Here is a 144179-nt window from a genome sequence, read left to right on the forward strand (position 1 = left end):
TGACAATTTGGGTAAATCTTTCCTTTATCTTGCGTGCGGGCGGACTGTTGAGTGGGCAGCTTAGTGGTGAAATAAAAAAAAATGTTCAGATGTGTCAGACAATAAAGGTTTCTGTTTGTTCTAGAAACCCTCATATCATTTTGTGTAACCAAGCAAGAAGATTCAAAACTTCCGCGAGTGAATTTTAGCAGACAGTGTTGAAAATATAAACATTTCAATGCAAATGTTTGGGGCATTTTAAATATATGTTTTACTTTCAACATGATCAACATTATAGGCTGTTCTGTTGTTAGTTATTTGGTTGAAAATGTTTTGAAGGAGTGACCCTCTGGAGGCAATTAAGTAGTCAAGTGAGTAGAATATAGCGCTTTCTGTGTAAGTGTGAACAGTATTTTTACAGGCCCTGGTTCAAAAATAAAACCACATTTACAAGATCTGCATAACACTCAATAAATGTAAAAAGAGGAAATAGAGTCAATCTTAACTTGGTAAAAGGCTTCAGTAAATCCTCTCACTCTTTACTGCACCAGTTGCATGTCTGCAAATTGCACACACCGGATTTAGATGGTTAACTACTGGAAAGTCATTGGCAGTTTGGTGCCACACTGTTGGCATGAACTCACAGGTGCCTGTCTCACCTTTGCCCCAATTTCTAAAATATCCCACCTAATATTGTCTCTACATCCTTCATGTTGACCGTTATGAAACTGTGTTGAATAGAGCCATCAGTTAGTACTTTTGGGAGATAAGCGTGTGGAGCGTTTTTTTTTCCTCCTGTGGTGGGTGGGGGGATGTCGGGTAATTGGAGCAGATATCCATTTCTATCCTCCTGGTAAAGCTGCTAATGTGGAAAATACTTGACCTTGATTTTCCATGGTCGGTTGGTGGAGACACTGTGAACGGGGACTGACGCTGCATGGCACGCAGCCATCTATCACCCCTTCAGGACAAATAGCAGCTGAGCCGGTCCAGCGGGCCTTGTGGCCAGGTCACAGCTAGGAGGACCAGAATGAGGTGAGCTCACGGGGCCCGGGCCAACAGCTAGAGAGGCACGTTAAATCGAGGGTGAGGGGCCAGGAAAATTGTAAGGGAGGGGAGAGAAAAATGGGGAGAAGGAGGAAGAAAGGTCTGAATGAGAAGCCAAGATATCTATCACACACATTAACCCCTCCCTCTACTTTTTCTTTTGTCAATTCTTCTAAGAGCCAAAGAAAACATGACGACTGCATACTCAGAACTTACAAGAATGCATGTCAAAGAGGGCATAATCTCCATCACACACTTATTTAGACATTACTGCCAGTATTGATTTATGTTGTGATTGATTTCATGAGATTTTGAATGTTTTAGGTTACATCTGGCTAATTACTGAAAGGGCCCCACATCTTTGGAAAATGTATGTTTTCTGAAAAGTTATGGCCAGTTCTTATTTGACCTAATTGGCTGCCAACATGATCCACCCTTTGAATTCCCTCCAGTGGCATTTATCATGCAGTAGCGTGACATCATTCTGTGTATTGTTCATAAGAGACATTTTTAAATCCATCTTCAAAAGACAGAAGGACTACACCACAAAATTCAAGGCTGAAGTGGTGGATTTAGAAAACATTTACACAACTTAGCAGTATATTTTCTAACTGACCAGAGTTGAAAACATTAGCCAGTGCATATTTCAACAGCCCACCAAGGCTGCCATCGATAAACCTATTTTAATGTGATAAACTAGAACCATAAATTCTAATAAATCCCCGGGAAACTTCTCTTTCTGTATTTCCATGAGAAACCAAGTCCCTTGGACCAACTAATTTCACTTTCAGTTAACTGAGGGAGAGAAATGGACAGTCGTGATCAGATTTCTTGGAGACAATGTGATGCAGCTTCCTGGATCACATTTCAAATAACAGAGATGGTTTACTTGTTGCATATCTAGCCCATAGATGGAAGCAGGAGGGCAGCATCTTCCCTTCGGTCTTTCCTTTTTTAAATTCATATCTCAGGAACCATCGTCCACTCAAATATTTAGGGAGCAGTGCTATTCAGAGCACCTGCTGCATGGGGGTTCATGTGCCAGTGGATAACTAAAGTTGCCTTGCCCTTGTCCACTATATATTTTATTACATCAGCAGAAAACACACAAATCCGTCCTTTTGAGCCCTGGCTGACTAACCCTTAACATCAGGAACAAGACAATTTAGCCATCAATAAGTCAGGCAGAAAACGGTCCTTTTGACCTTGTCTTTTACCTCACAGAACCATGCTGGCAATATCACAGACTCATTCAGTAAATCAACAAAACCCAAAATATAGGAAGATGAATTTAGTATTTTTTGTTTCTCCAGGATAACCTCTGACATGAGGCTTGACTTCATGTGATGCAGTTGGCACAAAGTTGGTCATTCTACTGTTAGGAGTCCATCTATATCCCAGACTGTGTTATAATATATAATGATTTCTGTACAAAAGCAAAAACCGCATGTCCTCTGGTGAAGCTTTTCAGGGGGGGCAAAAGGACAATTTGTAAAATGGAAGTACTTAATCTAATCTTTGTTACAGTTTTCCTGCTGATTTCTTTTAGCACTGACATCCCAGGCAGCTTAAAGCCTTTGTTAACTTAACAACTCACACCCATAAATGAAAGAGCCAATCATTCAGCCGTGAAGTAATGCAGGGTGGATGTATTGCCAGTGCTATGACATGCATCAGAAACATAGCCAATGGTGCTAAAGTCTGTCTGACTTTAACATGTTTCTGGATCGCTCCACTATTTGAAAGCGTAGATGGAGTCAATATATTTTCCCTTTGTCTACAGTAATGTAAAAACAATGCCGTGCAAGGCTTGCATGTACAGTATGGGTTTGAAGCACACGTATACAGTTCTCAGTTTTTTTCAAGCCAGCACTCGCAACACCCATATAAAAAAATAAGTATGAATATCATGAAAGGCAAAGTGGAAGTGCCTGACTGTCTTAAATAACGCCCATGTGACCTGCTTCTATTACCCAGCTGACAGCACCTCATTCATACATGCTGGGAAAGACCCTGTAGTCCTTGGACTAAGCACATTACATTTATCCTACTCTATCTTCAACTGTTTCCTCTTGTTGCTTGAAGGCCTGTTTAATGTACACTGCTCGATCTGCTACGATGGAGGTCTCCTGTAATATGTCTTCTAAGGAAAAGCTGTCATGTTCAATGAAAAAAACAAAAATATTAATAAAGCACATAATTCCAGCTTTTACAAAGTGGTTCTCTGCCAAATGAACCTCCCTTTTCCACGTTTTCCCCCAGGTCCTCACTGCTGCCCAGTCTGAACAATGTCAGTATTATGTTAGCTGCTGGGCAAAGAGGAAGGAGAGCTGCGGGCTTTGGTACAAAATGGCAAAAGGTAACTAACAAAGAGATTGACGTTCATTGTTGGTTCTCTATTGAAAGTCATCACAGAGACTGATTCACATAGATCACTTAAAATTCTGGAGGCGAGGCTCAGAATACTCTGTTGATACTTTCATATAATGAGAGCCCTACATTCTGGGTGTAATGATACTGTTTGGCTTTCTAATGGGTACACTTGAACTTTGACCCTTCACTCAACGGTGACAAGGCATTCACTTTCAAGTGAATTGATGCAAATGTGTCTCTCCTGGGATGTTCATGCTGACAGGTAAACGTGTCAAGTTTGTTCCCATTTATAGAATTCATTAGACGCCATCAAATGTGTGTTCAGTAGCTTCAAAACATTTGCCTGCCAGTTATATACCGAAAACCATTGAGGAAATGTAGCAATTAAAAGCACTAAAAGAATCTGGAGACAAATCCACCTTGAGTTTTCTTCATCAAACATGCACATACATGCAAGTTGTTTGCACCAGTGTGATTACAAGACTTGGCAATTGTTATTGTTACTATGACTCTGTGCTTTGTATGAAACTGTGCAGAGTAATGCAGTTATATTTCTGCTCTGCATTTGAAAGATGATAGGAGTGGCTTGGTTGTAATGCCAGAGTTTTCAAAGAACTCTTTGTGTAGAAGCATCGGTCATAGCCAGAGACATCCTCTTGGTATTTATTCTAGAGTTCCTCCAGATGCTGCAAATTGTATCAAATTGGGCCACGTTAAGGCCCACTTTCATAAAAAAAAAACAGCTCCAAAAATTTTACTTGTTCCCAAACACAAGTGTGTTGCCCTTCGGTGTTTTTTTTTGCCCCCCCCCCCCCCCTGTACATTGTGGGGGGGGGGGGAAATAAATATTTTTATGTTGAGTAGCTCAACTAATTAAGAAAAATATAGATTGCAATTTGAGTTAAAATTATATCTGCGTATAGAAATAAATTATTTCTATGTATCTGCTATTAAGTCAGCTGTAGTCTCCATTGCCAGACCTATCTCCGCAGCGCTGGAGCATGGTCTGCCTTACTGCCTACTACACCTTTTATCTATTCAGATAGGGGAAAAAACGCTCTGGCTTGTTTGTATTTCTATAAAGCATTCACAAACCATGCTGGGCGGCGAACAAAATTACGAATCCCACTATGGCCATTGGGCATGGGCATTTCACCTCGAGTGGTTAAGGTTAGGGTTAGGGGATTGGTCAGGGGATAGGACCTGTACATGTAAGCATGGACGCCTGGCCAATAGTAGTGTGTGAATGCTATTGAAGGGCGGGTCTTGGTTTAGCGGAAGGGAAGACACGCCGGATTCCCAGCATTCTATATCCGGTGAGCCGGTGAGCCAGACGAAGTCAAGAGTCGGTTCTCTTAATAAATCCATGGTTTGAGTCTGTGAAAACTAATTAGCGCTAGCAAGCGAGCAGAGAGGTCCAAACAGCTAGCTAGTAAACGTAATAAATAGTTTGCTAAAAGTATTAAACAGTACTACTTAACTTTAGCTAACAGTAATGGATAATTAAAATAGCTAAGCATAATTGGATAAATGGCTGAAATATATAGCTAGGTTTGCTTGTAAAATACAGAGACACTTATGAAATAGCTAGTTAACTTCGCTAAAGGTAACGGTAGCTAGACAATTAGCTAATGCTAGCTAGCTAAAGGTAATAGATAATAAACACTTGAAATAAACAGCTAGCTAAAGGTAATGGATTGAAATAGCTAACGTTAACGTAACAGGTAACGTTAATGAAGTAGTTAGCTAGCTAAAAGTAATGGATGAATGGTTAAAATACCTAGCTAACTAAAACTACAATACAGCAGTCCTGCAATACATTCCACCTGAAGGTTATAACGTTAATGTTCAGTTAAAGCTGTTTTAGAGGCTGCAGTTTGTGATGCTGTTGAACTCTATTACATAGCTACATTACACAGAGAGGCGTTCCCATTAACGTAGCTCCATACCCTCATTGCTAGAAATGGGATGGACAAAATAATAGAAACACCTGTCAGTGTTATGTATTATTTTTAGCCTGGTGCACCTAATTAACTTGCAACTTGGTGTAATGTTAGCTAGTTAAAGTAATAATAACTGAGATGTTCAGTTTCTGCCACTCCATATAATAGGAGCCTAGTGCAAATGCAAACTTGACTAAATTGACAACGTTGTGTGAAACTATTATTGCCAGTGTTAAATAACATCCAATTAAAAAAGAAATGATCACATTTGGACCATGACAGGTGGTGTCGATGAAGGGGTAGGCCTACTCCAGTTGTATGTGCAGGTACATATCTGCCAAAAAAGGTTGAAAGCTACTGCTCTACACACTTTCAACACTTATAATATGATACAGAAACAGATTAAGACAGTATTGAGGCTATAGTACAGCAACAGCTGCTCACTGACACAGGCCACTGATAGAAGCACATGGATTTTTCTATACTTGCTCTGGTCACCTTCTAGGATGTTGGGGTCAACTGCCAATGATCTTTTCAGTGGGGCCATCGACACCAGCAAGGCAACATGCCTGGGGTATGGAGTGAGACTGTTGGACAGTCATAAGACAAATGCAGCCTCCTCCTCTAATTAGATTTCTCATGGGTTGCAAGATGAGCTGTAATCAGCTCTGGCGCTCAGCCCAAGTCTTCACACAGTCATGATGTTTTCTTGGAGATCTGACAGAAAACGATGAAACCTCTGTCTGTTCTAAGTGTTCATTCAGTAACCTTTTTTTTTAAGTTTCAGTGTTAAAAAAAGTCTTTTCTGAAAGGTTTGTATATATCAGCTGTTGTGGAAAGGAGAATGAATGGGCAGACTACTAGTCTTCCTCTCTGCTGCTGTGTGTTTTGGATGGCAGTCCTGTGAGTGGTAATGGTGCTCGGGGACCACTCATGAGAGAGACAGACGTGTATCTTGGTGGGTTGAATGAGAGGAGGGAGCCAACTCTCTTTTGGTTGTTTAAGATCTTTTGGGAGAAGAGAAATGTGTTGTTTCCAGACCGTCAGAAAGAAAGTGATGATGCAGCATGGATGAGAGGGGGAGATGAATGGGATCTGTTACATAATCTGTTTTCCAAGATTTTAGATTGAGTTTGAACTGTGAGCCTCCTATACCTTTTACTGCTGGATCAAAAACATGGCTGTGGACCTGCAAATTGCCACGATGCACTTCACATGCTGTACCATTACTTGCAGCATTGTGCATTTAACTCAAAGTGCTTCACACTCTGTTGTGGCACTGTAAGAAGATAAACTAATCAGTCTACACTTATTGAATTCAAATCATTATAAAAAAGACTGCATTAACTCAAATAATCCGGCAATCAGTGCTGTACATTCTTAAAGAAAAACATCTGGTTTCCGAAGTTTTATAGTATAGTAGCCTGCCAATTCAAATTTAAATGGAAGGTAACGAATAACGCAGCTGCTTTCATGATAATTCCAATAGTCGTGTTCAAAGGAATCCCAGAAAAAGACACAGTAACATGATGTAACTTGGCAGAGAAAGTGCGCGTGGGCATATGGACCGAGCGGTGCCGAGAGTGAAGCAACAACACAGCCGACAAGGGGGAGTTTCTTACAAAGCGCATGCAATCCCTACAAAAATTCCCGGTGACTTCAGATCCAAGGAGGTGGTGATATTCATGGGAGCACGATTCAAACTCTCTCACTTGGAGTAGGAGTACAGCTTCAGCAGCCCTGGAGCCAATGCGCTTCTCTCTTTGCGCGTCTTTTTGTTGTTTAACTTAAACTAAAACAGATGGAATAATGTTTGCTTAAAAAAACAGTTTTTCAGAGCTGGAAGGTGAAAGGCTCATAGTTTCTAACTTTGGACTGTAGTTAGGTGCTGATTTGACAACCTGTAGACATTCTGCGCAAAGTCTTACCTGGGCATTATGAAGAGGTATCCAGGCTTTTTGCATTCTTGGGAGAGGATGCCGTCTTGCTGAACTCGTGTAGCTTAATCGAATATTTGCTTCTATTTTAGTGACTCTCCATAATACTGTAACGCGATCTGCCCTTTTACGCGGTACTTTCGAAACTTTACATGATCAAAATGGACCGTGCGGGATTTGCTGTTTTGATGGTTTTGACTGTTGCACTGGGTCGAATTGGTGACTGTCACAAGGACACAACAGGTGGGAGGAAAGAGGGTGCAGGGGCAGGCCGGACGGTCTGGAACCAGCAGCAGTCCGGGGTGAGGAGTCAGGGTCACTCGCCAAGGGGTCCAGAGGACGGTGCTTCCTCCAAACCATCCGATGAAACTTCTCCCGGGACCAGCCAGTCTAGGACTCTGCTCCGCCTGGCCAGGGGCACACCATCCCAAGGGGATGACAGGCACATATCCAAAACAGAACCAGATCATGCTGCAGGCGCCTCCCGGGAAGACCTCGTCTCTGCGCCGCTGGAAGGTGCGCTGCGCACCGCAAGACACCCGGGCAGCCAGCAGCACAGAATCAGAGTGAACCGCAGGCAGAGCAGCAAGCCCAGCTCTGCCAGCACAAGGAGACTTGTTGGGTAAGAATGACAGCCAAGTGCACTGCAGTCTACTATAAAAAATGTTTTAATTTGCTTTATCAAGCTGTTCAAGCCATTCAGTTAACTGTACTGTATGATCAGTAGCCTACTTTCCAAGGAATTTGTGTGACCTATTCCAGTCCATGTGGTTTACTGTAAAGTGGTGCTGGCCCACTTACGCAAAATCTCCCTTCCTGTAAGGCAAACCAAGTAATTATGTAATATAAATACCAGCAGAAAATGGCTACAAAGTGTTGCTCAATATCAATACAAAGCTGTGTGGATATAGTGCATTAAACTGTCAGTCAGTAGGTGAAAGAGCTGTATATATTATATGTATTTTGTCATCAGGGTCAGGGCAGGACATGACATAATAGCTGAGGTTAAACACTGTACTGATTACTGGGCTGATAGTGGAGGTATACTGTATAATGAACAGCAAATGTATATGAATGGGTGAACTGTCTTTGAACAGTTTTGAGACTAATGCAACACTGCATTATCACCATTTCCTCCCATTACTACACATTACAGTATATTTAAATCCTAGTAGGAGAGTGGCTGCAGACGACTTAAATGTGTGCGCCCCAGTTTTCATGCTCTTGCCTGTGGCCATGTATTTTAGTGGTTTTCCCGGTGCCTTGGCTGGTGAACATTTGCAAATTTGCTTAGTGATCAGAAACACCTGTTTCTCTGATGGCCCTCTCTCAATGCTGCAAATCCCTATTTTTTTTGTCTCTGTTAAACTCCAAACAGGACGATGGGTTGTTTCCATATTAAAGCCCTTTTCTTTTTGTTAAATGAACCCTCTTGCATCCAGTCCTGTTTGTTCCATAGGGACAAAGCATGATACACACTGGAGGCTGGAGGGGAGAGTGTTTACATAATAATCAGAGGGGGATTTGAATGGCTCACCTTGGGTCGCAGACACTAAAATATAAATGAAATGTCTTTTTTGTGTGTCATAAAAAAAGGGCTCTTGACTTTAGGAAATGGATTATTTATGTATTGTCAATTTATGGGAAACACTTTACAAGCAATAGGAGGATTCAGCCAATTGGTTCGCCATCTGTAGGCATACATATAATGTGCACCCACTGGCCTTAAGCCTAAACCATGATAACACCCAAGAGAAACAATGGACATGGATGTTGTCCAGTACTTGTATCTGCATTTTACTGCCCGCAGAATAAATGTGTTATATTGTGCACCATCAATATGCCCTGATCCATTACACCTTGAAAACACCATTTCTCATCGTATCTGTCAGACAGACAGTTGCACTCATGCATGGTTGAATTGAGGTGCTGTCTATTTAAAGCAGTGCATAAAGAAAATAGCTGCCCGTAGTATTAGCTCCAACATGCTTTATAGCCTTGCTTGACATTGCCAAATAAACATAGTCCAGTGTTAGTCCCAATGAATGAGGTCCTTTGAGTTTTAAAGAAGCATAAAGGTGGCGTTACATAACTCTGCGGGAACATTACGTTATAGTAGTCTGCACAGCGATTTTAACACTCTGATTCATTAGCTTCAGACGAATCATCCGCTGCTTGTCAGAGAAAGTGTTTTCATGACACATTTCCTCTTAGAATTCCCACTCAGCTTGCTCATGTAGTGTACCCAGAGGCCCTAGCAGCGTTGGGTTCACTTAACTCTCCTTTACATTCATGTTGACTCAGTATGACTCCCCTTCTGTTTTCAGTGCACCTGCCAGACGTTTGAATGATAAAGATAGCTCAGTGGTGAAATTATACTCCACCACCTCATGTTCGTGTTTTAAATAAAAATATAACTAGGTGTGAACATGGTGTTATTTATATTTTAACCTGGGGCATGATCCCAATTATGTTGTATAACGTTCTCCATTACATACATATATCCCTTGATGGAATTTGAATGTGATGACTGATGTCTTTGGCACGGGCCTGGCCTGATGTGTTTGATTCATGACAAAGCTAAGCCTGCCAGAGGGCCCAAACAACTGCATGTTATCCCTGTGACGCCTCAGTAAGACTCGCGGTATCTAATGAGTGCAATCCAACTGAGGTCAATGAGTCAATTCCTGTTATCTTCTCAAATCACCATGAGTCAGACATCCACTTACTTTAATATCTTGTGAAAAGATGATAGGGGACAGATCCATGCCAATGCATTGACTGCTGCCTTGAAGTTGCTCTTGCAGTCTGGTGCCTTTTCATCTATCTCACTGCAAAAAAATTGGCCTGCATTGCAAGTGCAGATAAAGAGTGCAAAGAATCCAGTAATAACTGTTTAAAACTTGTCATCTCTCATTTGCTCAGTGATTTATAGAAGATGCATGGTGCTTTTCATGTCCCGTGTGTCTCTCATAATCCCTTCAAGGCTCAGATAACTCTGTATTTGTTTTCACCATGGACTCTCACATAACAGAAAGAGGGACTTGTGGGTCCACATTCAGATAGAGTTTCGTGACTTGCCCTGACATTTTCATCAAATAAAATGCAATTATAGTGTAATCTCTTAAGTGTTCATATCAATAGGCCAGCCACATCAGAATGATCTGAAACTATGACAGCCTTCACAATCAGATCAGTTTTTCATGCAAAGGTTTGAGGCCTTCCACAATCACTGTTATTGCTCTATGGATTATGGCCCTCGATACTAATGAATTCTTGAAACCGTACTGTCATCGTCTTAGTTTATCCTGTTTTTTTGTATGTCTTCCTTCCAGGCCTAATGTCTGTGGAGGTCAGCAGTGCTGCTCAGGCTGGGCTTTGGCACCAGGAACCAATCGCTGTATAAAACGTAAGTAAAAAAAAAAAACTGTCCTATTTCCTATGCAAATTTTAAATGTATTTAATTTCTCAATACTCTTTTATTCAGCTACCAAAGACAAACATTTGCAAACTAAGGACATACATGATTCTGAAGTCTTGAAGTGGCACACAAGCACTCTGACAAGCATTATTATAGCTTTTTGAACTAATAAACTTCTCAGACAGAGAGACTTTACACTCCTATACACAGAGACTGAAAAATAACATATTAAATGGCTACTAATGCCTATCCTGTCAAGTGGAATTGCCCAATGAAAGTTTTTCCAGGGTGTTAATGCCCCCATGCCTTTTCTTTTCATGGAAGATCCTCGCATGGAAATTACCATCACTTAGCACTTGGCTCTCTATTTGACACAAGCCCTTAATTATGGGTGGAACCGCCTCTTCTTGTATTTGACCACAGCAGTACTGGATATCCTGACTGCCAAATAATTCAAAGTGAAATAGAAGACACCGGCTGTGAATGAATAATCACCGGTAACTTCTTTAAATGCAAAATTGTCTTTAACTTGTATGCAGACTTTGAAGAGAGACTGTGCTGGTATGTCAGTCTTATCATTGACCTATTCTTAATAAGGGGCACATTTCCATCCAGAAATGGCTACAGCCTACACCAGATTTACTCTCTGCATGTCATGTTTCAATTTCACGATTATGACCACCATTGTTTGCTGCCGACTGAAATAACAGGTTGGAATTGGAGCTTTTTTTAGTGAGAGTTATCTTTAAACTTTTACGAGTGAAGTCAAACCCACACGGCAGCTGGCATCTATCTATCTGTCTATCTAGCATCTAGCTAGCTATACTTCTTTCTGACTTGTTTACTGTTTTCTTTGTCTTCTCTGCTAATTATCTCCCTCTCTCACACACACACACACACACACACACACACACACACACACACACACACACACACACACACACACACACACACATACACACACAGAAATGTGCACACAGGTAACACATTTTAGCCAGTCGATTACACAACAAGCTTATTGGCCCCAGCAGCCTCATAATTAGATCTCCTTCCCTCCTGCCAGTGCAAAGCCTCCTTCCATTTTTTCTCAAGTCCCAGCTAAAGGCACACTTACCAAGGTGTAAATTACATCTAACGTGGAGCTGCAGTTACCCAAATTAAAAGGGTAAATACTTTTAATCTGCCAGAAAGTAACAGGTCCAGTCTAACGCGCTTATGTTAAACGAGGCAGTGCGTCTGAACAGGCCAAGGGTCTCTCCAACCATCTGGACCCTCTTACAGCTTGGCCCTCACCCAGGTCTGACTGGAGGCTATGCTATCATCAGCTGAGTGAAGCCCCACGGCCGGCAAGGTGCCAACACAAAGGCCCCAGACTGGAGCTGGGTCTGTAAGCCCCCACGTAGAAGACCTCCGTGGAGGAAAACAGGCTCAGGCTATCTTTATTCTGTCCTCCCCTGAGAGCCAGGCTGTTTTATTAGGAGATGGCAGCATGAGAAAACATGTTCACAGCGGGGGAAAGAAAAGGAGCAAACCTGTCAACTGGAAGCATAAGTAAAAAGCACATCGCGGCTGAGCTGCGTCTAGGCAATTCTCGCTGAAGGGATTGAAGTAATTTCTAATATTAAAAGTGTCAGCTGCAGGCTTCACCTGCAAGGCTGGATTGGGTGTCTACAGTCATGGCTTCCTAACAATACCTCCTTGTTCAATTGGGCTGAGCTCAGAGCAAATATATGACAGGAATTGGATCACTAGTTGTCCAGAGAGTGCGCCTACATGTCTTTAGAAATGTGTTTATAAAACGGTCTACGTCTGGGTCTCCGTGGGTCTGTTGGAGATTGTTGTCTGGCTCTCTAAAGCCTCCGTTGTGCCCGTGTCCTGGCAGGTTTGGAGCTGACTGTCTCTGTTTTCGTCTTCAGGATGGATGGTTAGCAGACTTGTTTGTGTATTAAAGTAAATTCCATGTGCTGAAAATAGCCAGTGTTGTGCGATAAAACGCTTTGATCCCGTAAGATGAACGGAACATTGCATTTCCGCTGCTGATGTTTATTTCTCTTCTAGTTAAGTTAATTAAGTAGATTCATAGGCTTTTTCACTGAGGTTTTACCCAACCAATATTGATTTTATTAATAGTGGCTGAGAACCAAAGCTTGGCTGTACTTCCATCTGTTTGCTTGCAAGCAGGATCGAAGCTCCCATTGAGATGAATGGAGCATCTTGTTTTTGGGTCAGCAGTTATTCCCTACCCGACTGAGATTAACATCTGTTCATCAGAACGTATTGTTGCTGAGATGAAGAGCAGAGGGAGGCCAAATTGTAGCCTCGCCTAGCCAAAGCCCACCAGTAGTCTTGTCTTGAGTTATATGAAGAGAGTGTCTGTCAGCTGCATTACTGCAACTGTTAACACTGTCTTGACACTAACACTGATGAAATGTTTGTGCTGACACTGCAGGTGGTCAGTTAAATGTCAGTCTAAAATGTCTCTGTCTGTTCTGTAGAAAATCTCCTACTGGTTTTCATGGAATCAAATACCACTTTAAAAGGCTTGATCAAGACATCAACATCATTCATAAAATTTGCCAGTAATAGTAAGCCGTGGGAATCTTGTACACCTGACAGTAATTACCAAAAAGAGAAAACAGCAAGTTGTTTCAGTAAAATGTAAAACCATCAGTTTGTTTTGGGAAATCACTACAGAAATCTGTTTACAAAATAGTAAGCTACTAAGCTGTGGAATTAGGATGGAAGCTGGAAAGTTTAAGAGTATATGCAATAACCATTAGGTGTCTGGTACATCAGTGTAGAATTACTGTTTTGAAGTTTTGGTTTACAACATTTCTTGGGGAAAAAAAACAATTAAAGTAAGACCTGTTAAAGTCGGAGAATAGATTTGAATTGTATCTGTTTTCCTTTGTATCTGCTTCCAGAGGCTTCCCCCTTATCTTTGCACATTTGAATGTGGCTTTCACTCATACCTAGCTGTAAATGGATTCTTAGATAGGCTACCAGGAGGCAAACCACCTCACAATGACAATGTTAACATGCTGATGTTAAGCAGATATAATGTTTACCAAGTTTACCATCTTAGCTTAGCGTGTTAGCATGCTAACATTTGGTAACAAAACATAAACAAAGTATTGGACAAATTGATATTCATCCTGAGGGTTACATGACGGTCTGTATCAAATTTCATGGAAATCCATCCAGTAGTTACGTCACTAAAAACCACATGCAGTTAGGATGGCTAAAAAGGAATGCTAGGTGTTGGTGTAGCTCATACTGGCAGGGTCACTATACATCAGAGTTATGTTGTGTTGCTCTGGCTTCTCCAGTTGACATGTCTGTTTTAGTAATTGGATTAATGGCGTGGTGTACCACACACAGAGTGAATGTATAGGTCAATATAATACTTTAGACCGGGGACTTCAGACTCCCTGCAGCACAGACAACAACTGGCTTTACATTTAACCTGAGCTCATAGTGCTCCCTAAAGTGCAGGTTTTTAGATTCTGCAGTGGAATTCATTTGACCACACTATACATCACAATATGTTGGCGAAAGCATGCGATACATATGGCAACTTGCTGCAAGTATAGCCAGCAGTGAGAGCATGACCCTGTAAAAAAAAAAGCACACAGATGGCCTTTGATTTAAACCCCTTGCTGTCTTAGAGAGTGCACATGAAAGGTGCATCATTCACGTGGAGGAATAAAGTTGTTTTCAGTCTCTTAAGCAGTTGGTGATTGACAGAGTGAAACGCGGTAGAAAGGAGTTTCTTTTTGATTGCCTTCCAGCTTTCTTTGGCCTGCTGTGCCGCTCAAGGCCCCATCCCAACCCTAATATAACTCCTCATGCAGAAAGTCTCTCTCTCTTGCTTACCTCTCCCATCACAAGTTAACTTTCCCTCCCTTTACAAAGAAATATAGCATTTCCGTAATTCCACCATGTCCCCAGTGTTGAGAGAGCATGTAAGTCATGTTAAGGGCTCGACTCAGCGGTTCACCATGACATTTTCACGCATATCAAAGCCATCACAATGTGGGTTTTATGTGAATGAATTAATGAAATATTAGTATATTCATAGCAAAAAAATAAAATTCACTCTTTTTTAGTTGAATCATTTATCACAGTTGCTCTTGAGATCTTGTGTGTAAAAAGCATTTATACTCTCCGTTTGCTACAACATGTGGGAAGCAGCTGGTAAAGTATCAAGGACATACACGTGTGAACGTTTTCTGACCTCCAAAACAATACCCAAAAATGTAGGTTCACCATCTTCACCTAATAGATACAATCCGTCTCAGTTTGCTTTTTGTTAACCTCCCTGACACACAGCAGAATATCCACATGTATTGGACCCGATCGAGTAAGTAATTTCTCCTCTGCATTCTGAAGAAAACTCAGCAGTTGCACATGCATAGCACTGTGATATTTGCTCTTATCTACACTAGTCACGTGTGTTTTTAATGGTAGAAAAGAGATTGGTTGTGCATAAGAAATGAAAGAATGAACTGTACTGTACTAGGTTTTGTGGCATGCACATGTCGTAGGATAGTACGTGACGTGCAGCTAGAGGTCATGAGCCATAGTCAAGCACATGATGCAGTGTGCCCCAGGACACCCATAGCGCTGCTAAATGAATTAGTTTTTCCAGCAGTTACTGTAGATATGATGAGTCAATATCCTGTGGAGAATGTGCAGGATTTAATTTACAACATCCCATAGGCAGCAGAGTTGAGAGTTTACTTCTTAGTTTAATTGATGCTGACGAATTTGACGATGAACAAGAGTAATATATCACAAATAAAATCATAGGTTGCTATCATTCTGCAGCATTGAGCCATTCAAATTACAAAAAAAATGAAAGAAAAGTTATTTTCCCAAAGGTTGAAAAAAGAGACCTGAGAACCAAGCCTCCTGCAGCAGTGTCCTCAGTTTTACAAGAACAGGAGGAGGTTTTTAAAATGCTGGTGTTTCTGGTGACTTCATTGAGCTGGGGTTGAAATTACTGCTGCGCAGACAGCCACAGAGCCCTCCTCAGCTTTACATGTCGTGTGTGGATTTGTGGGGGTTGCACAGTTCACAGTTCAGGGGTATAACACTCCCTTGGTAGCCCCGCAGAGAGTTATGGCCCATTAGACAGATCCTGTAATCAATACACACCCCATTGGCCCAAAACCCATCATTAACATAGACGCTGGACAGCTCGCTCTCAGTTTGTCTCCCCATACCAGGAGTACTGCTTTCTCCACTCCAGCTGGTGTGTCTGTTTGTAGGTTGCAATTGGGTTCTGTTTGGCCTCCTGCGCCACATGTTTTTCTAATTGCTACCATAGATGAAAGTGTGGTGAAAATTATGTACTACACAGCATCTGGACCTAGACGTCTTCCTGTAGATATCATTCTTTTTTTGTCTATTTGTACATCTTTGTTCATGAGCTGTTATATTACGGAAATAATGAACAGAGGATAGAACAAACTTGGCCACGTAAAGCTGAAAAGTATTCTTCAATAACGTTTGTTTGCTTGTCTTTTTAATGCTGTCATAATGCAAAAAAAAAGTACACATACTCGCTCAGATCTCTCAGCAGTAAACCCTAAAAAACAAGACTGGGCTTGATTGACACTTACAAAGCAACATTAACAACCAGCACCCCTCTCCTTCAGTCACACACACACTCGCTGAGGCCACAGTGTTGTTAGCGCAGCCCATATCCAACCATATATTTTGGCCCCCTCCTGCTTAAAGACCATATGGAAGTTGTTGAGATGTGATCCCTCAGGAGGACGGGGTTTGTGGCTTTTTGGTGAACACCACGTCTCCCGGAGTCAGCTTTACAAGTTGCGGGTGCACGCCCCCAGATCCAGATATCCTCCAAAGAGCGCCCCAGCATGTGGCTCATTAGAAGCTGAATGTGGGAGTTTGAGGGGTGCGGTGGAGGCACGATATAGCGTGGCTAAAAGTAATGTACACAGTGTCATGGGTCAGCTGTAGGTTAACAAAATCCCCCCCGACAGAGCTGAGGTGGGTTAGGAGAATAAAAGCTCCAACTACTGTATTGGACCAGAAAACCCGCACTGATTGAAAAATCTGCATCTATGACAGAGGCACCTTAATCTGGTGAAATATTACCCTTGTAAGATTTACCACAAAGAGAAAATAAAGGATCAGTCAAACAGTGTCAGGCTCCCTCCCTTCTGGTTCTGATTAGAACAATAGAGAAGTTTGATTCCAAACTTTTGAGTTACAGTAACATCAGTGTAGTTGTAGACAGCAACGTTATCGTCTGGCTAGCCTGAAATGATAGCTTTTGCACTGGCAACCATGTGGAAATCACATGTTGTAAAGAGATTAACACTCACTGGAAATGATTAGCATTGAGAGGCAATTGTATTAACTGCTCAATAGACCAATTCTTACTTCTTCAGTGGATAGCGAGTCCAGATAAGAGGCAGTTTTTCAGCTTTTCTCTCTCTCCGATGCCTCCCACAATCTTAAACATTTGACTTATTTCATGGAATCTGTCAGGTTCTGTGGTGACTCCAAAAAGAGGCTGCTGCTGTCATTGCAACGTTTACCAGACTACGTATTCAGTAACAAAAGTTTTACAGTTGTCTGTGTACAGTTTTGTGCAAAGTTGCAGGAATTTTTAGAACCTATTTTAAACAAATTTGAGTCTTTCGGCTTATCACAAATCATCCACATATAATCGGGGTTGCACGTTTCACAAAACCCATGGTTCGGTTCGTATCACGGTTTTCGGTTCTGTACGGTTCTTGTGATTTTTTTCTTTTAATCTTTAACACTCCAGAAATATACTTCAGCATATGATATTTAGCTTAATTATCCACAATGTAGGATACAGTATTAGTAGTAAAATAGTTATATCATGTAATCATGCACAAACTGAAGTTGACTTGACTTTAAGCACATTATTGGGACCATCTCTGAGGAAAGCTAGGTGAGATTTTGATACAGCAAGAGGGAAGACATTGATGATTTCAACAAGCTTTTCTTTTATTTGGCAAAAAAATGAGAATGTGTATTGCCATCTACAGGAACTTATGTGCCTTTTTAGCACACGAAGATGAAATATTACAGAATATCAATTGAAATAACTTGCATTTATCAAACTGCCAACTTCAGTATAGCTCTTACAAAAATGGTATCCTTTAAAAGAAGTCTTTTGAATAAGTCAGAATACGTTAAACATAAAAAAAGTTGTGATTTTGTTTTTTGTATAGTTCTTTAAAAATAAAAAGGAAACTTGTTTTGGGGAGAATAAAATTACTCTAGACTGACTTTTCCTAGTAACCTTACCAAAAAGGCAAATGTTGGTATAATATGAAAATGGCTGGTGGCCAAGACAAAAAATAATAATTTATGAATGAATGTGGCTTGTTGATCTTTACATTGTTAGTTAATTTCCTATCCTGGCCTGGGACACACATTCATACGATTTGATAAAATACTTATTGTACTTTAACTTATCATTGCACTAAAAATAACGAGCGTAGCTGTCCTCAATTTAGGTCCTCCTGTACATCTCCTCTCCGTTTTTTCCTGCATCCACCGTGTGTGTGTGTGTGTGTGTGTTTGTGTTTGTGTGTATGCGCCCGTCAGTCGCGGGGGGGAACTGAGCAGCCACTGTCCGAGGTCACATATGGGCACCTGACGGGCACGAGGCTACATTGCGCATGCGTCGAACCGTGTGAAGCACACACGCTCCGAACCGAGACAAGCGGACCGAACGGTTCGGATGTTTTTTCATGAACCGTGCCACCCCTACACACATTCTACATACATTGTTAACACTATTATTATGACCTTTTCTACTAGAATAGATTAAGAAATGGCCACACTGCGACAGCTAATTTTAGGTAAGTTACTGCAACCATTATTTCTAATGCCATTTTCTCTTTCATTGTTCTTTCCCAACTTCCTGTCTCTCAGTTACAGCGTTGAGAGGGCCTTTAGTCTAACTTTTAACATATTTTACTGAATTCTAATCTCCGAAGCAGCTCCCAGCCTCTAAATCTCATAATGGCGTATAATGCACTCAGCCTGTAGAGAGTCCTAACCAAGATTATTGCCATTATGCTTTCATTATCAATATTATTTTCCAAAATGTCAAGTTACTTCTGGTAGCACTGTTGACCTGCGTTAAGTGAGGAGGTTCCTCTACATGTTTGAGTTATGTCAGATATTAGTTTCAAATTGCCCCTTGCTGAATGAAAGGACTGTAAAGATTTGATGGGTTGTGTTACTGTGAGTCAGAGAGTGGGGAAGGTAAATCTCTCTTGGATTGTAATGGACTGGAAACAAGCTCTAAATTGGAAATGAGAGTCCAGTAAAGGGGGGGACAAGAATGGCAATTTCCCCGAGATATACACTCACATGCAAACCTAAGCTTATAACAGGTAACTGTAACCCACAAAAGAAAATGATGGACAATACTTACCTCAATAAAGACCCTGGGGTTACTTTAATATACGTACAGAATTACTGTGCGATCGCCTCAAGTCCAGCCAAGAACTTTGACAATAAAAATAACTTTATATTATTACAAAAAGTAACTTTTAACACCTAAGTGAATGCTATTTGTAGCAGGATAGAAAGAGAAAAGATACACAGACCTCAGACTCACTTAAATGTGAAGTTAATGATATTTTAGCTAAGACTAAAAAAGTGCTGTCTCCATATTAATAACGTGTTTTATTACTGATAGGTCTGGATCAGCATGTTTGTTTGGAAGGTTCAAAGCTGCCAACTACAGTCTAATAGTCTCCTTTTTTCAGATGACTGGATTTGGACTCAATCTCCCAAAACTTGGCCATTCTGTCTTAGTCATAATTAAGGCTGAAGTAGCAATGCCAGGAATGTTTGCCATTTCTCCTCTTTTATTTCCGATGGATTCCCATTTTATTATTACTCTCGCAAAGTAATAATTGCTGCACATATTTGTAAAATGGATGGAATGTGAGCCAATTAGTTTTAATGATGTGCAAGACAAATCTGCATGACAGCAATTACTGTGACAATGTGTTCAACAGCCCAGAGGCAGGGTCCAGAGACAACATAGACAGGCAGTGGCAGTGTATGCCACGGCCACGCAACAGGCTTCATGTGGGGCAAATGCCGGGCCCAGAGTCACTGACCTGTCCACGTTATTGTCAGCACAGGCGATATGTTTGTCTGGTGTCAATTATGTGCCTCACAGCTGAAACGGGTCACATGTCACGCTATTGAACACATATCACTTCGTAAGTCAGCCATGAACCTCCATTTATTGGGTTGTTTTTTTCTGCCCCGCACTGTTTCTCATTTCAATTCAGATAGTTTATTTGAAGAATGCAGTTTCACACATTACCGACTTCTCCCCCTGCAGCGTAATGTCACTGGAATCTGTGGCCCATTTGATCAACCACTTCATCCCCAAACTTGAGGTTAAACAGACTCTGGACAAGGCGGTGGCACCCAGCCAGCCCTTACTTTAGTTAGACGATGGATTTAACTCCTTGCCAAACAGAGCTCAGGCAATTCCCATTTTATCCCATGATGGAAAATTCGGATCACATAGCAAGTTATACAAATCCACAACCACATTTCTCTAAATGTGTATGCTTCATCAAAAGAAGGGACTTCATTTTCCTCAGAGTAGTTAAAACAAAATGCTTGAGTGAATTGGTTGGTCTAAATAAAATTTGCTTCACCATAAAGCAGAAGAGAGTGGTGATTGTCTGATATTTAATCCTCAATTTGTTAGTTTTTCTCACTATACCACAGGCTGACGATGCGTAATGCAGTGGCCTTTCAATTAGTATGCATCATGATCTGAGAAAACTAAAACACAGAGCTTGATCTGGCTTTTTTGTGGGATTGTGTCTGTGGAAATGAAAGTCTGACGCTACAGTTGTTACACAGCGCTGTCATGTTTCCTTCTGTCACTTGAGTTTTGAGCTCATGTCATCAGGAACAGCATTTTCAGGTTCCAGTGTGCTCTCACTCAAAAGAAACATAAAGTGGCCCCAGAGTCTGAGCAGAATGGCAATAACAGGAAGCGTACAGCAGGTAGAGCACTGTTCGCACCCAGTGGGGCCTTTTTCGACTGCCAGCACTCCTCACTGCCAAGAGCTGTGGCAGCGTTCCTGCCTGCGATATGTCAGTGTCCACAGCATCTGTGTCAATAGCATTCCATAGCACTGTTGACAGAGCGCCGCTGTTTGCTTTAGCCACCGACGACCAGTGGCCTGATTTACTGTTTGAGGACAATGTCATAAATCCTCAAAGTGCCATCCACAACATACATTTGTGTCACAAGATCGAGAGGTTGTTTACTTTAAATTGTGTGCCGCAAATCTTTCAGTAACTTTAGTGTGATGCGAGGATGTGGGGGTGGACTAGTAGAGTGACACAGATTATTTTTCCGTGACCATGAAATTACCTCAGCACTGTATTTGCAGACAATTGATAAATAATATGCACACATTCATCTTTTAAGTTCAGTAAGCCTGTTCAGATTAAGTTTGTTTTTCAAATAATAAATACTGGCCATTTCTTTGATGAAGTGTCAGCTATTTACAGTTGGCTTTCAGTTTTTCCCATTCGCTCATTTTTTTATGACCTCTTACTTTTATTACCCTTTTAAGCTTCCTGTGTTACAGTCGAAGCACACGCTGGATTCTAGATCAGTGACGCAAGATATTTTGAGGAAATCACTCCGTATAGAAACGCCGGCGGCACTAAACTGAGCCACGAACCTGGAGTATATGCTTTACCTCAGCGAGAAATTGGATAAGGATTTAATGTAAGTGAGCATATACGTTTAGACTAAACAGGGCAGTTAAAGACTTGTGAGAAATTGAACATGACAGCCCCTCCAGGCTCTCTGCTGAATGAAAAGGACAGAGAGAGTTAAGAGGTGAAACTAATGGCCCCTTGATTGAATCAATTTAAAGTGAGCCCCGGTGTTGAGATCAGGGAAAGCCATTTCTGCTACTGCTCCTTCTTACAAGGGGGGCACATGACATGACCTGCTGAAAACGTGATCTCCATCTGTGCTCTCTCTTTAGCTGACTGCCAGCCCCCCTGCCAGAACCGTGGCTCCTGCAGCCGGCCACAGACCTGCGTGTGTCGCTCAGGCTTCCAGGGGCCCCGCTGTGAGGAGGTGGCTCCAGAGCAGGTGTACATCCGTGATGGAGGTGCCCTGAGGCGCGTTCAACCAGGGGCCAACCCTTTCCAGAAAGACCAACCACAGAGAAGGCCCTCAGAAAGGCAGGCCATCGATACTACTAGGGTCCAGACCCCACGACCTGCGACCACCAGACAGCCTGTGTAAGTGATGCAGAACTTTGTGCTTCCCTATCTTTTCCTATTATAGCCAGGAAGAGCCTCATAGCTTTGCCAAATAAGGATGGGTTAAAAAAAAAGTTTTCCATCAACTCTAAATTATGGCATTTGTTCTCATGATTGTACATTATTTCATTTAATGAAGACATATTGAAGAGGGTAAAAAGCAAGGGGGTAAGCTTCTCCCCGGAACGTGTAGCTCCTATGGCGCCATTTTGATGCTACCAAGCCATAACCTCCGGTTAGCATTCCATTGACTGCCATTCATTTTGGTGCCACTTTGACAGTGAATAACTTTACATCTGAAGCGTTTAAAGTCCATTGTTTATTTCTAAAGAAACACAACAATGTATAAAAGGCTCCATTACCTTGTACCTCACGTTATGGCTCCGTAGCAGACGTTTTTGTAAAAATAGGCTAACAATTGTGTCATAACCAAGCGACTTACTGTCGCACAGTAGAGAAATGACCGTACAGTACAGGAGAAGCTCGCAGGCAGTTTTGACTTACATTAGCTGTTTAAGTTTAATTACTAATGTTAACTAGCATTTTAGTTAACAATAATTAGCCTGTGTTTATGTTATAGCCTTACATATCTACGTTCTCTGTCTCTGCAAGATTGGGAATGATTGAGATTTCTCTTGGCACAGCTACCAGAAGACTTAGAACTTTCAGACAGGTTGCTCACGTCACATCTACGTTGTCTCTCTCAGTTGGAGGCTGCGCAGTAACGCTCAGCGCTCACCGGAAAAGTGCTTCTAATATCCTTCACTGGTCTCCGTCCAGAGCAACGGGGTCTGTTGGTCCAGTTTATATATGTCTATGGTAAAAAGCTCTTAGAATTAGCTAGCTTGCCAGTTAACTAGTGTTAACTGTCAGCAAGAAAGTTTATTAGCTCAGTCACTAATTGGACAATAAGTTCACACAATGTATTCAAAAGACGTATTTGTACCATCAATATGTTTCATAGCTGTCTGCAAACCATTCCAATTTGGAGAGCAGTTATACTACAAAGGGTGTTAAATAAAAGTAGACGGAGCCACACAGCTACGATTCCTATAATCTAGACTCTCTGACTCTCCATTCCTCCGACACTTTGCTTAAACAACAGTACTGCCAAGATGGTTCGCTATTAGTCAATGGCACAAAATTGTGTGTAAAAGTTACTGATACTAGAACTTCTAACGTGAGCAGGGTTTATATCTTCTGATCTACAATGTCACCCCTGCCGACAGAACAACCAGACAGAGATTTTGTTCTGATGCCAAGGCACAGTGATCTACTACTGTACCTGCATTTCAGCAAAACATTTTTTTAACCTTTATTTATTCAGGAAAGGTTCACTGAGAGGAAGCCTCTCTTTTGCAGGAACGCCCTGATCACATTCACACACAAATATAATGAAGCTTTGATATTCACTCACGAATGTAGTATTTTGTGGCTTTTGACTGAGAGAGATTTGTTTTAGCTATCACTACTGTCACATAGGAAGGCTCACAGAAAACAAATTGATACACTGCGCTATTAGAAATTATTGAAATGCTCTTGAACAAACAGTAGTTCATTACGCTCCTGTGCAACGCTGCTTGTATTTCTCGTTGTAATAAATCAAACCAGATGAACGGGGTTCATATGGTAAATCTTTAATACACTCTAAGTTAAACAAATACTAAGGAAAGCAAGTAAGCATTTGCTGCCATTTGCTGCCATGCTTGAAAAGGTATTAAGGTAAATCTGTGAAATGTAGGAAAATACAACATGATTTACCAGACAGGAGTATTAACCCATGCGATTTGCTATAAAAATAGAGCTGGGAGATTATATTTTCTTTAGACTTTCACTTTGTTCTTCGATTTATTAGAACTGTGACTGTGTATCCAACTAATAATTGCTCAGATGAAGGCCTCTTTCAGTGCATTCAGCAAACTCTCCAAAGACTGCTAATCAGACAGGCCTAATAGTTTCTTGGCTTGAATGTCGGACTGTCTTAGTTCCAATCTTGTTGGAAAAAACTTTTTGGTTTGATTAATCGCTTTACCATGGCTAGAACTATATTCTTCATCAAGGACGTTGAAAGGGAGTAAATGTTTCCGGGAAGAATTTTGACGGATCATTATTGCTTACAGGTTCAGACTTATCTTGTCAAATTATGCTCAATTTCGAAATCAGCCCCAGTGCTTTTCCTCACAGTCGGTTGAAGTGCAATAATTTGTTTGGAATGGGCACTGAGGTCATCATTCACTTTTTAGCCAGTTTGTCATCAGGATAATTTCTCTCCACCAAACCACTTAAGCATTCTCAATTACATCTGACATTTATGGTGCTCCTCGTGCTAATTGTGAAGGTCTTGTGTCATTCTGTGCTTTTGCTGGTGTTATGGAATTACGCTGGCTGAGCCATCCACGTTTGTGGTAGCAAAATGAAACTAAATGTTTTGGCAGATGGTTCATGAAAGACTTTTTGTACATCCTCCTTCCCAAAACGATTATATGGAGTCGTAGTAAATCTTCTAATCAATACAAGACCTTTGAGGACTGCACAGTTGCTATGCATATGTTGTCTTTATTCTTGACTCACAGGACATTTTTGCATCCTGAGTAACAGATCTGGGACAAATTGAAAGAGACAAGGCTGCAGGTTCATCATTGTAAGAGTCAGACAGTGTGCCTGAGTCACAAATGCCCCTACTATGACTGTGTCCATCTTTCATGTTTCCGCTTAAGCTGACTAAGAGGTGCTGTTAAGTTCAAGATGAGCCATTTCCCTCTGGTGGAGTGCAACATTTCCAAGTATGCAGCACAGACTAATCTAATTAATAGTTCTTGTAACCAACAGATTTTTCTGAAATCTGAAGGACAGAATAAAAGCATCTGCCAAAATAATAAAATGTCTTCCTTTAAACGTTATTCAAAGAATTATTTGAAAACTTGACTCTCTTTCATTGTTACTTCCAGGAGGCTATTTGAGTGCTTGTGTAATTCACATTTAAAGCTCAGCCTTTGTGAACTGCTGAGAATGTTGTGCATTCTCTCGGCCCAGAATGATCTTTTAGGGGTGGAACAGCCGTTCCCCTGGAGAAGTGGTGGATGTAAGTCTTGGTTTCATATTTCAGGCAGAGATTCCACTGTTTCCAAAGCCAGGAAAGCATGAGCAATGTGAGGTCACAGATAGTTATAGAAGTTCAGATAGAGAGACAACACTAGTGCCAAAGCTCAATCAAGGAGTAAGAAGAGGAGCGGGGAGGACAGACAGATAGATCATGTTGGTCCCCACTGATATACTGAGGGAGCAAAGGCCACCCCGAACATGCAGCACCGAGCCAGTGTCCTTTCATTTCTCCCTACTAGAGAAGGTGTGATGTACTATATATGTCTTTCTTGGAGCAGACTTGGCTTGTTATGTCAGCAGCACCCTGTTACTGACCCAGCCTGTCAAGTGGCGCCAAGAACAAGAAATAGTGTGGAGAAGGAATGAGACTGACAAGGAGGGAGAGAACAAAAACAATGATGATAATAAGAGAAAACATCAATTAGAGGAAAAGTAATTTGTTCAGCTGAGCAAGGTAAAGTGACCAGGATATAGTCTAAAACAGTTGAATGTCTGCTGTTCAGTCCTGCAGCTTGGCCTACTGTCCAGTCAGCTGTGGTTCACAGCTATGAAACCACCACTGTGTGCACATGTCAGCTGGCGGCAGACAGGGAAAGTGTAGTGTCTGCGGTCGATTTTAGAGGTTTGTCAACATCTCAGTGAAGATGGTGCTTAACTCAATTTTTAGCAGGCCTGCACCTCAATCTTGTGCGGCAAGGCACAGGCTTTTTAGATAAGGCATTGAGCAACCAAAAAGGAATTTGTGGTCGGGTTAGTCTGTTAGAGGGGAAGTGATTTTACTAAACTATTCACTCAATAACCAAAGAAGTAGAATGTACACATTTTCCTATTGTCTCCGTGGCTACCAGCACAATACTTGCTATGTTATCATTTGATTTAAGTAGCTCTCTTCTTTTTGGCATGGCTGTGTCATTAGGTTTCTTTAAACAAGTGTGATTACAAAAATGATGCATTCTCATGCATCATATCATCATAGACTCCCCTGGTCTTGTAGTAGCCATATTGTTTAGGCACTTCCCAAATGTTGTACCAAAAGCATTCCGAATCCTTTAGGATTTAAAGTGCCTTACCCAAAATGTTCTAAAATTGGATAAGGCCATTAGCGTCAAACATTAAGATACTCTGAAAGTGTTCTGCCCAGGCTAGCAGCTTAACTTGGCATCTATTAGTTAATTTGCAGTTTTCTCAAAACAACAATTAGGTGTGCAGAGTTTCCCGCAGAAAATGTGTTAGTTAAGATGGTAGGGTGGGGTTTGCCGTCAGACCGTACTACATTTAACATTTATTTATTAAACACTAAATATTAAATTTAAATAATAAGAGTCCTGTCACGATAACACATTTTGCTGGACGATAAATTGTCCCAGAAATTGTTGCGATAAACGCTAATGTTGTCGTTCTGAGACCATTTTCATCTAATATAATGATAATGGCATAATAATACAGGTACACCTTTTCAAAGATCAATAAACCTTTATTTCTAAAGAATATTTAACACTGGAACTGGAAGACATTTTAAATATCCACAATAAATGAACAAAAAAACAAAAACAATAAATAAAATGGACTCTCAGTCTGTTAACAAAAATGCACTGGAATAAAAACCACACACAACCAAAACAATAAATAAAATGGATGTAAACAAAATTGCACTTCAAAAGATATTAAACATTAGGCTCAGACATAAAGAGTGATACATTCCTTAACAGGACCTGTGTAAACAAAAAGTGCAAAAGAGATGAAGCAGATGCCTCAACAGGCCATATGCAAAAAGCTTTTTAAAAATAATTTCTCCAGCATAAAGCTTTGTTCAAGTAAAGCGAAAGTGAATTGCAGTTTATATCCACAGCAGGGTGTGCACCATGGAAGAGAGAGAGACAGAGACAGAGACAGAGACAGAGACAGAGAGAGAGAGAGAGAGAGAGAGAGAGAGAGAGAAAGAAAGAAAGAAAGAGAGAGAGGGGCTGCCTTTAGTTGCTGTTACTGTTTCACAACAAATGCGACATACCCACTCGCTCAGGTTAAGTGGTTCACCACGGTCATTTGATTTGAATCCGAAGTGCTCCCACACTGCAGCTGTCGCGTTTGGCTTTGAAACCAATTCCATCTTTTTTTTTTTTTTATTCCTCCAACTAGCGTTTTCTCTGGCTATACTCCTCACGTGGCTCTTTTGCTGCACTCTGTGGTAGGCTACGCCAGGAGTCCCGCCTCCCCACACAGAGACCATGCTGCTGACAAATGACTGACACGAGGGTTCACTCCTCATTACGCTAAGGAACCGAGAAGGGTCACCGATGCACCGGAGTGGTCATCCAGTCTCTTTGGTAGAGAGAGAGAGAGAGACGCGGAAAACAAACAAGCATGCAAATGGCAATTATCGCGGCCGGAAAAATTATCGAGCTCATTTTTATTTATCATGCAATTAATTGATTTATCGCGACAGGCTTAAATAATAATATATAATTAATACATTATATCTATCTATATCTACAGTGGGGTGAACAAGTATTTGATACACTGCCGATTTTGCAGGTTTTCCTACTTACAAAGCATGTAGAAGTCTGTAATTTGTATCATAGGTACACTTCAACTGTGAGAGACGGAATCTAAAACAAAAATCCAGAAATTTAAATAATTAATTTGCATTTTATTGCATGACATAAGTATTTGATCACCTACCAACCATTAAGAATTCCGGCTCTCAAAGACCTGTTAGTTTTTCTTTTCCTCCTGTTTTCTTTTCCTCCTGTTCTCCACTCATTACCTGTATTAACTGCACCTGTTTGAACTCGTTACCTGTATAAAAGACACCTGTCCACACACTCAATCAAACAGACTCCAACCTCTCCACAATGGCCAAGACCAGAGAGCTGTGTAAGGACATCAGGGATAAAATTGTAGACCTGCACAAGGCTGGGATGGGCTACAAGACAATAGGCAAGCAGCTTGGTGAGAAGGCAACAACTGTTGGCGCAATTATTAGAAAATGGAAGAAGTTCAAAATGACGGTCAATCTCCCTCTGTCTGGGGCGCCATGCAAGATCTCACCTCGTGGGGCATCAATGATCATGAGGAAGGTGAGGGATCAGCCCAGAACTACACGGCAGGACCTGGTCAATGACCTGAAGAGAGCTGGGACCACAGTCTCAAAGAAAACCATTAGTTACACACTACGCCGTCATGGATTCAAATCCTGCAGCGCACGCAAGGTCCCCCTGCTCAAACCAGCGCATGTCCAGGCCCGTCTGAAGTTTGCCAATGACCATCTGGATGATCCAGAGGAGGAATGGGAGAAGGTCATGTGGTCTGATGAGACAAAAATAGAACTTCTTGGTCTAAACTCCACTCGCCGTGTTTGGAGGAAGAAGAAGGAGGAGTACAAACCCCAAGAACACCATCCCAAAAATGCAAATGAATTACTTAAAAATCATATAATGTGATTTTCTGGATTTTTGTTTTAGATTCCATCACTCACAGTTGAAAAATACCTATGATACAAATTACGGACTTCTACATTCTTTGTAAGTGGGAAAACCTGCAAAATCTGCAGTGTATCAAATACTTGTTCTCCCCACTGTATGTGGCTATTTGCCACATGGCGAGTAAATGTTTGTACCAATATAGTTCTGTTTTTCAGTCTTCATTTTGGCGAAGGTGCAGCTACTTTCTTCTGTTCCTCTACAGTCTGCATGTCGGAGCTTTGCGGGGGGCCGGCCGACACACACAAACACTGGCGCACACACCAGACGCCAGCCACCACGTCACTTCTGTTTACCTCAGGCTACTTAATTAGCTATTAAGTGGCAGTTTTTGGAAGCCAGCCTTCCAAAAGATATAAAAATTAAATGAAATGTTAACCCATCATTAACCATTGACCGACTAGCAGGAAACCTGTCCGGGAGGCTCTGACACATTTTCCGCCCTCCGTGTCCGCGGACAGCTGTAGGCTTGTACCGGTTAATGTTCTGTGCATTGTCGGACACATGCAGCCACTTTCCTGAAACCGCTTGTGACAAGTCCACAGCAGCCTGTGGCGTTTATGTCCGAGCCTGTCTCCACCACCCCCACCTGCGAGTTGTCAACTGTGTGCTTTGGAATTAAAGGGGGAAAACAGGACAGAGTAACATAGCGGATATCGCTCATATACATTTTTTTTGACGACGACGACAACGTAGTTAAGACGGCAGGCATTTGTTGCTTAGGCGGCCGCCTTAACTGCAAAGTGCTGTGGGAAACCCTGTTGTGTTCACAGAACCCAAAGCCATTTTCATGGTTACAAATCTGTCCACCACACTCGGATGGAATTTCTTTCTGTCGAAATCTAACGATGACTGCCATGTTGTCAGTCCTGTGTGGGCACAGCTGCCTCCTGAAGTATTATTTTAGATAATAAACGGTTTCCTGAAATGTCCTACTGAATGAATCCAGCACATTTATGACTGACAGTTGAATAAAAGTCTTGTCGGGATGGACAAAACATATGAGGAGCCTTCTGTTCAGTGGGATTCTGGGACATGGGAATACAACTCCTTACCTCTTCTTGTATTCCTTTCTCCAGTCCTCCCCCTGACCATTTCAACTGTGTCCCAAATGTCCCAGCTGCCTGTTCTGTGGGATTAAAACTGTCATATTTAAAATAGGCACATCCTCTATGCAGCTGGCAAACAAATATCTGTTTCCTCCCCTGACCAAACGTGTTTCACTGTAAACCAGCGTTTCCTGTGAGCGCTGTGCTCAGCAGTAGTGAAAGGCTTGTCCCTGTCAGCACGAGATCCTGTAGATCACAGCGAGTCTGTCAGCTCCCAGTATGAAGGTCAGGGCCAGTGGTGAACACTCCTGGCTAAGCTGGAACTGTGATAACGCACAGAGGACGTATTCAGCACCTCCTATGAGTCCTCCATATCAGCTCCATACCCCCACCGTTCTCTGACATCAGTCCTCTCCAGGAAACAGAGCTGGGCAGAGCAGGATGTGTGTGCAGTAGGCAGGTCATCTCTCTCTGGTCTGTTACATAATCACACTAAGGACAACTGGCAGCAGCCACCTGGATAACAGAGCTTTGCAGTGATACTGCATACAGTTAAAGTTATTTTTGTACTAGAACCTAAACATTCAGTACATTGGATAACTAGAGGATATCCTGAATTCTTCTACACCACCATGATGAATGTATTATGGGGAGAAGGAATTGTCTAGTCTTGGGTTAGAGTTTGCAATTGCTATTTAAGTTCTGTTAAAGCCAGCCAATCTAAACTGTCCCTCAGTGTGTTGTTACAATTTTGTGATGTCAAAATGTTGGGAAAAGAGAGCGCGGTATCGGATAGGGATGGGGGAAAAAAAACGAAAATCACATTTATTGTGTTTTTTTTGTTGCAACATTTTTTAATATCAATTCTTTTCCATAAAAGCAGTGTGTGTGTGTGTGTGTATGTGTGTATATATATATATATATATGTATATGTATGTATATATATATATATATATATATAATTTTTTTTTTTAACCAATGATTCACCTAAATATTTTCTGTTTATACGGTACCGCTACATCATATCCGTTTCGAGCAAAACCGACTGAAAGCAGAAAATGCAGAAAATACATGTTATGTTCTTCTTTACAAATGATATAAATGTTAGGATGATATGCATTCTTCTTAGAAAACTGTTAGTTTTTAGAAATGTGTCATAATATATTGTCTCTAGAAGTGTATTATTCAACTTTTTTTTCTTCAAAGAAAATCGCAATACTCAATACTATCGAATCGCAATACTTCTAGAATCGCAATAAATTAAAATCGAAATATAAATTGAATCGCAACCCATGTATCGTGAAAGAATTGAATCGGGACAAAAGCATATCGTCTCTGCTCTAGTATCGGATAGGTAGTCGAGTCGGTATCAGCAGATGCCTGAATTGTGGTATTGAATTGCACATGTACCTGACTGGGAAAGATAGCGTTACGCTCGTTACTGTAAATAGGCTACAATAAAACATAAAAGTAAATATGTATCAATACCCACTCACCTGTCTACAGGCATAAACATGTAGGAAGCGTTCTATTTCAATCTGATCTGTCTGGGCAGTCCACCCTCGTCCACCGCGCTGTTTACACAAACGCAGCTCTACTCTAAATAGCGAATTTTGATAAACAAGCTAAAACAAAAGCTGTCGGTTTGTCACAAATCTTGAAATTTTGACAGATTCTTGTAAACTTAACTGCTGGCTGAAGTAACCATCCTCTCAGCAGAGCATCGATGGATGTATTATAAGACCAATACAGGTATACACTACAAAATGTGAAAATTACAATATTATACATATGACTCAATTGTCAGGACATTAAGATAACTTTAAAGTCATTTTTCTCAGTTTCACACTCTGGTGAGTTAAGGTCTTTTGCCTTAGTAGGGCAGCACTGGTTCTTTATTTGAAATGTTTCAAATTTAATTTCAATGCATTAATTTCTTGGCCCATTAAAGTAATTGCTCTGTGCATTTTTGCAAAGTACAATGTGCTTCAGGGATGATTGCAAATTTGGTCACACCCAGTAACATATTGAGATGTTGGAAAAAAACAAAAACACCCAGTGACATGGAGCAGAACGACCCTTAAGAGGGTGATGCATACGGCTTTCTCTGCATTAACTGTTATGCTTATATCAGCCCCGCCGTTTGCCTGGTGACTAATAGGGCTGGCGGTTATGTGGCTTGTTGACTCAAGGCTTTGGACATAGCCACACAGCCGTTTCTCAGAGGAAACTGTGGTCATAGTGGGAGTTCTCCATGTTAATCATGGATCACTGGTTGCTTTCACTCCCACTCCAGACAAACCCACACACACACACACACACACACACACACACACACACACAACACACACACACACCAGTGCTGACGGCAGCCACGGTCAAAATCCTGTAGGTGACCTCAGCACCTGTGGAGAAATATTGTTTTCCTATCATCACCAATGTTCTTGGTAGTAAATGATCACTGAAGAATCTGAGATATCCAGTCATAGAGCTTGAATAAAAAGCGTTAAAAGGTGGAAATTCATTCGACAAGATTCTTATAACTTGAGAGAGTAGCACAAATCCTGCCGTAGCTTTCCATCTCATAATACTCTTCATGCTTTCGACTTTGATCAGATATGTGTGTTCTTAAGACTATAATATATATCTAAGCATTTAGCCTGGGAAGTCTGCTTTGCTGCTCAAAGAGGACATGTCAGAAATCATCCTCTTGTCTCCGTTTTTGGTTGCTGCCAAAACAGTGGAGGCCTGCAGATGGGGAATCAGGCTGAAGTAGGTTAGAGGGGTAAAGTGCAGAGTAATTCCCACAGGTTGTGTGTGCTGCTCTCTCCTCAATAAGGCTCTATCTCGCTTCTAAACCAGGCATATGACAGTGTGTCTCGAGCTTTGATTTGTGTCCCTGCGTGCGGTAGACTGGGAATGAACTTGAACGGGGTCAGGTTAACTGGCTTTCTGCTTGTGGATGATTGCAGGCGTGTTTGTGTTGCATGCTGGTGCTACTAACTTTACCTTTGCCCTGACCCCGTTCCCTGGTGTATTTTCACTTGTGATATGAGTGGGATAGGGCTTTCCGGAGCATGGCTGGACATTCTTTGCCATGGTTTTGTGGTGTTGGGGGGGGGGGGAGTTCTACTGTGGGTTAACAAAGTGCAGACTCAGCTGTGGAGGCCAACCTGTCCTCAGGTGAACTCTCCATGCGTCACAAAAAGGCTAGGAAATATTGAATTTTGCACAACTTATGGTGGTAGTAAATTAACCAAGATTGATGTAGCATATGTTTTGTAATATGTGTGTCTAAATGTACTGTATATTTTTTTAATGTGAACAAGCTTAACATACAACTACAGTATATGACCAAGCCAGGACTTGGTGTGTTTCTTTCTACAAACACAGAGCCAAATGAGTCCCATGAGTATTTGGCTTCCTGCTAGGCCAGAGGGAACAAAGGACCATAGAGAACTCAGCACTCAGCGTGGGACAGATATGTCTTTCTCTCTCTCCATCCCAACTCTCCAAAGCCCCATCTGAAACACACTCTCTGGGCCGCAGTGCCAGCGGGCTCGGTGTCCGCAGCCAAATCCTTCTCATCAGGCAGGCCTGTGCAGATGCAGCTGTCAGAGGGACAAATACTGTAAGGCAGTTATAGGAAGAGGGGCGCCTATTCCAGAATGTACTCCACCCTCCAGCTCCGGAGCTGAGGCAGATGGAGAGAGCATCAATCAGGTTCATCTCCCAGATATGGGGTATGGTGTTGAAAGCATGAATAAGCAGTATGCAAGCTGTGCATGGAACCACTTAATCCAGTCAAATGTCAGGATGTAGGGTTCCTGTGTGGGGCCGAGCGGTGGAGAAGAACTCTAAAAGGGGCAAACATACAAATCCCACACACATGAATTTCTTCTTTCATATCCAGACGTCAACACTCAACTTTGTGTTGGCCTTCTTAATGTCTGCATTTTTCCCTTGTGTTCTTTGTGAACCTCTGGTAAAGATTTTATTGCTTTTTAAACCAATGATACAGACTGGTTCAGACATTCCCTCAATCACGTCTCTTATTGGAAACCCGCCTCTTTGTCAGAGCAGCCTGATATATGACACTGACCAGTGTAGGCATAGCCTCAGTCAGCACTTTGTAATGGCTCTTCCTGCTGACCTGTCTTGTGGCGTTTTACTAAGTGAATGATCAGAGCAACTACAATAAACTGCAGAGTATTGAATAGCCTCTCAGCTCACTATGTCTCCAGGCATTTTGATTCTGCTCCCTGAACCACAGCAACCACACTGCTTTGCTTCCATCCAGAATCAGGCCTTTCTGGATTTCTTCGAGCTTGAAACCCCCACATTATAAATGCTGAGGTGAAAACAGACAGGTTGGCACTGCTGCTGGCCCCCTGAAGAAGAAAAGGAAACTGTTTATTTCACAGCTTTTGGCCTGTAATTGAGTAGACGGCAGCAGTCATATGTTTTGATCACGTAGTGTCTGAAAACCTCAATGAGGTCAAATTTACACAAAATCTATTTTCATGCAGGCTGTAAGATAAGTTATACCTATGAAATTAATTGGAACTTCATTCATCTTCATTTGTCTTTGTAGCACTTTGGCTGATCGCGGTGATGGTTGCTCTATTATAAGCCTCATCCCCTGGGGCGAAAATAAATAAATAAAAAAACGTAGAATCAATCCAACCCGACTGTAATTTATTTCACCCAGGCTCTGGCTGCTACTAGTGGGATTCCTGGAAGGCCTTCCAGACAGAAAGAACATGATTTAATCCAGCCTCAGTGGCTGGTGCGATAAGACCTCAGACGCACCCAGATTTTCACAAGGGGAAATATTCTGCCAGGACCCACAATTATCCAAGTCATAATGACTAGAGATGTTATCAAAGAGAGACTGGGCTTTAATTGCTCACTGATGTTTGGCCTTATGCAGCCGTATATGAGAAGAACATGTCCTTGTTTCGGGAGAAAGCAGCTTATCGTTAAAGCACTGCACATGTTTCTATGACTAGGTGTTTTCCTGTTATTCTTAGTTTATAGTATGAAACACATTGGACTACTGGTACTACTGGCAATGTTAAATTAAATTCCCATGGAGCATTCAGTTAAAATGTCATCATTTTGTATTTCTTGTGTATTCTGACTATTTGCTGAGCTCTATGAGATGACATTATTCATTCATTATTCATGTATTCAAGAATAAAAAAAACAATTCTGTAGTTTTTATTTAACTCATTAATTGCAACTTTTATTTAACATCTTATCACCTCTTATGTGTAATCATAGTTTTGTTTGACCACATCAGTGTACCCCGGGGCAAGGGCAAATAAATAAATATATATATATATATATATATATATATATATATATATATATATATATATATATATATATTATGTAAATATAATGTATAATTTTTTTGGGGGAATACACATATTTTCTTGGTATCAATCTTCTCATCTGCAAGAAAGAGAATAAGTGTATTTCCCAAAATGTCAAACTATTCCTTTAAAACAACACCAACATCAAGAGTTTCCCTGTGAGTTCTGATGTGAGGCTGATGTGCAAGCTTCACAATAATCTTGCAAAACAAGATTAGCCAGTAGTTTTAAAACATTTACTACCAGAGATTAAACATCCACAAAAAGCTGTAATTTCAGGGGGACTTTATTATGACAGAGGCTGGTGTTGAGTTATTTTTGAATTTCCAACCAACACAAACTTCACCACCATGACCTTGTTGCTATGAGAAACACACAACAACAGCATAATGAAAATGCACTTGGGGTTGGATGTTTTATTTATTGGTGCATGCTAAGTTTCAAAACCTCAGGATTTTATTGAAAGAACACACAGGGGCCTCAGTGGCGAATGATGAATGGATGAGGCCGCTCTGCATAAAGCCTGAGGAATGAGATGTGTGGCCACAGTGGGGTTTGACCACTGGTGGTTTGGTGCGCTGACTGGGTGGGTAAGAACAGATTAATTCTTTCTCAGCCTGCAGAGACTTTTTTCACCTCCTAAAATACACCAAGGTTGTTAAGACAGAGACCAATTAAACTCCCTCCTTTGCCTGTGGGCCATGAGAGCTAGCTTAAACGTGGGAGAACAATATAGACTTAAAATATCCAATTCATAATTAATTTCTTGTCAAATATCAGATATAAAAGCTGACTTTTTGCCAAATCAAATTCTGAAGCAAACAAATCATACTTGGAACAGGAATCCCAGTAATAATATCTTGCTGCTGCTAATCTGGAATGTTTTCTCTTTTACTAGCTACATCATAGTTAATGTCTTAGACGTCACAGAGATTCATAACTCTATTGGGCTTTGAATAGCAAAACATGAACAAGAGTCAAGTGTGTATGTCTTTGCTAATGCTCTTGAATAACACCTCCTGGGACTAGTTTCAACAGTCTGCACTTTCCTTCCTTGTCTGCAAGCCTTAGTCTGTTAAATGTGGAGCACCATCTGTTGTTGAACTTTTTGCTGAAAAACATCTCTTTCTCTTGACAGTCTCAAATGTTATCTAGAGCAGAAAGATACATTATTTCTGTCCATAGCAAGGTGTTTTTCAGTTTAATAGTGCCTCCTTTGAAAAATATAATATTTTTTGGAAAGTCTTTGGGCTGCACAGTTTATTCCTAATCTCTTAACTGTTGCTTTGCCACTTGGTAGGGAGCACTTAAAGGCTTTGGAATAGGGCCAATATGCTTTGTTGCATCCAAAAACTGTTTTGATTCCTCACACAGTGCTCTGTACAGCATAGCCTTTCTCTTTGATTCCAAAAGTGCATATTACAGAAACACTCGTAAATCTCCTCTTCCTTTGTTGCCAACAGTGTTTGCAGTGGTTGAGCAGTACAACGTTTTCATTGTTTCAGCTGCTGTTTGCACAGTTTTTTTTCGATTTCTGCTGTTCCCTCCAGTTAGACGGATGATCTTTATGTCCGAGCGCAAGCTTTGAAATGAACAGTGGTCTTTAATGCTTTCTCTGAATGAGATGAATGTGTGAAAACTGTGATTTACACTTTCATTACATTTACTTTCTCATTTACCAAGTAGCCTTCAAATTGCCCTAATTATGTGTATTTTCTGTAATAGGGATTTTTGGGAAAGAGGTAAATGGAACCATTAAACATTTTGTTTAAAAAAAAAAAAAGGAATAATGACTTAATTTTCCTCAGAGGGATAGAGCGACTCTTGATTGGTCGTAAACCTACCGATGGTTTCAGAGGTTTACCACTCGTCACTCTGAAGGTCATGTCTAGTCGAACGCAAAGAGAACTGAGACGGGGCAAAGTGACAAGGCTGGGAGCTTGGAGCTATCGGATTGTGCAGTGTGACCCAGACTCATGCCAGACACCTCTGCCTGCTGTCAGACTGTGTTGTTTATACAGTCTGTTCAAAGCCACATGGCTCCATCCAACAACCAGACGAGCTCTTCATATCACTCCTTTTTCTGCATTAGGTGCCATAAGCCAACAGTCCGAGCCATTAGGTGTGGGTTCTGCCTTTGGTATTCTCAAACAAATCAAAATGAAAAATGAGCTTTGCCAAGGTAGACTTGTGCTGAGCTTCAAGTGCTGAGAGGGCTGGTGAAAAAACATTTAATATCACAATCCTTTCCAACCTACTTGGCATCCTAAGCCCAGAACAACTAGGCTCTCTGTCTGCAATACATTAGTTGCAACTGACAAATATGCTTTATTTCATATGGAGATTTATAGAGAGAGAAGATAATGAAAGCAACTCAAAAACTGAACTGTTAGTAAATGAATCAGCTGTGGCCCATGGGTTACTGTGCATTGCTTCACATAAACACTGTTCTGGCCTCGTCACGCAGAGTGGGCTACGGAGATGGTTTAAGATGTAAACGATTCCTGAGGATCTGGGTCACTGTGTGTGTGTGTGTGTGTGTGTGTGTGTGTGTGTGTGTGTGTGTGTGTGTGTGTGTGTGTGTTTGTGTGTGTGTGTGTGTGTTGTGTGTGTGTGTGTGTGTGTGTGTGTGTGTGTGTGTGTGTATGTATGTGTGCGCGTCCGTGCGTGTGAGAGTGATTTAGGTGAACAGGATCATAAGATAAATCCAGAATTTCCTAAGAGGCTCCCGTTTCCCTGTGGACAACTCACAGAAACGACACAGTCACCATTGGAATGATGGGAAGTGGTGTTTTCCAAGCCCCTACTACAGGGCTTTCCTGGCACTTAAACAAAGCCACCTAACTGAATTTCTCCACGTAAACCTCCCCTCCCACCCAACACGCTCTCATCAAAACTTCAAAGTACACCTAGCATTTGGCTTGGCAGTGTAATTTATCATGTTGTACTGTATGTGCAGCATCAGCAGAAGTCCACCAGTTCTTGGTCCTGGTTTGACTGTGAGATGTTTGTGCTTCAAAACTGCCTCCTCGCCAACTCATCTGGGTCAAGAGGCGTGACTGAAACTGCTGTCCATGCTGCCTGTCGTGCCTTCATGAGAGCTAATATTCACATGTCGTAATACCTAGTTCAAAGATACATAGCAAGTGTGCCAAATAATACTTTTGCAACGCATTGGAAGCTGTACAGTTCTTTGGTGCACAGTGTAGACTCTTGGCCATCACTGTGATTTGTAATTTCCTCAAATGTGATGAGGTTTGGCTCTAATTGCTTTCCGTACATGTGAAATAAGTGATGATGAGTGGACAGCGCCAATAGCTTTATGTCTTAGTTGAAGGCCTCTGTTGATATCAGATGTAAACTGAGACTTTGATCAAGTGTTTGGACTGAGACTTATCAGTGTAGTTTCTCTTTGAATGTAATTTTTGAGCACATGTTCTGAACATGATATAATACATGTCATGTACTAGACCCAGTTAAGACTCACACTGTATGCAAGTAAATCTCCCAATGTAATCAAAGTGTCTAAATTATTTGGCCTCATGATTTCAACATATGTTTTTTTTTTTCTGTGGCCATTGCTAATGTATTTAATGAAAGGAATTGTTTGGAACATTTTTGGAAATACGCTTTCCGATAGTTAGATCTGAAGTTTGAATTAAAAACATATTTAATACATTTTATATATTTTTCCAATCATTTTTGATTTGCCTCAATTCTGTCTTTGTACCATATGCTAATTCAGCAGCTCTCTTATCAGCGCTATTAGTGATTTAATTAAAACTGTATGGCCATCATTTGATACCCAAGACATTTTTCCCATCTGTCTGTTCAGACCTTGTTCCATGTAATCTTGGCAGTAGTCTTCAAAATTGCTTTCAAGTCACCCAGAACAAAGCGGGGGAATGGTTCCTCCTGAGGCCTTGAAGTTCCTAATGATGACATCAAACGTGCAGAGTGAGTCGTGCTTGCCCTCGCCGCTCCCCTGATCTTCAGGCAGAGAGGGCAGCGGTGAGCTCATGATGGGAGGAAGTCACTTTGCCATTTAAAAGTGAGAGAGACAGACAAAGTAACATCTGGCCAAGCCTAGGAAGTGAGGCAGGATGCTTGCAGGCCAGGTGTCACTGTTAGCAATGGAAAAACCCAATCATAATTTGGAGTGGACGGTGTAGCAGGGTTAGCCTCCTCCTATAAGTCCTTACCACCTTGACACTAGCACCTCTTGTTTCCCTGTGTCACATCCTATTCCCGGGACCCGCCCTGGAGATTCAGGATCTGGGTCAGCAGCTGTCAGCTATACTGTAGGTGTGCTGCCTGTTGTCTTTCAAAAAGAAGAGTGAGAGACCATTATCAAATGTTTGTCTCCCTTTTACCCTTTTCATTTAGTGTCCTGTTTCCTTGGCAGCAGGAATGTGGTTTGTGAATAAAGAGACATGCATAGGCCTGTGCTACACCTAGCACAGCTGGGACAGGGTGTGTGTGTGTACACGTATGCATTTGGTGCAGCGGGCACACGTGTTTATTTACCTGATCTGCGGGTCGACAGAGCTGATTCAGTGTGTAAATACGTGGTGTGTGGCGAACAACCACATGTAATAAATGTTAATGCATGGTTTATATCCTCATTTGGGGTTTGATTACAGCCTCAATTACCTTACAGGGCCACAGGTGTGCTTTGTAGAACTGTTCCTCTGATCTACCCGACATGGTTCATCTTTGTCTTGCTCTGCTGTCTGGGCAGATCAGTGGGATCCAGATGTTTTTTTTGCATGGCTGATTTCCAGCACTCCCCAAGCTTTCTTACAACCCCAGAGCCAAGGTAGGCCTGTCTGCCTGTCTGTCTGTCTGAGAGGCACGCGCCTCCCCCAGGTCGCTCACATGAGCTCAGCTTCCAGGTCGTGCAACACAGGCTCAGTAATTGACCCAAATCAAATGCTCACTGTTAAAAAAAGAAACGTGCCCCTCGCAGCCCTGGACGAGCTTAGTTCTTCGACCCTAGTTTTAATACTTCCTTCAGCCCGGTGCAACACTCAGGATGTTGCTCCCTGGTTGGCTACAGTCAGACAGAACAGGGAGTTCATAATCTAGTCAAGCAGACACAATGGGAGATGGAAACTAATGTCTTTAATCACACACTTTTCTCAGACCAGCCACATACAGACACACACACACACACACACACACACACAAGCCTGTGAGTCTTATTCCCTTTGGTTGCCAGTGATCAGTGATGAAAAATCGTCTCTTGTAAAATGACAACAGAATCTTTTCATTAATTACTGAGGGTCACGGCTCTGTGACAGCAGACGTTAGTTGAGAAACCCTATGTGCTTAAAGAATGATATGGTATTATTAATTTGATTAAAGCAAAATTATTTCCAAATCATTGTGTCTCGTCTATAAAATCAATTAAGCAAAGCTATGACCTAAGACAGCATGTTTGTCTCGCAGGAATATTATTTTCTGTTGCACACACTGACCATGCTTAAATGAATTTCACGGTGATGTGCATACATTGCTGATGGGTGTATCTTTGTGAGTGTATATATGTATGGGACATTAACGTTTGGCTGAGGTCATATGTTTATGGTCTTGTGATGATGTGAATGGCAGGACCCAAGTGAGACGGGGACCCTCAGACTCCTCCCCTCAGCAGACTGGGACCTCCCGCACCGTGAAACGTTATCCATCATCCTCTGGGCCTATTACCTCCAACGCTCTACCCAGCAGCAACGGCTACGCTAACGGCCACGGCAGTGAGCACAGGAACTGGCATGGACACAGAAATGGGCATAGCAACGGGCACTCCTTTAACACTCACAGGCCTACTAGCGACAGCCAGCTGCACGGACAGTTCAACAATGCATTATTACCAGCAGGTAAGAACAAAAAACAGATCTATTACCCCCTGTGAAATGAATATCATAAAACTGAGATCTGTTCTCACTTTACATGCATGCTTAACATTTCCACTCTCCTTAGCCACGTCAAAACAAACACGGCCCATTCTGGCTCTTTTCACCGAGAATATGATACATTTGTACACATGTATGGTGTCATCGTCGAATGGAACATTAGTCACAAGAAAAATAATTGGCAGCTTCCCAGGAGGCACTTGCCTTCTCCCCCTGTCCACCCACCCCCTTCTGTGGTCTGCATCACACCAGACAGACAGACATTTGATATAAAAGCTGCATACAGTGTGTGTGTGTGTGTGTGTGTGTGTGTGTGTGTGTGTGTGTGTGTGTGTGTGTGTGTGTGTGTGTGTGTGTGTGGGTGTGTGTGTGTGTGTGTGTGTGTGTGCTCTGCTGGTCCACAATCTGCTGGAGAGGAGTGAGAGCAGTGTGTGTGTTCTTGTGTGTTGATGCTCTGATGTCTTTGGAAATCTGCCCTGTCACCTCTCTGACATGACAGGCACTGAACCCTGGCGCCTCTACCCACAACAAAAAAGAAATGTGATCTGGTCTTTCCTTATTTTTAATTCTCCCTTCACTACTTCATCTTCCTCTGATCCACCATCCAGCATACACAGCTGCTTCTCTTGTTTTTTAGCCCTGTACCACAGCAACGGCTGTTGAACAGCTTCCCACCATTACACAATGTTAACTTGCACTCAAGCTCTCTTTGTCTCCTTCACACATAACACACATCCAAAACACCTTCTCCCAAAGATAAAGGGCTTGGAGGCTAGCCCGATACCTAATAGTATTCTTTCCCCCATTTGCTGGCCTGTGGCACATCGCTCATTCAGCTGCAGCGTGCCGCTGCCCAGGCGTCAGCACACACCCTCGCACACTTATAAACCTCCCTTTGCCCAGATGGGGAGTGTGTCACAGTGAGGCTGAAGGAGGAAGGATGCAGCTCGTCTCCAGCCTGTCTCTGCTGCTGCTGCTCCTTCTCACCCAGGTGTGTGTGTGTTTTCCAGGGGCCAACCTCACCTCCAACTTGGACCGCATTAAGATTGTCTTCACACCCATGCTGTGCCGCAGGGTGTGCAGCGGCGGGCGCTGCTACAACAGCTGTGAGAAGGGAGACATCACCACGGTCTACAGCGAGACCTCGCACCAGCAGCAGCTGCAGCAGCAGCAGCCAAAGAACCACGGCTTCCGACTCTGTGAGTGTCAACTCTGGGGCCTCCGATTATCATTAACCCTTATCCTTCTTGTCTGTTTGTCACCCTTCATCTTCTCTTCTCTTCTCTGTCACTGCCTCTCCTACTTTCTCATTCCTTTTTTATGGGGTGAGCTTGACAAAATGGGTTCCCATTGGCATGCTGTCTGTTCACAATACCAACCCCAAAGAGTGGTGGACATTGAAGCTGAGAGCTACGCTAAAAACTCTCACTGTCAAAGAGAAAGTGAGACAGAGACAGGGAAAGCGATAGAGATGGGGTTAGACCAGAAAAAAAGCGGGCTGTAATAGGGGGCTAATCTCCCCGCCGCACACACACACGTGGAGCTGGTGGTCCCACGCTCCCAACACTTAGCCCCATCTCTTTGCGGTTTACACCTCGCGGTTGGCCCCGCCGTTAACCATTTTACGTGCTCCCTGGGAGAGCAGAAACGAATGAAAGAGGAGAGGGAGAGGCAGAAAGAGAGAAAGAGTAGCAGCATGAACAGGATTTTATAGGGATTACAATAAACCTTCCATTTATCCGGGGGGCTTTGCTCCAAATTCACACAGGAGTGTCCATGGGAAGGGAAGGGGCGGTCAATGCCACGGTTGGGGTCGAACCCCGGCATGTTTCTTAGTTTTCTCATCAGTTTTAAGGGTCTGGCTAAGGCTCACACTAATTACTACTTGTGGATTAGAGGCTGCACATACCACACACACATACAAATCCTCTCCAGTTACATACTTACATACATACAAACTCAAACAGGCACATAAACATGCAACCAACCTTCACTTAAATGCAGAAGGCTCTTTGGGGAGGACCTAGCTCACCAATGAATATATAAACAGGTTGATGTTGCAGATTTATGTGCCCATTAATGGGGTTTTGGAACATGGCAAAGATATTCCAAACACTTCAGCGTCTTGGCAGAGGCCTTTACATTCCTGGCACCTCCACGTCTTCCTGAGCATCGGGTTTGTTTTTATGTCCCATTTTCATTCTCAAGAAATCCTTCATTATACAAAAGCATGTGTTAAAGAGTGTGTTAAAAAGAGATTGCTTTCCATTTAGTCTTGCATCCTGTTATTGCTTGGGTGTGCGTGTTCGTCGAGGAATGTCAAGTGGACAGCAAACAGTTATCTCATGCTGTTGTTATGTTCCCTACACGGTGCAGTCAAATTTGGCTGGATAATTATAACGGGCTCCCCTGATACGCACCCTGTGTACAACATTTACCTTAAAGCCTGATATTATATTGAGTAGAAGTCTGTTTATTGAGTGAGAAGTGTGTGTGTGTGTGTGTGTGTGTGTGTGTGTGTGTGTGTGTGTGTGTGTCTATTTGCTTGTTAGAGGTTGTTAAATAGACAGACAGATAGGCAGACAGGGAGTGTGGTGCGCAGAGTCGACAGAAGGTTGTTGTCTAAGAATAGTTCCTGCCCCATGCCGGGGTGGGACTGGCCTGACACAGACCAGTGCAGACCTGCATCCCACATTGAGAGGATTTAATAGCCTCCTTGAGCTGATAATTTAACCACCATGTCTAGTCACAGGAGGCCTTCCTGTGTGTGTGGACACCTAGCTGGACCTCTCTCTATGTCTGTCTTTCCACATCTTTTTTCTCACATTGCTTATTCCTCCTCTCTCTCTCCATTGCTGTCTCTTTTCTGTTTTCAATCTATTCGATTCCCATTCTCCTCTACTAATCCCTTTCATTCCCTGTCTGTTACTATTTTACTCTTATTCCATGCCTCCCTCTCTTTCTCCTCCAGTCTCACTGTTGTTAATGCCATGTGACAGGGAGCTCATTCCCTACATGCCATAGAGACTGTCCAGCGTCTCCTTGTTCCCTGTTTGCACCCTGTTAGCATGTTACTGTCTGTCTCAATGAGACAGAGAGGATGCAGCTCACAGCATTTTTCCATCGCTAGCATCCTCTTTCATCTCATACTTTGTGGCCCATCCGCTTCTCCAGCTGTCTTGTTAAGCAGTCCTCATATTTGTGGTGTATGGTGCTTCCTCATCTGGAAAGGTGCAGTGCTTCACTTTTTTCATCCTTTGTGCCCCAGAATGGTGCTTTTCTTATTCGTCACGGTTGGATAGATTTTTTTTCTCCATTTGATGGTCTTTGATGTTTTGAGTTACGGGAGGTCAGGTTAGAGGGAATCTGTAGATGAGAGCAGGCCCAGATATGTAGGGTGCGGGGCTGGCAACCCATCCTGTATGCCAAAAGATAAGGCCAGCGAAAGAGCTGTGAAAGCAGTACTGTCAAACACCATCTGGACAGTGCTGGCCTAAATGAAAATGTAGATGTTTGAAATATGATGAAAAGCCAGTTGCCCTCCTTTTGAAATGTCCATGATTTCATAGTTTGGGAAATTCACATTATTTCCCCCTTGTCAGCCAACCAATTGATCATACAAATATCCATGCACTTGTTATTTTCTCAGAATTATTGCAGGATGAATCATCACTCGTCATCACCACACACAGGAGTATGTAATTACTGGTGTGAGACAAAACATGCCTGTGAAGGAAGTGCAGCATGAGGCCCTCAGGACAAAGTTGAAACTGGTGTCTGCCTGGTAGGGCCAAAGAAGAGAACAGTATGACCATTGCTAACTGTTTGCAAACAAAATCTGTCCACATGAAGCCTCAGCACATGCCCTTGTTATTAGGGCTTTCCCTTCTGTTTCTTATTACCGGATCCTTGTGCATGAGGATGCATAAATCTGTGCAATTAAATGTGGCCTGTTGTGTACCCTAACAAATCTTTCACTTCTAATAACCCCTTCATCTTTTTCTCTTTACCTCTGACGTACCCACCCCCTGTGTTTCTCTCTTCCTCCTCTCTGCAGTCTTCTGTCAGATACCCTGTCTTAATGGAGGCCGATGCATCGGCAGGGACGTGTGCTGGTGTCCATCAAACTCAACAGGGAAATTTTGCCACCTGCCAGCCCCACCTCCTGCCAGACCCACCCCTCACACCCACAAAGATGCCAGAGGACCAAAATCTCCCTCACAATCCATGTACACTCTACCACTGTCCAATCAGCAAGGTAACTGTGCACTGCACACTGTGGCCCAACTTGGCCTGGTCACACCAGAAAGTGGAACAGCAACATTCGTAGTGTCTACTTGTAGGGATAGTTGACGAACTACCGTAGCTGGCGAGCTAGCCATTAATGTGCTAGCGATAGTCAGTCTCAGTATCTTTTTCCTATGTACTGTGCTCTTTACACACCCCTGGCAGTTTGTTCTTGATTATACGTATTGAAGAGGCGAAAATAAGTTCAGAGAGACTGTCAGTTAGCTAACAAGCTTGTTTCATGTCGACTCCAGCTCGACTCCTGTTTCAAGTGTGTGCAAACAATTCCTCTTTTGTAGAGGAGTTTATACTCTTAACAGAGGAGGGGATGGTGCAACACAACTTATTTGTTCCATTGTGGATTCTCTAGCTCTTCCTTTCTCCAAAAGTCAGCACAGTCAAGACGGTTTGCTATTGGTCGGTTGAACTCATCACAAAAGATTTTACTCCACTGGTCGCAGCAACTCCAGTTGAATTAATTTAGCTAAATTTCACTTTTTCAAATGCTGGTGTGATGGGGGCCTTTATTCTTTGCCAATTGCTCCACTTCTCCTTATTGTCGCAGTATATCTTTTTGAAATGCGCACAAGTCGACTCTTTGTTTTTCAACACTGTTTACCCTGTAGTGCTCTGCTGCCTTTGCTGGCCAGCAGTGGAGGTCAGACTCGTATTTTGAGCAGAATGAGTAATGGATAAGTAAATGGAAGCCCTCATATTGTTTGCACAATGCTGGTTTTATCAAAGTGGTTATTAGAAAAGTTATAAGACTGAATGTAAAAGATTTACTCACTTTACGTTTCTCCTGATATCCTTGTTTTATTTCCTCCTCGCGTCTCGCTCAGCATCTCACTCTGTATTACAGTAACTAGAAGCAGAAGCGTTGTCTTCAATAATTTAAATTCCACTCAGAAATCTTCCATCCACCATTTTGAATTACAAAGTAAATAACTTAATTACATAATTAAATGTCATGAGTGCAATGTATTGTCATGTCACAACAAAGAAATTATCCTTCCTGTCCGTATGCTTTATATATACACTCAGTTTCATGTCCAGGACTCTTTTTAAGGTCTACTTCATCTCCTTGGACTCTCCCTGCATCTGTCTTTGCGACTATGATTTATGAGAGTGGGTCAGGATTCTGGGAAAAAACCCTGGCACTCCATGAAGATAGATGCTTCCCCTCTGTCAGAAGGACAAAAGAGCTCATTCTCCACATTGCAACATCTTCTCAGCTCCTCAAAAAAATCTGTTCTTGGTCTTTAAGATGATATGATTTAAACCAGAGAATTCAAAACCTCTTTGTGTTGTTGTTTTGTATTGTCTTAATAGTGTCCTCATTGCCAGGAATTCCCCACATAGATCTCATAACTTGGTGATGAAGCAATCTAAGTGTGTGTTGAACATGTTTGTGCAGGATGTTAGCTGATAGCTCGCAAACTGCAGTATGTATATACAGCTTTTATCCCTTGGCTGAGGATGCTTCCACTTACACTATCCAAAATTTGAAACTACAAACTATCCACTATAATGTGTAAACTGTGGGTCTCTCCTTCTCCAGTGTCTCTCCACCCATCCTTGGTGAATGTACACATTCAGCACCCTCCAGATGCCGAAGTCCATATCCACCAAGTAGCTCGGGTTCAGCCTGGGCAGAGACCGGCCACCACAGATGGGGCTCACTCTGTCCAGCAGCGCTCCAATGGACATGAACCCACCAATGAGCATAGCAGCAGGCACCCCCACACCAATGGGAATGGCCACGCCCAACCGCACAACCGTCACAACGGACATGTTGGAAGATGCTTTCAGGAAACAGTCGATGGACAGGTATTGTGTTAAGTCATTAAACCACACTATGTACACTGTCATCACGAGCTGATGTGAGCCACCTGTTGTATCCTAGCCCATCATAGGTGTTGCCACCAGTGTTGTTTTACCACAGGTACCATTCCGTTCTCATCCCATCACCTACTCTGATTGCTGCTGTCTCAAACTTCATGTCCAGAATTTATGAGATCTGACCACACTGGTCATCTCATGTTCCACCAGTTCCCCGTCGTAGGCATTTTATGAGTTAGGATGCATTCAGAGGAGAAAGGTTAAGCTTACAAATCAGCCCATGTGGTTCTCTTTGTAACTCAAATGACTTTCATGGTGTGTATGGTACCGTGCATAAAGTATGGCATGCACCGCAGATTTTCTGTACTTTGCATGGTCAGGATAATGTACGTATGTCACAACAGATATGAATCAAAGGGGGAAAAAAAGATGTTAGGAAAGGGAAGTGCTTAAGTGGCAGTGCGTGAGTTTGGCTAATCTGAGGCTTAATACAGCATATGTTTTCTTGGCTGTGATAAGCCGTTATGGATTACTCTCGCAACAACATGATCTGCAGTAGAGTTGTTTTTGCCAGCATTATTTCTTGAACAAGTTTGTTTGTGCTGATTTGCAGCTCCTATTTTCTCTACTCTGGTTTCATAGAGAGCTAAAGCATTAAAGCCTCCAGTCACAATGTTTTTTTTTTCAGAACCCCAATAGAACTGCCCCAGAGACGGAGCATACAAAAGCTTTAGGCGGTAGTTTCCCCTCTTCTACTGCCAGTATGCCAGTTTGGTGTTCTCCAGAAGAATGTCCTCTCTGTTGCCTCAATCTCTATTGGCCAAAAATCCAATAAGGTCTGATAGGAATTTTTCTTCACAATTAGCCAAGTGCCATAATAAGTTGTTCTTGAGACTCAGCGCTTATGTCCTCCTCCAACTAACTACTTTCAGATGTGTCTGGTTCACTCTGTCCTTGCAGATAGGTGTACACGTACACTCTGACACGAACACACTTACAAATTCCACCCTTGCCAACACACACACACACACACACACACACACACACACACACACACACACACACACACACACACACACACACACACACATACATTTGAACACAAACAAGCATGCATGCACAAACATGTAACACTCATTCTCAGAACTTCTGAGATTTAATGCAGATGTGTGTTGTGTGTTGTTGTAGTGTGGCAAGCCTCTGCCTGGCCTAACCAAACAGGATGATTGCTGTGGAAGCGTGGGCACCTCCTGGGGTCTAAACAAGTGCCACAAGTGTCCAACCAAACCAGGTAAGCCCTCCTGACTAAAGCCATTAGATCTGATTGTTCCGCTCTGTTCCATTACACACTTAAATTTAATCTATTTCTAATCTAGTCTAATTCTGTTGGTATTATTTTCAAGTTTTTCTGTATTCTTGTGCTATTATTCACATTGGTTCAAAACAACAAGATGCAGCTGGGCTCTACTTTCATAGTGCTGTATATTAGGCGTTTAGTCAGTGATGCAGCAGCAGTTGTTTATGCTTGGTGGACTTTTACAGCATTTATCACAGGCCTCCACGATACTGATGAGGATTAGCACATAGCAGCCTTCATTAGAATCCTAAACTCCTCTGAGGTGGCTGTGTGACATTGCCATGCACCCAGTTGTAAAAATGAAGCTGTTTTTCGCTTCCATAAAACCAAAACTAGGAAGCAAATGAAAACACATTTAGCATGAAGATGAGAGCCTGGCAGGAGTGCCACCCACCCTGCGGGCAGATCGAGCCAATGTGGCCTTGAGGAAATGAACAACCGCAATTCAGCTGCTTCCCAACCAGAGCTGCGGTAGGTTCGAGAAACAGCAGCAGGGTGGTTGCATGCCGGCAGGCAGGGTGGGTGGTGACACTCTTTACTGCAGATGGAGACTCGGCCTGACAGCTCTGCGTGTTATTTGGAGGGCGTGCTTATTTGGTGGCACATGGGGACATTTCCCGGCACTTATACATACATTCATATTACGGCCATGCCCGCAGATGTCAGTTCCCCGTACCCTGTATAATGTCTGATCAGACCCTAATCAGAAGCAGACATCCCTCTCCGTCTCCTCCATCTATCATAGACGATGATCCATTCTTTTCTCTCCCTCTCTCTATCTCCCTCGGCATGCCAGATTCCTAAGTCCCCGGCACGATCTCCTTTGGCTCCCAGATGTTTTCCTCTGCTCCCTCCTTTGAAGTCTGGGGGAGAAACGTAGTGAATACCCCATTTGCTCATTTTTGTGGTTGTTTTTTCGGGGCAGCACACTGTAAGCCTGGGGTCCCGGGACACACGCAGGCAAGGAAGGAAGAATAAAGAGAATGAAAGAGATGAAAAATGAAGTTAAAATGAAGTCATGTAGTATGTTTTAATAAGATAAATGCTTTGAATTCCTCTTGAGTGTTATTGTTCTCAGTTTAAACACTTGGCTAGATGTTTCAGCTGCATTTCTCTCTTACTGGCCAAGATGTATGCTTTCTTACGTGTTTGTCAGGATTGATATATAGCCTGAAGACAACAGCCCCTGAAAAACAACCTTTTATTTCTCAGTGAATTGGTCAGTTGTCGGCTTGCAGTGTGGGGAAAAGTCATACAGCTTTATAAGAGTCTCCTGTGTCTGTTGTTAAGTATGTGATAATGATCTCACAAAAGCCTAGTTTGTATTTTGGGGTGTAACGCTACCATTGGTCAGTTTATAGCAGGTTACAAAATGCACTGTTGACTGAGAGGAAGCATTGCTACTTCATTTTCTTTATTACATTTATGTATATGATACCAACATGACCACATTATGATGGCGACAGTTCTGTTTTAGTAAGTCTTTGCCACCTTTATTTACTTCAGATATCTCTATTAACCTCTTCTAGGCCCATCCTGCCTCCACATCAATGTCACTATGTTTGCATGAGCCTCACTCGGTATAGGTAAAGGTACAGTATCGACTGATAATCAGCACAATGCTATATGCAAATATAGTCTCATGATGTATTGCTGTGGTTGCAGTCTGGTTGTGTCTCTTTGTGAAGTCTGTGAATGTATATGCATTTCAACATACAGCTGACATTATATAGCTGGTTATTCAGTATGCCGATGTGCTGCAATAACTGTAGTGTGCTATGAGTTTTCTTAGAGATTTGCAGTGCGGTTTTCACGAAATCGGCAAAAAACTGCGCGAAATTTCCCATAGACTTTAATGGGAAATCTTCGGGAAATCGCTTAAAGGAGAATTCCTTTAACATAGCTGAAAACACCCCCTCTTTGGGGCCATACTGTATCGCCATACTTTAATGTAGGAAAATAATTCTAAGTTTAAACCGAAGACAAGACTATGGCCTTTATTGGGCTGAATGGGCATTCTGGTCAAGCACGGTTTCTACCAAATCACAGTTTATGTATCGTCCAGTTTTCAGACCGTTTCAGATTTTCTAACGTGTGTGTATGGGGACGGATTGTTGAGAGCCAGAGGGGAGGACAGAGGGGGGAGCTGCAGTACGATTCTCTGAAATTTTTCTAAACAAATTGCTCTCTCCCCTACAGTTTTCACTCTTCAGACATGTACCAGTAACTATGGAATCCACCGGATTTAAACTTTTGGCTCTGTTCATACCAACTGCAGATAGAACCAATGGAAAAAAATATCTGGAAGGACGCAGAAGGTTCCCTGTTTGTTACCTGCTCTGTGTCGCATATATTTCACACCACAAACATAAAAACCACATCAATGTGTTCGCCAGACTTTTATCTTTCTTGTGATGATAATATTTTTGCCGTTTGAACCCACGTTTTTGAATTAAAGAACGAACTTCAGAGTTTTTATCATTAAATGTACATTTTTGACCTGTCAAACATACAGTCTCCCCCCTTTAGCAACACATACTGCCACAGGAGGAGAAAAGGAGAGGACAAGAAGAGTAGAGGAAGAAAGGATGAGGAGAGGAGATGAAGAAAGGAGAAGAGGTGTTATTTTTCAGCTAACATGATGTCATGATGGACTAACTGACCAACTGACTGACTCCTATCTGACTTCAGGCCTCAACACCAACAGGTGTTTTCACAGAGACGAGGCTGTAGCGCACCTTAGATAGTCCTGCTTCTAGCTCAAAAACCCTAACTACTATCGCTTAATGTTTAATACTGTGACAGATATCATGACACCCTGCTGGTCATCCTGTGCAAGAATGGTGTGTGTTGTGTCAGAAATGTGAGGACTATTTTAGCTATCCAAAAAGGGCCTCTTTTTGTTCTCCTCCTGGCATTTCTTGTATGATGTAATACAGGAGGCAGTGCGGCAGTTGGACACGGCTTCACTTGGAAGCTCAATGTGCCTTACATAATGCCACTCTGAGTCTGTACATTCTATCCAAAACACACTAATGTAAAAATGTCAGAAGGGCTTTTTTTCAAAGTCTCAAAGAAGTTTGAATATTTTTAAAAGTATTAATGTGATTTGAAAGTTGAATACTACCCTGAATGTATGAAAGATGTGGAACATTTTAAAGTTTGAATAGTTTCTCCAAAATTCTGAATAACCAAACACAAACTCCTCCTCCTATCTTGGAGACTCTTTAGTTTGGGCCATGTCAAACAGCAGATTTACTGTTAGCCAGTGCCATTCGGATGTGCACCAAGTAGTAGGCACACTGTCAAAATTTCTTGCGGAATTTTCTAGTTATTTATTATTATACACCAAGGACTATATGTCACTGTTGTGGCAATAAGGGTATGTAATGTGTGTGTATGTGAAGCAGGGCTGACGTTATAGAGCCATGATTGCCGGTACGTCCCATCTCGGTGGGAGCTGAAGCCTTCAGGAGCCAGAGCATTTAAAAGTCACATACTGAGTATTCCTGGGTCATAATGAGATCCAGATCAACCAGAGGAGGCTGTAGTCAGCTCCATCCCTCTGTTTCTGATGATAAGGTGGCGTGAACAAAAAAACTAATTCAATCTAGGGTTGTCATTTCTGATGGAGAATCTGATGTCCTGTAGAGGGGGTCAAAACTGTCCTTGAGTACGAGAGCTGACCAGTGACTGAGTGAGTCAAGTGAGAATGGAAATTTGGTTTCCAGGTCCCATGAAGAGCACATAACAGAAACTGAGAGGAAGTTTATATTTGAAAAGCAAAGAGCCAAGGTGTAGTTGTTTGTGCAACTCTTGGCATATATTTCATTTCAGTAAAGTAATCTGAGGTTCCCAAAGCCAACTGAAGGACATTTGCTGCGGCCCGAGTCTGACCCATCCTGTAGCGTTGGCATGACTCTGTATAATTGTGCTGGCAGCCCCTCCCTCACTGTGAGTTTCACAGCTATTGGAATTCCACAAGCCGTTTGTCTTACCATCTGTCATTGCTGGGCAGCTTCCATCTCCGTGACTCTCCCTGTCTGCGAGGCTGGGAGGCTTCCCAGGGAGCCAGATCAGATGTCCCCAGGGCTTAAAGCAGGGGTCACCAACACGGTGCCCGCAGGCACCAGGTAGCCCCCAAGGACCACATGAGTAGCCCTCAGGCCTGTTCTAAAAATGAAAATTTAATATTGATATTATCTGTTTCCCACCTTGTTAAGTCATTGTTGATAATTATTGTGAGAAATCATTAACATGATCATTGTCTTCACATAGATAAGTATCATTAATCATTAATAATCATATATAACTAAAGGCAAACTGAGCGCATTTGTTATTTCAGAAGAGTGTATCAAACTGGTAGCCCTTCATATGACTCAATACCCATGAAGTAGCTCTCAGTTTCAAAAAGGTTGGTGACCCCTGGCTTAAAGTAACCAACACACCCACAGGAGCCTTGGCTTCTTCTAACTCTACCTCTCTGGGTCATCAAGGTCATCATGCCGTCACTGCCTGAGCACCACCCACCCCTCCACCCCTCCTTTCTGTGTCTCTCTGTGTATCTTTGTAATGGGGACACTATTCTTCATGAGGTTTAGATCAATAGTCAGATGAGGCAAAGAAGGAGGGGGCCCACAGGGCTCAACAGATCTTCCCACAGGAACTCATTTCCCCCAAATCTCCCATCTATCATCCAGACATTAAATCAGACATACATTGAGGGGCCAAAGCCTGTGCTTATTACTTTTTATTAGCACTGATCAAACATGAATACTTGTTAATAACCAACAAAAACCAGAGATGCAGAGACTTTGCCCTTTAGAAATAGGCAGCGAGGGAACAGATGCGCTGGAACAGCTCCACAGCAGCTTCTTATGGTGATTAGATGTAGACACATAGTCACATATCTTTGACAGCATTTGATTCATTGATGTTGACTTAGTGTTATCCCTTCACAACTAGAATGATGGAATCTATTAGCTGGGCAGCAGTGTGGCTAATCAGTGTGGAGCAGACCTAACCACTACAAGACATCCCAGTTGGAGGCAGATGGATATGAAATTTGTGTTGCGTTTCTTAATTGGATACAAGCAAAGTCAAGCACATTTTTATTGGGAATGCACCGTGGCATGCCTTCTTTTGGAACTAGCTTAGGTGGTTAATATTCCACAGTGACTTGGAGATCATAGAGGAATGTGGGTCTGTTTTAAATGTGTGTTTGATGCGGGTTCCATTGCTATCAGAAGCTTGGAGAAGGGCGTTAAGCAAAATTGTCAAACTACAAACAGAGATGTAAAATGCATACTTTAGTGAATAGGAACAATGAAAAATATGTTTTGAGTACAGATTTAATGTTGCAGAAAAATGAAAAAATCTCCTAATCAACCCTTTTTGTTGCTTCACATGTGCCGTGGGATGGTAATAGCAATATGATACAGATACACAGCTAAGACTGTTAATGATTGAGCAAATATCTTGTAGCTTTTGCAGAGGTTTTGTGTCTATGTCTGTATCAGCAGGAGGAAGTTGATATTGATTCCATGTGTCCTAAGTGATTAGCCTCTGCTTTACTGGCAGGGGCACATTATTTACAGGGCATGTGATATGGACCGTGCCAGAATGGCAAATGTGGCGCGTGCCAAGGAGACATTCTGTTTTGAAAACAAATGACTTCCCTTTAAGCTGCTTGCTCCAATCAAGCATTGGATCAGAGGCCAAGAAGAGATGGCTTTGCCATCTTAGAGACTCAAAAGACCTGAAACCCTCTGTGGTGATTAAAGAGCTCTGTTTGCTCCTGGTTTTCTTTCAGCAGAACCAGTTTGTCCCGTGGCGGCATGTCAAAAAGTAAATTGCTGTAAGGGTCCTGAGGAGGACTTAGCTTTGGTGTTGGTTGTTTTCCTATAGAGTGGTCCCCAATGGTGTGGAAAGGAAGTCTCCTGTTCCCGTCCTATGGATGGCATCAATCCTTCTTCCATTCTCCATCTCCTACCTATTCTCAAGTTTTCCAGTCAAATAAGGGGAGAAGCCCAACACTGAGGTTGCCTCCCAGGCAGGCAGGTCCCTGGGGAAGCTGGTGAAGGGCTCTGAGCCCTGTGATTGATGGACCAGACCTCTCAATTGTCTTAGAAGAACAGCCTCCGGCCCGGGTGGTCTACAGAGTGATTTTACCAAATTAGCAACTAAAGGTTTCTGTGCAGCTGAGAAACCCATCTGACTATAAACTCTCTTCATTCTCAGCCTCCTGCCTCCTTCTCTCTTTACTTTCTCTCATTTAGCATAAGCTGTCCTGTCATTTGAATACCCTCAGCAGGGCCCTGCATAGAGCAAAGTTAAGTTTCATGTTTGATAGAGGGATTTATTCAGATCCAATTTAGGACAGCACCATCTATCAAGAAGCTCCAAGGAATTTGAATTACACTTTCAGGTCAGGGAATTTAAGCAAATATTATTGAACAGTTGCCAGTGGAATGCACAACACCATTCAGTGGATACGGACAATAAATTAGTAAGGGGTGACAAAGTCTTTTGTTGAAAAGGACTACATGGATACACAACAAATGAAAGCCTCTGTCTGTACCCTCAGTGGATACAGACCAGTCTGGGTCTACAGTCTTTGTAACCAAGGGTGACACTAATGATGCACAGCTTAAGCTCACTCTTGCAAGCCACTGCCTGTGTAACTCCAACAAATGACTGTAGAAACAAGCATGAGAACAGACACATAATTAAATCCTCTCAGAATACTGTAATTCTTAGCCTTTTTAAACAATAATTAAAATTACATGGCCAAGTTGTAACAGATTTTTAGTCCTGGGGCTTATCATCCTTTCTTGAGGTAAATGCTCAGAAGTCATGGTTCTGATTTGCTGGTACAGTAGCCCAGGATTCAGACACAACTACAGTGATGTATCAAACCTTGTTCAACATTACAAAAATAATTGATTAATCCAACAGCCAAGACTCTTTGTATCTTAAAATAAATGCATCCTACAAAAAGCAGCCAGTATTTACTGTACATAGTAGGGCTCTTGTCAACCTCTGTATGCTGAGTTTCAGCAGCTGGTTTTTAAAACCTTACTGCAAACACATTGCCCCGAAGGAACAATAAAGATCTACTGAACTGAACTCTGATAACAAACATTTTTAGATCCAAGACGCAAATGAGGAAATGATCAGCCAAATGATATCCTTTATGATATCCCTGTGCAAATAAAGTTTTACAAACATTAATTGTAAATGTGTTTGGTATATGTGGAAACATGCCAACTTTACATCACTACTTAATATCTGTGTGGTACTTCTTACATAATTAGGTCTTAAAGCTGCTTAAGACTTTTACAACATCTCAAGCTGTTTTAAGACAAGCAGAGTTTTGAAATGAGCTGTCTCTCATATTCATGTTGAAGTTGTTACTGACTGCAGAGGTCCTCACCTCCCTGCTAATAAGCTTTATTGAGACACCCGAAACTCCCCCACTGGGCTTCCCTTGGCATGTGCGCCCTGCTGTCACTCAGGCCAGACTTTCCCTGATCCCATCGCTGCAGGAGGGCGTGCCCACCGCCCTACCACAACAGCTCATTACTCAGAAACTTTGAAAGGGGGATTAGGAGGGTGTGGAGGAAGATGAGAAGGTGAGCAGACAGAAACAGGGCCGCCGCTTTGACACAGTGCCCCCCTTTTCCCGTTGCCCCCTTCATGTTGACCCACTTCTGCTTTGTCAACCCTCAGGTACATTGACCCTGCCTGGTCCACTGGGTCACAGCAGGACCAAAACATAACTCAGCTTCCAGGACCGTGTTCCCAAAGCCTCCATGTGGTACACATTCCAGTCACTCCTGGGAAAATGACACAAACTCATGCTGTATTGATGGTAGATGTTTTCAGGATTTCTGTGTTGGTAGTCTATATCCACGACGTTCCACTTCCGGGATTGCTGCAGATGTCCGGTACCCTCTGCTTACTTTGTGTTGGAATTTTAAACTCCGGTGGATTTAAATTCCAGAGGACTAATGGTTAACTGCTCCTCAGATCTCTTCTCCAAACAGGGTGGTGAAAAAGGATGACATAAAATCAGAGGGTCTTCCCTGTTTGACACCTTCGGGGATGCCTGTAAACCCGGAGGTTCACTCTCCGTGCGCGGTTTTCGAGGTCGTCAGTCTTCTCCTGGAGGAGTTGATTTTCTGTGGCTAAAGCAGCACACCGCTTCTCAACATTTTGGAGGCTTCAGGTCATGTGTCGGTAAGGGCTGATTCCATAGCCACGATTCTGGTTCCGTGGTCCTCGATAGTGCCCACCAGAGCAGAATGTGACTTGCGAAGTTCTGAAAGAAACTCAGTCCTCAATTCGGAAATTTCCTTCCTAATGGTCGTAGTTAGCAACTTCTCGATCAAGGCGGGCGTGAGCTCAGTCCCCGTGGACGGACCCCGGGTTTCAGTGGCCGTAGCTAGCTTACCGTCGGGGTCGCTAGCGTTAGCTTCAGTTGTCTGCTCTGAGTCGGATTTAGGTCCCTTTCGTGAGATTTTGTACATGCAGAAGTCGTCGATTGTCATTGGAGACAATACGAATTGAATAGTAAACAGTAGGCTTCACTAAAAATATATTTTAAAAGTCAAGTTCACAGAGCGGCTCCCATATGCGTCTCACCACTCGCAGAGCATACCGGAAGTCTTGCTCATCAGATCTCTGCAGGGTAAATCCAGACAGCTAGCTAGACTTTCTGTCCAATCTGAGTTTTCTGTTGAACGACTAAAGCAACCTTTGAACGTACACATGTTCCACCCAAACAAGTCCCTTCCCGAGGCTATTTTGCAGTGGCGCCATTGTTCTGTCCGGCGCTCAAGACGATCGTGATTGGTTTAAAGAAATGCCAATAAACCAGAGCACGTTTTTCTCCCATCCCGGAATGCTGTGTGGACTCGCCAGACCCTCCCCCGCAGCGCTGTGGAGGAAAGTTTGGAAATGTGAGACTACTGTGTATTGAAAGTCTTTTTTTCTGGCCACTGGGTTTGGAACCCCAACACATACGGTGCCTAATTCTTTCCAGTTACCAAACTCGAAAATGAATGTCTGAGCTTCTAAAACAAATAGCAGAGTAACACAGGTTCATTGTATGTTTGCTGGTCTGGTGGCGTAGGTGGCTAATGTGATCTTGTCTAGTCCTGCTGCTTACCTGCAGTCAGGCATCCAAATAGCTGTTTACATCTGCCCCGAGCCCCCTTTCAGTCGTACATATTAACACGCTGGTTTTCTGGAGCTTTGGTCACAAACACAGAACTTTTCTCCCTTTCCCAGCACACTCTGCCAGGGGACAAGATGTGTTGTCTTTGCTGGCAGGGCTGTGACTGTAGTTTCTTGCATGCGTCACCTCTGTTTTCAACCCTTCGTCGCTGTGGCAGCAAGTTCAAAGCAGTGCTGTACTTTGGTAAAATATCATTTTTTTCTGGCCATGGTGTAAACCAAACCCGATTGTCATCACTGTCATTTGTTCCTGTTTTCTGTGAGTGGGAAATGTTGAATGCCATGATTTCTCTCCAAGTTTATTCTCATTGGATGATGATGCAGTTGAAAATGAATGTGAAATTGTATTTCACCATTATTTATTTATATATATATGTATATATATATATATATATATATATATATATTAAAACATCAAGTTTCATATTTTGGAGAAGTAAAATTCCTATTGAAGTTCATGAATTTGAAAAGCCAGTTTTAGCTGAGATATAAACCTTGTTGTACATGCCACCAAATAGCTTTTTGAAATCTTGGCAGAAACAACTTTTTTTCCAGTGCGTTTATGTGCTAAACAGAAACATGGCTATCATCATCAGGAAGCAATACTGTTAAAAAAAAAAAAAAAGGTTCTACGATCATTGCTTTAAGCTGTCTGATTTGTGACTGTAATCTGAATTGACTGTTACAGTGAGAAACAATTCCGTCATGCTAATAAGCATGTCGTTATTCTTAGAGCTTTCTTCACCCAAACACACATTTTTCCCTCCAAAATCAGAGGTTGGATCATCTCCTTTCAACACGGTATGAAGCAAAATTCTTCATCTTAGTTTATGTCATGGAAAGATCTGCTGCCAATAATCCCCCGTCTCTGTTTAGAAACGTATAGAACCTCATACACACCCGCTCTCTCTCTGTCAAACACACAGAAACACTCAAACACCAACAGAGACTTTCTCTTTACCATGTGATAGTCTCATTGACCTCTCTGTACATTTAATGGAGCATGGTGGGGCTTGACTGTGTTCCGAATGAGTAATGACATCATGTTTTCAGCCCTCTGTCACTATGGCCAAACTGGGTTATTTACTGCAGCATGTCTGTGAACCTCTATGTACACACCTGAAGCGCACACCATATGATTTTTATTGCCTTGGCAAAACAAGCAAAAAGAAGTTTTGAGCCAATCACCTTCCTGTGAGCCGCACATTAATAGTCCTTCCTAGTGTGTGCACGGTTAAAGTATTAGTCTCTTGTTTAAGTAGATTTTCACTGTAGTTGATGATAAAGGTCAGGGCTGTCACGTAGGCTTCCTCAACATATTTATGATGTAAGCACTTCCTTCATCTGTCCCTAGGGGTTGAGGAGAGTTATAGGTAATGTGATTATAAATGACGTTGAGTGTTATCCTTACATTCTGCTGGATGGCAGTGCTGTCTTGTAAATGCAGTGGATGGGGATCCATTTCCATACACACACTCTGGAGTCCCACGAGGCCCAGCTGTGGGTCCCCTCATTTTTCCTCTTGCCAAGATGCTCACATCTGTAAGTTATATGGTCCCCCCCTAAAGCCCAGCTCCTCTTCTCCCTCTGCGATGAATGCAATGCTTTGTGACAGAGAGGCTTGGCACTGTAAGATCAATTTTGCTCTTCTAAAGCTTTGCTTTCTCTTTCTGTTTGCAGCATATGCAGTAATTGCAAATGGACAAGTGGAATGTTCCAAAGGTTTTAAACGGATGAATCTCACACACTGTCAAGGTAAGCTATAAAATATGTTGAAGAATGTGTATGTAATTTTCTGAATGTTATCATGTGATTTACCCCACTGCATATTTTAATAGGTTGTTTAATAGGCTGCTTATTTATTACCCATAACAAAAACATAGGTTATATTAAATATAATGGCATGAATGTGATAAAAACTTACTGCCCATATGTTTCCATACTTACATGGACCCCTGGGGACCTCTATAAAAGTATTCCTTGCTGTATGTCTGGCCCCTATGGGAACCAGGTCAAGGTTACAATTAGCATTGGTCCAGGGTCAGAGTTCAGCAGCCAATAAGCACCTGGAGCTGCTGTTTTAATTGGTCTTTGGGGTTCTGAGTGGAGAATGGTACGACTGGCTGTGATTATGGTAAATTTTGTACTCTGAGTATTTGGAAGGGAGCTTTGGTTGCAGACCTGTTTACCTCCCTATTATTTATGCCAACAGAAGAAAAGCTGTATAAATGCCAGCTCACCCAGCCATCTGCACTGTATGTTAAAACAAATAGTTCCTGAGCATACACTGTGTTTTCCTTTATCGCAGCATCCTCAAGGTGTCTAGTTGTTAGCTGGCTGGTTGTTCATGAAGCCACAAAACCACCCACATTGTCAACTCTGTAGACAATCTACCACTAGAGAATTCAGACTATTTATGTTTGTTGCTGCTGTTAGTGTACAGCACCAGAATCAGTCGAAATGAACAAATAAATCTTGGCCGAATGACACGAATACGAGACTTTCAATAACAAAATGCTGCTTTTCTGACAGTCCACTTGAGCTGTGTCAATGACTTGATTAATGGTGTCATAATCCAAAGGCCAATGCTTACTGAAGTCTATGGAGAGCAACAACATAACGGTCCAATGGACAGCTTTGACTCCATCTATAACAGGCCTCACCCACTGGTTCAACAAGTTCAACATGTTTTCTGATCCTCACAGGACACTACTATTGGCCCATTGATTTTTTCATTTCAGGTAATGATTGAGATGGAAAACATATTTTAATAAAAAACAAAGACCTGTGGACAAGGACACACTTCTTTTCCAATAGTGTGTCAACTAGCCAACACGTGGAAATTTATCTTTTTTATTATTCATGCTTTTTTGTGATTGTTTGAAGATGTTTCCTCCCTTTCAGTTGCTCATTTCTTGAGTTCCAAAAAGCAAAGCTGACAGTTACCCACAATATTTACTGAAGTGCTTTAAAGTCTCTGTCCCATTCAGCTGCTGCTCCATTCTCAAAAAAATATTAATAATATCAGGTCTCGCAGCAACTGTTGAAGAGGCAAAAACCTGCTTTTTCTGGGATTTTGTCATTATTTTCAGGATGGTGTTCAGCTTGCCAAACTGGGGCTCCTTGTCCGAGAAGTTTGCAGCGTATTTTATTGGAACAGTTCAGAGCTTGTCTCATATTCGGAAATAGGCATGATTTACTGCTTGAAGTCCTCTGACCCTTCAATGACGCCCACGATATGATAAGATGCCCCATCAGACCACACGCTGCTCTCTGACTTCAGAGATGATTCCTTATCTTCAGAGCTGCTTCCCAGAGCTTAGGTCAGCTGAATTGGTCATTTGTAACTGTTCTTGTTAGATGAAAGACACACATACTGTAGATGTGTGTGCAGTCTCTGTTGTACGTGGTAAACCAGGTCATATTATCATACACCACTTCAAAGAAGTGATGATGGAAGTCTTACATAACTTTTTTTTTTAAATCAACTTTTTATTGTTTTTTTATATGCAGACATACAGAACAGAGAAACAGAAACTGAACAAGAACAAAATCCCTCACCCACCCTCTGCGGTCTCGAGGAAAATAAAACAAATAAACAAACAGAAATCACACATTGCCTAGTCACTCTCCTCTAATTCTTGTGGCGCTGAGGTCATTAGGTCTGATATTTGTGCTGCTTCGCTTTTCCATGGGTTGATAGTTGATGATTTAGCTTTGTTAATCCTTGCTGTAGAGAGCTCAAGCATAACTATGTCTAGAAAATACGCCAACCACTGTTTTATACAAAGCGAGTGGGGGGAGCCAGCGTTGAGCTATCATTTTCTTGGTTGTAGTTGAGCCGGCTAGCCAAATTTTCCTCTGTCTCCCAAGCAGGTGTAATTTAGAGTAGCAAAACAATCGGGTCAGTAGGAATTCGACATCCTATTACATCATATATTATTGATGTTGTTTTGTTCCAGAACTCATGCACCTGTTCACACTCCCAGACCATATGCAACTTCCAGTTTGTTCAGGTTGACAGAATGTGCAATAGGGAGTTGGAATGACTTTAGAGAAGTATCTCTTCTGGGGAGTCCAATATGTCCTATGACATATGTTGAAGTGGATATACTGGTGATTTGGGTTCTTGGAACAGTGGAAAATGTTGTCCCAATCTGTCTCCCAGTTAATTGCGTTCCCCTCAGAGCTCAGCTCTCGCTCCCATTTCTTTACTATTGGGAGTTCTCCTATGGATACTTGCATCAGTTTAGCATAAATCTTGGACACTAATCCTCTCACAGGAAAATCAACAAAAATTTGATGACTGGGTGCGCCTCAAGACTGTTTGCCCATGGCACTCCATAACATTTTAGGGCTGATCTTAAGCAAAGATAAAGGTAGAAAGATGTCCTGGGGACCTCAAAACTAGCTCTCAGGTCTTCAAAACTCAACATAACTTTTTCATTGAATAGCTGGTCTAAAGTATAACTAGCTCTGTCACTCCACTGTTTACAAGCAAAGGGTTTGCTACCAGATATTAAGTGTGCATTGTGCCATATTGGGGTATTCAAATGCCACTTATTGGTGTAGCGTAGTTGCTCCTCCATCTGTTTAAAATTAGTCAATGTGTTGGTGATAATATACTGCTGAATTAAGGTATCAAGTTTCTTCCAGAAATGTATTGGTGGGGGTAAGGGGATCATTGTACTTCACACAAGGAACTATGTTCATTTTAACAACAGCAATCCTGGACTGTAGTGATGCTGGCAGCGCAGACCAGTTGGCCAGATCCTTTTGAACACTACTTAATATAGTTTCATAGTTGTCCTGGACAACTCGCTGTAGCGATGCGTGTATGGTAATGCCCAAATATGTAATTTTGCTTTGGGTTGATATTGTAACACTAATGGCTGATGCCACATGCCTGTTGTTCAATAAAAGAAGATTAGATTTATTCCAGTTCATTTTACAGCCGGAGATTGAGCCAAATTCGTAGAAGATCTTAAGAATTTTTGGAATAGAGTCCTCAAGATCAGAGATGTACAACAAAATATCATCTGCAAATAATGATATTGAGCTACTATTGGATTTAATGTGGACATTACAGATTTTATTTTGCCTTATGGCTTGGGCTAAGCGGAGTGCCAAGACTTTGGAATAAAGCTTAATATAAGTCCCAATGAGGCTGATGGGTCTATAATTTGAACACATGTTTGTCCTTTTTGGGTATGACAGAAATGACTGCAGTGTTGGTTTGTTGGTGAAAAGTACCCTTCTCTATGGCTGAAGTTAAAGTTTGTAAAATGGTAGGTCCTAATATGTCAAAATACTGTAGAAGAAGTTCTGATGGAATTCCATCCAACCCTGGCGTTTTCCCTTTTTTAATGCTAATTTAAGTTCCTCTAACGTTATAGGTTGACCCAGTTCTTCTGCCTCCTCTGGGTCAAGAAGAGGCAGGTTTAGTTCTTCTAGGAACTTCTGGCACTGTGTCGGATCTGGGTTGCAGGAGGACTCATACAACTTTGAATAGAAGGATTGAAAAGTGACGCTGATATCCTTAGGATTTGTTGAGATACCTCGGTCTGTGCAGATGCTGTTGATAGTAGCTCTGGATTTGCTTTGTTTTAATTTCAGAGCAAGCAATTTGCTTGGTCTTGCATAACTCTTTTGACATTTTGGATCAACTTAATAAAATTGCTACCAACAATGTTTAAACACTGACATTTATCATATTGAATACTGCCTGGGGTAATCAGGTTGAGACCTCAATATATTAGGTTGTACAGCCTGCTTTGGCTGTATTTTGAGAATATGCATTCCCTCTATTCACAGTTTCTGAATGGATGCATTTCTGGCCCCATAAGTTATGTCTGGTTTTAGACTTCCAAAGTTGTCATATAGTACTCCCTTTAGCCATAACAACCAATTCATAGCAGAATACTCCCAATTGCTTCCCGTTTCCATAAATAATTCTTCCGGTGTTTATGTGAGTATTGGTTTTTCCATAAATTAAGAGTGACCAAGGTCAAGTAAGGTTGCAGCAGACTGGCTGATACTTGTATGCAGAGTTTGGAAACTTCTTAGATGTATTGCAATCATCAATATATGTATCATTAGACAATAAAAACCATGATAAAAGCTGCTGATGGACACACACAAGGAGTATTTGTCAATGAGAGCAACCAAGCATAGAGTCAAAATACATGTTGAGATTAGTGCTGGTCATAACAAGTTGTCATGGAAGTCAGTTTCAATCCCAATCAACCCACCAGCAGACTGTAACAATAGCACTAATCTGGGACTCAACCGAACCATGGATTAAAGACCCCATGTGATGAAGGCTGAGCCCAACACTGACCTGAACTCTGACCAGATAGCATGCTGCTTAAACTAAACTCCCACAGTACCTGTATAAGAACATTGTTGCTCCTAGCTCTGTAGAGTGTGTATATCAGCAAAGGCAGATGTGATATCTGTGGTGCTTCATTATCTTCACAGTATGTGCCATATCCCGCTCATCCAAACAGGTTGCTTTTGCTAATAGAGGCTTGTTTACATTGTCATAACATAGAGGCTGGAGACTTTGGCATTATAAGGCCAACTTCAGCTTTAGAAGTAGTTTCTCCTAAGAGAGATAGAAAGGTGCAAAGAGAAATGGAAAAACAAAGGCCAACAGAGATAGAAAAGAAGAAAGAACAAACAACAAAAAGAACATTGTGGCATTCGTTGGATTTGCTTCAATCCACCGAATTTATCAGCCTCAGTCCCTTGTAAACTAACTTTTTCCAGCAGGAAGCAAAACAACAAAACAAGAGCAGATTAATTAGAAATGGGAAAATCTGTGGTGGCAGGCTGTCGGGTTCCAGTCATCAAAGCAATGGGAATAGACCTAATGATGTACTCTTTGTTTAACACGGTAGAACAACAAACTTTGCCTGGTCCTAGCGTGATCGCATGACTAAGCGCCTGAAATATGTCCCCCTGTGCTCCTGGCTGGCACATTAACTGGCTTGCTTGCCTCCATTTGGCTTAGTGACTCAGGAACTGTTGGAGCAATAAGCAAACTCCACTAGCCACTGTCTCACTCCAGCACATGGTTAAGGCCAGACAGGGGGGAAAAACCTCTTTAAGACTTTCACTCATTGACGTAAGCGAAGGATGCTGTGACCTTATTGGACACTGTCAAGGAAAGATGCTGAGGAAGATGATAATCTAAAACATGTTTCTGTTTCCTCTTGTGTGACGGTCCAGGTTTCAAAGTTAAGGTTACCTCAGCCTTGAGAGTTTATAATATCTTTTAGTCAGAAGGATACATGATTGAGTATATTCTGCTTTACAGTGGTCAAATGTATTATATATGTTTCCTTCATGTCATCACTCCTCCTTGCTTTCACACAATTGTGAAACCTGAAAGTTTCCATATTTCATCACCTCCCAGCAGCTGTTTTTTTTTTTTTTTTACGGCATGATCTATTGCAATGTTTTGTCACCTTTCAAGTTTTAAATGATTTCTAAAGCCTTACATCATCTCTGCTGGTCTGCAAGCATGAGTACTCTGTATACTCAATGTGAAATGCAATACACCAAATCTGATATCGAACTTGTACCCATTTTGATTGAGGGGTTTATTGTGAGCTCCAAAAAAAGTTCTTGTCAGAGGAAAAAGATGTCTCATGATGTTTCCATAATGAGAATTGAGTCCATGACTTACGTACTGCATATTTCACAGACATCAATGAGTGCCTGTTGCCTGGGCTCTGCAAGAACGCTGAATGTCTCAACACCAAAGGAAGCTACAGGTGCACGTGTAAACCAGGCTTCATGTTAGACGCTGACAGGAGCCACTGTGTCTGTAAGTATTGTAACACATCATTTAGGCTGTGGCCGTTCTCTCATGTATTGCATTTGAATAAGATGGATGTATGGACTTCTCTCCCCAGCGGACAAGGCTGTGTCTGACCAGAGGGCATTCTGCTACCGATCTGTGTCAGCAAGCACATGCTCTCTGCCGCTTGCTCAACACATCACCAAGCAGATCTGCTGCTGCAGCCGAGTGGGCAAGGCCTGGGGCCCTTTGTGTGATCGCTGTCCTTTGCCGGGATCAGGTACAGCCGCCAAAAGTTACCCTGCTGCTGCTTCATGTGTCTCGAATTCTCCTTTACAACTCATACACTGTTCAAACCTAAGACTTATCTCCTTGTCCATCTGCTAGCTAAAGCTTCCATTTCTCGTTTTACTGTACTGTACTGAAAAACGATTCGCTGGGTTAAACACTTTTGCAGCTATGAAATGTCACATGTAATCTTATGCAAGGGCTAGCAATGGTAGTGAAAGCCCAGGCAATGAATATTTACCACTCCGTCACCATTCTGCTCTTTGCCAGGCTTGTAAAGCAGTTCAGAATAACCAAATGTGTTTGGAGTGGAAAAGGACCAAAAACATAACAGTTTTCATATTTTGGAGGCTGCATAATAGTGGAAGTCAGTCTTGTGTTATCACTCCAACCCTCAGAGAGAAACCCCACTAATAGGCCGGCAAAGCTTCACAGCAGAAATAAACAGCTTGGCCAAGTGAAACATGGGAAGTAGTTGTCATCTTTCTTTTTTTTCCATACCGATCTAATCTTCAAAGTCTCTGATAGAAACAGGCTGGTTTTATGGAGTGTCTGTACTGGCCAGTGATTCATGGGGATTGTCATAGATCAGATATCACACAGACCTCCATGGTGCTGCTCAGCCAGCACTGACACAGTATACAGACACAGCCTCTGATTATTTTGAACGCTGGCTTTTGTATGGCCTGACAGGCTGTTTGAGCCATGTTCTGAACCAAGCAGCCAGGCCCATTACTTGTGACTTTGTAACAGGAGCCCGTTTACTATCATTCCATATTTACTGCAGTTCCTGTGATGTGGCTCCTGATCATATATAGCCCCATTTCCCTCCACTTTAAATTCATCATTCAGTAGCCTATCATATCCACGTTTCCTGCATTTACAGCAACCACATATCTGTCATTACTCATATCTCTATTCCAGACTCTTTTGGCCTAGAGTTGCTGGTTTTTAGGTCAGGTAGGGGACACAGTGCTTCTCACTTGTAATGGATTCACCATCGCTGAGGTTTGTTGGGCTCTGACACAAAGAGGTGCAGTCTCCCTCCTTTTATCTAGCCAGCCAATCCTCCATTAGCCTCTCACTCACACGCCTCTACACCAAAGAGTTCAAAGGTCGGTCAGAATTACATGATCCTCTACTTCCCCCACTGGCATGGCTGTGCCTGTTTGAGTGGGCAGATACCCCCCCGCCCCCAATCTTTCTAAATCCCCTTGCTAGTAGCCCTCTGTGACAGCTGTCACTGGTCTGCCAGCTAGCTAGGTCTACAGCAATAGCCAAAATCCAACCCCCTCGTTCACAGCACACAGTAAAACACAGCAAGCTCTACATAACAGTATTACACGGATGGCTTGTGGTATTTCTATGAATATCAAACAGAAATATGAGCCACAATTACACTCTGGCTCATTGTTTGCTGCTATGTGTTTCCTACCCCGCAGACCATTTCAAGGAGATCTGCCCAGCTGGTCACGGATACACCTACTCACGCTCTGATGTGCAGATTTCTCTCAGACAGCTGGAGGAAGATGATCTGCAGAGCACAGGAGTCTCATGGGAGGAGCAGAGCCCCACTTTCCCTCAGCCTCCATCCATCCAGCCCTGGCTTCTGCTGCCTAGCAGGCCACAATACCCCAGCTATCCACAGACGCCACAAGTACCCCAATACCCTGAGTACCCTGAGACACCACAAGGACCCGGGTACCCTCTGACTCCACAGCAGCCTCCCCATCCCTCTTACCCAGCCAGAGAGACACCTAAGCATTCGGAAGGTGAGAATAAAATGTTTGGTACATTAAATCTCTGCCAAGTTGACTTTAAGGTTGGTAAATGTTTACTCTGAATGGTAAAGAGATGAATAGTTGCTGCTGCTGAATGTTATGTACCTATTATGCACTTAGGCCTTGGAGTTATCCAAACATGGTATTCACTTTTACCACAACCCATGGCATAAAGCGTCTTTGAGTTCCATGTAAAGCGCTATATAAAACTTATGTATTATTATTATTATTATTATAAACATAAGGCAGGGCAGCGGAGTAATACACAATATGATTTTTTTCTCTATGGGATGCAAATTTATTTGCGTTTGGTGAGAATTCAAACATCAACAGGATGTTTTGATCTCCATAAATAAATGAATGCTTGATCCAACATTGAACATATTTGGAGTAGTATTCATGTCCCCCATCCATCAAAGTGAAACCCCTCTGAGCATCACAGCAATGCACACAAGTAATCCACACTAGCCATACATCTAAATCCTCAGGCTTTACTGTAAATGTATATTCCTGATTTAATGCTTGTGAGATACTTTATTGGCAGAGCTATGACATTTTGATTTATAGGAGGAGACAATTCTGTAAATATTTAGGGATTTTTGTCTTCATTATCAGAGATATCCATTTCCTTGTCTCTCATTTTCCCTTTGGCCTGGTGTCTGCACTACTTTTCTGATACAACTTTCTCTGTCTGGCTTAGAGGATGTGCCATAAGCTTTGTTTTATTAGAAAGAAAGACCTCCAAAGCTCTAAGTCAAGGGCCTAAAGAGACCATGGGCTGTTTTGTATGTTGTGTGTACTCAGTAATGGTACTTGTTAATGCGAACAGAATGTCAACTTTTTGCTACTGATAAACTTTTCCTCTTCTTTCTGTCTCGTGGCAGATGTGGAAATTCTGAGCCCGGTAAGTTATATCACCGCGTAAACCTCTTGGCACGTACTTTTGAAATGTTTATCTTAGAGCGATATGCTAGCTATCTCAGCTGGAGGGTTTGTTATGATTATGTAACTTATTCAGACCACATTTTGGTAGATACACACAGCTAATTAGCGCAGAATATGACAACAAAAGCAGACACACTGTATGAACACGAATATGGTGGTCAAATGTAACCAACATCTTTGACATGCAATATTTGCTTGTTTTCTAGCCAGCTGTTGTGACTGACTCACCACTGAAATATCCAGGTATTTGTCTCTTGGCTTTACTTATACAGATCATACAACACTACTTGGTCAACCTTAACAATTGCCTCAACTCTGTTGTTTAATGCCTCTTGTGGTTTGATTTATCATCTCAAAGCTCAATGGCCAATAGCAGTTTCAGTCAGGCACACACACATGATGTGTTTTCTATAAATTGCTCACTCCTGCACAGCGGTGGCAGTCTCAATCCTACTCTGCCCTCACGCCAGCGAAAACATTTACATTAAAGTCTGAAGGTTGACTACATTCAATGAGTCTACTTGATTTATTTTGGTCGTTGTACTGTTTTTAGCCTGGAGCAAAGAGTAGATTTTTTTTTTTTTTATTGCTGCCCAGTGAGTGACAGCTGAGGCAGTAGTGGTTGGGAAAACAAGCCGTGTCTCGTTTAGCTTGTAGGGAATGAGAATTTACTATGTGTCACAGTGTTAGCGGTTCACTATGTTCGCACTCACCCAGTCTCGATCCCTCTTCACAGAGACTTCTCCAGACTCCTCCATCAGCAGGCCAGCTTCAAAGGACACAACCCACACAGACTCAGCCACAGGTAAATCATACTTTCGAAAATAAAACACTCTCATGAAACACTGGATCTAAAATCATCAGTGCCTAATTGGCAGGTGGGTATGGAGCTGTAGGACGATCATGCTCTGAGTCAACTGCTGGCAAACAGCAGCACATCTCATAAGACATTTTTTCAGGCTTACCCAGAGTTAAGACGAGGAGAGCTTGTATTATGCTTTTATTTGACCCCTTTTCTCAGAGCCAATTTGGCTTGAAGATGCCGTGCTGCACAGAGGGTGAGAGGGCGAGAAACCAAGACTGTGTGTCCTCTTGGAAGGGGAGGCTATCCTGAGCTGACAGTGACCAGATTTATGAAAAATGGAAGACGGGTGGATGACGGGATTAAAGTGTGTTTGGGTGACAGAGAGAGTGAGCGTCAGGGTGATAAGGAGGAGAATTTACAGTAATCCTATGGAGAAAGACATACTGTAGTGGGGTTTTCCCTCCTTAACCAGACACAAGGGCCCAGTCCAGACAGAAAAATACAAGAACACTAACTTCAGGCTCTACTGTGCATGACCTGCTTCTCGCTGAACCCCTATTGTAAGAGCTCCATACCACCTGTTAGAACACTACAGTGTTGTAAAACCTGTCCTCTCATCCAAGACCTCACCTATAAAACAGCAAGTCGGGTTCCCATGGAAAACAACATGTGTTAGTGGAATGCAGTTTTGTTTTACTTTTTACAGTGTCTGTAATGTTACATAACCCTTAGGTCAAAAATATTGTTGTCTGCCTGAGTAATGACTGTGCACATCTCTGTGGCTTTTTTTGAGGTATTGATAAGTGTGCCACCACCCCCTCCATATGTGGCCGTGGGAAATGCATTCCTGTGCAGACTGGCTACACCTGCCACTGTGAGCCAGGATTCAAGCTCAGTGCACTGCAGACCAACTGCATTGGTAAGCAACAATGGGAGAGAGCGGGAGATAGAGGGAGATAGACAGGGGTAATGGTGGAACACTCAAAGAGAAGGAGGGGCACACAAACACACACATGCTGACACCAGAGGCCCCAGCAGCTCTGTCTATCATCGTCTCTGTGCAAGCAAGTCCTTAACACCAAACATTACACGGCACAGAAGCCTTGAGAAATGAAGCGAGCCAAAATGAAAGGAATCCGTTTGTTTATGTTGACCTGTTCCGTGATGCCTGACAACAGCGTAAAGGCCATCCAAAGAGCTGCCACAGAGCTTTGATCCCTTACCTCACAGTGACGGCCTTGGCCGGAGACTCCGCTCTACTCGGCTGGGCTTAGGCCCATCACTGAGGAATTCCTGCACAGTAGAGGAGCTCCAAAGTCAGGCCTTGGAAAGTGTACAGTCTCTGCTGGTGAAATGGAACTGCAATGTAATGTTGCATTTGATCTCTTGTTTTCACCTTCTCTGTCTTTACTTTCTTTCTCTGTCTCCCATTGCAGATGTGAATGAGTGTGACGAGGACCCATGTGAAGGGAAAGGCCACTGTATGAACAACTATGGCTCCTATACCTGTCAATGCCACAGTGGTTACAGCCAGGTGATCACCCAGAACAGGAAGTTCTGTCAAGGTGAGATGCAGCAGGAGACATAATGTTTCCAATGGATGAAAGCCACTGTTAGCTTTCGGCTCTCTATTAGAGCACCACAAGTTCTTGTCTGTCAGCGCTGTTCATTTAAAAAGCATCATGCCCTAATTAATGCTGTGGAACACAATAGTCACTTTCTTTTCCTTTCTCCTTGGTTTTTATTTAAACTGGCAGACATTAATGAGTGCAGCATGCCCAACAAGTGCCAGAACGGTGAATGCGTCAACACACAGGGATCTTACACCTGTGAATGCAACAGTGGCTTCGCCAAGTCTTGGAGAGACCAATGCGAAGGTGACATGCATGCATGCACAAGCGCATACAGACACATAAAGTTCACACAACGGCACAATGCTTGCCAGGCCTATTTGTTTGCTGCCATAAGTTTATATGTAGCCCGGTAACTTTAGGTTACTTAACGTAACCCCGGTTCTTTGATAACAGAGTGAGGTGTTTCACTATGGGAATCGCCTCGGCGTGACCAACTATGGAAGCTCCAATGACACCACGTCTGTCCGTGACAGACAGGTCGAACTGCTAGGGCCACGCCCCCTCATATAATCAGTCGACCAGCTCCTTACAATGACTTCTTTCCGTTTCTCTGCAAGGAGGGATGTGTTGGTAAAACACCTCTCTCTGGTATGCAGCCAGCAGTGTCATTGCATTTAGAGAGCACACTGACTGCTGCATATCTGTACATCCTCTGAAACATGGAGGTGGTGAGGTGCTCCATTTTGTTAGGCAGTGAAATGCTGTGGGAGGCTAAGAGAGAGCGGCGGTTTGGGTGGAGGTGATGAGCCACTCCACCACTGGGGGTTCGGCCAGCCCCAGTGCCCTCATACCGTGGATCTCAAGCTTAGAGTAACCCTTGGTTGGGAGATTACTCTTAAACGGGCTGGACCAGTACCGGCTCATTTCCTTCATACAGGCAGACACTGCCAGCAGAAGCTGTTTCGCAGACGGCTGGGCTAGTGGGAGCCTCTTGTTGTACCGGTCTCTCTCTGCCCCCTTGGGGTCCTGGGCTGCCGGCCATTGTATACCCAATTTGGCCGCCCGTTTACAGACCTCGTACAAGTCGCTGTCTGCTGGGGGAGCAGCTTCGGATGCACTAAGAGGCCTTAACTGTTGAACGGGGAACGTGGAGTCCTCGTCCTCCATTCTATCCATGTCAAGGAGATCAGAGATGGCATCGCCCTCTGCGTCCTCACAACCCGGTTCCACTTTGAGGAGTTCCTTGAAAAGTGAAGGCACCTCCAGGGTCTCCTCGTCCATCATGTCCGTCCAGCTTGGTGTAGCTCGCGGCTGATGGGTACTGTTTGTGGCTTTCTGGGTGGTTCCCGACAGACATGGGTCATGACTGTTGGCCACCGCCACCCTCAGTCACCTTTTCAGTATCTTTTCTGGCATTGTCACAGAGTGGGTGCATGACTCGAGAGTGAGCCAGCGCTGCCTGAGCGTGTTTAGCGCCCATGCAGGCTATGCACATCGGGTGAGAGAACCTGACAGAGATGGATGCCCCACATGACGCGGGGCACAAGCGGGATACAGCCTCACTAGCCTTTGGTTCTGACCCTTTGGCGGGGGCTGCTGCCGAGGACATGGTGACTGGAAAGGAAGAAAAATGGCGTAAATACACAACCTTAGCAGGCACGTCGTGGCACGTTAGCCTGTCTGCAAGATTAGCTCACTCCAGGTAAGCGGTCCGGCTAACAAACGAATGCTAACCAAACCCAGGGAGGCTCGCCGTAACGCGTTAGCCAGAGGGTAAAAGAGTTACACAGCTAAGCAACTGATAAACAAATACCAACTAGCCGACAGAAGAGCAGTTCGCCTTGATGTGGACACTGCTTTCAAACTGTGTAACCACAAGGTAAAAACTTCTTGCGAAGTACTTACTCAGAGAATGATTTGTAAGGCGCTGGTCGACTGTGATTATATGAGGGGGCGTGGCCCTAGCACAGTTCGACCTGTCTGTCACGGACAGACGTGGTGTCACTGGAGCTTCCATAGTTGGTCACGCCGAGGCGATTCCCATAGTGAAACACCAAACAAAGTTAGAAAAAGAACAAAGCACATGTATTTTCCTCTAATCAAAGCCAGGAAGAAAACTATGTACAGTTTGTGACAGAGGTATTGTGTGTTTGTATATATTAGCATTTGTGACATACCACCCTCATTCTTCCAGTAACAACTAATTAAAATGATTATTTTCATGTCCCACCTTCTCCCTGAGCAGATGTAGATGAGTGCAGAGATCCCAGCTCCTGTCCCAACGGTGTCTGCGTCAATACTCCCGGCTCCTTCCAGTGCCAGACCTGCAGCCTGGGGTTCAGGCCTGTCAGTGAAAGATGTGTGGGTAAGAAAATCCCACACCCCATCATAGCAGCAGCAGCACCACTACCCAAACTCCTACGGGTGTTTTCGACCGCTGCATGGAAAGAAGCTGGGTTTCCCTTTACACTGTTAAAGCTTCCTGTATTAGGTAACATTTACGTAGACAAATGCTGCTGTGCCTAGTTGGCTTCACCAAAAATAACCGAAGTGTCATGGCAACAGGCCGTGCCGTTAATGACTTGCTGACAGCTTATGATGCAGTACAGTTCACCAAATTGCACAAGCTGAATTAGTTACACTGAATTGTGGCTTTTTGCTCAAAGGGACACTCTGACTGCTGATGTGCATGAAAATTATATAAAATAAGACTTTATATTGGATTTTTTTAAGTGAACTGTGGACCACTAGTGGGCCCACACGACAACCGAAAACCACAGTGATGATGGCTATATTGTGCGGGCCTCTCTCTCCATTCAGTTTTTCCACGTACGATATATTAATTCCTCCACCCAGCAGCCTCTGCATATCTCCAATATTGTTTAAACACATTCACCGTGTTATTGCTGATCTTTTGATATCACTGGCCCCTGTAAAAAGATTGTTTAAAATACTTCAAATTGGGAGAGTCCAAATATTTTCTCTTGGCCACAGCCTTGAACAAACAGCGTATTATTGTTGGAGAGCTCTGGCCACTGTACTGTTGGGCCCAGCGGAGGCTTTATTACCGCTGCTGGGCTAGGTGAGAGGACCGAGCAGTCACAGGAGATGTATGAGAAGGTCAAAGGGTCAATTCCCCACTGCGAAGAGGTCCTGACACGCAAACAAATTATCTCGCTCACCCATAGTTTTGTCTGTGGTCTGCTGTAAAACTCTTATTAGATTTCAATACACAAATGCCCAACAAATTACATTTGGTGTGTGTTGTGTTTAAGCTAGCACGCTAGCAGCTCCCAACCTGAAAGTGGCCCTGTTACATAAGAGCCTGACTGGTGTTACTTACCACATCCCCTCTCTATGACCTTGCACCCCTCTAATTTGTTTGGAAACCTAAGCTCCTGGAGTGAGTATTCCAGAAATCTGAAAAACTGAAAGACAGAATGAGGATGGAAAATATGGAAATTAACTATAGTGGTAATTTGGAGTTCTTTTTAATCAATTTCTCAGTGAGTCTGACGACTGATGCCCTTGTGTAAACTCTCATGATTCCCTTGCCTCCAAAGAAAACACTAACTTCAGCTACTTTCTGTTTGCGAGTCCACTAATGTTATTCATTCTGTGTTTAAATCAGTGGTGTATAAGTAGCAACCGAGAGGAAACCTTTAAATGAGGGATAACATTGAAGCGCCGAACATCCACCCAGGCAGTGCTAACAGGCCCACAGTATACGTCTAGCGCTGTGAGAGTCACATAAAACAGGCAATATGAGTGCCGGGTTTACAGTATTTGCTTCAGTCAATTGACGGTAGCACAGTGGTTTGGGCTCAATTGGCCGAATCGTGGATAAGCCTAATTGCTGGTGTGATAGAGAAAGCAGCTCCATTCCCCTGTCAGGGCTTATCGCAGAGGCCTGAGAGATGCCGGATGATTGCAGAAACAAAGCATTGGGCCATACTGACAGACATCTGGCAGTGCCTACTGCTAGGCATACAAAACCCAGTCTGTGACTCTCTCGCAGTGTTTTCACTGTGTGGCTCTCTGTTTCAGCATCTCTATCACATCCTCTCTCCACCTCCTTTGCAGACAAATACTTTTCCTTCCTCTCCCCCTTTTCTCTTCCTCTTTTATTGTCTCTTTCTCTTACACTCACATAATCATAGTTTCTCTCCCCACACCATCACCTAAGCTGAAAAAGTGCCATTGTTAACACTTGATAAATTCCACTATAAAACATTATTTCAGCATGAGGTTTTCCACAAATATAATTCCTGGGTTAACTGTTCTGAGTCCCAAAGTGGAAAAGACAGCTCCTGCTGCAAATAGTGAAAGGCCTTCATGAATAAGGTTTGGGCAGTGATGTAATTTAATGACTGCTGTTTTACAGTCATTTTGCATGCTGATCATGCTGTAAAGGTTTCCCCTTTACCGATACAACCCTTATTTTTTATACACGTCTTTGTTTTTATTTTTTGTATCTTAATGTTGTTGGCCCAATTTTCCCTTATATTTTTTGTTATGTTAAACGGTCAGTATACCCAAATTACAAAAATAACACATTTTCTTATTTACCTATCGTGGTATCTAGCCATGCACATAGTAATTTATAGATAGAAATTTTACTTTGGGGTTTCTGCTCTTCACCCATCCAATGGAGTGAAATGGAATTTTGTTTTTGGATTTGGCAGCATTAAGAATTTCACTTAGAAAACTCAGCAGCAATGTTTCTTTTGCTGTAAAGACTTCATTGAAACTACTTTCTACCACAGAATTAGTCTGTAAGAAAACTGCTAACGATTTGTCTCGATTATGCACAGTACCTGGGACATACTGGAAAAGATATGTTGTTGTTGAATGCTTTAAGTGTCATTTTTCAATGCTGTGAGCACCACAACTGAAATCTCATTTATTTTTCATCTTACTGGGGTGGCGGCAGAAATCTCAGAGGTATTAATTTGGGTGAACTGATTCTTTAATCACACAGTGTTCTTGTTCTCATAGATGTTATATCTTTTTCTGACTTCTTCTGTCCTCAGATGTAAACGAGTGCTTGAACCAAACAGTGTGCGGTCGTGGTAGGTGTGTCAACACCGAGGGCTCCTATAGGTGTAACTGTTTCCAAGGTTACAAGCTCTCACCAGATCACGTTTGCCAAGGTAACTGTAAGGCCGAAGGTCAATCAGACATTATCAATGTCCAATATTAAAGAAACTCTGAATTTTCCACAGTGCTACTACAGAAGCATTGCGGCACCATTGAAGTTTTATAATAAAAAGCTACTAAGAGTTAGCCGGTTGTCTTTTTTTTTCTCTGAGCCCCCCTTTTTTTCTTTGTTTTTTTCCCTCCAGATGTGGATGAGTGTGTGCTCCCTGGAGTTTGTCTCCACGGCCGCTGTGTCAATCTGGACGGCACCCATAAATGCACCTGTAACCATGGTTACCAACTCACCTCAGACAGCAAAGCCTGTGAAGGTCTGCAAAGGATTATCTAGAGCTGTTGGGCGTATCACTGCATACTTCTCAGCTTGTGGAGCTCTCTCGACAGCAGTATAATGTCTGCAAATTGTTTCTTTTTGTTAGATGTCAATGAGTGTGCAACTGGTAATGTGTGCCCTGCGGGAATTTGCATCAACACTGCAGGTTCCTACACTTGCCAGAACTGCAGGCCTGGGTTTGGACCATCTGCTGATGGACTGAGATGTGAAGGTATGAAATCCGCTGTTTAATGATTTACACTAAACTGCAATTTTGGACAAACACTGGTCGACGGTGATGATTTGTCTGCCCAGTTGTGGTGAATTTGGTTTTTGTGTCTCAAGATGTGAATGAGTGTGCCCAGGATGACTTGTGTCTTGGTGGGGTGTGTGCCAACACGGAGGGATCCTACTCCTGTACCAGATGTAAGGCTGGCTACAGAGTGTCTCAAGACCGGCAGCGGTGTGAAGGTAAACTCAATCTCCAGCTATGCTCCTCACTCAATAAAAACCATTAGTGCTGTTACGACATTTGGAAGACTTACTCAACACATCTGGGAAGGTTGTCACCTCCCCATTAAAACTCCTGTGCAACTGAATTCCCTCCCCATATTATTCTGTATTTATAGTGATCAGTGTTCAATTAATGTCTGTGCTGGTGTGCATGTGTTTCGCCCAGATGTTGACGAGTGCCAGTCTCTGTCTACCTGTGCCAATGGGATCTGTCTAAACTCGGAAGGCTCTTACACCTGTGAGAACTGCCCTACAGGGTACAGGGTATCATATGACGGGGAGCTCTGTGAAGGTTGGTTTATTCAACACCAAATTAACTCCTGCAAAACGCCATATGTATATTATTCAGCCTGAAAGAACTAAAACTGTTGGGGTTAGTGGTCCTTGTCTATCATCCGGAGTTTTGGTCTTTTTTTCTTGGCTGTAGAAACGCCCTGTACTGCAGTGAATGTCTTAACCGTCTGTGTTGTTTTCACGCCAGATATTGACGAGTGTGTGCTGCCCACTACATGCCCCCAGGGAACATGTACAAACACAGAGGGTTCCTTCACATGTATTGTCTGTCAACCTGGTTTCAGAGTATCTGAGGATGGACAACAGTGTGAGGGTGAGGCTTTTGGCTGTTTGTGCAGGAATGTTGTGTTTGTATACTTGTGCACAGGTGTGTCTCTTGTATTCAAACATGCCAGACCTTGCCTTAATACCCAACAAAACCGTGCTTGAGGGTGAATGTGCCAGCTCTGTTGAACATGTTTCCCAGCTGTTTTAGGCTGTAAATAGGCAGCATCAGTTATGACAGCTTGGACCCCAAAGCCCCATCATCTGAGCCCAAAAATACTCCTAGACATCACATCATAGCTGGATCCTGAACCCCTCCGCCTCTGGCACCGCTCATCTGATCCTTGCTCAACACAATGAGACACCAGCCCTCAAATAGAGCAAGATGATGTCAGGCAAATGTTCTGCAGATAGCTCAGCTGAAAGGATAGAGGTGTCGACATTTGTAATTCCTAGTTCCAGTGATTACCGATCTAACTGATTACAACTGGCGGGCTTTATTTATTTGAAGCCAGAGATGGTAATCTGTTCTATGATGTGTCTATGTATTTGTGTCCAGATGTGGATGAGTGTTTGGTGGCTAACGTGTGCCTGGCCCAGCTGTGCTTGAACACCCCAGGATCCTACACCTGCAGGAACTGTGGAGCCGGCCTGCAACTGTCTGAGGATGGTTACAGCTGTGAGGGTAAGACTACCTCTGATTTAACCTACCTGCTTAGAACACTTTAAGCTGTCACTATGGTAAAGATTGTAACAAAGGTACAGTAGACCAGAGTAAAAAGAGGAATGCATTAGACCCAGAACATGATTACAGAAAATCTTTAGGGTGCTCTGTGATTTTTCATGACATGATTTATGAGATCAATGCAGTGAAATGGCTGCTTTGACGAATCCGGGGTGGTTAGATCTGTCATGACTTCATGGGAAGCAGAAATGGAATGACTGTTTAAATGGATTCAAACATTGCCTCAGTTAGTCATATATATGGTGGTGTGTTTTTGAATGGAAGTGTGGATGAAGCCCAAGAGGAAGATCCCCTACTGACATGTGTCTTTGCGCTGGGAAAACGTTTTACAAAACAAGCCAGAGTCCAAGTCGGCCTCTGATAGGATTTTAATTGATGTCTCTGATGCCATGAAAAATATTAAGGGCTTAATTTGAAATGAAGTCAACCACTCCCCTGCCTTCCACGTACCGCAACAAGCTCGTCCTGTTGAACTGTTCACCCAAAGGCAAAATGGAGTCGTCTCAATCGCTTAACAATGGCCCACACTATTTTCTCCGTAAGAAATACAATCTGTACCGGCTCGAGGAATTTCCAGTGATCACATAACAGTGAGCCAGTAACTGTTTGTAGATACAGTAATTATGCGCCACCTGTAATAGCTTGCTGTTTTGGATTCAATGGCCCTACTGCATACTTATCTTTCCACCCTTTTTAATAAAACACTGTCAGTGTGATCTAATAAAGAGGGCTTTGCTTACTGTATGTTAGGCTGAGTCACACACACACACACACACACACACACACACACACACACACACACACACACACACACACACACACACACACTCATCATTTTTTAGATAAGACAGTGAATGATCAAAAAGTGGTCTCTTTAGAGGTCCCTTTGCTTAAGATGATAAACTATAGCTAACCTTTTCTACTTCTCCTGTCCCTTAGATATTGACGAGTGCCAGACCCCAGGTGTGTGCCCCATGGGTGTTTGCACCAACACAGAGGGCTCCTTCTCCTGCGTGGCCTGTGACCCAGGCTTCACAGTGGCACCCAACGGGCTTTCATGTGAAGGTACGGCAAAGTGGGTGGTTCACTGTGGTCACTACATTTTATGGTTTCTCTGCAATCATTTTTCACAGTCATCTGTTCCAGCACAGTATGACCTACTATAGTAAGAATAAGTCATTACTTACTGACGTAGATGATGCTGGACTTTCTGACATGCTCACTGTGGTCTGGAAGCTCGTCATTCAAATGACAGATTTAAAGTGAGACCCAGTGATTTTCAGCTGGTGAGAATGTGTCATACTGATGATGGTGTGTGTGTGTGTGTGTGTGTGTGTGTGTGTGTGTGTGTGTGTGTGTGTGTGTGTGTGTGTGTGTGTGTGTGTGTGTGTGTGTGTGTTTTTTCGCAGATGTGAATGAATGTGAGGACCCCAGCCAGTGCGTGGGAGGCCAGTGCACCAACACCATCGGTTCCTATAGCTGCTCCTGCCCCGCTGGTCTGGAGATGGTGGATGGGACGTCCTGCAGAGGTATACACACACACACACACACACACACATACACAAACTCTGGGTCATTTGATACATACCATTAGTGGTTAACTGTTTCTCGTGGCTTACCTCGTGTTGGCATCTTGACACAGCTGTGTGTGCATAATTTTGACAGATATCAATGAGTGTTTAACCATTGTGGGGATCTGCGGAGAAGGAGACTGTCTGAACACTAAGGGCTCCTACACATGCATCTGTCCTGATGGATATACCACCATTGATGGAAGGACTGGCTGCCAAGGTACAGTAATACACTGCCGCAAGAGCAGTAATAGCAATGGGAAATTATTTTTCAGATGATTTTATAGGCCTTGTGTAGTTGGGTTAGGCAGGGTCAAAATTGGAAAAAGTTGGTAATAATGTAATAATGATTTTGTAGCTCATATTACTCAAGCATTTTACAGTAACTTTATTGGCTTGCACAATGTTTTTTTATTCAGTGGATGGCATGGTGACAGAGAGTATCCTCGCCACACTGTCCTGGGTGCTGAATCAGGCCTGGGACCCTTGGCATGGGTGCTCAGGCTGGCCTTTCTGTGTAATTGGCCGTGGCCTCATCAACTGTCTCAGTTCACTCTCCATTCGGACATCAGTTTGATGTTATTCCAGCCGCACCCAGTGACCCACTGGTCACAGCGATGGGAAAAAAATGTAGCCTGATCAACAGCTGAGGAAGGCTTTTCTTTTCAAAAAACTGGAGCAAAATACATGAAATAACTTTGGCTCAGATGTCAGAATTGGATCAGTGTTATTTCTGGTGTGTCTTACAAGTACAGTAAGAGGTGAAGTTAAGTAAATGGCAGGATGTCTGGCAGTGAAATATCCTGTCATGATGTAAAGCAGGTAGGTCTGGATCTCAGGACCCTGCAAGACTCTGGCATGGTCCTCTAATGGGCAAGTTTGACTTTACAGTAGAGGACTAGGTTCAGTCCTTGAACACTGAGGCTTCGTACACAGTCTCTGAGCAAACTGCCCAGCCTGCATCAGGTACTTTGGCTGCCCGCCACACCAAATACGCAGCTCTAATTATCCTATAAATCAGCAGTTGTCGTATATTTTCTTGCAGCCTGCCAATGTGTGTACAGTGCTGACACAATGAAAGCCAGACCCCTCTGATATGAGCATGCAGGGGGAGGAGAAGGGAGGATGAGGGTATGTAGGTTTATGGGAATGAAATTTTGAAAGGTTTAGTCAGGTGAGGCCAAAATGATGCTTGGCCTTGACCAGGCCAGTCTTTCAGCAAAAACAGAACATACATAATAAAGGACTGACTGCAGACTGAAACCGATCTAAGTTTAATCCAAATCAACAGGTTGTGCCACGGCCTTGCTGTGCCTTTCAATACAGGCTTTGAACTCCTTGAATTAACTCCAAAGCTATTCAGTCATAGCATATTTATGTGTTTACTTATAGTCTGGGCTATTTTTTTTTCTCCCTATCTTTGCAAACGGGTGTTTGCCTTGTCGTCTCTGAAAGATTCATCTGATTATTAAAGGTTGGAAAGGAAGACAGGCTTTTTCCCCAGTGATGAATTTCTTGCCTTTTCCCCACATTTTTTTACCCAAGGTCCAAGTGCCTTAAAGGTTATGTTGTAATGCCGCTATTATCCACCAATCTACAGCTAATCAAGCATGTCGCATTCAGTATTCATTTTTTCGAGCCGGAGGGAAATGTTCTCTGCCTGAAAAGCTGAGGTAGATGTTTTTTTTTTAACCTTTGCCAGTACTGTATACTGTTAAGTGCTCCAAATGGCCAATGCATCTTGTGCTCAGACAAGCGCTTGATTACACATTCTTTTTCTGATAGATACTTATTAAAAGGAGAGGTGTTCCCTGTGGACGTAACAAAGACAGAGGATATATGGGGATATTTAGTGATAATCAATATGTAACAGATCTTGACCCACCCTCTCTCCAATTATCTCTTTTAATTTGTCTTCCTTTCTCTTCCCCTTCTCTTTGCCTTACTGTAGATGTGGACGAATGCAGTAAAGACAAGGTGTGCATCCGGGGCGAGTGTCTTAACACTGATGGCTCTTTCTTGTGCTTGTGTGAGGCTGGCTTTAAGTTCAACGCTGACACGGCTGACTGTGAAGGTAAGACATTATAAAACTCCCTTATGTCATAGTGATTGTTGACCTCTAAATCTGCCCCTGAGGGTTCTACTCTCTGAGTAAATGTCAGCATTAGCTGTTTGATCGTCGCGCTACATTTTGGCTTAAGCGTACCCGGTATAGCACAGTTGGCTATGATTGATTATCTATAGGCAATGGGGACTGGGATCCAGTAAAAGTGTCCAAAACTGGTTTAGAGGCTCTACTCCATGGTCTCAGGAGTGAGGGGTGCCTGGATTACATGGCTGGAGCCCTGAACTCCCTCTCCCCTGAGGGAAGTATGAATGACCCCATTGTGAGAAGGAGGTGTTTCTCCCCCTGGAACGTCTCCCTTTAGCTCCTTCACAAGTTCTTTGGTTGCTGTGATAATATTGTTCTTGGCCATTCCTGTTGCCTGCTGCGTTTACTGAGGACAGCTACACCACAGGCCTCCTGGCCGACTTCTGCTACACAGCCATTACACTGGAAGCAGCGGCGCAGTGGAGGGAATAGTTTGTGTGCGGGGGTGCATGCGTCCGTGTTAGTGTCTGATTGCACATGTGGTTAGGTTTGTGCCTCTGTTTGTCAGTTACTAACCAACAGCTGTCTCTCTCTCTCTTTCTCTGTACAGACCAGAATGAGTGCAAGGAGTTTGGAAGCTCAGTGTGTGGTACCTGGCGCTGCGAAAACACCATCGGCTCCTACCGGTGCTTCATGGGCTGCCAGCCTGGCCTTGAGGGAGAAGACGCCACAGACTGTGGTGAGTGGTCGAACCACATAGTTAAAAGACCAGCAAAACACAATTATGTTAAGAAAAAAAAAGGCTGTCTTTAAACTTAAGCAAGGGATGTATGCATTGTATGGACCTACCTATTTTTGTACCAGTCACCATTTTGGGCTGTAGTTAAAGATAGTGGAGAGCGTAGCCCCAAATCAACTCAGCACTTTACATACTCTTCAGGACTCTCCCTCTGTGCATAGATAATGATATCTGTTTGGCATGCAGACACAAAGAGGCTGATGCGAATCAAAGAGCTATCAGGTATTCAAGGTATTCATGCACAAGAGGCCATGGGGGAGATGAGGAGAAGTGGCCCCTGAAATTGGGGCACTTTGGGAAAGAGGAGTGCACTGTCATTGGAGCGGTGTGTGACGCCAGCAGTTGATAATGGTCTCATCCTCCGGACAGCGGAGCTAATGGAGTGCCTCTGGCAGAGACACACAGTGGAACCTGATAACCGCTGTTCTCCTTTTGAGAGGGGATAAGATTGAAGGGCCTTACCTTCCCAACCTCCCACCCCTTATGGAGGCGCCCAGTTACCTGGGTTGACTGACTAGGTTTGTACTTATGCTACATCTGGGCCCACAGCTGGCCAACAACAACAGACACATCTCCATGACCAGCAGAGTGCATGAAGCTTTCTGTGTTTACTGGCATGATTATACACCTTGGGCTTGAGATATTAATATGGTTTGTTGCACAACACTTTGAGTTTATCATTCTTTATTTTGTAGCACAGCATTGCTTGTCTTTGTTGCTCTCTTAGCACCATAAAACAACAAAACTGGTTTAGGAGAAATACGAGAAACAAAAACAAAAGGCCAAATATTTTCCTTATGCAAGGACAGAATCCAAACAGTCACCGGAGAGTGACAGGCGAGGAGGGGAAAGCAGTCTGATAGCATCCAAATGGAATGATGTGTTGGACTGCAGATTGAGGCTGTGGGTGTTTGCGGGTGATTGTGTGCGTATGTGTGTGTGCGAGTGTGTGTGTGTGTGTGCATGTGGTTAAATGTGGGTCTTGCATCCCCGCTTGTGTGTTTGTGTTAGAGAAGGAGACTGTTACCGTTGTAGAGATGCACTTGGAGTGCAGTGCGGCTTCACATATTCTCATGACCCTGAGTTTTTATTGGACTACCGACAGATGGAGATCAGGGGAGAATAATGCTGATCAGTGACAGATCAAACCTCCGCCCCCTCCATCACCCTGATCTCGGCTACGTGTGGCTGCCTCCTCACTGCACTTTATGGTGTTGCCTGTCTGGCACCATTCAAAGAGTGGCGGGGCCTGTAGTGTGATAAGGGCAGATTGAAACCAGCTGCTGACCTCCGCTCCTTTAGTGTCAGAGTCAAAATACTGCTAAGCAGCTCATGTAAGTTCAAATCAGTGCCATGTTATGTGCTATGAGTTACACATTTTCTTACCTGACATATCCTGTAGAGTATGGTGGAATCTTTCGGCAGGACCTGATTGAAAAATCTTCACATTGTCCCCTATGGTGCCACAAAACTCGTAGTTTTACTCCCTTGTATGGGTGCCCAGTTATGACCGTGTCTGACCATCTTTCCCCCATTGCTATGTTGTGAGGCTAGCTGTTTGTGTTTTCACTAGACCCCATAACAAACACTCCTACAGCCCAGCATTGACTCACAGCCCCAGTTTGAGAACCAAGCCCTCTCACCCTCAGAAGCCCAGCACAGCACACAATAGCGGCCTGTTTCACCTCACGATTGCAAGTTGTGGGAGATGCTGCCGTCACCCCAATAAAAGTCCAGTGAGGGAGCTCAATTACTCCGGGGCATTTCTGTCTGCTTGTAAAAATCATCAAATATTTAAGAAGAGGCCAGACACTGTAATTTGCGATTTCTGTGAGGGGCGTTGTTTTATTTTTACTCACCGGCCTTCGAAGGGGAAGCGGTTGTCTTTGGCTCTGCTCGCAGCACTCATTTAGATTTAGAGGCCATAATACAAAAGGGGAAAACAGTGTTTTTTCCACAGCAGCGCGTCAGCTGCAACTGTGCTGTGAGGGCTCTAGTTCTGCTATGATGCGATACACAGGGCTCCTTTGGGCATGTGAAAAAGGCGGTATGTGTGTAGTCGCAGGTCATTGTTTTTAGCTTTAATTCACCATCATGGTCATAAATTCCCTCAAGCTATGCCATGTCTTTAATAAGGCTTGCCCAAGGGCGGAAATTGTCTGTGGTCACACACTTGCCAACCTCCCACCCCTTTAAACGTATAGAAATCTAAAGACTTTACCGTGTGTGTGTGTGTGTGTGTGTGTGTGTGTGTGTGTGTGTGTGTGTGTGTGTGTGTGTGTGTGTGTGTGTGTGTGTGTGTGTGTGTGTGTGTGTGTGTGTGTGTGTGTGTGTGTGTGTGTGTGTGTGTGGGATCATGCTGTTGTAGGGTTGGGTATTGTTTGGATTTTAACTATTCTGATTCCAATTCCGATTCTTCCTTTCGATTCTCGATTCCGATTCTTTGAGGGGTTGAAACAGGTCACATGCTTATTTTCACACTAAGTTTTATTTTGATTCAATGGTGGTTTGCAGTTTTACAGCTTTTTCAAAGTAAAATAAAGTCACACTAGAGCGCTGCTTACTGTGCTCCAAGGCTGCAACACAACAAGCGCCTGGCCGCTTCGGAAACCAAAACTTGCGCATATTAAATTGGGAAGCGATGATCGGATTTGAAACCAAATCCTCTAAACGATTCCAAACGATTCCAATAAAGAAACGATTCTACTGGAATCGTAATGTTTTAAACGATTCCAAGTAGGAATCGGTTCTCGATGCCCAATCCTATGCTGTTGTGCAGATGTATGATGATATTTTTTTCTTAGAGGTACACACATGATATGACAGTTTGACCTCCACGGTTAACAGGTTGTAGATGTAATGTCAGATAAAGAGCACAAACATGCTTCCCTAAAAACAAATACCTCACCTCATCCTTGCCTGACGTGTGAAATAACCTCTGCATATAAGACCAATCAGACAAGGGGTTGCCTAGAGAATATGGGAGAAGTGTGGGCTGCGGAGGGGTGAGCCAACAGTCACTGATTCTTATATTTTTGTTGCCTGCCACCATGTGCTCCAGATTAACACATGGCACAGAGACCCAAACCATCAACCATCCCTAGCCCCCAAACCGCAGCATCACCCGGATCCAAGAAGCAGGTCCTCCTGAGTCAGACCATTAGCATAGGTTCCTATTGGGCGTGGGTCGTCCCTTAACCTCAGCTCCTCCCACCTCAAATGAACTCCTCAACCTCTTCCCTGCCTCAGTTCTTCCCTACAGGCAGTTTACAGCTCTGCATGGGTCCTGACGTAACTGACTATTACATGGAAAGACTAAGAAAGGCAACCCCACGTCCTGTTGGTGTGAGACTAGTTATTTCATTTTGTATTATTTGTTTTTTCCCCACAAACCATTAGTGCTGTGATCAGCAAGCTGACTCTGCTTGCAAGACAGATCTAAATGGCTGGTCAAGAAAAAAAAAAAATTAAACAAAGGCCATTAAATTTGTTTTGTTCTCGATGCTCTCATTCCTCCCCGGGATGATACTTTGATTGCATCTCATCACAGCATGTGGTTTGCAACAGATTTTGTTCCATGTTACACATGAATGAAAATCTGCCTGAAGGCACTGATTATTTTATATATTAGTGGAGAGCTTTCATCACCTTGCTCCCAGACCTCCCAGATGGCAGCCGCTGTCATTCCAACATTCCAAACTCCACTTAAGCTCTTCACACTTGACAAAATGTTCCTCAAACTCTGATATATAATACTTTTCACCTTACCCTAAGAATACACTTCATTAAGCTGTGGGAACATTCTTCTTAAAAATGTATTTTTCAATTACTTGTAATATCTCATAGTATCCAAAAAACGTCACCACTTCTACACCGGTTTGGCATCTCAATCCTCAGCTGCAAAATGCAAGTCCAATGGGTTGGCGGTTTTCAGTATGTGTCCATCCATTCTTTTTTTTTATCATGTTGCAACCATTTGAGCCCACAAGTCTATTTGAGCAATCCTTTTCAGCATTTCCTGTTAAAGGTTTTTACAAACGACAAAGGCAATGTTGTCTCTGCAGCAGTTTTTATTAGCTTGTGGGAGACTCTGTCTCTGACCCCAGAGGCATGTTGGAGTAGTGGCCAAGTCAGGACGGCAACACTGACAGATAACGTGTCCCCTAGCAATCCTGACAAAGTATTTGTCTGTGTTGGAGGGGGAGACAAGGCCCTGGCCAAGCACACTGTTCAAATCAAATGGCTTGTGGTTCTTCTGGCCCACTTTCTTCAGCTGATACAGCCTTTATGAGTGCTCTGAGGCTATATGAAACTGGTTTAGACAATATGTGAATGACTGTGCTTTGCACTCCATCAACTAGTGTGTTTTAAATGTTGCCACTGGACTTGACTTTTTGTCCTAACTGATGTTAGAGGCAGACTTATGTATGAGAATGTTAAACAGATCAAAATGTTTTGTAAGTATTCAAATTGTTGTGATTTTATTGTCTGCATTCCCCCCTTATTTTTCTTAAACTTGTGATCACTCCAGTGGAGTTACTATTAGTCATGGAAACTTTGAATGGAATGGTCATGGAGGGTTGTTGTGAAACTAAAAAGTCAAGAAAAAATGTAATCACAGACACAGTGGTGGGTCATCTAATTGTATTAGCACAGTTCCTATCATCTGTCAACTGTCTGTCATAATGTTCCCAACTTAACGACTTGCAGAAAATATGCAAGAACTGACTTAATTTCATCTCTGACTGAATAGTTTGGAATTTGTTTTTTATTTTGTGATGGAAAAGAACAAGATGTGGTTTCTAACGAGTTGTGGAACAAATTTCTCATAAATCTATGGTCAAAAGATGCTATTACAGACCAAGTACTGAAACCGATGAATAGGCCATTTTTTATTGACATTTATGCCCTGAACAAGTAAACACACAGTAAAATAAACAGTTCAGAAAAACTGATAAATTGTGGTTATGTGACCCTGAAACAGATTTAAGATGTTAACATTGACCAGTGGCAATTTAAACTGATCAGAGAATAAATTCACGTGACTAAAGTGTGATCTTTAAACTCTGATTGTTTTTTAAACAATTATAATCAGACTTGCCCTCCAGTAGTATCATTCTTTGGCCTCTCTGCTATACTTGAGATGCCAAAGAAATAAGAAATTGCTCAAAAATGTTGCCTTTAAACAGCAAGTGGTAGGCAATCAGCAGTGCTGTTACATGGTCCAGTGTTAACAGTCTCAACTTCCATGTCATGACATATAACATGTAGTCTCTCCACTGGTTTTATTAAACTTGTTTTATGATGTATTGCCATGCAAACAACGAACTACTGTAGGCTGCCGTCTGCCAGATTTGGTCCCTTTGGGCCTAAAATCCTACAGTACAAGTCCTATGCTCAGAATTTTTTCATGATACCATTTTAGATCTAATATACAGCTGATGTCACACATTAAAATGAGCTTAAAGATGTTCGGTGATTAGCATGGGAATCAACTCCTGTTCGTGCCACCTCAGCCGTCTTTCTCCAACTGCTTGTACAGTGTCTGGGTAAATGCTGAATTCTGGCTGCATGCTGTAAACTCCTCCGTCTCTTACACTTTGTCAACATCCCAGTGACCTAACAGTCACTTCTCACTCCATTGACACAACCAAAGACACTTGCAGTTATTTTTCAGATCCACACCACACTCAAGTTCACTGTGTTGCTGTGATGCAGAGAGAGTCTCCATGAAATGATTTACAAACATTAAGTTTGAAAACCCTTTTTAATGAATTGTCTAATCTGTAAAACATTTCTGGCATGTTATGATGGCAGTGATTTCTATTGTTATTGTAAGATCACAATGGTCGTGATGTTTATTTTGGAAAAGCGGTGCCATGTTTTTTATACCGGCAGTTTGAAAGTCTATTGCACAGGGTGAAGTTGTAAATATTAATGATGTGCTCACATCTCTGTGTGCTCTCGCCTCGCAGATATTGATGAGTGTGTCAATGAAACTATCTGTGGGAAACACGGCTTCTGCGAGAACACAGACGGCTCCTTCCGCTGCCAGTGTGACCAAGGCTACACCAACCTGCCCGAAGACATGAGCAAATGTGTCGGTCTGTAACTGGTCTTCAATAAATATTCATTGTACATTACTGATTAAAAGATAAGTGTAGGGATACTATCTGTTTTTCTAAAAATCCTATGAAAACACCAAAACCAACAATGAATTAATCAACTAACTAAATAATATTGTCTGTGTAGCCAAAGCCTGATGTAACGTATTCCTCTGTGCCATAGAGCTTCATTGTTGTACTCACTAGAGCACCAAATGTGTATTTCATATCTGAAAATAGTACCTAATGAATGCTTTATATACACCTGTTTGAGTAATGTTTGCTAAAAACTACAGTGCCCAGCTGTTCAAAGAAATCATTTAGCCTTTTTTTGAAAATGAAAGTACATATTTTACATATATTTTATTTTTTAGAGATTTACATCTTTATTATGAACCAATAGGCTTGAGGTTGAGAGGCACAGATAGAGTAGGAGTGAATCAATCACAGCAAAGAAGTGTATATGTCTATAATGCATTCATGAAGTGTTTTTTTCTGTCAATTGGATATGAACTACTCTTCCAATAACAAGATAATTAAGATTATTTTGTGCGACCTCGCTACGACCTCATTGTGCGCATGCCTGTGCGTATGTGCCTGATCCTTTACTGACCTCACGCCCTCCTCTCCTGTCTTTCTCAGACGTGAACGAGTGCGAGATGAGCTTGGCGCTGTGTGGGGAGGCCCTGTGTGAGAACTTCGATGGCAGCTTCCTGTGCATCTGCCCCAACGACAATGAGGAATTTGATCCCATCACCAGCCAGTGCCGCTCCCTGGGTAATGGAGCAGGACTAGCACTCATAGTGACCCACAGGACTTAATTCTCCATCCCATCATTGGGAGACGGAGTTTTCCCTGATTTAATGAGCCGTCTCTCATTATCCAAACAAGGGTGACGAGGTGGACATGACTTACTCCACGTCTCTTGACCTGGCTGTTTCCATTTATTTTATAGGCTAGAGTTATAGTTGGGTGGGTTGACTACAAAAATGTCTATTAGCCTAATCCTTCGAATGAATGATGAGGTAACTTGTCCAGTAGAGCCAAGTAAATACCCTAAGGGCCTAGTTACTGTAAACCAATTTCCTCACCAAGACAAACAGGGATAAGGTGTAGCTATTGGCAATTATGGCTAAAGACACATTGCTTTCTTCCGTGCTAAAATGATCTTAAGTGCAGAGGTTACAGATATGCAACATACTGCAATTTCAGAATGACAGAAAAGGGCTTTTGAGTCATGGAAACACCATCACATCTCCAGCTTGATCGGCGTATGTGTACACAAAGTGGGCGTATTTACATTATTAAGCGGCGCGCCCTCAGCGGGGATGTTTTTTCTTCTGCCTGGGCACTAAACCCCAGCTATGCCTTTGTGTACCTTTTTGCCACATTCCGCTGTTTGCTTTTGACGTGTGTTAATCAATCATGTGAGAGTGAATGGTGTGTTGACTCACATGCCAGTGTTTCCATTTGGCTAAGCCTGCAGCTTAAGGGTGAAATGTCTGAGCCCATGCCTTTGGACAAATGAGCAGGCTCAGCAGTGGCAGGCGAGGGTAATGCACTACCTGCTGGAGGCATTTGGACACACTGACAGATGGAGAGCAGAGGCCACTAGATGCTGTTACTGTATGATGATGTGCTACTGAAGTGTAGGATCTACTGTAACTGTATGTACTGGGAGATTTGCGTTCAAGCTGTTCTATCAGTTTGCCCTCGTAATTAACCCAATCCCAACCATACCCACAGGTGCGTTTCTATAGATAACCATGACCTCTACCCTTCCTGTCCTGAAGAAATGCTTTCTTTGTTCATCTACAGCTGACCCGACACCCACCGCTCGAGTCCCTCCGTCCGCTCCCTCATCTGAGGAGAGGAAAGAGTGTTACTATAACTTGAACGACGCCAACTTCTGCGACAACGTCTTGTCTCGCAACACCACTAAGCAGGAGTGCTGCTGCACAGTGGGGGCAGGCTGGGGGGACAACTGTGAGATCCACGCCTGTCCTCTCCCAGGAAGAGGTACAACAAGAGGCTGATAATCTGTATTGACACTTTATCTGAATAAAGTGGATAAAGATTACTCGGTGCATGCGATTGCCATTTTGTTTTGTCTTCTCTTTCACTAATGAATCCAATTTGTATTTTCCAGATGATTATAACCAGTTGTGCCCTCATGGCAGTGGATTATTACCCCTGCCTGTTGCCTCTACACAAAGCCTGGGAGAACAGCGACCTTACATAGGTACGTTTGCATAAATACTAACTTGTTTTATTGATATCCCTGAGCTTTTATAGCTTCCCTTCACACAAAACTTTATATTGGCACCGAAAGGTGCAATGTCAGCAGCCCATTTTACTTCCACCTGCATGAACTTTTAAAGCCAGATAGACACCATAATCCCTTACCACATTTACGTGGCTGTCTCTACGGCTAGCCAAGGCTTAATGGAATACCTGCCTTCATACCTGACTAATCATAGTGTGTCTTGACAGCTTCTTAGAAGAGGAGTGATTGACTTTAAAGCAGTGTGCCAACGTTTTGACTGTTGTTACTTTCCCTCTCACTTATGTAATACCAAGGTGTAAATCTCTCTCTGTCCCTTCAGATGCAAATGAGTGTGAGATGTTTGGATCAGACATTTGTAAGAATGGACAGTGTTCAAATCTCTTTTCTACCTATACCTGCTACTGTCGCTCTGGCTTCTACTATGACAACATCCGGCTTGAGTGTGTGGGTAAGAAATTAAATTTTTTTCATTCATTTTTTCAAATTTACATTTTTACTTTTGAAGTTTTTAACATTTGAAAATATCCATAACAGATAAACTGGGATGTCATTGTATAGGCATTTCATTTCATGGAAACATATTCAAGATGATTGGTCCCCTGTGTCTCATGCCAGTGTTTTGGCTACTCTCATGATTAAAATGCTGGATGTTGCACCTTAATCATTTTAACCACTTTTGAATGATAATTGTTTCATATTGTAATGTCGGTGTGCCTCTCTCTGTAAATGTGTTTTTAGATTACGATGAGTGTGGATTTGGAAGTGCCTGTGAGGATGGAGCGTGTGTGAACACAGCCGGGTCTTTCAACTGCTTCTGCAGTCCTCCATTAGTCCTGGACAGCACACGACGGCGCTGCATTGGTCTCAACACCACAGAAGGTGTGACAACATTTGAAATTGAAATGTTAAAAGCCCCATATTACGCTCATTTTCATGTTCATACTTGTATTTTAGGTTTCTACCAGAACATGTTTACGTGCTTTAATGTTCAAAAAAATTATTTTCTCATAAAGGGTCTGAATATACCTGTAATCTCCCTGTGTCTGAAACCCTCTGTTTTAGCACCTGTCTCTTTAAGCCCCCTTCTGAAATAACCCCAGTCTGCTCTGATTGGACATCAGTCTCGGAGTCTCTGCACCGTTATTGCAGCCAGAGAATGAATGTAACAGCACTGTAGCGGCACTTTCTACCTATATATAGTATAGTTGTGACATCACAACCGTAACCTAAAGTCCTGTTTCTGAATACCGGCTGTGTGCATTTCTCTGTGGATTGAGCGTTTTGATACTTTCACTGTATTTAGCACCTAGACCTGCTTTATTATCAAAAAAGACATGGAAATCTCACTTTTTACAATATGGGACCTTTAAGTTTCACAGTGGTAGAACTTTTACTTGGTTGTATTAATCAGTAACTGCTGATTATATGCTGCAAAGAGCAGACCTGGAAAAAAGAATCAATTAATTAGCTGCAAAGTTTGTTTAGTTTAGTTTAATTCAGTTTATTTGAGATATTTGAATCTGTTAGCCTGTTTAAGTGTTTTGCCATGGATGGAGGTGTGGTTCTGTCCACTCCTTAGAGTTGCACAATTGTAATGGCAAGTTTGGATGGGTTTACTTTTCTACCACAGAATGACATTAAGGTGATTGAAACAGCTGTATCTTTTATGTATTTTTTCTCACTCTTCATTCTATTTCTCAGAAACTCTAGAGCCTGATCACGATGTGCACATGGATATTTGCTGGCAGCGTCTGGAGGGGTACAACATGTGTTCAGAACCCCTCCAGGGACGCAGAACTACATACACTGAATGCTGCTGCCTGTACGGCATCGCCTGGAGTGGACAGTGTGCCTTCTGTCCCCGGAAAAACTCTGGTGAGAAGCAGGATGCACATAAGATAGCAGTTACACTGTTTAATAATTGTTGTTCTTTATATTAACACATCATTGTTATCATCATCCAAAATATAACTGCTGTATTCAGATGACTACGCAGTGATGTGCAACCTGCCTCGGAGAGAAGGCACAGACAGTCTGCGAGAGAGGCCAGGATACGAGTACGGTCTTGAGGGGCCAGAGGATACTGCGGAGCCTTTTGTTCCTCCATACTGGGACAGTTATGGCAGCCCTGCAGGACCCTATGACATTCCTGAGGGCTTCAATGACAATGACTACAGCGTTCAACAGCCACCTTTCCGTGTCCCCATTTCACGACCACGGCAGCAGCAGCCACGACCGGTGGATTCCTATGCTGGTGGGTATACTGTATGTGTCCTGTGGTTTTTCATCCACAATATGTTAATAGGTTGGAGCATTTGTGTATAATATAGAGTATACTATATTCTGTAATGCAGTGGTAAATCAATCCACTCTGAGCTTTAGTCCCTGACAATCGTAACACCAAAAAGATCACCAATATTTGTTCCCTAAAGACAGGTCATAGCTGACCAGTGGTGTGCAAAGTCATCAAACTCATCATTAGCAATACAAAGGGCAAATTACAAGTACATTAAAAGTACAATCTTACATTAATATTTTTATTCAAGTAACACTATGTATTAAAGTAGCTATATCAGTATTTTAGAATAACAATGTATCAAATGATGACAATGTAAAAACAATGTGGCAGTGTGAAAGGGGCCATTTAAAGTGATGAAGAGACTTATTACCCAAATCGGCTTGTCAGCTGTCCGAACCACAACTTTACTGTTTTGGTTCACTCTCACAGCTCTCATGATGTTGTTTTGAGCAGCAGCGGTCAGGCTCTAAAAACCCACTGTACCCTACCTGCTGTCTAACAGCAGCAATAGCAGCAGACAGACAGTCAGCAACAAGCTGGTGAACATAGTGGAGAATTTAGATTTATTTAGATACTAGATTTAGTAGTTGGTGGAGACCAAAAACAGAACTAAAAGAGATTGAGTATTGGACTTGCATTCATCCGGTGGCCAGACACATAACAAAAAATTAATGATAATGTGCCATAATATCCCAAGACTTTTCTTTTTTTTTTAACATGTGTTCTAATCTATATTTGTGTGTCTAATCAGAGCGCTACGATGGCTTTGAGGGTCTCCGAGCGGAGGAATGTGGAATCCTGAACGGGTGTGAAAACGGCCGCTGCGTTCGTGTGCGAGAAGGTTACACCTGCGACTGCTTTGACGGTTACGAACTTGACCTAAGCAAGATGGCCTGTATAGGTGAGTTCTTTCCCCAGCATCTTTGATATCTTTCTCAACAGACCACCCACATGTAGACTGCCATCCAAATGAAAATGTTCATGGACTTCCCAGAATCAATAGGGAATAAATCACTTCATTAAATCTTGTTTCAAAATGTGGTGTTGAATCTTGAAATCAAACCGCAGTGAACTCTTCAGGTTTAAGCCTTTTGGAGCCAGGACTTGGATTAATTTCAGTGAGGTCACTCTTCATGCAGTAAATCATCAAGCTCAAGGAGAAGCTTTGAATTTAACAACCTTGCATTAAGTTATGTTTTAGGAGGAACTAATGAAAGACGTGTACTTCTTAAAATCATCGTGTGTTACCCTTTGGTCTGAAATTCCCTAGTCACACTCTGCCAAAAGTAAGGAGGCCTTGAATCTTCGCCACTCGGTGTATTACATGAGATATTATATCTTTTAAGTGTACTTTGTTTGTTTTGTAAGAAAGTGAGAGTGTCTTGTTGTAATGAAATGCTATGATTACAATATTCTGTCTGCGTACAAGCTTATCAGTTCCAAGGCCAGACCTTTTCCCAAGGAAAGTGACTGAATTTCAACCCTGTGGAAACATGTGGGAGCTGTGCAACTCGTGCCATGCCTCCTTTTATTAATATCACCATGAGCATTTCCCTAGAAGAGCATGACATAAACAGGAGGGTCATTTGAGATGGACTGCTATGAAATGACAATTGGACCTCCAGGGTTGAAAAAGGGGAAAGAAAAATCACTTGAAGGCCAAAAGGAAACATAATCCAATGCATTGTTAATTTTACCATCATTCTGAACAGTTGAGTGCTCGAGATGGCTGGGAATTCAAGTTCAGACCCCATCCAGCCGACACGCAACATGACGGCATGTTTGATTTAAGATATACAAGATGAGATATTATGCAACATGTCCTTGGTGTTGAGTGAAAACCTTGTACCTCCAAATGTGAACTTTTGTGGAACTAATTAAAAACAATTGTTTATTGTTTGCAAGATTGCATACCATTTTCAACAATTTCACCTCCAGGTCCCTTTAGTAGCTGTTGTGGAGCTTTTGATCACATCATCTTCATCCATGCCTGGAGTTTGCCCATTTGTCATGAAATTGTATAGGGTTGCAACTAATGATTATTTTTATTAGAAATGAATCTGCCAATTACTTTCTCGATTAATCATTTGGTCAAGTCATCGTCTTTTTTTTGTCAGCCCAACAGTCCAAAACTCCAAAATATCCAATTCACTTTAATTTAAGGAGAAGATAAGCAGCAAATCCTCACATTTGAGAAACTGGAACCAGAGAATAATTGGCATTTTTGCTCAGAAAAAAAGTTAACCAATCAACCAATCATTGCAGCTCTAGGATTATAGACGTTTAAATATTCTCAGCACTTTAAGCACAGTTGAGTTTCAAAGTCTTCTGCTGGTGAAGGTCATTGGATATGATAGAAAGCATGGAAGAAAACAACAAGAAAGGAAGAAAGAAAGGACAAAAGAAAGAAATGAAGGGAAAAAAGGAAGAAAGAAAGAACGGTTTAAGTGAAATCAAAAGTATGAATTATTTTAGCATTCCAGTATCCCACTCCTCATATACCCATATGGCCACTCAGCAGCAGATGTTGCGCAGGCAGCTGTTTCAGCTGTAAAATCTCCCTGCTGACTAACTCGTCATGTCTCCTCTTCCTGCAGACATAAACGAGTGTGAGGACATCAGTGACAAGGTGCCCTTGTGTCAGAACGGGCAGTGCACCAACACAGAAGGGTCGTACAAGTGCACCTGTTTGCCGGGCTTCATGGCCTCCGCAGAGCCACACAAATGCATCCCAGAGATCCCAGCATCTGGGCTTGTGGAGACAGGAAACTGAGACAGACTGCCAGCTATTCCTGCTCCCTTAAAGATCACCTTACACCCCTCTGCCCTTTCCCCCAAGGGCCTCGCACTAAACCTCCAACAGTACCGCTGAGACGTCCAAACTCTTTTCCCGACACACACATACAGACACAAAACGCAAACATACACACATTGCACACATGCGCATTCAGCACAGAACACATTCATCCCCCCTCATACACATTAAAGAGGACCAGGAATTGTGCAGTGAATGTATTACATGGGATTTAGTACTCACCAGATATCCATTTGCCTTAAAGGGAGTTTGTGGACTGATCTTGTTTTATTCAGTAACCCCAGGCAATTTGATATGCAGATATATTTTCCACTTTTTTTTTTCTCTGTCACTTTCTTTTTGTTGTGTTATTTATTTCATTTACATGACGGGCCTCTGCAAACTAAGAAAGCGACCTATTTCAGAGAGCATACTTGATTCCTCTTGTTTTATTTGCCTCACCAATTGACCTCAGAGACAGTGTGGGGAGATAATAAATGTCTTTTGTCAAAGAAGGAATGTCATAAGAAATCAGTCACTCATAAATCAGCTTGTGCCTCACTGTCAAACCTCTCACCAATTTCCTCACTCAGTCGTAATTAGCATTGACCTTGGACTAAACGGATGCCAGGGTTGATAAACATCAGACATTCACAGAAAGAACTTTTCCCACAACTGCCTTTCTTTTCTTCAAGATTAACCACAAGCTAAAGTTGAAGAATCTCTGGACCAAGAAGTAAGAAGTCAACACAGCCAAACGTACACATTTCAAGCTTCGGCCTTTACCTGGACCTGGAAAGCCTGTAGATGTATATGATGATCTATGTAATGTTCAAAAAAGGTGCAATAGGTATAACCTGCCTTCCTCTGTTTGACACCATTTAATACCAGCGATGAAGAAGGACAACATGGATTCAGTTGCTGATCCCGATTTTTGTTTTCTTTTTAACAGTATTAATTTATACATCTGTAAAAACCATATTTACCATGACTCAAAGTTTGATTCCAGGCTACTTCTGAATCCACAGGAAGGATTAGTTGAAATGATCCACAAATATCACAGCTTAAAGTGAAAGTTTAGTTTTATATACCAGTGTCACACACGCAAAAGGATCCCAGCTCTCACATAAGACCATTCCCATGTGTGCATCTCTGAATGCATGTAAAGACACAGGCTTCGTTGGAGAGGTTTGGTATATTTTGTACAGATCTAGTACTATGTATTATTTTTGTTACATATTCTCTTAATGCATTATAGCACAACCAATATTTTTGTTTGACATAAAACATAAAATGTAAGAAAATCTGGCATTATAGCTTTGTAGATGTATACATGTCTGTAAAAATGTTTTTTAAAGCATATCTATGTATGTATGAGGAGAGTGGCTGACACTGTACCAGAGGAACTGTGTGTATACCCTGCCCTGTGGAGCAGACAATGAAATGTATTTTTTTGTGGAAGTGGCAGCACTGTTCTAATCACAGACATTTCGTCTCTTCAAGTTCATTACAAAGACGATGCTTTTGAAATGCAAGCACTAACTTCTGTGCGTCACAACTTTATGGCTAAATATAAGTAATTGTGAACATTATTTCTTTTAGTCTCTGTTGGATCCTTATGTCATGAATGTATCATAGACAGTATCGACCTTCTCATGTGGTTTCTGAACTCCCACTTATACCTTTTTTTTCTTTTATATTCAGGTTTAGGAAATAATGGCATTACTTGTCTAATGGACTGAACTTTTCTCAGCAGTGCGGAAACTTAAAAGTCTAATTCTAACTTTGGAGGATGACTAAAGTTGATGACCTAATCCTAATTAACATGCATTCATAACTTATAAACCCAAGTTGTACAAATGTTTCCACTTGATGTCCACTGTACTTGACTGTGCTGTTCAAATCATCATACCGGAAGTCTAACATTTAGGTCACAGTTGGAATATTTAAAGCCTTTCAAAACCACAAATAACTAAATGTCTTGTTGTAAAGCTGTGGTCATTGGAAATATCATGCTCATTAATTTTGTTTACCTCTTGACTGTAATCACTATCAGTCATCAAAAATAAAAACATAAAAAATATCAATCTCTTTGAACATTTACTTTGAAAAATGGAAATCAACACCTTATGTTCACTATGTGAATATATATGAATATATTCACAGTAATTTGCTGCTGTGGAATTTTATTTGTATTAAAACAAGAATACTTGGTTAGGTAGTATGTAGTATACTATGACTAGTTATAAAAAAGGCACTAGACGTTCATTAGACTAGACTTTCTTACACCAAGCAGTGTAGTTCTTGAACAGTTTGGTGCAGGTATATGAACCGTGATGTAAGTGGTCAGAGGTGTATGTTTGGCAGTGATGGTAGACATATCCTTTACTTCAGTAAAAGTAGTAATACCACAATGTAAAAATACTTAATTACAGTACAGTCAGAGTGTTTTATTAGTAAATATTATTGTTCTTGGATAATTGAAGTATTATCTTAGGTGTAGTAGCATGTAAGCAGCATTTAAAGGTGCAGCTGGTCAAGGCAGCACTAAGTTGACCATATTCATATATTGTTGTGTTGTTAGTTTAATCTGTCACAATTCAACATTTTATGTAAACTATTTGTTTTGAGTCTAAATCTAAAAGTAGCTATGGCTGCCAAAAAAGTAGTGCAGTTATCCTCTGAAATGTAGTATTTTTCTCCATTAAGAAGGGGAAAATAGAATGTTAATATTAAAATGATTTATTATACTATATCGCCCTCTAGTGGCCAAATAGCCCTGCACATCACTGCTTTTCAATCTTTTCCATAACGTTTTCCAATTGGTTAACCTGGGATTTATCCCAGAAGGATTATGGGAAATTGTGTTTACCCTTCAACACCATGCCCAAATAACACATTGGAATACACCTCCCAGAAACCACCTCGATTCTTACGTGTTTTTAATTTGACTCGAGCTGCAACCGGCTGCAACCTCTCGTGATCTCTCGCTCGTTGTGTTGCTAACTAGCTAGCTAAATCTTGAATAATAAACCGTAATTTGAGGCGATAGAGAAGGTTTGCAATTTGTAATCATAAATGTACAATACAAAACATAATTGTGTGGAATGCCGCCATTTGACGAGTGGAGACTTGGTTAGCAAGCTAGGATAAGTATGTTATCGATTAAAATGTCTTAATAGCTTGGCTGCAATGTAACAAATATGTGTGATAATATCTAACGTTAGATGTGTTTAATGTAACGTTAGTTCTTTTGTCCCAGACAGCACAGTTACGCATAATCTAGATATCACCCATTAACTATATCTGTTATGGGTGTAAGGTCATGATTAGGTAGTGTTACCAAAATCTTAGACTATCCTGGTTTGGAAGGTGGTCTGGTCAGTTTATTACAGGTTTCATTCACTAATGGCAAAGGAAGAATGCATTACACAGTGGAACAAAACAGGGGACACGTCAACACTACGAAACAGGAAAATCTTTCCCACCTCAGAAAAAAACGTCCAAAACCCATCCACTCATTTGTCAAAGGATGAAAATAGTCAGACTGCTGGACACTCTCAGTGTTCAAATGGGACATCTGCTGAGTTTTCGGCCAGAGAAAACTTTAGTGCGGATCCCCCAACCAGAGTGCTGCTGATGTTGGTAGTGGGGCTTTCTTTTTCTACACGCCTCTACAAGATAACAGAGCCCCCTCATGTGTGGTGAGTAAAAGTCATGAATACTAGTAGATTTTGTTCATAGATTTTGTAATTATTATTATTATTATTTTTTTTATGATGACTCGTTTTGGTGTTCCAGCTGGGATGAGACACACTTTGGAAAGATGGGAAGCTACTACATCAACAGGACCTTCTTTTTCGATGTCCATCCTCCTCTTGGAAAAGTGAGATCACAGAGTATCCCTTTTGTGTAGTGTCTTCAGGGAAACCACTCTAGTATGAGTATTGATCGCCATTAATCTGTTGCAGATGCTGATAGGTCTCGCCGGTTACATGACTGGTTATGATGGCACCTTTCCTTTCATAAAGCCAGGAGATAAATATAAACATCACAACTACTGGGGGATGAGAGGGGTAAGCTGCTTTCCACACGAGAAAACCTGCTCTTTTCTAACTGATTAACAATGCAGTTTGAATTTATACATATAGTCTTTTCACAACTTTTAAATGACAAGACATTAAGGCTGCTGATGTGCCTGGTCTGCCTCTTACCCTACAGTTTTGTGCCATGTTGGGCTCCTGTCTCCCAATTTTTGCCTACCTCATAGTGTTGGAGTTGTCTCAGTCTCACAGTGCTGCCCTTATTACTGCCATCCTGCTCATATTTGGTGAGTATTCATCTTGTTTAAAAGGGTTGCACAACTCAAAAACATGTTGAAGTTGCAATACACTAACTACTCAACCTTCCAATATCCTTGTTTTTCCTGAAAAAATAAAAGAAACAGCATGTAGCTCTGGATGGAACCTGCGCATACACATTTTGGGAGTAGGGAAACCACCATGGCCAAAGTGACTTTTAAGTCATCTTCCATATTGGCCATTGTTTTCATTTAATGTTGTGTCTCTTTTGCTGATCTTACCAACAGCATTTTTGATAAATATAAGGAGAGTCTTGGACCTTAACTATTTAAATGTCAAATAACCCTGTTGTAATAAGGAGAATTAATTTGTGCTGAATTTCCTCGTCCTGCAGACACTGGCTTTATCACCATTTCCCAGTACATCCTGTTAGACCCTATACTCATGTTCTTCATCATGGCAGCAGTGCTGAGCATGGTCAAGTTCAACCAGCAGAGATGCAGGTAGGACACCGCTAGGACTTTGATTTTGGTTTGGTTTAAGTATGGTAAGATAATTATAATTACAGTCCTAAAAGAATACTAATCTATCTTCCAACAAGAACAAATCTTGCTTGCTAATAATGTTTGGTGCAATGTGGTTGTTTTTCTAACTTTATTTTTTCCCAGCCCTTTTGCTGCCTCCTGGTGGCTGTGGCTGGTACTGACTGGTGCAAACCTTGCTGGAGCATTGGGAGTGAAGTTTGTGGGTCTGTTTGTCATTCTGCTGGTTGGACTGAATACAGTTTGGGACCTCTGGAGGCTTTTGGGAGACCTGAGCCTCTCACTGGTAAACCCCAGCAAATTTTGAATGGTACTGGTAACTGATTGTGTTGATGAGTAGCGCTCGAGGTTTGACTGTTAGGCTCTTCTCACCTTGTTTTCTGGCTCCAGGTGGAAATTGCAAAGCACTTCCTGGCTCGGGTTGTTGGACTCATCCTGCTTCCACTTTTCCTCTACGTTACAATATTTGCAATCCACTTTGTTGTGTTGAACAAAAGGTGTGTCTGATTGTTATATTATGGATACAGTGTGATTACTGCTCATCTCACCATAAATACTAGTAATCATGATTGTTTTCTCTTACCAGTGGACCGGGAGATGGTTTCTTCAGCTCAGCCTTTCAGTCCCGTCTAATCGGGAACAATCTACACAATGCATCCATGCCTGAGTGTGAGTCCCAAACACTGCAATTGTTGAAATACTAATAAGAAAATAGAAAAGTTGGGCAAATTTTTCTTTTTTCCCATTCCTTTAATATTGATGGCAGCCAGATGGGCTGAAATGTTTGCTTACATTTTACTCTCTTCACAAAGTAACATTCTATTGTTATTGTTAAGCCTTTATCAAACGTAATTTTTCATTAAATGTAATTTTTTTTTGTGTGTGTGTGTGTTTTGTAATAATTTGAAGCAATATGTTGTTGTTCTGATGTAGACCTGGCATATGGCTCCACCATCACAGTAAAAAACCTCCGTATTGCTGGAGGCTATTTGCACTCTCATTGGCACTTATACCCCGAGGGAGTGGGAGCAAGGCAGCAGCAGGTCAGGCAACACTGTGAAACATTCACAAACATAATTAAACATGCCATTATCTGTGATCATTTTATTTATTCTTAATAAACAGTTTTCTCTGCCATTTCCTTACAGGTGACAGCCTATCTCCATAAGGACTATAACAATTTGTGGCTTGTTCACAGACAGGATGCTAATGAATGTGAGCAGATGGGGTTGATTTACTGTTTAGAGCTACCAATGGCATTAATTTAAGTCATAAGGAAGTAATGTATGAGCCTCTTATTGTTTATCCGTATTAAGCTCAATCTGGGACACCTGATCTGGTTCGTCATGGTGACATCATTCGACTGGAGCACAAAGAGTAAGAATCATGTCTCCACAGAGCAGTGAAATGAAAAACCTTATTTAATGTTCAGGATTCAATGTCATTCCAATCCAAATTATGTGCATGTTTTTGCGATAATGTAATTTTTACTGGTCCTTTCAGAACAACCCGTAACCTTCACAGTCACCTCCATGAAGCCCCTCTGACCAAGAAACACTTCCAGGTTACAGGCTATGGCATTGTGAGTAGACCCATAACATAAAGCCCCACTAAAAAAAGATGACTTACTGCTCTGTACAGTTGACGGATGACATGTCACACGACTTCTGGGTGAAGTTTGTTTTCTTTTGAAGTTGCTTTTATTTGGTTTTTGAGATGACAAACTATGAATTGCCTCACTCAGCATTAATAACATATAGGATTCTGATTGCATGTCTTCATATATTTGTATGTCCCCAAGCTTAACACACATCTCCACCTTTGCTCTGTTGTTAGAATGGCACAGGTGACACCAATGACCTGTGGCAGGTGGAGGTGTGTGGAGGTCGGAATGGTGACCTGGTGAAGGTGCTGCGTAGCAAAGTCCGCTTTCTGCACCGAGCTACCGGTTGTGTGCTGTACTCCTCTAGCAAGACTCTCCCAAAGTGGTAAAGACTAGTCTTCTCTGCCCCTCCTTTTCTGTTCAAGATTCATTATGTGTATGGACAGTCAAAGCAAATGTTTTTTGTTTCTGTTCAGGGGCTGGGAACAGGTGGAGGTGACCTGTAGTCCCTACTTGAAGGAGACGCCAAGCTCTCAGTGGAACATTGAAGATCATATCAACCCCAAATGTAAGATAAAAAACATTCTTTGTGCTCCTATGTTTTTGTCTATACTTTATGATGACTAACACTAACCAACATGTTCCTTTTCCTCTTGCATGTTCTGGCAGTGCCCAATATTAGTTTGTCTGTGCTGAAGCCCCATTTTCTGGAGATCTTACTGGAGTCCCACATTGTTATGATAAGAGTAAGAAACAATGAGAAAAGATGTTAATCCAAAACGTTTTATTAGAAATCATTTATTGACATAAAATGTGTCTTTTTAGGGTAACAGTGGCTTGAAACCCAAAGACAATGAGATGAACTCAAAACCCTGGCATTGGCCCATCAACTATCAGGTGCATTGAATGATCTATGTTTCTAAACTTAAAAAAAAAATGTATTATATGTCTAACCACTTTACACTAAAAATGTTCTTGGTTTATTTCTTTAAAGGGATTGAGGTTTTCTGGAGTGAATGACACGGAGTATCGTGTTTACCTGCTGGGGAACCCTGTAAGTCTGTCTGAGGCTTGTTTGATTTTTTTCCTGCTGTTGATCGTCTCTGACCAGCGCCCATTAACGCTATAAATACTCTTTTGCAGGTGGTTTGGTGGATAAACCTGGCCAGTTTGGGATTGTATCCTATCATGGTGGCAGTGGTGTCTATAGCCCTCCAAAGAGGTTTCTCATTGGGCCAAAAAAGAATAGGTATGCTTATTGATAGTGGTACTGACTGATTGTGGTTGCAGCAGCAGTAAAAATATGAAGATGATTTAAACCTCAAATAAATGTTCTGTACTCCACTCTGTCTTTCAGAACATTCTCTTGTGCTTATGAGAGGAGGAGGACTGCTACTCTTTGGTTGGCTGCTGCACTATGCACCTTTCTATACAATGGGCCGTGTCCTCTACTACCACCACTACTTTCCTGCAATGCTCTTCAGCAGCATGCTAACAGGTACCAAATCTCTTACTGCATTTTGGATACTTCCATTATATAGACCAGAGGTTTGCAGGGAGGGAGGAGGGAGAGACATGTGGCAAAGATACTACATGAAGTGAAAGGCAATTAAAGTACTTAGAGCACACAATTTAAGTCAAAAATCGTTCGGAGTCATAACCAAGTCGAATATAAACTGCTAATAGCTAATTCGGCATACTTTTAATGGTGCCAATTTACCTACATGTAAATGTAGGTAAATTGTTTTAGCATTACATGCTAAAACAAGGCTCAAGTTGCCCATAGCTCAGTGACCCAATGGCAATATTATACTGTTTACATTCCCCAAAGCATTGTGGTAACTGTGGTTCCAAATCTAAGAGCATAATTACTCCCAAGTCGAAACAAGACAAAGAATCATAATAGACAAATCTATTAATATTAACTTCAAGTTGCACAATCAATGTATTATTTTTTGTATTAGAGTAGACAGATTTGTTGGGGCGGGGGGGGGGGCAGGCACAGTGCAGTTGTTTTAATTGTGTCTGATTTGATCGGAGTCTCCAGTGTCAGACTTTGAACACCCCTGATACAGACAAAGCAGTTATGTTGGTCACAGGTTTGTGGTCAAAGCACTCACTGTTTGTTTTTCACAGGAATTACATTCGACTTTCTGTTGAAAAGCACTGACCTGATACTCCGCCCACCTTATTCTGATCATCTGCAGAGAATCGGGCAAATGGTACTTCTGTTCGGTGTTCTTTACAGGTGAGATGACTAGCAGTGAAGGAAAACTTTAATGTGGTTTATTCTCACACTGTCATAAACAGAACATCATCAGTTTGTGATGTCTATTGCATTTAATGAGGTTTCTTGTGATTATACATCCATCCAGTTCTCACTTGCCCTTGATTCTCCCAAAATGCCTTTCAAATACTCCCAAAAAACAACATTTCTGCACTTGCATGTAGAGAAAGAGAGTGTCAGTGATGATGAATAAACCTTTTGGGAAAAACGATAATTTTCTTTCGTACCGAGAGATAGCTGAGAAGATCGATACCACACTTATTTGTCTGTTAAGTTAAAGCTACGGTCAGCTGGAGTTTAGCTTAGATTGGCACAAAGATTAGAAACAGGGGGAACAGCTAGCCTGGTTTTAGATTGACTAAACATATTTTTAAGTTTAAAAGTGCTTCTTTTACTTTGTACAAATCACTGTAATCCATTCTCTGTCTGTCAGTTTCTACCTGTTCCATCCACTCTCCTACGGCATGACGGGTCCTCTGGCACACGAGCCGGGCAGCACCATGGCTGGCCTGAAGTGGATGGACTCCTGGGAGTTCTAGTCCGCTTTTGCATGAAGAAGACCCTAATATTGTGATGTATAACTGTTCTGAATATGAGGGAATTTAATCAATCATCTGTCTCACAGACTTGTGGTCTTAGTGTTTACACAAACGCATCATTTTTATTATGTACTTACTGCACCTGTCCATGTATTCATGTGTCTCCACATTTCCAAGTATTGTAGTCTATAATGTGTAAAAAGGGGTGGAACAGTTGTATTAGACGGACCTGAATCTGTGTATAATGAAAGCCAGAGTGTTGTGGAGAATAAAGATGTAGACACTAATCATTACCAAGCTGCCTTAACTCACAACACATCTTACATCCTGGACTTGTATATGGATATGTTTATACTGTATGTCTCAATAATAAGCTAAAGTGCCTGAAAGGAGCTAGTGAAAGTAAAGTGGAACTGCTGCAGCTCCCTGTTGGTCAGTTTTGAAGAAAACATTTTTTTGTTAGTTATAGGTTATTGTATTTTCATTTGTGATTGTCTCATGCCTGGTATTTTAGTATTAGTGCTGTTCAGTACTGGCTTCTGTTTTTACATTATAAGACTACTACTGGCTCTGTGTCATATGCACATTTCAGGATGATAAATAAACTGATATTCTTGTAGTCTGTGCTTACTTGTTTATATTGTCAACATTTTATCTCTATTTTGTTTCTCAACATCTATTTCTAGAGTGTTCTGGCCAGGATATGAAGAAATAACATACATACCACATGTAAAAAATAAATAGAAATGTGATCATAAATTCATGAAAAATATGTATTACAACATGTCAATGGCAACTTAAAATAACCCAAGAGCTGCCTTAAATTACTAAAAACAATTAAGACCAATTCAGATTGGTCTGATTGTTTTATGTAATCCCACTAACACTTTTGTGATTGTTCTATCAGTTTAGGTGTGGTAATGTAGACTAGATTAACACCATGAAACTTAACTCTTAGAAAATGTAATAGCCTAACTTCTGTTTATTGCCACAATTGGAAGGTCAGAGGCAAAACAATGAACAGACTACTTTAAGTCACTTTAAATAAAACGACAATAAGTGTAAATGTCTGCTTGGAGTCCAATTCTCTCTGAAGCTCTTACTACATTATTTATAAATATGGAATCTATGAATTCCCCATAGAAGATAAGTTATTCAAAAGCTAAAAATATGAAAATGAGATTATGACAGATAGCTTGACATACAGCTGTATGTAGTATTCATTTATTCGTGTAGTCAAAGGAGGCGGTTATGCTGTGAACGGCCCCAAAAAAAGGTCCAGTAGATAATGTTTTTTTTATACCTCTGGCTTCACCTTGATGCTGCATTGTACTGTAGCCTACAGCAGGGGTCTTCAACATTTTTTAAGCCAAGGACCCCTTAACTGAAAGAGAGACGGCGCAGGGACCCCCTACTACATATATTGTATAAAATAAAGTTGCATATTAAAAAGGGCCTACAATAACGTGCAGCCTAAAGCCTTTATACATAATTTTTTTTTGCTTAGAATACTAAGCTTTTAAAATAGCCTTAGAATTGTTGGCATGCTTTTATAAATGTTTTAATGTTAAACATACATGTGGCACAGTGCATCCTTAGGGTGAACTGTATCTGTGGATGGCTACCTTAGTGACTACAGTACCTTACCTATATAATATAAGATAGTAGTATAACTGGCCAGTAAGCCTATCATCAGTGGGGATTTATATATGCTAATAATATGTTGGATTCATGTTGATGAATTTAATTTTTTTTTGAAAAAACATTAAAAGATTTACAGTTATTTGGAGGCCCCCTGCATTGACTCTGAGGACCCCCCTGTTGAAGATTCCTGGCCTACAGTATACCCTGACCAGTGGGCCGCCTGGTGGCCTGTTTGTGACGTACACCGGTACACGTCGACTCCAAGGACGGCTGCTGTGATTGGCTGTCGTTTATCACGTGTTTATTCTGAAGATGGCGTCTCCAAATGGAGGTAAATTCTAATTCCTTACCCTGCTATGCTGTGTAAAAATTGTAAATTCTACATGCTTAAGGACATTAACTCATTAGCAACTCCTATGTTGTCTTACACGAACATCCCGAGATGACAGAATACACATGTTAGTGCTGTATTCTTACTGTTTGAGATGGGTTTTTTCGTTGGCTAAAGCATTCACTGTTGTGTCCAGTGTGGAAGGAAGCACAGTAACCAGCAAGCTTGAACCTATCGTTCAGTCTGACCCACAGAGCTGAAACCGCGGGTGCTGCTAACGTTAGCCCCGGAAGCTTGCTGTCGTATTGTTGTGCGGACGTTATAGGCTAAATCGCCTCTATTATGGGTAACACTTAGCAGTGTTTTGTTTAAAACATCGTGACTAGATGTTTTTTTTTACTGACGACTGTCTTTCGATTAACGTTATCGTTATGACCGCAGTCTGTAACGTTAACGTACACTCGTGCGAGACTTTTTTTGTATATTTTTACAGCATAGTGCTGTATAACGTTATATGCCATCATACCGAGTGTCCCTTGCAGTTGTCTAACAGTCGTGACCAACCGAATGTCCCCCTCTAATATACCGGTATTAGACATATTGTTGAATTACTATGCTAAACTATTTATTGTAATATTTTGTCTTTCATGATGGCCACTTTTATGCATATTTTATATTAAAAGTTTTTTATATGCATGTTTATTTTTGTTTTGTGTAACGTTAGGCTTTATAATGCATGACATAACTTACAGTAATCGGAATATGTAATGTGTATTGAATCATGTCCAACATGTTATGTTGTATACAATTTTCATGTAAGATCAAACTCACATCGTATGTCATGTTGATATGATGTATAATGTTGTACATTTTACAACAACAGGTTTTCTTCATAAAAGGCACTGTAGGGGTTATTATTTAAACATTTAGTTTGGGTCTGAGGTTAAAGGCACTACTGGGCACTATATTTGCTATATTTAGTAAAAGGTCAGCTAGCTATAGGCCTATTGGTTTAACCCAAGAAGTGACATTTTGATTGAATAGACTTAATTCCTCCAATTTTGTTGTTCAGAGGTATATGTTACATGCAATAAATCTACAATAAAATCTACACACTGTACTTGAAGTCACATAAAACCACCATACTTTTTCATATCTGCTTGCACTTTTATGCTTTCTGAAACTTTGCCATTCCAATATTTACAAATATGCAATGCATGCATTTTCCATAGAAAATGTAAAAAAAAAAAAAGTACATTTTGTGCCATGATAGGTGACGATTTTGAGAGCTCTTTGCTGAGTTTTGAGAAGTTGGACAGAGCTTCACCAGACCTGTGGCCAGAGCAATGTAAGTTTACATTCTCCCTGCTCTTGTGTTATTAGTAACTATGGAATTGTGTTTTATGTTGCCATGATCTTGATTATCCTGTAATCTCTCATACAGTGCCTGGAGTTGCAGAATTTGCTGCATCTTGTAAAAATGTGAGTTAGATTCACTGTGGCTCACTTTGATTTACAAACTAAATAATTAAATAGGCTTGACATACTGTGATATATAATAGGCCTGATCTATAAATCTTGTTGTCTACTGAGACCTTTGTTGTGTCTTACATCACAGCCCATCACTAATTCGCCCCCCAAATGGATGGCTGAACTAGAGAGTGAGGACATTGAAATGTTGAAAGGTAATGTACAAAAATGTAGAAATGTTTTGTAACGGTTTCAGTTGATGTTGAACAGGAAGACTGTGGACAGAAATAGTTTTAACATATAATCCTGTCAAATGGGATAACATTTTGCCAAAAGTAGTTACACGTAGAGCTTTCATTATGGGTCCTGTTATCCTTCTGTAGAGCTGGGTAGTCTGACCACAGCCAACCTGATGGAGAAGGTCAAAGGACTTCAGAACCTCGCTTACCAGCTGGGCTTAGAGGAGTGTAAGTACATGAACAACACAAACCTTTAAAAAGTGCCTTTATATTCAAATGTGTTTGTTTGTTACCTTTTCTGATCAAACACTTGTCACTAAATCTAAGTGACAAGTATGCAAATGCACAGATAACAGCTGCAGGTGTATGTTACCACTAGATGGTGCTCAAGGCCTTTCTGTATCTTGCGAGTGGATATCACAGCATCCTTGTGTGCTTTTACTTTCAAAACCCAAACAGGTTGACTGCATATAGGCTTATTTGTTTTTATCCAAAGACAGAATGGCTCATGTAGAAATGTAGAACTCTCCATTCATGTCAAATAGCAAATATAAGTTCCAGAGGTCTAAAAATAATGAATTTAGGTCAATCTTGTTAAAATGGAAAAGGTAAGAAACAAGGGCATGCCCTCAAGAGCCCATAAAAAGAGTGCTCAAGCATTTGATTGACGCAGATTCTAGTTTTTAATCCATTCTCCACTGCCTCCATTGTTATAATCCGTGTGGATTAGAGAGATGCAGCTAAGTGCTCTAAGATAAAAAAAAAAAAAAGGATATTTATTTTTCCAGTGAAAAAGCACACAAGCAATGAAGAATTGTGGTATAGCCCCCCCCCCCCCTTAATGGGATGGAAGATATAAATAAATATGCAGTGATTTTTTTTAGTTACATCCAACCAACATGAGTGTATGTAGCAGCAAAGTGATGTGATGAAGACAGTTGAAATGTTGCACCGCGGCCTGCTTGTGGGCACTGCTTTGTAAAGCTTCATAAAGACCGCTTGTACTTCTGAATTGAACAGGATTAGCAGGATTTGATGGAATCTGAGAGATGCATGCGGTGAAACTTTTTATTTATCTAAGGAGATCATCAAATTTGTAGGCAAGGGAGTTGATTCCAGAGTAATTGAAATTATGTCTGCAATGGTATAATGCACAAATATCCAAATGAACATACTACGGGAATCATGAAAGTGAGCCTAGATAAGGGTACATATTAACAGGCTATCGATTGTGTAGCATGTGTTGGATTTGCATTGACCACAAGTCACACATTCATTAAGTTGTGAAAGTGTCTAATCTCCCTGACTTCCCTAAACCCACAGAAGCATGTAATCTTGCTGGTATAAAGATGTTAGCTGTCACAGGTGCCGGCCTGCAGGTTTTGCAATCATGTCGTGTACCTCGGTATGACGGGACACAATGATGGTTATTATTGGTGTCAGAGCAGCCCTGTAATGGGTGCCTGTTTAATGCTCTCTGGTTTAATTTTCTCCTTTTCCTGGCTGTCAGAGGAGGCCTTGTAAATCTCAGCTACTTTTTCATCATGTTTGTGCACTCTTCACTACCCGTAAACGAGACTCTGCAGAGGCACGGCTGAGCGAGGGCAGGGGGACAGGATTTACTGCCCCTCCCCCTTCAACATGTGGACCATTAAAGAGGGAGCTGGTTAATGGGCAGAGCACAATCAAGCAGTGAAAACTCAGCTCCCCTACTGCAGTGAGAAAAGGGACCTGGACCAAACATTATTACAAGAACACCATTCCCCTATGCCTAGAATACACCTAAGCAGGGCTAATGCTGGTTTCTGATTTTTCTTGCAAATTGTGCACTGTGCAGATACTGCTGTATACTCATGTTTGTACATATTAACATGAATGTGAAGTGGGGATGTAACACTCCCTTAATCCCCTCCCACGCCCTCTCCTCCACCAGCACCCCCAATAATGGCTGTGTGAAGCTGGCCTGGTCTAGTCCCAGAGGGACTTGACGCGTGCCTCTTCGTCGGGCCACAGCTGTTACTCCACCCCATGATGAATGCCCCTGTCGTGGGCCGCTGAGCGCGGGCATCAAGCCCTGAGTCTCTGGGGAAAGCTGAGGACTCTGATAAGTGCTGTTATTGGAGGTAATTGAAAGCTGAGTGTTCCTTTGGGATGCACTGGAGGGCCTGGGCTACTGAGAACTGCTGGAGTTGGTGATGGTGCTCTATCACACTTGTGGGCTCAAGGCTCCTGAATACCATTTAACACTTGCTGTTAATTCGGAAGTGTTTTTATTGTAGACCGCTAAACAACTGCTTAAAACCAATCACAGAAAATTAATTAAAATCAATTCAGATTGACTGACAAGCGCATTACCGTGCTTGTTGGGCTGAGTAACATTTTTGAGTGAATACCTTAATTCTGATAATGTGATTATATTCCCAGGGTGGGGCTTTTTTTGTGGATATTTACACACAGTCCATGTTCCTAAAATGTTACTTGATGGAAACTGTAGAAAAATGTGAACTGTGTCTTTGACAGATTCACAACAGGGGTCGGATAAAAGCTGAGAATGTACCCTTTAAAATTAAATCAAACACCTTATAGTGAAAGACTAATTAAACTTAGAATCAAATTTAGAAAATCTTGTCAAGGCCATGGACTTCTTAGTTGTTGTTTTTTCACACAGATATTGAAACACATTAGAAAAAAATTGTCACTTTAAAGGCCAGGAAAAGACCACACGCAGGTGATATCACCATATTACAGTTATCGAAAACTTTGATATCTAGGTAAAAACAGCATCACTCAGTGTATTCTGGGTGTAGGACCACCTGTTGTTGTACTAAAGAGCACATCTCCTCCGCCGCGTTGCCACCCGGCGCAGACCCCGGCTGACCCCTGTTGCGTCTGCCTGTGTGAAGGTGAGACTGAAGGTCGCCATGCTCTGACAGCTCCTAATGGGCCCGCATTCACTGCCACCGCCTCCTCCTCACCCTCAGGATCAATCTCTGGCCTATTAGAAGCATGCCGCTGCTGAATATGATTGCATTCACTGGGCCCCACTGGTGCTAATGTGCCTCCATCAATCCATCAGACGGGCTGACCGCGGGGCGGGCGGTTATGAAGTGCCTGAGCTGACAACCGCTGAATGAGGAACAGGGGATGCTTCCCCGCCACCACTACCCTTCCTCCTCCTCCTCCTCCTCCTCCTCCTCCTCACCTCTACTGCACCACTGTGCTCGTCTTGTCACCTCTCTCCTGTGTCTCCCTGGGCTCATAGTTGCGATGAATGGCAGCATTGCGGTGCGTCTCTTTGAAGGTTACACCTTCTGTGTAAGGAAAGTGAAAAAAGCCTCAAGGATGCTTCAGTTTTTGAAGCTCAGTTTTTATCATCTTAATATTCAGTAACCTCGGGCCTTGTGTGGATAGTCCTCTCAAATTGGCTCCCATAGAAATATATCTTTTAATTATTGGGCGTGCTGTTCCTAACAGGTATAGGGCTGGCCCATTGTTGGCAAATCTTTAGCACTTCCACCCACGTTTTACAACAGGATGACATGAGTGTAGCAGGTTGCAGCTGTATCTGATAGAGCCTGTCTATATCTCAAGCAGGATCAGTGTCGGAGCTGTGGGAAAGCAGAGGCAGGCAGAGCTTAACACACACACACACACACACACACACACACCGCTCCTCAGTTCTGCCTGCCTGCCGCCTCCCTGAGCAGATCGGAAATGACACCTCATTTCCATAAAGGCATTAGGAATTCATTGGATTTTCTTTCCCAGCTAATCATAGTGCGGGTGTAAAACCTTTTAGGCTTTTTAATGAATGATTTTTGACTGATTGCCTATTAATAAGGACACCTCTTGAACAGGCATAGGCTGGGGCAGGGGTTGGGAGGTGCAGATGTGTTTGTTTTGGTGTGTGGATGTGTGTGTGTGTCAGCCAGGCGAAAATGTATTGGAGTAGGAGGAAAGGAGGGGTGGGCCCTTTCGGCTGGGACATAAAGAGGAACCAGTGGCTCCCCTGGGAAATCACAGCTCGTGTCTGCATCTTAAATATCCCTGTGAAGTATCAATAAGTGGGTAATTGAATTTTGAACACAAACATGAGCGTCAGGTGTATCTGTTGCAAGACGGGGGTGCTGTGGGGGCGTAGGCTGAATGTGTGTGCCTCCAAGTGTTTCTTTGCTTGTGTGTGTCATCTCCTCTGTGTCTCCCTTGTCCCCCCGGGGAGAAAGAGGATGTTAAATCCATTAAATAAAGCTTACAGCCCGTAATAGGTGAGCAGCACTTGGAGATGGGCAGTGAGGGTCAGATAAGTCCTCTTAACTCTTAATGAAAGTGAATTGGGGCAGTCAGGGCCGGGGTCCAGGACTCCAGTTAACCCAGGTGGTCATCTGTCTTTTGGATGCTCACCGGGAGCGTGCCATCGAGAGAGGCAGCCAGGGGTGGGGGTTGTGGGGGGCGAAGTGATGATTACTCTCATTTTATACACCGGGGAGTTGTGCTGGGGGCTGGGAGTGGGCTGTGACAGTGACACCCAGATCACTCACCGTAAACGAGGGGAAAGTAAGATGTTACACCACTGCATTTCCCCTCTCATTTACATTTGAGCCACTTGGGATTCGCCCAATGAAAACAATTTTCCAGTGCAGAACAGAAAATTGCAGAAACATTTGGGTTGCACCGCATAATTTACTAATGTGTAGTTTTAATCCTTGCTGTTTAATTTTGGGAAAAGGGCTATTTTAAATAGCCTCAGGGCATATTTTGTTGTTTGCAGATATAGGTTAATCTGTATTGCTGCAATGTGCTTTAGCAGCATTAGGCTCTCCTGTTATCTGCTCCATGCCGGCCTCTCTGTCAACATGTCCTCAGCCCTCCATTCTGATGATAACATGGCTGAGCTCTGTTTTTCTACATATTGTGTCTATTTATGGATGAAAATTATTTCAAATTGGTTAGATAAAAATGGATTGCAATGTAGAGTCTAATATGGGTCCAATTGTTATATACAGTATGATGTGGCTGTGTTTACTGATCTACCATGGTAGACTGTGATGGAAACTCGGACCAGATAGTGCTGAATGATAATTAGATAGCAACAAATCAACAGGGCATGGAGATGGCCCACAGAATCCATAAGGTGTCATTTAGTATGGATGGCAGTGGTAACAAGATGCTGATTAACTTAGTGCAAAATTAGTAATTGACCTTTCTAATCAACTAAACAAATCTTTAAGTCCCACTAATCAATATTGATCCCCCCTGTTGTATGACAAAGCCTGTGTGTGTGTATGTATAAGTGTGTGGGCGTGTGTTTTTGAGACTTTCTAACTTCATCTGGTTATGTAGCCTGGTCCTACCAGACTCTCGTACATTTTTACACAGAAAGTCTGGCCACTCTCCATTGACAAGTGTTAACTTCCTTGAAGGCGGGTACTCTGTTGAAGTTTAAAACTATTGGATCTGCCCAGATCCACTCTGGATCTGCCATAACCAATTGCTAACGTTTGGTCGTGACGTATGTCATGCGCATGTGCAACAAGAGGGGAGACCAACAACTATTGGCTTATATTTAGCATTAGTATCGCTAGCGTTAGCCTTAGCCAACTCACCACTAACGAAGCGAGCTGGAAAATCAAAATTTTCCCGAACCCCATGGGGAGGAGGGCCACAACATCATGGCCACCAACAGAACTCGGCAAAGGTTGTTCTTGCTCGGGCTTTAACTTGTGGATATTCGGCAGCGTTGCCACAACGGACCGAACGACTTCGCTCGCATCTTTCTAGCGCACGTCCTCACCGTCATCGTTCTCAGCCACTCTCTCTGTTCGCTGATTGGACCACCAAATATTTGGCCGGAGAAAACCCAAGAACATACCGCAAACCCAGACGGAGTACTGAAGGGAAATGAAAATTGAGCGGAAGTACTTTTTGGCAAAAATAACTTCTTTATAAATAGTTTGTTCAATAAAATAACTGTGTTATAAAGAAATAACAGATAACTGTAATAACATAGCACAGCAAAGTTCAGTATTTTAATTGAAATCAATCATTTATCATCCATTTGACATTTTTACTACCTGTTAGCGGAGGACTTTTTCACTGAAGGTGTAGATGATTAAAAAAAATGATGGCCGAATTCCATTTAGCTGCTTCAGTTTCAGGGTCCTGGTATTGCATGCTGGCTCACTGTCACACTGGCGAAGTTACCATCCAAATGTAGCACAAATTTATAAATGAATAATCAGTAACAATAATCCAGATGATCAGCAAAAGAAGGTGGATGAATGCATGGTAACCTCCACTACCGTTACGCAAATATTAGAAGTTTGGCACAACAAGATAAACAGCTGGTGGCAGTAATTCTCAATTCCGGTGACATTTAACCTTTACAGAAGAAGAGGGCGCAATAAGATGACATAATAAAAAGAGTGCTAGGTTAGCATCACTCCACACAGATCAGATGTTTTATTGAGGCACAAATTTTCCACCTCAGCCAAACAGAAACATTTTTGTGATATTTCGAGATATTTAATGCACAAATTGAAAAAGCACATAAACACAGGTGGTCCCATTGTTGCTCTTTCAGTGGTCCCACTATACTTTTAGTTAGTCATTCTTCCCCACCTTTCATATTCTGTAATAACTTGTTGAACACTTTTCCCCATATTTCCTTTTCCTAAAAAAAAAAAAGCCACACATCATAAATTAAGCTCTGATTTATGTTTAATGGGGTCTTTAATGTGATGATATCAATGATATTTCTATCTGAGTAGGGGAAGGCTGAACTGAACCGTAATTAATAAGACGCTCAGTGGGGCGAGGGGTCTCAGGAGGAGTGGCACAGCCTTCCTTGATCTGTTTTATAGTTTGGGCTCATCAAGAGATGGAGAAAGAGAGAGAGGGAGAGAGAGACATGACACCTTAAAAATCAGAAATGCCCTTTACCGTTCCTTGTGTAACTACTAATAAGAAAGCGACATCAGCGCACTTGCGGCTTTAGGGTCATCCTAATGTAATTGCTTTCCCTTGCCTAATTTTGATGGCTTCATTTCAATCTAAAGCACCCTATGCATGTCCAGGGGTCCCGTGATGACTTTGTTTAGGGTGATTTGAAGAGACAGCAAAGTGCAAAATGAATCCATCCCATTCCAATTAGCATCATCTTTAACCTAATGAGGGACACCTCAAGGTGACGTGGCCCCCACGCCCAGATGCACCATTATCATTCTACACTGGGCAACTCATCTAAATTACTAACTGGCCCGGCTTTTTCATTAGCAGCCATTGGCGGGGGAGGCGGGGAGCCTGCACACGAGCAGACAGCAGCCAGCTGAGATCCTGATCATATTCTTCTTGCAGGCATCACAAATGACTTTCTGCTAAATGCCCATTTGAAATCAGTCCTCTCTTTGCTGCTCTGTAGTATTATATTTGTTTGATGTACAAGGTTAGTTAGAAACTCAGTAGAGTCGCTGAGGTGATCTTGCAGCTCATAAAAACTGTAGTGCTGCCTGATGCTCTTTTTATCTTTAACAAAGAGTAATTACTGTACCTGGATGGTGCATCTCTAGGGTATATGATGATGCTGCAGAAAAAGTCTACAGCCTACAGTCTCCATAGTGACACAAGGGTTTGTCTTTGACAGAAAAGCCTCAGCAATGATTGCTCCCCCAGTGAAGACCAGTTTCACAAAGAGCCTTCAGCAGGGGACAATTCTGTCTATAGCACAGAGTTAACACTCGTGTGCGGAATCCTGGTGTGTAGGGCTTTTAACAATGTGTTCACAGATGTCATTGGGACTCTACAGACTGTGGGGAAATGAGTAGAGCTGGGAAATATTTGCACTTAATACCATAATGGCAATTATGTGACTGTAATTTGGGTATAATTATTCATTTACAGGCATTAGTGATATGGCCTCTGGGATAAAAGATCAATAGCCAGTATTGAAATGATTGCATTTTATTGTACAGCAAAATCCAAAAAGATATTTAGTCCCATCTCATGCAGGTTGTGTCAACTATATCTCCAACCTCAAGCATTTAAAACACTATAAAAAGAAAGTAAGGAAACAGCTCCGAGGACAGTATTGCCTAAACTAGTGGTTGCAATCTTTTACATGTGTCCCTATTATTATTATTATTATTATTATTATTATTATTATTTTTTTTTTTTTTTTTTTTTTTTTTTTTTTAGACCTGTCCTTTCTTTAAACAAAGCTAAAATATCTACTGACAGCTTCATATGTTTTAATACAATACTGTATGTATCCAACATTTCCAAAAAATAGCAATGATTATAGAACTGTTTGAAAAATAAATATAATTTTGTGTAGCAGAAGATGTTTTGCATTATTTCCTATCCCATTACACATCTCGTGACCCCTCAGATTAATCCTCCAACCCCTTTGGTTTGGAAACCACTGGCCTAAAGGTTTAATTTTAATAACCATATTTATTTAATATCCGCTTAGTCTTTGTTACTGCTTAAATGAATGTTGCTCTTTTGCCTTTAAAGTGGTTCCTTTATATTATACTTATTTTGCTTATTTTATACATGGCCATATTCCATAAGCACAAGTTGAGGATAGAGACCTTTTGCTTCTATTCTCACTCATCTTGCATCCACACGAACACACACTTTCATGTATGCGTAGGTCTGAGTACTTGTACTTCACTACATTCAGACAGCGATCAAGCAAATGACAAGACTCTTTGGTAGCTACGCTTCCGTTTTATGTTGTTTTCCATTTCCTGAATGAACAGATGTTTGTATAAATTACCTCCCGGTGTGACACTGTAGATATTAAATACATGCTTTGCATTACTAAACAACCGTTGTGAAGTGTTAGAGCTGCAGGCAAATGTTGTGGAAGATGTTGTGATTTTACCAACTCATTGGTCAAGGATTGTTGGAAGGGTGTAAAGCAAACTAGAGTCTTAGTCGCTTGCAAGCATAATAATGAAATCAAGGTCTCCTAACATGAACAGTGATTTATTTTAAATATGTGATGTTGTGTCTTCTTGTCTTCCAGCCAGGGAAATGACCAGGGGGAAGTTTCTCAACATCTTGGAGAGGCCCAAGAAGTGACATGTTTGTTTGGCAAGCAACAGGATATTTGGGGACTGCAAGGTGAAACTGATCTATGTGTTTACCAATATGCTCTGAACATACAGCAACAAGGACTTTGCACTCAAACTGTAAATCGGAGCAGAAATGCTCTCTCGGTGCACCTGTTGGCCTCCTAGATACAGTAGATGCCTTTTACATTTACGGAAACTTTAAAAGAGTTACTACTTCTCGCAGAATTTCTCTATCACTTGTTGACTTGCCTTGATAAAATGTTCCCTATTTATTCTTATTTCTATTTTAAACATGATTTCATTTTTTTATTTTTTTTTATTTGTTAAGTTGTATAATAAAGTTTTAAAATGAAAAGATGATTGCCTTTTATGTAAAGTCCCCTTGAATCATTACGTTTGTAGCCAAAGCAGCTAACTTTCGTGTTTTTTAGAGTCTGTTAAACTTTTAATTAGGGCAGTAGCTTCGTGCCTCTGCCACCCGACAAAGTGCAGCACCTCTCCGGATGTGGACATGTAAGGAGCCCCGAAGTGAGAGTTCTTTCCCGGCTACCAGGGCATGTTTTCCATTTAATGAGCATTGGAAGCAGGGTCCCTACACAAAACCTTGCGTAAAAATAATATAGCTCATTGTCATCGCCTTTAATGAGAGCTGACATAATTACTAGGACCATTTCTTTTCTAATTAGCACACTTCTGCGTTGTTGGAGCTAGCGGCCGGGCAAAAAGAGAATCAGACAGGCATGCCGAATGGGAAACAAGAAGAAGTCCATCCGCCATAATTAGGTAAGACAATGCCTCGGACTGTTCTCGGCTGGAGATGTCGCTGGGGCTCTGGTCGCCCACTCCCAACAAGTTACACTTCTCCCCGGACCGCTAATAAGCCCCTAATCGTCTTTCCGATTCACACGGACAGGCCGCCATTGCTTCAGTGGCTTCACCCCCTGCCTCTCACGCGTACCCTGGCTCACCCCTCCTTAAAAAAAGAAAAGATTATTCAAAGTTCTGCAGGTTTCAGAGAGAGTGACTTTGTGGCGCCTTGGACGCTTTCTTGTGTGGACCCCAAGAAGCGACCACTTTGTGGAAGCTAATGGGGACCCAAAAAAAAGAATAAAGCATGGCCTAGGTAGCAGGATGGGTGCCAGAAATCACGTTTAATTTTAGCTGTGTTCAAATACTGTAATTTAGTTCTACTACAAATCTTTTTTACATCGGCTATGTAAAAGCACCATATGTAATCCCGACTCGTTCTCACTCCGAACTCGTAAAATATGGACGTTTGGGCAGTGGCTGTCAGCGTCTGAAGCGATGCAAAAAGCGCCCTTCAGCGTGTGTGTAGAACGCACCAGGGAGAGCAGCAGCTACACAGCGTTTGAAGATGACGTAGCACTAAGTAGCGAGTGGTATGAAAGCCCGAAAACCGCCGAAGGAGGTTGGTTGGGGTCTCGTTACCGTCCCGTTCTTCTTAACCGTCCCGTTCTTCTTTTCCTAAACCCAACCATCGTGTCGCAACAACCTTTTCCTTAACCTTAACTTCGTTAAAAGTGACGCCAATAGTCCCGATCAAAAGCGTGTTTAGATATGATGCTTTTACCGTCAATAACAACGCCAAAGACACCTGACCAAACGTCCGTATTTTACGTGATGGGAGTGAGAACATGTTTCGTAATCCAAATACAAACACTAGCCTTTACCCCAAATCATATCAATAACATATAACTGCCAAATGATCCTGTAAAACAATGCTGTGGTTTGTATACCGTTAAACAATGTATGGATACATTTTTATATTAATGAACATACGCCTACTGAAAGTCTCATACTATGGTAAGTACCATTTACTAGTAAGGCCCCTTTAGAAATTCCTTTATAATTTGTAATTAGTTGTTTTATTTTGGTTGAGAAAGCCTTCACTGATGCTTTGTTGATCAATAATAAGTCATTAATAAATGGATATCTTCTTCCAGCCACCTACCCTCTAGAAAAGAGTTGTAGAGCATGTTGGCCAAAAGCCATTTGTTAACAACTTATACAGCCCATACTGTGAGGAAAAAAAAACCTTATTAATGACTTTTCAACATTCACAACTGCAGACTATTGCTTATTAAAGAGTGAACTGTCCCTCAGTATTTATTAATGCATTTATAAATGCATTGCAAACATTTATAACTGGATTATTGCCAAGTAGCAAGGATAAACAACATCAAACCTGGCAAACCAAATGGTGTTTGGGTTGTAAAACCATTAAAAATTACCAGGGTTGGAGGAAGTAAACAGATCCTTATGTAAGCAATACGACACTGTAAAAATACTCATTCAGCCAAAAAGTAAAAGTCTATTGAAAATGTTACTCAAGTGGATTATTAGCAAAATTAACATAAAGTAAACATACTTGGCCCCATAAATGGCCCATAGTGTATTTATATAGCCTATTATAGGTTGGTATTGTCTGTTAATATGCATGTGTAAGTAGCATTTTACTGTTGTCATTGGTCAAAGTAGAGCTGATTTTAACAAATTAAAATACTGTTGGGTAGTTAAACCTATAACAATGTATCATATGTTTAGCTATGTGAATTATTAATTTGTAACTGTCAAATAATTATAGTGCAAAATGTTTACCTCTGAATTATATTCAAGAACTGAAATAGATGTAGGCCTACCTAGCCTACAGTGCTTGGATAAATTAAGTTACATTCCATCACTGAAACTTATATAAACCCTTTATAAGAAAGTGATGGTAAAATGTTTCAAGTTTTTGTGTCCGTTAAGTAGATCTGCTGTAGGTGACCCTGCATGTCATGTGGACTGGTAGCATGTGGCCACTTGTTGAAGCTGACTTGATAGACATTCAGTCTGGTGAGCGTTGACGTGGTAAGCGACCTGACATCCTCAATATGGTGCACGCACTGGTGGCTGACTGTCACCCGCAGCCTCCCTCCAGCCAGACAGCCTTTTCAAGAAACGGGTCAGTCCCTGCAGAGCTGGTCATCCATATGGAGAGAGAGAGAGAGAGAAAAATCGGAGCTCCAGCCATCCATCCTTCCGCTGTGCGTTGCCTTGACCTCACATAGCCTCTGTGCCCCGACAAACGTCAATCCGATGTGCCCTGAGTCCTTAAATTAGCTGTCAATTAGTGCAAATTAATCAACTCCTCGCCTAATTAAGCAATGCCGACGGGCAGCTTCCAAACATGCCATTGTGGTGGAGCCATGAGAAAGCTGCGGGGCTTGCAAACTCTTTCTGAACTGGGGAGAGGGAGGTGGGGGCATCGCATCACATCACGCCCTGCAAGTGCTTTGGGAAAAGCAGAGGCTCTGGCTGTGCTTTAGTTTTTCCCCTGACTCGGCTCTACATGTGTGCTGTCATCAAGTTGTCCTGCACCATGTTTCGACGCTGGAGATCCGGCTTGATTTAGCACTATAGAGACTGAATCACATCAGCGTCTTGCATAAGAGGTTTCTATCCTTATTTCTGGGGGGAAAACATTTGCTTATAATCTGTACGCACGTAAGCATAGAGTTTTACACCACTTTAATCAACCCAATAAAAAAGGAGACATTGAATGCACCAGTGCTACATAGATAGAAGTTAATATATGGGATATAACTTGTTGAGAAATTATTCTTCATGTGCGTGGATCTGCTGTGGATCAGTTAATGCATTCAGAGTTATTTCCAGTGCTGCTGTGACCTTCCTGCAAAGAAAAAGTTGTCCGCGTATTCATTATTACAAATGCATTTCAAGCTTTAGCAGTCACATCAGCAGGATATGATATTCATTATAGTGGGCGTTTTTTGCTTGCTGCTGTTTATCAGTGTTTGACCTGCTGCAGGGATACACCTGTTTGAAGGTTACAGGCTGGATGCTTTTATCACTGTTTATTCATATCTGGGCTGTTAACATCATTGCTAAAGGGTTGAGAACACTTTGTTCCTAATTTTGCATTATACGCCTAAAAATGCAACATGCAGAAACAGGAGGAATGAAGGGAGCAGAGAAAAGAGGTGGTTGAGAGGGTGGGGGCAGATAAAGAAAAAAATGTCCAACAGCTGTTTGCTTTTTAATCTGTAGCCGTCAGATCCTGCTGGTCTTTGATGGGCAACCCAATCTACACGAATGACTGAACTAAATCTTCCCCTAATCTAGAGCCTTATTAGGCAGCCTCTCTTCTGCATGTAAATCAGCATTCAGCCATTTTCATAGGAGATGGATTATGAAAAGCCATACAGAGAGGAGAAGAGTTGCACTATCAACAAACAAACAGCAAGCCTGTATAGAGTGCAGCAGAAGTGATGATGGAGTGAAAGGGGGCAGTAACTTGCCTGTAATTGACGGGTCATCCTGACTCAAACCATTCCATGTTAATAAATGACTTGATCCCAACAGGCTGATGTGTCATTAGCATATCCTAATAACATTGATTTCTTCATTACTAGATTTCCCACTAAATAGGCCCTAATTAGTTTCAACTGACCAGACATTAATTGCAGCAGCAATATTTTTCTCCTTAATCAGCAGATCAGTTCACACTGTTTGATATAAAATATGACTTTGCTGGGCAGATTTGTTGAGGCTCTGCCTAAAGACACAATTCCTGTAGTTTTAGGTTACATTAGTCATGTTGTGCCTTGTGTAGATCCATGCAACAGCCCTGTATATGGCCCAGTTCCCCAGCATTTTCATGTTTTGCTCCGTAATTGACATGATAGGCATGTCTTTATTTATTATTTAGCTTGAGATATACTGTATATTCCATTATTATTGCATTATTACTTTGATGATGCCCATGCAAGCCATGTGTGCAAAGTAAATCTATTAGAAGCCGTAATGTCCTTATTTTTGTTCTAATTGATTTGCAAAAGAAATCATGCCAATGTAATGTAACACTTAAATTGTACCATAAAGCAAATAGGAAAACAACATATATCCATGTCATTCCATGAGTTTTAATTTTGGCACAAATATGTAAAATTAACTTCATAAAGTGAGATCTCTCTTTTAACCCTCAACACTCTCTTTAATTGACACTGAAACACCAAGAATAAAGGATGAGGTTGGTCTGCATCTTTAATAGTATTAGAATAAATAGGGTTATTAAATAACCACATGACCCACAATGAGATTAAGATTTTCTTTGTTCTGCAATTAAGTCACAAAACAGGCCGACTTAAAACTAAAAATGCAAATACAAAAAAATCTAATTGTCTCAATAATATCAACAAACCAGCATATTTTATCAATTTCCTGACACCAAATTTCTGCCATAATTTCACTAAAGATAATGTTCTAGGCCTACTAACATGACTGCCCTACCAGCCGTAATAGCCATTATTCAGTGTAATGTTCAGATGAGTTTTAATAATAATAAAAAATATTATGCATAAGATAATAATGAATAACAGGTCAGGTAATTATTTGATAGCCTTACACTTGTGACCCATATTCTGTATAATTCTCCCTCTCCTCCGGGGAAATGTTCCTGTGATTTAATCTACTCTGTAGTCTGTGCTGCTGCTGTGGGATTAGCGCAGTGCAAGACCGTGCAGCGCCCACTGGGTCCATATCGTCCAGCTGTCGTTTTTGGGAGGGCCTTTGATTTGCGTGTGATGAGTTTCCCATAGCATCTGGAGATCAATTATCCATTCGTGTGAGCCAGTGGTTGAGAAGAGAGATCATAGCTTGCTATGTGCGTGTGTTTGTGTGTAAACCATTCAGCGAAAGGCAATACTGATTTATTTTAGGAGATTGAGGTAATTTTGCAGCATTTCAAAGGTTTAGAGGTATGAAATAGACGAAAAAACGGAAAAAAATGACATAAGCGATGGTAGGCTATATCTGCAGTGAGTCTATACTGATGTAGCCCATACATATGGTTTTAATGTTATTTTGTCATATCATTATCTCTGTAGCCTATGATTCTAGGTGTCTATCATTCTCAGCATTTCGCCCCTCTTCCTGCAGCCTGCAGCCTTGGAGACAATCATTTCGTTCCCTCCTTTCTTTCTGTAGCCTAAATCCCCTCCTCGTTTATCCATATAGTCCTGAGGAAAATGCAGATATGTATTCGAGAGGGCGTATAAGGCATCCATGATCCAAAGGAATCCTGAATCCCTGCAGCTGATTGGCTGCTGGCTCCTGCCTCTTGTTGGGATGGACCTGTTGGATAAAAGGACCATTTTCTGAAGGACTCTTGTGTGTGATACAGAGGATCATGCACAGGGGACCGTCCTGTAAGACGGCATAATAACTAATAGGCCTTTCAAGTAGGCTAGCATCCGAAGACAACATGACGGGGAAACAAGGCGCTGTGCTGACGGAAAGTTTAAATATATCGGAGAAAACCTCTCTGGGTGCAAATGGAGGGAGTAACAGCCACCAGCCGAAGAGCAGCGCGACCCATCCGCCGCCCAGGTGCACCGGCTTTGGCATCCAGGAGATACTGGGGCTGAATAAGGAGCCGTCCGCGGCCCCGAAGAACCCGCTAAACTCGCTGCCGCCCGGGGCGCACCTGATCACCGCCAGGTCCTTTCTGGGCCCCGCCGGCGTGGGTATGGGTGTCGGGATGGGATTAATCGGCCCTGGTGGAATTCCGTCGTTTTACAGACAACCAGCGTTTTTGGAGACTGTGCTGTCGGACGCACAAGACGTTCACCTGCAGCCCCACAGCAGGTCCGTAGGGCCGCTGGACACCAGCCAGTCTGCCAGCTCAGGTGATCTAAAACCACTTCATAATCAGGCCTATTCATACCAAATACTGATCCCACTGCTACACAATGCTTGCATAATTCCAACCTGGGCTACTGTGCATGTAGCACTTTTTTTTTTACGTTGTATATTATGATAGGCCTATTATTATTATTATTATTATTATTATTATTAGCATATAATAGTATGTCTGTTGTGTGATGAAATAATTAAATGTAGACTAATGTCTTAATAAAAATAGCCGTGTTGTGTCTGAACAGTTTGCATTTATTCCAAAACGCTCTTCATGTTATTAACTTTAATGCTTTCTTCTTTTTTTTAAATCCAGACTCAGATGATTTATCTTCAAATGAACGAAAACTTTCGAAGTCATCAGTAAGTCAGAGCAAGAAACGCAAGAAAAGACGCCACCGGTTAGTGTTGATTTCTGGTTAATAATATGGATAATATTGTTAAGAAATTATAAATTAAAATCAATGTGCAATGCTAATTGTTATTTGGGGGGGGGGGTTATTATAGCCTTAATAAAATAGATAATGAACTAGTCAAACTGAAAAGAATTTAAACAAATTGGCCACAGATTTTATTTTCTGTCATCACTAACATCCACAAATGTTAAGCTTGTCCTGTTTGGTTTGCTTTATTTTGTTTTACACCCATAATAGACGTTTATTGAAATTGGCTGTTAGCCTATTTATAGAAATGTGTTCAATGTTGTTTTACCTTTTGCGTTTTTTATTTCCGTCTTTATTAAAATCAGATTGGTTTACCCTTTAGTTTAATATCTGCAGGACACGACACAATATGTCCAATATGTCCACATATTTAAAATGACCCCCCCGTTTCCACAGAACCATATTCACCTCATATCAGTTGGAGGAGCTGGAAAAGGCCTTTAATGAAGCGCACTACCCGGATGTTTATGCCCGAGAGATGTTGGCCATGAAAACAGAGCTACCTGAAGACAGGATACAGGTAATACTCTAGTTCTGCACGCTGTGTTATATGGTAGAATAATAGTGATTAGGCATTATTCAATCTAAAGTTTTTAGATTATGTGTCGCTGTTTGAACATGGACCATTTTGCTAATTTATTTTCTTTCTTTTTTTTTCGCATTGACGGTTTTTATGACTTTCACTTGTTTGAGTCCATTTTCATCAGGCTATATCGATCATAGCCTATTAATTAGCCTGGATACAACCTACCTACAACCTAATGGTTCCCTTTAACTTATGAATTAAGCTATAGGCTATTTAAAATGTCTCGATTCGTAGAGCCTACATCAAGGTTGTAACAAAGGACTATTTTAGCAATTTTTTAGCTATTAAGTGCTACATTTGAAAGAAAAAAGACATGCTGGCCGTTTTAATTAAAGTTTTGGCTAAATATTAATAGCAAAATACTCTAAATAGGTCCGTAATTTTTTTTTTAAAGAAATAGAAACATAATTTCATCTATATTCTCTTTGAGATGCTCTCTGCAAAAATATAGGCCTTGTACAAAGAATGCCCGGCTAATCAAAGCCAAATAAAGGCACTTATGTGATAGTTAAAGCATCTTATATTGCTGATTTCTTCGTAGGCTATTTAAAAGATTCTATATAATTATATTTCTTTAGCCTGACACTGCACATTGCAAAGCACACATCATAGACCATTCTTGTAATAAGCAACAGTGTCTTTCAAACAGAATTCATTATATTTCTAATTGATTTGTGTGAAATTTGAGGCAAATATTATTGCCTTATGAATATTCACCTGTGATGGTTCACTTTCACCATCAGTGCTAATAGCCTCCTGTAATATTGGAGTAGCCTACAGGCCGCAGCTGCCTCCCACGCTGCTCTCATGTTTAAGGGGAGACGGGCTAAGTGAGCCCCCGGAAATCGATCAGCGGTGCCCCATCCTGTTTGAACAAAGACCGCTCTCCTCCAGCATTTCTCGCCAGGACAGATAATCTCTCATCAGGCGCAGTTGGATGTGAAACAATTTGTTCTCGGAGAAGGAGCCACTAACGACCTAATCAAGCTATCAAGGCGGAAGAAGATTGCAGTGTGACCTGGACCATCCATCTGCCGGGGCGCCTTTTAATCTCATTCTCATTACGGGCTGCAACAGTAGGCTACAGCGGCGAATAAATAATAATAAAAAAAGAGGAAATAAATAAATAAATAAGCCCAGCTCCTGCTCCTATCCTAAATAAAATTAACAACCAATTTTCTCACTGCGTGTAATTAGTTAAATCAGACGAGCTCAGGAGGCAGGCTGCTGCGGCTGCTGCAGAGACGCAGGGAGTTCAAATGAAATAACTACATTGAATTTATTAGCACGGGTCAATAGCGCTGCTCCCCCGAGTCCCGGTTGTTTAATTTCCCGTGATATTTGCCCGCCTGCCCGCCATCGATTGGGCCTGAAATTAACTTATTTTTCAATCAGCCTCGGCGTGCCCCTGGGTCACTCCTCCTCGCAGCTTCCACACTGGCTTCTTTTGAGGGGCAGAGAAGCAATTTCTCATAAAAAAAAAGTAGGCCTATCTTGTATGAAATAAGGGTTATCATCAGAATTACCAGGGAAAAAAAGCATGAAAACGGTTTGATCGTTTTCAATTTCATATCGGTCCCCTCGCTTGAATCTCCTCTCCGGCCCCCTCCTCTCCTCACAGAGCCATCAGAGGTGCCTAAGCAGAGTGTTTAACAATCCTGTGTTGTGCTATCAATTTGGCCTCTCTCTGAGCTGACAGATAGCCTGCAGAGCCTTAAGCAGTTGTTGGCTGTGGCCAAGTGAAGTGTCATGATGTGTCAAACCATCTATAATGCGGCAACAGGTAGCTGGAGATCAGCTCTGACAGGAGCCACAGATCCTTCACACCTGTAGCCAGCAGGTTATGGGAAATCAATGGACTCAATCCAAACGGTGCAGTTTTTATCTTAAGTTACTTTGAATCACATTTTTAAAATAACTGCTCAAATTCTGAAATTGAGTTTTCATACACAAACAATAAATAGTTGAGTAGGCCTAGCACATTAAAAATGGCTTTAGTAATGGTTAAATAATTTACTAAAGCTTTACGGGTCATCTAAAAGCCATTAATAACAGCTTTTGGGTTGTTGTGAAAAATCCCATTTGATTATCTTTTCTAAGAATGCAGTTATAAATGTTCATAATGCATTAATACATACTGCGGTTTACACTTTCTAATATGCCATCATGTCTGCAGTTATAAAATGTATGAAGTCATCAATAAAGAAAAAGGGCTGTAGAGTATAATGACCAAATTCCAAATAGAAACAGCAGCCACATGGATTGTTTCACAATCTACAAACCCCAAATGTAATCATATTGATAGCTTATAATTGATGTATAAAGCATTATAGGCAATTGTTTATTAATCATTAATAAAGACAAAACCTCTTTAGGGTTCCTTAGTAGAAAGTGGTCCCAGTTGCATCTTGAACATAATAAAAGATGGATGGATGATAGATAAATAGATAGATAGATAGATAGATATTGAGAAATTCTTATAAGGAGATGCTAATTGCATGCTGCAGTTGGATTGTTTGCAACCCTTAAAAGAAACCACTAATCTCATGTTGTTCCATTTTAGCGATTTCCAAACTAATATACTATACTAATCATTGCAGATTTAAAAAAAAAAAAGCATAAAAAGTGCATGTCTTAAGAGTGTAAATGTTTTTGTAGCCAAACTAACCTGTTATCCAGTGATCCAATACATATCTTCCTCAAAGGCAAAAACTGGACTTATTTGTCTTATTTGGAGATGAAGGTGAAGATGCTGGTCGTGGCTAATAACTGGGTGTTTTGTCCTCCTGTCACAGGTATGGTTTCAGAACCGCAGAGCCAAGTGGAGAAAGAGGGAGAAGTGCTGGGGCCGCAGCACTGTGATGGCTGAGTATGGGCTGTATGGAGCCATGGTGAGGCATTCCATCCCCCTGCCAGAGTCCATCCTCAAGTCGGCCAAGGATGGCATCATGGAGTCCTGCGCCCCCTGGCTGCTCGGTGAGGCTGATATCTTACTGTTTCCCCCCCAAAATTCAGCATCATTGCCTCATTGTGTCAACACTTAATGGTCGTTTAATAGGTGTGGAGAGTATATTTACCACATAATTCAATATTAACAGTACAGCACTTTCTATTTGAAAGTTATTAACGCGTTATCATAACAACATTGGTGTGACGGACTGATACAGTGTGAAAGACCTGATCGTAAAGGCTCTATTAAGCTAAGCCTGACCCTTTAAAGCAAAGAAACGTCCTAAATATAGAGAACATGGCATAGACTTTGCATTACAAAAAACATTCTCATCCTCTACGCTGGTCACGCATCACCATCGTTCATTCAAACATTATATTCTAAACCGGAACTATTTTTGTTTGCTATTTTCAGTCCAAGATGGCTTACCAATCAACAGACGCTATTCTAAATCTGAATACCCGCAACTCTTTGCAGGGATGCACAAAAAGTCCACGGAGGCAGTGGTCCCCCCGGCAACAGGACAGTGCGATGCGCCCCAGCAGCCAAGCTCTCAGAGGGTGGAAGAAGCTGAAGCAGAGGAAAAGAGGTCAGAGGGCAAGTCCACCATTTCTAAAGAGGAACTGCGAGAGAACAGCATTGCTGCACTCAGGGCCAAGGCACAGGAGCACAGTGCCAAAGTGCTGGGGACAGTTTCTCATGACAGACTGCTGGAGGGCAAACTGGAGAGACAGGCGGCCGAGGAGAAAGCTGGTGATCCCCTGATTCCAGCAGAGGAGGAGAAAAGTCCGTAGAGACTATCACATTCCTCTGGACTGCTATTCTCATGAGTGAATGCAGTGGGCTGGCTGTACTTACGCAATAGAACTCACTGTCCAGCAGGTTTCCCTCCCACATTGACTTCTCTTAGACTGGCCTGTATCTGGACTTCTTTAAGAAGAAAAGTCATCTGGCCGTCACCGGTTCACTGCTACACGGAAGATGCAAAATGCACTTTGTCTGATTTACTTCCAAACCCACAGTTGTTGTTGCGTTTGCATAGTAGGGAAGATGTGACTGAGAGTAAAGTGTTAATATTGGTGTATATAGACCCTGCAGTTATATATAGAGCCAGATGATTCAAATTGTATCCAATATAACAGTTAGATCATATTAATTAGGACTACCAATGACCAATAAACGGTCAAGTACATTTAATTCTTGGCATTCATTTTTATGTTGCTTGTACAGTTATGGTGACATTTGAAATAAGAACCATCCCACCGACAGAAAGTAATTGTTGTCCTATATCGCGTTGTATATACTTGATATATTAATCTCTCTCACTAAAGGCACACTTTGACATATGTTTTCTTGTTGTCTTAAAAAAATGTTTGTTGTTGTTTTCATTTCAAAATATGTATAACTCAAAATACAAAGCATAAAATAGAAATCGCCTTTTATTAAATGTGGCTTTTTGGTGTCTATTTATTCTGCTTTCCTTTCAAACAAATGTCAGCTGGGAAGGCATTACTGGAACTCGTTGTTGGAGTAGTAGTAGTAGTAACTTGTTGTCACTTGATGCTCTGCTGGCTGGGCTCATTAGGACACAGTCAACGGCTGCATGCTCGGGTTAGCCCCTATAATCTGTCGCAGTTGAGAGCCTTCAATTTGAGATTAAATTTGGGGACTAGTGCTTTTGGGAGAGGAAAGAGAGTGAAAGCAACCCCCCCCCCCACCCCCACGTAAGACCTTAAATCACTTTGATAGATGCCATTATTAGCCGGCTCTCAAGCTGTTTCATCCTCTTATCTAAATACTTAGCCAAAGTCTCACAGCATTATTTGTTGGCAATCTTTATTTCCACCATAAACCTTTTGAATCAGGTCACTTGAACTCAGTTTTACAACACGTCTATGTGTCTGCATTAGCCATAATCCATATCACATTTTACACTTCATCCTCAGTTAGCTAATGGGGCTTCCTAATGAGTTGAACAACTGAGTTCTACTCCAATTTAACAGAGTAATTTTAAAAGGGCAAGGGATGACTATTATCAGTATGCTGCTGCATGTCTCAGCACTGAATGCCCTCCGATTGGAACCATAATGTCACCGGATGGGTAAAAAGGTTGCTAATTACATTGTTGACAGAGATAAGTATACACACAATAATGCATGATGGCTAGGAAATGGACTGGAGTGTGTCATGTCAGAGTAATAAGACATATTGATAGAATGAACCTGAATATTCTGACAGGTGTATTTTCATTTAGGAAAATGCTTGACCACATAAATCAGAAGTGAAGAGATTTAAAATGTGGATTTGTGATGGAGACCTCATGCCACAAGATTCAGGAAGTTTTGTTTTACATTAAAAACTGAAAAGATAGATGGAAGCACTGGACATCATGCATCCTCATCCATTAAAGAATTAGACACTTGTGGGTTTATTTTGAGGTCACTCAGCTACAGAGCAGTCTCCCTAAGCTGACGAAGATTCAGTATTTTCAGCAGAAGTTAACTTAACACGCATTGTCTTGAACTTGATATCACTGGTGTATCTCATTGCTTGCTTTCTTTCACGATTTGGCAGCTAAACTAAGACCTGTCACTTCCATTTTCTAAGTCAGTAGGGCAAATAGGGACGATGTTGTTGATGGTCATATTGTTTAGCCAATCAAATTTCGAGTTTGACAGACCAGCGCCTTCTTGCTGGCCCAGCCGCCTACGTCGACATTTTTCCATTTTCGGACCAGTTAGTATCATAGAGAGATGTATACGCAGAGAGGATCTTTGGTATACGGTGGCCGAGAAGCAAAACTAGCTAGCATCACATAACCGTAGCAGTAACGTTAGTCCAAGTTTGTTTCGAGTTTTAGATGTAAAATTAATAAAAGAAAGGTGTATGTACCTTTTCTTCAAATTGGAAGCGGCTTTTGGTAAGTTTAATGGATTTTTCTGCATTTTAGTAAAATGACTTTACTAGCAATTACTGCTTGCTTTAGCTAGCTAGCCTAGTTGCTGCTGGTGTTAGAGATTTGAGCAGTGTCAGTGGCCGCTGTGCTCTTGTGTGTGCATGGTGGTAGTGTGTTGAGCCCCAGCAGCTTGGCTGGAATTTGTGGGGAAACCTGTTGATCGCTGATTGTGTTATTTGTGTTTTTGATTGCTTTGTGGTCGTCGTATGAGTAAATGTGACCGGTTGTTGTGGGTCTGTTTTTGTTTCTTTGGTAATTACATTCATTTTGACTATATGCAGCATCCGCCATACTGCATAAAAAGTGATGGCTTCAGTCACCGTGTATTTATGTCTCTCTTCTCTGCAATAGTGTATTGAAACTCTCAAGGTGTTAAATCACTTTATTCCACAATATGATGCCCTAGTGTCATGGTGAGGTTATTCAAAGGTGGTTTCATTGCTGTGGTCATTTTCCTCTCAGGACTTTGGTGATCCCTAACTTTTCATATGGTGCCATCATCAGGTCAACATTTCAGTTTGTCCAATTCTTTGGTTTATGACCAAAACCCCTGCCAAACTAATGACATTCCCATCAGCCCAGCTGTACTTTGTGTTTAGTGCTATTTAGCCAATGTGAGCATGCTAACAGGCTAAACTAACATTGTCAACATGAGAATTAAGGATTTAACGTGATGTTCATAATCATTATAATGATATTTAGCAGCTAAACATCAGCATGTTAGCATTGTCACTAAGCATGTTGACATTATCATTTAGCTTAAATCCCAGCCTAATAGAGCAGCTATCATATGGACTCAACCTTACCTGAGGCTGACTTTTTTTGGCCCTTGCCAAATCCCCCCCCCAAAACTTGATAACTTGTGAAGGATTTTATAGCAGCAATATTTCCAAAAGTGTCTTTAACCTCACACAAGTTAGACGATTTTGGTTTCTTCTTAAATTTCAGGAGAATTAGTTTCATATCCTCTTTTTAGGTGGAATTCTCATGAATCCCAGTAACCATTTAAGGCTGGGTGACTGAAATGATTTGCAATAGTACGCCCAGCCCTCACCTCCACATACCCTCAACCCAGTTCAGTTATTGAGGCCAAGACATAAAGCGAGTGAGGATTATTCCTCTAAAGTGCAAAGCTATTTAATCCCCTGAGAGTGGAATTGGAGGTTATAATAGATCAGATTTGCTGAAGATCAAGCTGTTTACATTAGATATGCAGAGGTTATTCACAGTGTCCCTTATGATGGGCAGTCTGCTTGTTGGAGGAACATCATAATAGCATCTCAATCCATGCAAAGTGAGATCAGAGGAAGGTTTATGGACTAATGCAACATTAACATTAAATTTTTTTTGATAGAGTTGTGAGCAATATGATTTCATTGGTGAGATTAAGTGCTTGCAGATCATTTTGGGAAGACTCTTGGCTACAGTTGCGTGCTGAGTTGAGATCAAACATAAGATGTAGTTAAACTAAAGCATATTAAAACGTGGTGTTGTTCTGCCCTCTGCTGCATAGACTTATCAGTACAACAAAAGTTCAAGTATGTTTCAGAATAATTTTAAGCTGATTGTTAGAAATGAAATGAAATTACAGTTTACAGGTTTTTAGAAATGATTATTTATGCATCATTTTTGTCTTCCAATGCATCTCTTACCTATACCCATTACCCACATGGCTGGGTTATGGGAGAAAATTAAACTATATCTACAAAACAATCTCATAACAATGTCCATTCTGTTCTGGAGATATATACACACACACACACACACACACACACACACACACACACACACAAAGGTAATAATAAAGGTAAGTGGTCAACTGCCTGAGGTTAAAAAAAAAGTAAGGTTACCCAAAACTGAAAAATAATGTACATTTCAGAATTTTACAAAAAGGCCTTTTTCAAGGAACAACAAATGGGTTAACAACATAAAGCTGTTCTGCAGAAATGGAGGTTGATCAAGCTTTGAAAGTTGGTGCTACCAATTCCCATAGGTGTTCCAACTTGTCTGGATTACTACTACTACTTACAACCCCCTCCGTTTGTATGAAAGTATTGTTGGAACACACTGTGGTACCGAACCCTCGTGAGCATTATATGAACAGTATTGTACTGCAGAAAGTAGTGTGTTGCCATAAAAATGGCGGGAAAAAGGCAACTAACAATGGAAGAGAGACAGACCATCATAACACTTAAGAATGTTGGTCTTTCCTACAGAGAAATTGCGAAGAAAGTCAAGGTGTCAGTGAGTACAGTATTCTTCACCATCAAAAGGCACTTAGAAACTGGTGGAAACTCTGACAGGAAGAGGTCTGGCAGACCCAAAGCCACGACCGAATCAGAAGACAAGTTTCTGAGCGTCAACAGCTTGCGTGATAGGCGGCTCACAGGACAACAGCTTCAAGCACAGCTTAATAGTGGTCGTAATAAGCAAGTCTCAGATTCAACTGTAAAGAGAAGACTTCCAGCTGCAGGTTTGATAGGTCGAGTTGTAGCAAGAAATCCATTGCTAAAACATCAGAATAAGAAGAAGAGGCTTGCCTGGGCCAAGACACACTGCCAATGGACTACTGAAGACTGGAAGAAGGTGTTATGGACTGATGGATAAAAATTTGAAATCTTGGGTTCATCACGCAGGATTTTTGTACACCGTCGAGTAGGCGAAGGACGGTTCCTCAGTGTGTGACATCAACTGTCTAAAATGGAGGAGGAAGCGTGATGGTCTGGGGCTGTTTTGCTGGATCCAGGGTCGGTGATTTGTACAGAGTGAAAAGCTACCACAGCATTTTGCAGCGCCATGCAGTACCCTCTGGTAGTTGGTCAGGGGTTCATCCTACAGCAAGATAATGACCCAAAACATAAGTCCAAGCTATGCCCGAACTACCTTAGCAAAAAAGAACAAGATGGTAAGCTTAAAAACATGGAGTGGCCAGCACAGTCACCAGACTTAAACCCCATTGAGCTGGTTTGGGATGAACTGGACAGAAAAGTGAAAGCAAAGCAACCTACAAGTGCCACACATTTATGGGAACTTCTGCAACAGAGATGGGAAGAACTTTCTGAAGAATATTTGATTTCCATTGTAGAAAGAATGCCACAAGTGTGTTCAGCTGTTATATCTGCCAAAGGGGGCTACTTTGATGAGTCAAAAAATGTACAATACATTTTGGTTTATAAATTGATTCGATGATTTCTTTTTTAACTTAAATTATTCATTTGTTCTATTCTTTCATTTCAGAGAACAGTAAGACATTGAACTGCATTAATTTCAATAAAAACCTGGAAAAATTGGGGTGTTCTAAAACTTTTGACCGGTTGTGTGTGTGTGTGTGTGTGTGTGTGTGTGTGTGTGTGTGTGTGTGTGTGTGTGTTTTTAAAAAAATAAAATTAAAAAAAAAAGAAGAAAAAAAAAAAAAAAAAAAAGAATATATATATATATATATATATATATATATATATATATATAATATATATGTATATATATATATATATATATATATATATATATATATATATATATATAATCTCCACCTTAAAGAAATTAATAAAATCCACCTGTCATCATAAACCATATGTAAAGTTAAATTTAATGTATAGCCTACATCTGAGCTGTCTGGGAAAAAAAAAATGAAATGCGCTTTACTTAATTTTTGATATTATTGAAGATGTTTTAGATTTGGGAAATTTACCCCAAAACAAAAACAAGTAATATTTCTTTTAGCCTGACAGTTGTTGACCTTGAAAACAGCAGAATTACGTCTTTCTGTGATATGGTTGAAAGCTGTGGAATAACTCAGTAAAATAGACCTTATGCTGAGATTGTTTTGTCAGTTATTTTTTAAACTATACAGTATGTACCTCAATACATAAAAACGCATCAATAAATATACATAGAGCAAGAGTGGATGCATAATATACTGTATTCTGTAGGCTTTAATACATGCACATATATGCATAAACTATACACTAACTGTGTGTGTGCATGTGTTTTACAGGATGTGTGCTTAAGAGTATTTGTGTGTGTGTGTGTGTGTGTGTGTGTGTGTGTGTGTGTGTGTGTGTGTGTGTGTGTGTGTGTGTGTGTGTGTGTGTGTGTGTGTGTGTGTGTGTGTGTGTGTGTGTGTGTGAATATGCATGTGTGTGTACATGTTTATACACACAGGCATACACATACATGTTTACATACATATTCACATTACATGTAAGCGTACATGGGTCTGATATAGCACATTTGAGCATGTGTCTTTTAATGCAGGAAAACTATGAATTAATTTGCCAAAAATATGAGCATTAAATTGAAAACTGGCATTGAGTCCTTCATTTTACTGCCTGCATGTAGTGCAACATGTTATCCACATGGGGGCAGTATTGAGCTTCAACATCTTTTCTTTAATACAGTCAATATATGAAACTCCTGGTGCTGAAACATGTACATCTGGACATTGATTCATATCTGTCAGGCTGGAAAAAGGGGTTCTATTACAAGCTTGTGAGCAGACATCTTGATCAATATTCTCATCTCTTGTCCCACCTCTGGCGCTCTCAGTGATGAGGCTGTCTACTGTGGGTTAATGGAGATGGGATTGATACTGTGGCTAAATGATCTGTCCTGGCTGGGGGCTGATTTCATCTTCCTAGGTTTCCCCAAAGCTATCCAAAGGGTTTGATCACACAGAGCCAATCAACTCTCTTTTACCCTTCACTAGGTAAGAATCATAATCTCAGTACTTTTCTGTATTTAGAGTTTGTGAAGGATATTGGCACTTTGTGTAATGATAATGCTAATATAGCTCCACAAATCTTTTGATTAAGCAGCTGATTGAAATCTGCTGTTGCTGTCTATGTACTACTCTGTGCCTTTATTATGATAAATTAAAGTCTGACTACATCAGAAGAAACAAGGGAATTACATAAGTAAACAGCATTTTATTTCACGTGTTGCTGACCAGTTGGCATTTCATTTTATCATGAAATTAGACAGTAAAATTAATCACTGGTCTTGATATTGGACATCCAAAACTGTTTAAGTATTTTCAAGACTGTCCTCCCCCGTAAAACGACCCCATTAGTTGTTTGTTCACGCAGCAATTACAACCCATATTTCCGTTTATATTGGCGGCACCCTCTAGTGGCCGTAGTAATTATGATGGGAGCACAGCCGTAAGTAAGGTGACAAAGTGGCATGTTGGGGTGGTGGGTCAAACAAACACAGGACTTTTAACCAGGGGCACGTGTGTCTCTCATTTCTTGGCTGTGTCACAGGTGATACCCAATCAGCAGAGACGTGTCTGTAAACTCGTGGTACTAAAAAGGCAAAGTTTCTATTTAATAATAATTTAATAATTTATACTTTATTAATCCCGCAAGGGGAAATTCCAATGTTTTCACATCTGAAAATAAAAGTAAACGCAGAGTTTTTTTATATATTATTTTACAGAACAAACGGAACCGTGTCAACATGTGTAACCGAACGTGAAGTACCTAACCCAAACCACAACCTTTTTCTAAAATGCTCTCCCGTAGTTTTGTTGCCTAAACCTAACCAAAATGCAATGTTTTACATGCATTTATTTTTATGAGGAAGGAAAACTCTAACTAATTTATTAAAAGCTCCGATGGGTCGTATTAAAGGGTAGGAATAAACAACCTATATACTTGTATGGTTTGGAGGACTTGTTGGTGTTTTTAGTTTAGTTTATTAGCACATTGTTAAAAAAAAAAGAGCAATGATAAGGCTTGATACAAAGTAAAAACATTGTGCAAGGGAGGTTAGAATGCTTATAAAGATACCACCCCTTTAAGGAATACTAGTTACACAGCAGTGAAAATTAAATTAAATATATATAATTCTTAAAAAGTAATTGTTGATTAGTGACCTTTTTAAATGTTTTTTGAATGATGATAATGTAGATGTTGATTGTAATTATGCTGGTAGACTGTTTCAAAGAGATGCTCCTCTGTATTTTAATGTATATTGGTTAAGGGAAGTTCGACAAAATGGGAGATGAATGTCCTTTAGAGTGTATTGTATTGTAAGAGTGAATCTCTGTGGACAGCAATGCATTACTACAGATCTAAGGTAGATCATTGATAGGGTTGGGTATTGTTTGGATTTTAACGATTCTGATTCTGATTCCAATTCCGATTCTTCCTTTCGATTCTGGTTCTTATCGATTCTCGATTCTGATTCTTTGAGGGTCGCAGTTGAAACGGGTCACATGCTTATTTTCACAAATAAGTCAAAAACAGGAGAGGTCCAAGTATTGAACCTTGAGGTACCCCACACAGTAGCTTGGCTCTATTTGAGTTTTGCCTGTTTATGGATATTGTCTCTGTTTTTTAAATAATTATCCAATCATTACCAATCAGGCTCTTGACAAATCTAAGAATATGCCAAGAGAGATTCTTTTTCATATTGATGCCTGTACAGTATGTTGCTCCCATCTAAATGTTTTTTTTTTTCATTCTTGAATAAACAAAATTTTCAAGAACTTTAGAGAAGCAGGGCAAAACCGATATAGGACGATAGTTGGTGAATTGGGTGGAGTCACCAGATTTGAACAGAGTTGTGACTTTTGTTTACCTCCAAAATAGAATGAATCTGAAATCTTGGTTTGCATCAGGATTACAGGGGTTAGCACGATTACAGTTGTTATGGTGGGAGTTATGTGTCCTCGGATAACCTTACTGTCTCAGCTCAGCTTTATAGACAAAGACTCCTCTGTGTTACTGCTGCCTAGTCGAGTACTGGATATCAGTTATCTCTTGAAGTTGGACTTGGCTGCTTGTCCCAGAAAGATTTATGATGTGTGGTGCAACACCAGTAGCCGTCCACCGCAGCTGCCCTCCAGCATCACTGCTCGGTAGTTTCAGCTGGCCATCTGTGGGCAGTTTCAAATGCCAACTACAGTCATCTGGATGGTTGTAAACTGTTTTAGTCTGCTTCATATCTAATTTATTTCTCAGAAACTGACGTCACCCCTCCCCGTTAAGTGTCAGGTACTCAGGTTGCAATTAAAAACCAACACATCTCCCTGAGTCTTATCTGAGAGCTGCGTTAGATGCTTTGCTGGCACAAGACGGCAGTTTTGAGGAATGCTCAGAGCAAAAAAGAAGTCTAGAGAACAGAAACATGAACAGCAAGTCAGTGCTCCCTTGTTGCTCAAGAGTGATAAGCAAAGCCAGAATATGAGGCTGTGAGGTCCTTATCAGTCCAGAGTCCTGGCAAATGCCGGCGCCACAGAGAGAGGCATATTGCTGTGCGACAAAGGTGTTAGGGCAGATAAGCGTGTATGTGTGAAATGCTTCAAAGATGAGCTTAACTCTGATATGAGAGAGAGAAAAAAAAAAAAAAAAAAAAAAAAGAGAAAAGAGAGAGAGAGAGAGAGGTTTACAGACATGAATGCTGACATCAGAGTCGCTGTAAGGATACCTTTATTTCGGCGCATGCTCAATGAAAAGTGCTGTGGAAAAACCTGTTGGGAAATCAGATTTTTCCTGTTAAAGCTAGCGGTGGTAGAAGAACTCAGATCCTGAATGTAAGTAAAAAAGGCCAATAAAAAGAATGTAAAAATACTCTATTACAAGTAAAGTCCTGCATTCAAAACTTACTTAAAGTAAATAAATATTATTAGATAAAAGTTTTTATAAATTGTGACTGATTATATATATATATATATATTAAATTAATTCAGCATTATTAGGTTGTTAATGTAAATGCATGAACACATCAGTAGAATTTACATTTTTAGCTGGTTGAGGCAGAGCTAGTTTTAACTATACAGTTAGTTTAGTCCAAAGATAGATATATATCTGATATATCTTTGGACCTAAAAGAGATATTTAAAGGAAACCATGAATCAGTGAGTTTGCACACACTGCACTTTCCGTTCAACATGGCCAGCTGGGAAGACTGGCCGAGCAGATTTGTCTGTACAAACATGATTCTTCATGTACAGACCACCTTAAATATGTGGTCAGAGAGAGAAAGAACATTGGGAAAAGAAGAAGCATTTTGCTGTAGAGTGTGAAAAAACATGAGAGATCACTTTGTCAAAGCTAAAAAAAAACTGCTTCATGGAAAGAATGCTCTTAACAGTGTTAGAGGCAGACAGTAATTTCAATTAGGAGATAAATGACAGTCATGTTAATGATATGATAGAGTAGATATATGTAATGTTTGATGGTACGTCTGTGTTTATCATGGATGTAAGTTAACTACTGTTGCCAGGCAGTCTGCTTTCCTTTACTTCCGCTCTCTTCTTCTCTACTACTTCTTGCTTATTCACAGATTATTTAGTTTTTACGCCCCCTGGTGTTTCAGAGAATACTGCAACGAACAATGCGTTGAGCATGAATGTCTCTGTGCATGTTTGTAGCGCACCCGCCATCTACGAAGACAGGGGCCACAGTGTCGCGGGCAAGTGTAACCAAAGCTTTAGGTGACAAATTATAAAAGTATCCAATTCCTGGAACAAACAAACACAGGACTATCACCCAGGAGACTGGGGTCAGTCCTGTTTGAAAATAAAAGTAAACGGTAAGGTTCTTTTTAACTTTACGAAACCCACGAAACAAATGGAGCTTAGTCACATTCTGCGTTACATGCTTAACCGGAAGTGAAGTAACGTCTGATTTTAACCCAACCCACAATCTTTTTCTAAACCTAAGTAGTTTTGCTGCCTAAACATAACTAAACTGTAACCGTGTAACGTTAACTTGTTTAAAAACGTGACCGTTACGTTTTCTGGTGTCGATATCATGGATGTATTATAAGACCTGGATACAACGTTTGAGGGAGAGTCCCATTTATTCCTATGAGAGTTGCTCAGTGGCGCATGAAGCCTTCGTGGAGACAAAAAATACTTGGGTATAGAGCAGCGCACTAGAGAACTGATTCCTGATGAGAATGTTGCTTTTATTAGATCTACATGGTACACAATCCATCCTATTGTATTGGTATAACAACTGGGGACCTAAAAACCCCAAACTCTTTCATGTTGCTCTGCTATAAAGGATTACTCAGTTAATAGCCTACTTGCTTTAGGCAAGTATTTTTCTGTTTTATAAAACGCTTGTACATAGATTGTTCCTGACACTCACAAGTACTTTGGCAGGTAAAGACAGACTTAAATCTTCTTGGACGTTTTAGATTCCACTATGAACTCAAAGACGTATTTTCCTTCAGTGATAGTAAAATAATTAAAAAAAATAGTTAAGTTGTTAGACTGTAGCAGTCCCTTATTCTTTGCTACTTGCTGTTAGCCTGACAAGCCAGACCCACATCTAGATGTTGGGTCTGGGAACTCACCATTGACGGAGCTCAATCCAAGGGGCGGGATAAACGGTTGTCTTTCAAATTCCCTCTGCACGCAATAGGATAACGTTACAACCAGGCAGCGCAACGAAGAAGGTAGCGAAGCTAGTTGATAGATTAAACTTTTGCCGTATCCGGTCGGCAAAACTCCAAACACACATTTGTTTTTTCAATGTCAAGAAAATGTCATGTTCAAGTCAATGGAGAGTGCCTAGACCCCCCTGGCTGCAAAATAAATTTGCTGCGACTAGGGTGCGTCTAGATTTCTAGGATAACTTGCTGTAATTTCCTTTTTCCCCAATTTGTTTTAGCTGAATGCCCCTGTGTTGATTGGAGGGTTATTCACATCATCTGTTGGGCAGGGTGTGTTGACTGACTCCTCCCCTCTTGGCTATCAGGGTGTGACAACGCCCTTTCTTTAGGGCTTAAGAGAGGTGAGGAATTGCACACCCAGGACATTCTGATCCTTCCTTGCCCCTAATTCAGACCTCATTTTAGCAGATATTGTTTGCCAGAAACTCTGGTCTATAGGCCCATTTGAGACTTCTTTGCTATCTTGTACTTGTTTGCTTCATGGTGATTTTGAGCATTCTGAAACCTAGCTTGAGTGAAATATTAAAGAACACCTTTACACTAGGTAACTTGCATCAGGGCAGATCTTAGTGCTGTTCATGCAAGGTTTTTTGCTTGCCTAACACCCGCATTTTTTTTTTTAATTTTTATTATTAAAGAGGCATTTGTTTATTATTGAATAGGCCTTTTATTATAATTTAAGAGCCATGTTTACATTATTATTAAGAAGGCTTTTTTTTTTTTTTTTAATCATGAAGGCACTTCTTCCTGATCATCAGGAATCGGTCCTGCCACACGCCCTTCTATCAACTTGTGAAATCCATCCATTTTCTATGCTTACTTGGTGAGAGGAGGTTCACCAGTTCATTAAATCAATGTGTGTAAAATAAAAACAACACACTGACTGCAGTAAAAAGCATCTGGCTCTGGATATGGTAGAATACCAGTGTCTGAAACTCCTAGTGTGTTGAAATGCTGAGTTAGCACTATTACATCCCTTGTGAGTGAACAACAGAAAGTTCTTTTCTATCAGGTTTTGGGAAAAAAACAGCACAACACAACAGCAGCCTTAAAAGTAGTAAATCATTTTATCAAATCTTAAGACAACAAACAACATTGTGCAGCTTTTTTTATTGACTTGTCGAAGGCGTTTGATACAGTGGATCATGTTATACTGAAACAAAGACTTAGGCTATTTGTATAGGATTGTCAGTTTATTGGTCAGCGTTGGGAAGGTTACTTTGGAAATGTAATAGGTTATCGATTAAAAGTTACACTATTAAAAATGTAATAGTAGTGTAACTATTTCAATTACTTTAAAAGTAATGTAACTTATTACATTTAATACATTTTTGATTACTTTTAAAAAAACATTTGATGAATGTTTTCAACTCCTTTTTAAAATCCTTCATCACATGAATTAAGATTATAATAACATTTTGAAGAACAGCCACAACAAAGTCAGACTTCAGCACCTCTTTTTAATACAGGATCATTCTGAGGATTTAAAATCATAACAAAACAAAATAGCAAGCAAAATATGGTGCTAAAATATGTCTTCAATACACATTAGAATTCCGGTGTGTCACACAGAAGGTAGGCATGTCTTCCCTACTTTATTTGATGACTGCTTGCATTTACTGTGAGCTAACTTGACTTAAATACCCGCAGATGTTTCCTGAGGTTGGACGTCGACATTTTTTATGTTTTGCCCAGTAACTGTAACAGATTACAGTTACCTCTATTATGTAATTAAATGACATAACGCTGTTAAATGTAGGTACTCCCCAACACTGCTGTTGGTTTAAAAATGATCGATCAGGCAGATCGCAGTGCATGCAGGCAGAAGGTTTCACTTCTCACTGCATTAGGACGTGCCCAGGGATCATTCCTGGGACCACTACTTTTCATTATCAACAGTTTGGATCAAAATGTTTCCAACGCAAATTTCCACTAACCCGGCTCTTTGTCAGCTACAACTTGCTTTTAATTCTGCACGTACGTACCCTGTGTGATTTAAAACTTGTTTGTGTTGACAAAACAAAACTTATGTTTTTCAAATGCAAAATCAAAGCCACTGAACCTTCCTTCTATTACCACATTTTAGGGCTCTGAGATTGAGTGTGTATCTCAATCTTGGAAAAAATTGATGATTCACTCTCATTTAGCCTAAGCCGCACATTCAGCAACTGGTGAAAAAAATAAAGTTAAAATTGTCTTTTAATTTTGGATACAAGTAGGGCTGCAGCTATCAATTTTTTTTTAGTAATCGAGTATTCTACCGATTATTCAATCGATTAATCGAGTAATCAGATAAGAAATATTTTTGTTTTATTGAAGAGCAATAATATACAATAGTTTGGTTTAATTTTCGGAAAAAGATACATTTGTATTGCCTACATTGCTTACAATATCATCTCTCAAAAAACTAAACATATTAAGTGCATTTAAGTGCCATATTACATTGTTTTTAAAGAAAACATTTTCTGAAATGCAATAACAACCTCAAACTAAGCCATACATTAAACATACATGAACATTACCTTAAATTGTGCAACTTAACTTTCAGAACTACAAGTTTCAACCTGAGACTGATCTGTATATAGGCCTATATGTAAATATTAGTTATACTCAACCTATTTTCATTTATATATTTGATTACAATGTCACACAGCTCTGTTACACTTATGCTAGTAGATCGTTGATCAGCTGTTTCTCCATGAAGAGAGAGAGTGAGAGAAAATGGTGCCCAACAGTCAGCTGTTTTTCGGAAGGGATCTTCGTTGGCTCTTCAGATCAAATTGTGGTCACCACTACGTATTTTCTTGTCTTTGTTTTTTGGTAGTTGTTGCGTTTGGTGTAGTTTCATCATCCATACGACTCTAATTTACTTTTGTCGGGTCCGCTTCGTGGAATGGATGATTAAGTTAGACATAGTGTACGAAGTGCACTTCCCTTAGTGCACTACGGG

The 144179-nt window shown here is 41.6% G+C and overlaps 4 protein-coding genes across 7 annotated transcripts; all 4 read left to right on the plus strand.

The window, feature by feature from the left end:
• The first annotated feature begins 6525 nt into the window (after positions 1-6525).
• On the plus strand, positions 6526-98219 carry LOC120548794 (latent-transforming growth factor beta-binding protein 2-like). Its single transcript, XM_039785276.1, has 41 exons — positions 6526-7901; positions 10615-10688; positions 21770-22031; positions 40677-40942; positions 41989-42177; positions 45036-45236; positions 46827-47095; positions 48296-48398; positions 59385-59459; positions 65416-65538; positions 65627-65791; positions 67242-67571; positions 68465-68484; positions 68732-68768; positions 69262-69330; positions 70124-70249; positions 70767-70895; positions 71088-71207; positions 73150-73269; positions 75938-76057; positions 76250-76372; positions 76481-76606; positions 76720-76845; positions 77054-77179; positions 77369-77494; positions 78005-78130; positions 79130-79255; positions 79600-79719; positions 79856-79981; positions 81713-81835; positions 82464-82592; positions 88628-88756; positions 89399-89533; positions 90575-90775; positions 90906-90998; positions 91363-91491; positions 91782-91922; positions 92745-92918; positions 93028-93297; positions 94094-94243; positions 95940-98219. Exons 1-41 carry the CDS (start codon positions 7432-7434, stop codon positions 96113-96115), a joined length of 6243 nt encoding a protein of 2080 aa, XP_039641210.1. The 5' UTR covers positions 6526-7431; the 3' UTR covers positions 96116-98219.
• An 841-nt stretch (positions 98220-99060) lies between these two features.
• Positions 99061-106038, plus strand: pomt2 (protein-O-mannosyltransferase 2). 2 transcript variants are annotated; one of them, XM_039785277.1, is made up of 21 exons: positions 99062-99840; positions 99938-100022; positions 100108-100212; positions 100358-100466; positions 100832-100940; positions 101106-101265; positions 101370-101476; positions 101566-101648; positions 101913-102022; positions 102128-102194; positions 102296-102356; positions 102483-102561; positions 102816-102967; positions 103059-103150; positions 103252-103328; positions 103408-103479; positions 103577-103636; positions 103726-103831; positions 103940-104080; positions 104719-104830; positions 105303-106038. In XM_039785277.1, exons 1-21 carry the CDS (start codon positions 99545-99547, stop codon positions 105406-105408), a joined length of 2289 nt encoding a protein of 762 aa, XP_039641211.1. In that variant the 5' UTR covers positions 99062-99544; the 3' UTR covers positions 105409-106038. The 2 variants fall into 2 exon arrangements, with proteins under 2 accessions (XP_039641212.1, XP_039641211.1); XM_039785278.1 differs by lacking the exon at positions 104719-104830 and having other exon boundaries at positions 99061-99840.
• A 1220-nt stretch (positions 106039-107258) lies between these two features.
• lin52 (lin-52 DREAM MuvB core complex component) lies at positions 107259-118526 on the plus strand. 2 transcript variants are annotated; one of them, XM_039785281.1, is made up of 6 exons: positions 107259-107383; positions 108657-108731; positions 108828-108865; positions 109002-109068; positions 109237-109320; positions 118121-118526. In XM_039785281.1, exons 1-6 carry the CDS (start codon positions 107365-107367, stop codon positions 118174-118176), a joined length of 339 nt encoding a protein of 112 aa, XP_039641215.1. In that variant the 5' UTR covers positions 107259-107364; the 3' UTR covers positions 118177-118526. The 2 variants fall into 2 exon arrangements, with proteins under 2 accessions (XP_039641215.1, XP_039641216.1); XM_039785282.1 differs by lacking the exon at positions 107259-107383 and adding an exon at positions 107480-107510.
• Positions 118527-123615: 5089 nt separating this feature from the next.
• vsx2 (visual system homeobox 2) lies at positions 123616-130331 on the plus strand. Of its 2 annotated transcripts, none has more exons than XM_039785280.1 (5): positions 123616-124879; positions 125203-125287; positions 125726-125849; positions 128711-128891; positions 129343-130331. In XM_039785280.1, the coding sequence occupies exons 1-5, from the start codon at positions 124456-124458 to the stop codon at positions 129657-129659; spliced, it is 1131 nt and encodes a 376-aa protein (XP_039641214.1). In that variant the 5' UTR covers positions 123616-124455; the 3' UTR covers positions 129660-130331. The 2 variants fall into 2 exon arrangements, with proteins under 2 accessions (XP_039641214.1, XP_039641213.1); XM_039785279.1 differs by having other exon boundaries at positions 123628-124879; positions 129280-130331.
• Positions 130332-144179: the final 13848 nt, after the last annotated feature.

The sequence above is a fragment of the Perca fluviatilis genome, chromosome 20 (assembly GCF_010015445.1).
Source record: "Perca fluviatilis chromosome 20, GENO_Pfluv_1.0, whole genome shotgun sequence".
NCBI classification, from domain to species: domain Eukaryota; kingdom Metazoa; phylum Chordata; class Actinopteri; order Perciformes; family Percidae; genus Perca; species Perca fluviatilis.

Excerpts from the sequence above, each read along its gene's own strand:
- LOC120548794 (XM_039785276.1), top strand. The coding sequence starts at position 7,432 with ATGATCAAAATGGACCGTGCGGGATTTGCTGTTTTGATGGTTTTGACT. Across the intron at positions 69,331-70,123 it reads CCACACAGACTCAGCCACAG|GTATTGATAAGTGTGCCACC; the intron begins GTAAATCATACT and ends GCTTTTTTTGAG. Across the intron at positions 91,923-92,744 it reads TGGTCTCAACACCACAGAAG|AAACTCTAGAGCCTGATCAC; the intron begins GTGTGACAACAT and ends TCTATTTCTCAG.
- pomt2 (XM_039785277.1), top strand. The coding sequence starts at position 99,545 with ATGGCAAAGGAAGAATGCATTACACAGTGGAACAAAACAGGGGACACG. Across the intron at positions 101,477-101,565 it reads TTTGTTGTGTTGAACAAAAG|TGGACCGGGAGATGGTTTCT; the intron begins GTGTGTCTGATT and ends TTCTCTTACCAG. Across the intron at positions 103,329-103,407 it reads CCCACATTGTTATGATAAGA|GGTAACAGTGGCTTGAAACC; the intron begins GTAAGAAACAAT and ends GTGTCTTTTTAG.
- lin52 (XM_039785281.1), top strand. Across the intron at positions 108,866-109,001 it reads TTGCTGCATCTTGTAAAAAT|CCCATCACTAATTCGCCCCC; the intron begins GTGAGTTAGATT and ends CTTACATCACAG. Across the intron at positions 109,321-118,120 it reads CCAGCTGGGCTTAGAGGAGT|CCAGGGAAATGACCAGGGGG; the intron begins GTAAGTACATGA and ends CTTGTCTTCCAG.
- vsx2 (XM_039785279.1), top strand. The coding sequence starts at position 124,456 with ATGACGGGGAAACAAGGCGCTGTGCTGACGGAAAGTTTAAATATATCG. Across the intron at positions 124,880-125,202 it reads CAGCCAGTCTGCCAGCTCAG|ACTCAGATGATTTATCTTCA; the intron begins GTGATCTAAAAC and ends TTTTAAATCCAG. Across the intron at positions 125,288-125,725 it reads CGCAAGAAAAGACGCCACCG|AACCATATTCACCTCATATC; the intron begins GTTAGTGTTGAT and ends CCGTTTCCACAG.